At 48.5% G+C, this 105,000-nt stretch overlaps 2 protein-coding genes and 9 long non-coding RNA genes across 13 annotated transcripts; all 11 read left to right on the forward strand.

Moving 5' to 3' along the window:
- The first annotated feature begins 422 nt into the window (after nucleotides 1-422).
- LOC143693137 (histone-lysine N-methyltransferase SETD1A-like) lies at nucleotides 423-7,012 on the forward strand. The gene is made up of 5 exons (XM_077173156.1): nucleotides 423-446; nucleotides 1,208-1,351; nucleotides 2,676-2,763; nucleotides 4,925-5,025; nucleotides 6,821-7,012. The coding sequence occupies exons 1-5, from the start codon at nucleotides 423-425 to the stop codon at nucleotides 7,010-7,012; spliced, it is 549 nt and encodes a 182-aa protein (XP_077029271.1).
- A 972-nt stretch (nucleotides 7,013-7,984) lies between these two features.
- On the forward strand, nucleotides 7,985-16,700 carry LOC143693130 (uncharacterized). The gene is made up of 7 exons (XM_077173155.1): nucleotides 7,985-8,261; nucleotides 8,955-10,106; nucleotides 11,507-11,682; nucleotides 12,380-12,490; nucleotides 13,039-13,158; nucleotides 13,949-14,086; nucleotides 14,924-16,700. The coding sequence occupies exons 1-7, from the start codon at nucleotides 7,985-7,987 to the stop codon at nucleotides 15,095-15,097; spliced, it is 2,148 nt and encodes a 715-aa protein (XP_077029270.1). The 3' UTR covers nucleotides 15,098-16,700.
- Nucleotides 16,701-24,728: 8,028 nt separating this feature from the next.
- Nucleotides 24,729-61,214, forward strand: LOC143693134 (uncharacterized). Of its 2 annotated transcripts, XR_013180637.1 has the most exons (6): nucleotides 24,729-24,825; nucleotides 24,904-24,945; nucleotides 25,026-25,132; nucleotides 59,861-59,941; nucleotides 60,019-61,106; nucleotides 61,183-61,214. It is a non-coding gene; the product is annotated as an uncharacterized LOC143693134 (long non-coding RNA). The 2 variants fall into 2 exon arrangements; XR_013180636.1 differs by lacking the exons at nucleotides 59,861-59,941; nucleotides 60,019-61,106; nucleotides 61,183-61,214 and adding exons at nucleotides 25,216-25,296; nucleotides 25,374-25,688.
- LOC143693136 (uncharacterized) lies at nucleotides 26,086-26,856 on the forward strand. The gene is made up of 4 exons (XR_013180639.1): nucleotides 26,086-26,459; nucleotides 26,536-26,577; nucleotides 26,672-26,715; nucleotides 26,817-26,856. It is a non-coding gene; the product is annotated as an uncharacterized LOC143693136 (long non-coding RNA).
- On the forward strand, nucleotides 26,932-29,657 carry LOC143693132 (uncharacterized). The gene is made up of 3 exons (XR_013180633.1): nucleotides 26,932-26,976; nucleotides 27,058-28,601; nucleotides 29,216-29,657. It is a non-coding gene; the product is annotated as an uncharacterized LOC143693132 (long non-coding RNA).
- LOC143693131 (uncharacterized) lies at nucleotides 55,663-57,324 on the forward strand. Its single transcript, XR_013180631.1, has 4 exons — nucleotides 55,663-56,314; nucleotides 56,389-56,430; nucleotides 56,523-56,578; nucleotides 56,655-57,324. It is a non-coding gene; the product is annotated as an uncharacterized LOC143693131 (long non-coding RNA).
- On the forward strand, nucleotides 57,694-59,783 carry LOC143693129 (uncharacterized). The gene is made up of 3 exons (XR_013180629.1): nucleotides 57,694-57,757; nucleotides 59,549-59,590; nucleotides 59,671-59,783. It is a non-coding gene; the product is annotated as an uncharacterized LOC143693129 (long non-coding RNA).
- A 108-nt stretch (nucleotides 61,215-61,322) lies between the features above and the next one.
- Nucleotides 61,323-64,170, forward strand: LOC129133588 (uncharacterized). Of its 2 annotated transcripts, none has more exons than XR_008536013.2 (6): nucleotides 61,323-61,364; nucleotides 61,465-61,507; nucleotides 61,584-61,624; nucleotides 61,706-61,804; nucleotides 63,133-63,273; nucleotides 63,831-64,170. It is a non-coding gene; the product is annotated as an uncharacterized LOC129133588 (long non-coding RNA). The 2 variants fall into 2 exon arrangements; XR_013180632.1 differs by having other exon boundaries at nucleotides 63,133-63,259.
- Nucleotides 64,171-88,987: 24,817 nt separating this feature from the next.
- On the forward strand, nucleotides 88,988-89,517 carry LOC143693135 (uncharacterized). The gene is made up of 3 exons (XR_013180638.1): nucleotides 88,988-89,122; nucleotides 89,206-89,286; nucleotides 89,364-89,517. It is a non-coding gene; the product is annotated as an uncharacterized LOC143693135 (long non-coding RNA).
- Nucleotides 89,518-90,281: 764 nt separating this feature from the next.
- On the forward strand, nucleotides 90,282-90,770 carry LOC143693128 (uncharacterized). The gene is made up of 3 exons (XR_013180628.1): nucleotides 90,282-90,426; nucleotides 90,505-90,532; nucleotides 90,620-90,770. It is a non-coding gene; the product is annotated as an uncharacterized LOC143693128 (long non-coding RNA).
- A 271-nt stretch (nucleotides 90,771-91,041) lies between these two features.
- Nucleotides 91,042-93,968, forward strand: LOC143693133 (uncharacterized). The gene is made up of 6 exons (XR_013180635.1): nucleotides 91,042-92,118; nucleotides 92,195-92,236; nucleotides 92,330-92,373; nucleotides 92,475-92,518; nucleotides 92,600-92,640; nucleotides 92,722-93,968. It is a non-coding gene; the product is annotated as an uncharacterized LOC143693133 (long non-coding RNA).
- The last annotated feature ends 11,032 nt before the right edge of the window (nucleotides 93,969-105,000 follow it).

The following is a 105,000-nucleotide window of genomic DNA, read 5'->3' on the forward strand; positions in this document are numbered from 1 at the left end:
AAACTGCCCTGAAACTGCTCCAAAACCTGCCCCAAAACTGCCCCAAAACTGCCTCAAAACTGCCCAAAACTGCCCTGAAACTGCCCCAAAACTGCCCCAAAACGGCCTCAAAATGCGCAAGGAGGAGCAGGTCAAGGTAGGGCCAGAATTGCGGGAAAGGCGTCAAAATGTGCCCTGAAACACCCCAAAATGTGACCTGAAACTGCCCCAAAATGTGACCTGAAACTGTCCCAAAACTGCCCCGAAACTGCCCTGAAACTGCCCCAAAACTTCCCAAAACTGCCTCAAACCTGCCCCAAAACTGCCCCAAAACTGCCCCAAAACCGCCTCAAAACTGCCCTGAAACTGCCCCGAAACTGCCCAAAACCACCCCAAAACCTGCCCCAAAACCACCCCAAAACCTGCCCCAAAACCACCTCAAAATGCGCAAGGAGGAGCAGGTCAAGGTGGGAACGGGACCAAAATCACCCTAAACTGACCCAAAATCTATCCCCCCCCCGACCCACCGAATTTTCCCCCTCCTTTCCCCAAATCCCCCTAATTTCCCCAATTTTTTCCACCCCAAATTTCCCCAAACCGCCCCAATTTCGCCCCCCATTTTTTCCACCCCAAATCCCCCAAATTTCCCCAAATCCCCCCAATTTTGCCCCCATTCTTTCCACCCCAAATCCCCCTAATTTCCCCCAATTTTTTCCACCCCAAATTTCCCCAAACCGCCCCAATTTCGCCCCCCATTTTTTCCACCCCAAATTTCCCCAAATCCCCCAATTTCCCCCCAATTTTTTCCACCCCAAATTTCCCCAAATCCCCCAATTTCCCCCCATTCTTTCCACCCCAAATTTCCCCCAAATCCCCCCAATTTCCCCCCATTCTTTCCACCCCAAATTTCCCCAAATCCCCCAATTTCCCCCCATTCTTTCCACCCCAAATTTCCCCAAATCCCCCCAATTTCCCCCCATTCTTTTCCACCCCAAATTTCCCCAAATCCCCCCAATTTCCCCCAATTCTTTCCACCCCAAATCCCCCCAAATTTCCCCAAATCCCCCCAATTTCCCCAATTTTTTCCACCCCAAATTTCCCCAAATCCCCCCAATTTCGGCCCCCATTCTTTCCACCCCAAATTTCCCCAAATCCCCCAATTTCCCCCCATTCTTTCCACCCCAATTTCCCCAAATCCCCCCAATTTCACCCCATTTTTGCTCCGCAGCCGTTCCAGTCGGGGCGGGGCCGGGAGGAGCCCCCCGAGCGCGCGAGGCCGAAGGAGCCGCCCCCCGCCCTCCTCTCCCTCGTGGACTGGGCCCGGGGAGGGGGCTCGGGGCTGCGCGGGGCGCTCAGGCTGCCCTCCTTCAAGGTTTGGGGTGAAATCGGGGGAATTTGGGGCATTTGGGGTGAAACTGGGGGGTTTGGGGCTGCGCGGGGCGCTCAGGCTGCCCTCCTTCAAGGTTTGGGGTGAAAACGGCCGAATTTGGGGCATTTGGGGTGAGATTGGGGGGCTCGGGGCTGCGCGGGGCGCTCAGGCTGCCCTCCTTCAAGGTTTTGGGGGTGAAATCGGGGGAATTTGGGGCATTTGGGGCGTTTGGGGTGAGATTGGGGGGTTTGGGGGGCTCGGGGCTGCGCGGGGCGCTCAGGCTGCCCTCCTTCAAGGTTTGGGGCAAAAACGGCCGAATTTGGGGCATCTGGGGTGAGATTGGGGGGATTTGGGGGCTCCGCTGCCCTCCTTCAAGGTTTGGGGCAAAAACGGCCAAATTTGGGGCATTTGGGGTGAGATTGGGGGATGTGGGGGCTCCGCTGCCCTCCTTCAAGGTTTGGGGGCAAAAACAGGGGAATTTGGGGCATTTGGGGTGTGAAATTGGGGGATTTGGGGGGGTCCTTGGGGGATTTTGGGGTGCTGGGTGTCCCTTTTTGGGGAGGGTTTTTGGGGTTTCAGAATTTTTTCTCCCTTTTTCTTTTTTCTGTTATTTCCTGATTTTTCTCTTTTTTATTTTTTACTTTCCTCTCTTTGTAATTTTTCTCTCTTTTTTCCCGTTTTTGTCTCTTTTTTCCTGTTTTTGTCCCTTTTTTCCCATTTTCCTCTCTTTTTTTCCCGTTTTTGTCCCTTTTTTCCCATTTTTCTCTCTTTTTTCCCATTTTTCTCTCCTTTTTCCCATTTTTGTCCCTTTTTTTCCTGTTTTTGGTCCTTTTTTCCCTATTTTTGTCCTTTTTTTCCCATTTTCCTCTCTTTTTTCCCATTTTTCTCCCTTTTTTCCCATTTTTGTCCCTTTTTTCCATTTTTGCCCATTTTTTCCTGTTTTTCTCTCCTTTTTTCCCGTTTTTGCCTATTTTCCCTCATTTTTCTCCCTTTTTTTCCCGTTTTTGCCCATTTTTTCCCATTTTTGCCCCTTTTTTCCCATTTTTCTCTCCTTTTTTCCCGTTCTTGCCCCTTTTTTCCCGTTTTTGCCCCTTTTTTCCCATTTTTGCCCATTTTTTCCCGTTTTTGCCCATTTTTCCCCGTTTTGCCCCTTTTTTTCCCATTTTTGCCCATTTTTTTCCCGTTTTTCTCTCCTTTTTTCCCGTTTTGTCCCTTTTTCCCCATTTTTCTCTCCTTTTTTCCCGTTTTTGCCCATTTTTCCCCCGTTTTTGTCCCTTTTTTCCCGTTTTTGCCCATTTTTTCCCGTTTTCGCCCCGTTTTCCCCCAGGTGAAGCGGAAAGAGCCCTCGGAGCTGGGCGAGGCCGGGGAGGAGAAGAGACCCCGGCCCCCCACCCCCCCCGAGGAGGATGAGGATGGTGAGGGCCCCTCCCAAAAACCCCAAAAACCCCCAAAAACCCCAAAAATCCCCAAAAAACCAAACCCAAAAAATGAAACCCACAAACCCCCCAAAAAACACCAAAAACCCCAAATCGAACCCCTCAAAAAACACCAAAAACCCCAAAAATCCGCAAAAATCCCCAAAAAACCAAACCCAAAAAAATCGAACCTGCAAACCCCCAAAAAAACACCAAAAACCCCAAATCGAACCCCTCAAAAAACCCAAAAAACCCCAAATCCAAACCCAAAAAATCAAAACCCCCCTCAAACCCCAAAATGCCCCTCAAATCCCCAAAAACCCCAAATCTTTCCCCCAGAAAGCAAAAAATAAAAACCAAACGCCCAAAAAAACCCCAAAAATCCCAATAAAATCCCCCAAAAATCCCAATTAACTCCAAATCAACCCCCCCCAAAAAAAACCCCAAAAATCCCAATAAACCCCAAATCAAAACCCCCCAAAAAAACCCAAAAACCCCAAATCAAAACTCCCGAGAAAAAACCCCAAAATCCCAATAAACTCCAAATCAAAACCCCCCAAAAAAACCCCAAAAATCCCAATAAACTCCAAATCAAAACCCCCCCAAAAATCCCAATAAACTCCAAATAAAATCCCCCAAAAAACCCCAAAAATTCCAATAAACCCCAAATAAAATCCCCCAAAAAAAACCGAAAAACCCAAGAAACCCTAAATCAAAACCCCCCAAAAAAAACCCCAAAAATCCCAATAAACCCTAAATCGAAACCCCCAAAAAAACCCCAATAAACCCCAAATCAAACCCCCCCAAAAAAACCCCAAAATCCCAATAAACCCCAAATCAAAATCCCCGAAAAAAACCCCAAAAAAACCCCAAAAACCCCAAATCAAAACCCCCGAGAAAAACCCCAAAAACCCCAAAAAACCCCAAATCAAAACCCCCCCAAAAAACCCCAAAAATCCCAATAAACTCCAAATAAAATCCCCCAAAGAACCCCAAAAATCCAATAAACCTCAAATCAAAACCCCCCAAAAAACCCAAATAATCCCCAATAAACTCCAAATAAAATCCCCCAAAAAATCCCAATAAACCCCAAATCAAAACCCCAAAAAAACCCCCAATAAACCCCAAATCAAAACCCCAAAAACCCCAATAAACCCCAAATCAAAACCCCCCAAAAAACCCTAAAAACCCCAAATCAAACCCCCCCCAAAAAAAACCCAAAATTCCAATAAACCCCAAATAAAATCCCCCAAAAAAACCCAAAAACCCCAATAAACCCCAAATCAAAACCCTCCAAAAAAACCCCAAAACCCCAATAAACCCCAAATCAAAACCCCCCCAAAAATCCCAATAAACTCCAAATAAAATCCCCCCAAAAAAAACCCAAAAATTCCAATAAACCCCAAATGGAAACCCCCGAAAAAAACCCCAAAAATTCCAATAAACACCAAATCGAAACTCCCAAAAAAAACCCCAAAAACCCAATAACCTCCAAATAAAATCCCCCCAAAAAAACCCCAAAAATTCCAATAAACCCCAAATAAAATCCCCCAGATAAACCCCAAAAACCCCAATAACCCCAAATCAAAACTCCCCGAAAAAACCCAAAAATCCCAATAAACTCTAAATCGAAACCCCCCAAAAAAACCCCAAAAATCCCAATAAACTCCAAATGGAAACCCCCCAAAAACCCCAATAAACCCCATATCAAAACCCCCCCAAAAAAACCCCAAAAATCCCAATAAACCCCAAATCAAAACCCCAAAAACCCCAAATAAAATCCCCTAAAAAAACCCCAATAAACCCAATAAACCCCAAATCAAAACCCCAAAAACCCCAAATCGAAACCCCCCAAAAAAACCCCAAAAATTCCAATAAACCCCAAATCAAAACCCCAAAAACCCCAAATAAAATCCCCCAAAAAAAAACCCCAAAAACCCCAATAAACCCCAGGAAACCCCAAAAAAACCCCAATCAACCCCAAATCAAACCCCCAAAAAACCCCCCAAAAATCCTCAAAACTCTCAAATCTGCCCAAAAAAAACCCCCCAACCCCCCCCCCCCAAAAAAACCTCCAGAAAATCCCAAACCCCTCCCAAACCCCCCCAAAACCCCCAAAAACCCCAAAACCCCCTGAAATGTCCCCAAAACGGCCCCGCAGAGAAGGAGCTGCCGCGCCCCGAGGGCCCCGGGAAGCACCGGAAGCTTTTCCGGCTGGACAGCGAGGGCGAGGAGGCCTACGAGGAGTCCTCGTCCGCCAAGGTGGGACCCCCACCCCAATAAACCCCCCCAAAAACCCCCCAAAAAAACCCCCCGAGACCCCAAAACCCCCCCAAAAAACCCCGACCCCCTGGGACCCCCCTGAGCCCCCCAAAAACCCCTGAGACCCCCGGGATCCCCCCAAAAAACCCCCGACCCTCCTTGGAGTCCTCGTCCGCCAAGGTGGGACCCCCTCCCCAAAAAAACCCCCCAAAAAACCCCTGAGACCCCCCAAAAAAACCCCCGACCCCCAAAACCCCCCCCCAAAAAACCCCGAACTCCTGGGACCCCCCTGAGCCCTTCTGAGCCCCCCCAAAACCCCCGACCCTCCGAGGAGTCCTCGTCCCGCCAAGGTGGGACCCCCTCCCCAAAAAGTGACCCCAAAAAAACCCCTGAGACCCCCCCAAAAAACCCCGAATTCCTGGGAGCCCCCTGAGCCCCCAAAAACCCCTGAGACCCCCGGGATCCCCCCCAAAAACCCGACCCTCCGAGGAGTCCTCGTCCGCCAAGGTGGGACCCCCACCCCAAAAAACCGACCCCAAAAACCCCCCCAAAAACCCCGAGACCCCCAAAACCCCCCAAAAAACCCCGAACTCCTGGGAGCTCCCTGAGCCCCCCAAAATCCCCTGAGACCCCCGGGACCCCCCAAAAACCCCGACCCTCCGAGGAGTCCTCGTCCACCAAGGTGGACCCCCACCCCAAAAACCGACCCCAAAAATCCCCCCCAAAATCCCCCCGAGACCCCTGGGACCCCCTGGGACCCCCCTGTGCCCAAATCCCCCCCAGTTTCCCCCCAAACTCTCCCCAATTTCCCCCCAGGACCCCCCAAATCTTCCCCAAATCTCCCCCAATTTCCCCCAATCTCCCCTGGGACCCCCCAATCCCCCCCAGTCTCCCTTGGGACCCCCCAGTTTCCCCCCAATTCCCCCCAAATCCCCCCTAACCCCCCCAATTTCCCCCCAAATACCCCCAAAATCCCCCCAGGACCCCCTAATTCCCCCCAAATCCCCCCTGGGACCCCCCCAATCCCCCCAGTTTCCCCCCAAAATCCCCCCAAACCCCCCCAAATCCCCCCCGGGACCCCCAATTTCCCCCCAAATCCCCCCAAAATCCCCCCAGGACCCCCTAATTCCCCCCCAAATCCCCCCAATCTCCCCCGGGACCCCCCAGTCTCCCCTAGGACCCCCCAAACTCCCCCAGTTTCCCCCCAATTCCTCCCAAATCCCCCCCAAATCCCCCCCAAACCCTCCCAATTTCCCCTCAAATCCCCCCAAACCCCCCTGGGACCCCCAATTTCCCCCCAAATCCCCCTCAAACTCCCCCAAACCCCCCAGTTTCCCCCAATTTCCCCCCCAAATCCCCCCAAAATCCCCCCAGGACCCCCTAATTCCCCCCCAAATCCCCCCAAATCCCCCCGGGACCCCCCAATCTCCCCTAGGACCCCCCAAACTCCCCCAGTTTCCCCCCAATTCCTCCCAAATCCCCCCCAAATCCCCCCCAGTTTCCCCCCAAAATCCCCCCTGGGACCCCCAAGTCCCCCCCAATCCCCCCTGGGACCCCCAAATCCCCCCCAAACCCCCCCAATATCCCCCGGGACCCCCAAACTCCCCCAGTTTCCCCCCAAAATCCCCCCCAGGACCCCCTAATTCCCCTCAAATCCCCCAAATCCCCCTGGGACCCCCAGTTTCCCCCCAAAATCCCCCCAATTTCCCCCGGGACATCCCCAAATCCCCCCCAATCCCCCCCAAATCCCCCCCAATGCCCCCCGGGCCCCCCCTGACGCCCCGGTTGCCCCCAGGAGGAGGAGGAGGAGGAGGAGGAGGAGCGCGAGGCGAAGCGGCCGCGGCGCAGAGGAGGAGGAGGAGGAGGAGGGGGAGGAAGGGGGAGGCGCCCCTCCCCCCCCAGGGCCGCAGGGACGGCGAGAGGAGGGGACCCCCCCCCAGGAGGGGACACGGTCAGGGGGGGACATTGGGGACAATGGGGACATTGAGGGGGACATGGGGGGCATTGGGGACATTGGGGGACATTGGGGATATTGGGGATATTGGGGACCCCCCCCCAGGAGGGGACACGGTCAGGGGGGGGACACTGGGGACATTGGGGGGCATTGGGGGCATTGGGGGGACATTGGGGGGATTGGGGACCCCCCCCAGGAGGGGACACGGTCAGGGGGACAATGAGGGGACATTGGGGACACTGGGGACACTGGGGGGACATTGGGGGGATTGGGGGGACATTGAGGGGATTGGGGACATTGGGGACCCCCCCCCAGGAGGGGACACGGTCAGGGGGGGACACTGGGGGGACATTGGGGACACTGGGGGGACATTGGGGGGCATTGGGGGGACATTGGGGGACATTGGGGACATTGGGGACACTGGGGCTATTGGGGATATTGGGGACCCCCCCCCAGGAGGGGACACGGTCAGGGGGGGACAATGGGGGGACATTGGGGGATTGGGGACACTGGGGGGATTGGGGACATTGGGGACATTGGGGGACATTGGGGACATTGGGGGGGACATGGGGGGTAATGGAGATAATGGGGACCCCCCGCCAGGAGGGGACACGGTCAGGGGGGACATTGGGGACAATGGGGGGACACTGGGGGGACATTGGGGGACATTGGGGACAATGGGGATAATGGGGGGACATTGGGGATATTGGGGACATTGGGGGGACATTGGGGATATTGGGGATGTTGGGGATATTGAGGGGATTGGGGACATTGGGGGGCATTGGGGACACTGGGGGGACATTGGGGGCATTGGGGGGATTGGGGACATTGGGGGACATTGGGGACATTGAGGGGGTTGGGGACATTGGGGACATTGGGGACATTGAGGGGCTTGGGGGCGCTGGGGACATTTGGGGACACTGGGGACAAGGGGGGGGGGACATCGAGGGCATTGGGGACCCCGAGGGGCTGTGGGGACACCGGGGGGGAGGTGACACCGAGCCCATGTCCCCCCTTGTCCCCACAGAGGAAGAGGAGGAGGAAGAGGAGGAGGAGGAGGAGGAGGAGGAGGAGGAGGCCGAAGGCGGCAGCGAAGGCTCCTCCAAGTTCTCGCCGTACGAGGGGGGCGGGGGCAGCGCCTCCAGCAGCTCCTCCTCGGCCCCCCCATCCTCATCATCATCATCCTCATCCTCATCATCCTCATCATCCTCATCCTCCTCCTCCTCCGAGGACGAGGCCGAAGAGACCCCGGAGCCGCCGCGGCCCCCGGAGCCCAAACCCGGTGAGTGCCCCCTCCCCGTTTTGGGGGGAAATCCTGGGGTTTTGGGGCCTGCGCTCGTTTTGGGGAGCGTTCCGTTATTTTGGGGGGATATCCCGGGATTTTGGGGCCTCTCCACGCACTCACATTTTGGGGGCATATCCCGGGATTTTGGGGTCTCCCTGAATCTTGGAGTCTCCCCACTCATTTTGGGGGGGTTTCCCCGGATTTTGGGGTCTTTGTGAGTTTCAGGTCTCCCCTCATTTTGGGGGCATATCCCGAGATTTTGGGGTCTCCCTGATTTTTGGAGCCTCCCCAGATTTTTTGGGTCTCTTCACTCGTTTTGGGGCGTTTTCCCGGATTTTAGAGTCTCCCCGGATTTTGGGGTCTCCCCGGATTTTGGGGTCTCCCCAAATTTTGGGGGTACACCGGGATTTTGGGGTCTCCTTGAATTTCAGGGTCTCTCCTCATTTTGGGGGGGCTTCTCTGAATTTTGGGGTCTCCCCTCATTTTGTGGGGGGGGTCTCCCCTCATTTTTGGGGGGTTTCTCTGAATTTTGGGGTCTCCCCTCATTTTGGGGTGGGGGTCTCCCCTCATTTTTGGGGGGGTTCTCTGAATTTTGGGGTCTCCCTTCATTTTGGGGTGGGGGTCTCCCCTCATTTCCCGGGGTCCCCCCCGACTGACCCCCCCCCCCCCTTTTTCTCTCTCTCTCCGCAGCCCCGCCCCCCCCGCCACGCCCCTCCTCGCCCATCCCCCTCCTGCCCCCCCCCAAGAAGCGCCGCAAGCCCGAGGAGCCGCCCCCTCCCCCCCCCCCGCCAGCCCCTCCCCCCCTCTCCCCAAGCCCCTCCCTCCTCCCCCGCCCCCCCCCCGCCGCCGGGACCCCCCGCGCCCCGCCCCGGCCCCCGCGGCCCCGCCCCCCGCGGCCCCGCCCCCCGCGGCCCCGCCCCCTCCCCGCCCAGTCTCCAACCTCCCCGCCGACCACGCCTCGCTGGTCAAGAGCTGGGGGGGGGCGGGGGGCGACGACCCCTCCTGCGGGGGGGGCGGGGCGGGGGCCGGGGTCGCGCCCCCCCCCCGGCGCCCCCCGCCCCGGCGCGCCCCCCCCCGCGCCCCCGCCGAGCACCTGGGGGCGTCCTCGCTGCTGGAGCTGGCCCGGGGGGGGGGGGGCGCAGCCCCAGCGGCCCGGGGGGGACCTGGCCGTGCTGGCCGCCATCGCCCTCACCCGCGGCGACAGCGACGGCGACAGCGACGCCTCCTCCGCGGGCTCCGAGCACGGCGAGGCCGCCGCGGGACCCCCGGGCCGGGAGCCCCCGGTGCTGCTGGAGCACAACTACGCCGTGCCCCTGGCGCGGGCCGCGCCCCCCAGAGCAGCAGCAGCGGCGGCAGCGGCGCCGCCGCCCCCGGCCACGCCCGGCCACGGCCCGTGGGGCCTCGAGGAGGTGCTGGAGGCGCCCGAGGAGGTGGTGGCCGAGCTGCCCCCGCCCGGCGCCACCGACGGGGCCTCGGCGGCAGCACCGGCGGCACCGGCGCGGCGCAAACGGCACCGGGCGCCGCCGCCCTCGTCCTCGAGCGACAGCGAGGATGAGGAGGGCGACAGCGACAGCGGCAGCAGCGGCAGCAGTGACAGCAGCAGCGACAGCAGCGGCGGCCGGCGCTGGCTGCGCCCCCGGGGCGGCCTCGCCGCGCCCCCTGCGCCCGCGGTGGCGTTCGCGCCGCGCAGCGAGTTCGAGCAGATGACGATCCTGTACGACATCTGGAGCGCCGGGCTGGACGCCGAGGACGCGCGGTTCCTGCGCCTCACCTACGAGCGGCTGCTGCAGCAGGACGGGGCCGCGCACTGGCTGAACGACACCCACTGGGTGCCTCACACTGATATCCTGCGCCGGAGAGGCCCTGGGGACACGGGGGGACACGGGGACGGGGCCTGGGGACACGGGGGGACAGCTGGGGACATGGGCATGGGCACTGGGGACACGGGGGAACACGGGGACGGGGCCTGGGGACAGCTGGGGACATGGGCATGGGCGCTGGGGACAGCTGGGGACACAGGGGGACACGGGCATGGGCACTGGGGACGGCTGGGGACACAGGTATGGGTGCTGGGGACAGCTGGGGGACAGCTGGGGACACGGGCATGGGTGTTGGGGACATGGGGATGGGCACTGGGGACAGCTGGGGACACGGGGGGACACGGGGACGGGGCCTGGGGACACGGGGGGACATGGGCATGGGCACTGGGGACACGGGCATGGGTGCTGGGGACAGCTGGGGACATGGGCATGGTTGCTGGGGACAGCTGGGGACACAGGGGGACACGGGCATGGGCGCTGGGGACACGGGGGGACACGGGCATGGGCACTGGGGACATGGGGATGGGGCGCTGGGGACACGGGGGGACACAGGCATGGGTGTTGGGGACAGCTGGGGACACAGGGGGACACGGGCATGGGCACTGGGGACGGCTGGGGACACGGGGACGGGCGCTGGGGACGGGCAATGGGGACGATCCACTCGGGTTGTGGGAGCGAGTGCTGGGCTGGGCGTGCTGGGTTCTCTCCCCCACTCTCCTGGCGTGCCCTGGTGTCCTCGTTCCTGTGTCCTTGTCTCGGTGTCATTGTCCCGGTTGTCCTTGTCTCGGTGTCCCAGTTGTCCCAGTTGTCCCTGGTGTCCTTATCCTTGGTGTCCCTTGTCCCACTGTCCATCGCCCTCGCTGTCCTTTCCAGGTGTCCTGCTTATCCTGCTTGTCCTTGGTGTCCTTGTCCTGTTTGTCCCTGTGTCCCGCTTGTCCCGGTTCTCCCGGTGTGTCCCGGTTCTCCCAGTGTGTCCTCGTTGTCCCATGTGTCCTGGTGTGTCCTGGTGTGTCCTGGTGTGTCCTCGTTGTCCCATGTGTCCCGTGTGTCCCATGTGTCCCGGTGTGTCCTGGTGTGTCCTGGTGTGTCCCAGTTCTCCTGATTATTCTGCTTGTCCCAGTTGTCCCGCTTGTCCCGCTTGTTCCCTGTTGTCCTTGGTGTCCTGGTTGTCCCGGTTCTCCCGATCATCCTGGTTATCCTGCTTGTCCCGGTTGTCCTTGGTGTCCTGCTTGTCCCAGTTATCCCGGTTCTCCCGGTTCCCCCGGTTCTCCCGCTTGTCCCGCTTGTCCTTGGTGTCCTCATGTCCCGGTTCTCCCGGTTCCCCCGCTCGTCCCCTTTGTCCTTGGTGTCCTGGTTCTCCCGGTTCTCGCGGTTCCCCTGGTTCCCCCGCTCGTCCCCGTTGTCCTTGACGCGTGCCCGCACTGACGCGTTCGAGCAGCCCCCGCCGGTGCCGGCGCCGCCGCTGGCCCGAGAGCCGCGAGCACCGCACGGGCAGCGCGCGCAGCGAGGGCTGGTACCCCATCAGCCGGCGCGAGAAGGCGCGCTACCTGCGGCCCTGCCCCGCGCCCCGCCCCGACCCCGACGCGCCCGACACGCAGGTGAGCCCGCGGGGACCCTGGGTGGGCCTGGGTGTGGCCTGGGTGTGCTCTGGGTGTGCCTGGGTGTGCCCTGAGTGACCCTCGGTGACCCTCAGTGTCCCTGGGTGTGCCCTGGGTGTGCCCTGGGTGTGCCTGGGTGACCCTGGGTGTGCCCTGGGTGTGTCCTTGGGTGTGCTCTGGGTGTGCCCTGGGTGTGTCCTTGGTGTGCCCTGAGTGACCCTGGGTGACCCTGGGTGTCCCTGGGTGTCCCTGGGTGTGCCCTGGGTGTGCCTGGGTGTGCTCTGGGTGTCCCTGGGTGTGCCCTGGGTGTGCCCTGGGTGTGCTCTGGGTGTGCCCTTGGTGTCACCTGGGTGTGCCCTGGGTGTGCCTGGGTGTGCCCTGGGTGTGCCCTGGGTGTGCCCTGGGTGTGCCCTGGGTGTGCCTGGGTGTGCCCTGGGTGTGCTCTGGGTGTGCTCTGGGTGTCCTTGGGTGTCCTCAGAGCTCCCCAGTGTCCCCTCAGTGTCCCCGCTGTCCCCTCCACGCTGTCCCTGTCCCCTCAGTGTCCCCTCCATGCCATCCCTGTCCCCTCAGGGTCCCAACCGCGTGCTGTCCCTGCTGTCCCCTCCACGCTGTCCCTGTCCCCACGCTGTCCCTGCTGTCCCCTCCACGCTGTCCCTGTCCCCTCAGTGTCCCCTCCACGCTGTCCCTGTCCCCTCAGGGTCCCAACCGCGTGCTGTCGGAGCGGCGCTCGGAGCAGCGGCGCCTGCTCAGCGCCATCGGCTCGGCCGCGCTGCCGGACAGCGACCTGCTCAAGCTCAACCAGCTCAAGGTGGGGCCTCGTGTCACCCCCTGTGTCCCCAGGGGCGTCACCCCGGTGCCCTCTGTGTCCCCAGTGTCCCCTGTTCCTGTCCCTTTGTCCCTTTGTGCCACCCGTGCCTGTTCTCCGTGCGTGCCTTCCCAATGTCCCACCCCAGTGCCACCTCTCCCGTGTCCCTGTGTGTCCCCAGTGTCCCCTGTTCCTGTCCCTTTGTCCCTTTGTGCCACCCGTGCCTGTTCTCCGTGCGTGCCTTCCTGCTGCTGTCCCACCCGCGGTGCCACCTCTCCCATGTCCCTGTGTGCTGTCCCCACCCTTGGTGACACATCCCTGTGTCCCCCTGTCCCCTTGTGCTGTCCTCACCCTGGTGATGCATCCCTGTGTCCCCCTGTCCCCTTGTGCTGTCCTCACCCTGGTGATGCATCCCTGTGTCCCCCTGTCCTGTTGTCCCCACCCTGGTGACGTGTCCCCCTGTCCCTGTGTCCCCATGTCCCATCCCCACCCTGGTGACACATCCCTGTGTCCCCCTGTCCCCCTGTCCCCCTGTCCCCGTGTCCCCGCAGTTCCGGAAGAAGCGACTCCGCTTCGGCCGCAGCCGCATCCACGAGTGGGGCCTGTTCGCCATGGAGCCGATCGCGGCGGATGAGATGGTCATCGAGTATGTGGGGCAGAACATCCGGCAGGTCCGTGTCACCCAGTGTCCCCTCGGTGTCCCCTCAGTGTCCCCTCAGTGTCCCCAGAGACCCTCAGGGTGTCCCCAGAGCTCCCCAGTGTCCCCATGGTGACCCCGTGGTGTCCCCTTGGTGTCCCCAGAGCCCCCCAGAGCCCCCCAGTGTCCCCAGAGCCCCCTGGTGTCCCCATGGTGTCCCCATGGTGTCCCCGTGGTGTCCCCAGAGCCCCCCAGTGTCTCCATGGTAACCCCATGGTGTCCCCAGAGCCCCCCCAGTGTCCCCACGGTGTCCCCGTGGTGTCCCCAGAGCCCTCAGGGTGTCCCCAGTGTCCCCATGGTGCCCCCAGAGCCCCTCAATGTCCCCAGAGCCCCTCAGGGTGTCCCCACAGTGTCCCGGTGGTGTCCCCAGTGTCCCCATGGTGTCCCCAGAGCCCCCCAGTGTCCCCAGAGCCCCTCAGTGCCCACACGGTGACCCCCAGTGTCCCCAGAGCTCCTCAGGGTGTCCCCAGAGCCCCTCAGTGTCCCCACGGTGTCCCCAGAGCCCCCAGAGCCCCTCAGGGTGTCCCCACGGTGTCGCCGTGGTGTCCCCAGTGTCCCCACGGTGTCCCCAGAGCCCCTCAGGGTGTCCCCAGAGCCCCCCATGGTGTCCCCAGAGCCCCTCAGTGTCCCCAGAGCCCCTCAGTGTCCCCAGAGCCCCTCAGGGTGTCCCCAGAGCCCCCCAGTGTCCCCCAGACCCCCCCAGTGTCCCCACGGTGTCCCCAGACCCCCCCAGCGTCCCCACGGTGTCCCCTCGGTGTCCCCAGGTGGTGGCGGACATGCGCGAGAAGCGCTACGCGCAGGAGGGCATCGGCAGCAGTTACCTGTTCCGCGTGGACCACGACACCATCATCGACGCCACCAAGTGCGGGAACCTGGCGCGCTTCATCAACCACTGCTGCACGGTGAGCCCAGCCTAAACTGGGGCTAAACCGGGGTTAAACTGGGGTTAAACTGGGGCTAAACTGGGGATAAACCGGGTTTAATGATGTTAGTTATCATTCATCAACCACTGCTGCACGGTGAGCCCAAACCGGGCTAAACCGGGGATAAACTGGGGTTAAACCGGGGTTAAACTGGGGTTAAACCGGGGCTAAACTGGGGATAAACCGGGGTTAATGATGTTAGTTATCATTCATCAACCACTGCTGCACGGTGAGCCCAGACCGGGATAAACCGGGCTAAACTGGGGATAAACTGGGGATAAACCGGGGTTAAACTGAGTTTAATGACATTAGTTATCATTCATCAACCACTGCTGCACGGTGAGCCCAAACCGGGATAAACCGGGGATAAACCAGGGATAAACTGGGTTTAATGATGGTTTAATGATGTTCGTTATCATTCATCAACCACTGCTGCACGGTGAGCCCGGCCGGGGCATTTCTGAGGGTCCCTGGAGGGGTTTTCAGGACCATTGAGGGTACCTGGAGGGGTTTTCAGGACCACTGAGGGTACCTGGAGGGGTTTTTCAGGACCATTGTGGGTACCTGGAGGGGTTTTCAGGCCCATTGAGGGTACCTGGAGGGGTTTTTTAGGACCATTGAGGGTCCCTGGAGGGGTTTTCAGGACCACTGAGGGTCCCTGGAGGGGTTTTCAGGACCATTGAGGGTCCCTGGAGGGGTTTTCAGGACCACTGAGGGTACCTGGAGGGGTTTTCAGGACCATTGAGGGTCCCTGGAGGGGTTTTCAGGCCCAGGGCGTTTCCGGGCTCGGGGCTGACCCCGCGGTGCCTCCCGCAGCCCAACTGCTACGCCAAGGTGATCACCATCGAGGCGCAGAAGAAGATTGTCATCTACTCCAAGCAGCCCATCGGCGTCAACGAGGAGATCACCTACGACTACAAGTTCCCCATCGAGGACACCAAGATCCCGTGCCTGTGCCGCACCGAGAGCTGCCGCGGCACCCTCAACTAGCCCAGCCCTGGCCGGCCATGGCCCAGCTATGGCCCAGATACGGCCCAGCCCTGGCACAGCTCTAGCCCAGCTCTGGCCCAGCCCTGCCCAGCTATGGCCCAGATACGGCCCAGCCCTGGCACAGCTCTAGCCCAGCTCTGGCCCAGCCCTGCCCAGCTATGGCCCAGCTCTGGCCCAGCTCTGGCCCAGATACGGCCCAGCCATGGCCCAGCTCTGGCCCAGGCCTAGCCCAGCTATGGCCCAGCTCTGGCCCAGCCATGGCCCAGCTATGGCCCATCTATGGCCCAGCTATGGCCCAGCCCTGGCCCAGCTATGGCCCAGCTCTAGCCCAGATCTAGCCCAGCTCTGGCCCAGACATGGCCCAGCCATGGCCCAGCTCTGGCCCAGCTCTGGCCCAGCCCTGCCCAGCCATGGCCCAGCTATGGCCCAGCTCTGGCCCAGCTCTAGCCCAGCTCTGGCCCAGCCCTGCCCAGCCATGGCCCAGCCCTGCCCAGCCATGGCCCAGCTCTGGCCTAGCCATGGCCCAGCTATGGCCCAGCTCTGGCCCAGCCCTGCCCAGCCATGGCCCAGCTCTGGCCCAGATACGGCCCAGCTCTAGCCCAGCTCTAGCCCAGCTGGGGCTGGCTGCTGGCCCGGGCCAGGCTTGGGCACCAGGGGCGGTTTGGGGCAGCCACCATTGGGGTTTGGCCGCCAGGTCAGTGGCTGGGTGCCACAGTTGGCCTCCATCACCCTTTGGCCACCAGGGGTGACTTTTGGCCACTGCTCGGCTGCCACCATTGTCCTTCAATCGCTGTGGTTGGCCTCTGGCCACCATGGTCAGCGCCAAAATTGGCCTTGGAGCACAGCTTGGCCACCAGGGCTGGCTCTTGGCCACCAGGGCTGGCGTTTGGGTGCCACAATGGACCTTCCATCACAGCTTGGCCACCAGGGCTGACCTGCGGGGCCACCACCGACCCAGGGACGCCAGGAGCCGCCCTTAGGCCACCGTGGCCACCCCTGTTGGGCCAAGGACACCGTGGGTGACCAGAGGGGACACTGTGGGTGACCAGAGGGGACCCCGCGGGTGACCTTTGGCCACTCTGGGTGACCCTTGGCCACTCTGGGTGACCCTTGGCCACCACTGCTGACCTCGGGGGCCACCACGGATGACGTCACTGGCGTGGCCACGCCCTGGGGTCACCGTCACCATCGACCCCTCCCCCAACGGCCGTGACGTCGCTGCCCCTCCCCCCTCCCCCCACCGCACAGTGCCCGCGATGACGTCACCACGACACCGCCGTGACGTCATCGCGGTGACGTCGCCGCCCCTCCCTCCCCCCCACAGAAAAAGGCTCCTTTCCTCCCCTTTTTTTTGGCTGTTTCTTGTAGAAACTCGGGGCGTGTCTGGGGGGGGGGGGGGGGCTGGGACCCTGCCGAGGGGAGGGGGGGGGGGGGGGGTCTGCCCCTCCCCCAGGCCCTCCCCCGCGCCTCCCCTCCCCCCCCCAGCTCTGTAAATACCCCCGGGGGGGTGTAAATACCTGTACATGCCCCTCTCCCCTGTACATATGTTGATACGGGGGGGCCCCCGAGCCCCCCCTTTTTATAAAGCGGCCACTGAGCTTTGGCACCGCCTCCAGCGAGTTTTTGTGGGGGGGATTTGGGGGATTTTGGGGGGATCCTCAGGGGAATCTGAGCATTTTCAGTGTTGTGGTGGTTTTGGGGGTTGCCTGTGGGGCTCTCGGGGATGTGTGAAGGATTTTGGGGGGATTTTAGGGGGTTTGGGGTCCTGCGTTTGTGAAGCGCAGCCCGGAGCAGCTGCAGGGTGCTGGGATTTGGGGTTTTGGGGTTTTGGGGTGCGGAGCACAGCCCGGCCTGTCCAGTCAGGCCTGGTGGAATTCCCGGGGTTGGTTTCACTGGGATAAGGGCAGGGATTCTGCAGAGGGGCGCCCTCCCAGGCAGGGAGGGTTCGGGGGTACCTCTGTCACCTGGGTGTCACCTGTATCGCCTGTCACCTGTATCACCTGGGTGTCACCTGTGTGTCACCTGTGTCACCTTCGTCACCTGTGCCACCTGTGTGTCATCTGCATCACCTGTCACCTGTATCACCTGTGTGTCACCTGTGTTACCTTCGTCACCTGTGTGTCATCTACATCACCTGTCACCTGTGTGTCACCTGTGTCACCTGTTACCTGCATCACCTGGGTGTCACCTGTGTCACCTATGTGTCACCTGTGTTACCTGTGTGTCACCTGTATCACGATGTGTCACTTGTGTTACCTTTGTCACCTGTGCCACCTGTGTGACCTGTGCATCACCTACCTGCATCACCACCTGTGTGTCCTCTGCATCACCTGTCACCTGTGTCACTTGTATGTCACCTGTGTCACCTGTTACCTGCATCACCTGGGTGTCACCTGTGTCACCTATGTGTCACCTGTGTCACCTGCGTTACCTGTGTGTCACTTGTGTTACCTTTGTCACCTGTGCCACCTGTGTCACCTGTGTGTCACCTGCGTCACCTGGCCCAGCCTTGCTGCTGCCACCTGCATGCGTGCTCCACAACACCCAAATGCCACAACAACGGAAAAAACAACTCCCAAAACGTCAGAAAAGCCTTAAAATGTCCCAAAACTGCGCTAAATTCTCCCAGAACAGCGGCCAGCACCGGGGACTCTGGGTGCCCTTGGGGTGCCAAAAGGGGCAGCACCGGGGTCCCTCCTACAGCCCCGCCCACCTGCCCAGACCCCAGGTTTCACCACGCCCCCTTTTCCCCGCCCCTGCCACGCCCCCTGCCCCACCCAGCGCCCACCTGTGCAGCAGGACCCAAATAAAGACCCAAATAAACCAGGCAGGGACAAGGTCTGGGGGCTGCAGGGTGACACCGGGGGCTGCGGGCTGAGGGGGCTGTCATAAAACGCAACTGCCGTAAAAGGTGCTGTACAGCAGCAATGTCGTAAAAATTGCCGTAAAGCACTTTAATAATATCTCCCGCCGGGATTTGGCTGCCGCGGTGCTGGTCCCAGCTTGCAGGGCGCCCCCACCTCCCCATCGGACCCCACGGCTCCGGCACCCGCAGTCTCGCTGATCCCTGCCGAACCGCCCCAGCCCGCCCAGCCGCCCCGTGCCGGCGCCGCGGCGCCGTTCCCGTTCCCGTAGCTCCGCCGCCTCCCGCACCCCCCGGCCCGCCTGCCGCCATGATGACTGCCTGCGCTGCCATGGTGACGGAACCCACGCATGCGCAGTTGCTACAACCCCAGCACCAGCGATATCACTCCGCGCCGACTCACCGAACCACAGCGCTGCTTCCGGGATCAGCCGCACGCATGCGCAGTTCTATCTCCACGGCCCCGCCGCCGCCCGCCGCTGCGTTCGCCGCAGTTTTGGCACAGCCCGGTCCCGGTTCCGAGTTGCTGCGTGCCGCTGTCCGGCCACAGCCGGCATCCCTGTGCCCTGTCACGCCACTTCTGCCGCCACTGCGTCTATACACGGCACCACAGCAGGGGAAAATTGCAGCGCCTTGCACGTATCCCTCCGCGCCTCACAGAAAGGTGGTTCATGTGTCCTTTAATATCATATGTGCAAATATTTCCAGTCTGCATTCTGCCTTATCAGAAGGCTAATTAATTGCTTTATTATACTATATTACATTACATCTAAACCCAATCTGCCAAGTACTCAACCCCGCACACAACTCGTGACTGTCACCCAACAGACCCGACACACACACACACTTGGCCCCGACAGGCCAAGGAAACAAAACACCATCACTTTGGGTAAACAATCTCCACGCTGCATTCTACTTCGGCACAAACACAGGCACAGCAAATGAGATAAGAATTGTTTTTCCTTCCTCTGAGGTTCAGAGAATGTGAATCCCAGAAATATTCTTGGGGAGAATTGTGCCTTGCTTTTCTCTGTGAAGAGAAATGCGGTGACAGGTGCACCCTTGCCTCCAGGGCAAAGAATCACGGAACGGTTTGGGTGGGAAGGGACTTGAGGTTTATCTTTGATTTATGCAACACTTCAACAGGCAAGAGGGGGCTCATCTGCTTCAGAGCTGCTTGCTTTTCTCACACCTTTCACAAGCAAAGCCTGAAGCAAACCCTCCCAAGTTGCCCTATCGACCAGGGGACCCCTCAGCACTCGGCGACGCTGCCGGCAAAACCTCAAACTTTTACTCACACAGGGACGAGGCCGTGCACTCGGTTGTACTTTTAAGAATTGTTTTGGGGAGGGGGTTGGGTGTTTTTGGGGGTTTTTAGGACTACTGAGGGTATGAGGAGGACTTTTTAGGGCTAGGGTATTTTTAGGGTTTTTGAGGGAATTTTTAGGTTTTTTTAGGGTCTTTTCATGGCACAACACATGGAGGCTGAGGGGCAGCTTGAGGGGCACTGTGGGGGCTTGAGGGTGACAGAGGCTGGGAGCTGAGGGAGGAACAGGGAGAGGGGACAGCGGGTGACACACAGAGATGCTGAGGGTGGCAGGGGCAGCTGTAGGGTGACACAGAGGAGCTGGGGGCTGAGGGGCAAAGGAGAGGGGTCAAGGGTGACACACAGGAGGTGAGGGCTGGGGGGCAGAGGGACCGGTTGAGGGGTAAAGGGAGAGGGCTTGAGGGCTGGACAGTCCAGTGGAGATCAGGGGTACAGGGTACAGCTGTACCACCCCTCACCCCAGCCCTAACCTCAGCCTAAGCAGCCCCCCTAAAAACAGCCTTTTCCCCCAACAGCAGCACAACCCAGCAACCCTAACAGCGAGACCAGACAGCAACCCTCACACAGCAGCACAATGACAGAACCCTCAGAGGACAACAGACCCACTGCAAAAAGGTAGGGACGACATCTGTGGGCTAGACAGCAAGAGGTAGAGTTCGGAGACTGAGCACGTCTTTGTGAGGCTTTTTTTCCAGGACTTTTAAAGGTATTTAGGGGATTTTGGAAGGAACTTTTCTAGGACTACTTAGGGTATTGTTGGGGCTTTTTCAAAGCCATTTTATGAGTCTCTAGCATATTTTGAAGATTACGGTCAGGGTCACAGGAAACACCCTCTGAAAAGGCAGAGTTTTGGGACTGCAGTGGAATGCTTTAGAAAGGGGCCAACAGTGGCACAGCGGGTTGGGTCCCACGCCGCCAGTCCGAAGGTTGTAAGTTTTAGACCCAGCTAAGCTGTTGTGGTTAGGGTTAGATGCTCTCAGCTTTGGTCTGGGAGAACTTCTGCACAGAAAAACTCACTCCCCGCGTCTCCCAATGCCAGTTTGCAGGAGGTGCTCGGCACTGCCAGGGCAGCCCGAGTTCTCGGTGGGGGCAGCTTTGCTCCCAGAGAAATCCCGCGCCGGCCCTCTTCCCCGTAAAGCCAAACTCACCCCCGCTGCGCGTCGACGTCCGTTCGCAGGAGGCACGTGGCACTCCAAGGGCGGCGAGAGTTCTCGGCATCGGCAGCCACGGTCCGGGGCACACAGAGAGGAAAGACGGTTAATTTCCTTAGAAAGGAAAGTCTGGCAGCCCATGGTTTAAGGGGCAGACGAAGGGCTGTGCAGGGGAAGGAACTCCTCACAGGACCTTTCTTCACCTCAAGCCCACTCCAAGGTCTAGCACCCCCCGTGTGCCCAGCTGCTTTCAGAGGGTTACCCAGGCACACCCGCGCAGGGAGCCGCTAGTCCAGAGGGGCTAACAGGGGCATCCCAAGGGTCCCTCCAGGAACTACGGTCGGAGCATCCAGCACGGACTAGGGAGCAGCCGGACCCACCCGGGCACGGAGCAACACTTTGAGAAAATGCCAAGGGAAGAGCCCTTTTGCCAAGGGGCAGCATCTGAGCAGGCCAGGCAGCATGTGGGGTTCCAGGAGAGAGCTTTCAACTTTCCCCTTTTACTGTGCCAGTCCCTCCCCAGGGCCCCCAGACCCCCCACAGCACTCCCAGAAAGGAGAGGGGTTATTAGGAGAAAAAGGGTTTAGAAAAAAGGGAAAAAGCTTCCTTTTCCTTTATTTTTTGTGTTCAAACTGGGAGGGACTCTGCTTCCCCTGCAATTTTAATGGTCTCAGTTGAAAGAATCCCTGCCTTTTCTATGCTGTTCGGGGTGTTAATTGACAGGGAGTCCTCATTTTCTATTATTCCCCAGTCTAAAAAGAAGGGGAAAACCTTGACAATGTTTCTTATGGGTTTGAATTAAGGGTAGCCACCCCCATTTTGTTGTCCTGAGGCCTTAATTGAGGGAGAAGCCCAGCTGTACCCTCCATCTTAAGAGTTTGAACTGAGGGAAAAATCCCTCTTTTTTCATCACTGGAGAGATTTAAAGAGAGAGGAAAACCGCTCTTTTCCCAGTACTTAAGAAGAATAAATTAAAGGGCAGACACTAATTATTTGCTATTGTATTAGTTTCAGTAGAGGTAACTGCCCCATTTCCTCTGTTTAAGGGGTGCACTGGAAGGAAGCTCTGCCTTTTTTAGCATTTTAAAAATACATTTCAGGGCCCTTCTTTCTGTGCCATAGGACCAAGTATCTCAGAGCAGGGTGAGCCTGGCATGCACTTACACTGCTTGGGAAGCTTTTATTTTTCTTATTTTTACTTATAATGTAGTTAGGCCTAATTAGAGGTCCCAAGGAGACTTAGACAATTTTCTCCACCCACCTTAGTCACAAGTGAAATGCTACTTAGTAGTCACTAAGGAATAATTATGAAAGTTAACAGCAAATTACCCAATTTATCTAGTTATGCTGCCTAAACAGAAACTTTTATTTCTTACCAGTTTTCTGCCCTTTTGCTCCAAATAGATGTTGCAAAAAAAAAAAAGGCACTGATATTTTTCTGGAGAGTTTTCATCTATAACAAGCCCTTTGCTCCCCTTGAAATCAAATCAGAGAAGCCAAACACCTGCAGGCACTCTGAGGGTTTTTATACCCGGTGGGATTGGCCCCCTCCCTTTTCCCGGGTGCCATGGGAACGAGAGGCGGGCACCATCAGGGGTATATTAACCCCAGCCTTTGCCCAGGGCCTTCATTCCCCCTCTGGGAGGTGCTGGGATCAGAGCTCTCCTCTCATTTCAGGTAAGAAGCTTTTTCAGCTTATCTCAGCTTGTTTTCAGCAGGTGTTTCTGGGCATCTAAAGCAACAGAGGCTTTGAAGATACTGTGAAGAAAACAGCCTGGAATACAGGGAGTATTTAAGATAATGATTTTGGGTTTTGTGTTTAGGGGTGGTAAAGTGCATTTGTATTTTCTGGTTTTGTTCTTATTTTGTTTTGTATTTTTTTTAGGAGGAGTGCAGCTTTCAGAGGCTCCAGGTTGTGACAATTGCAACGCTTTTTTCAGCAGATTCATCGTGTCACAAGAGGGATCTGCCCAGGGTCCAAGATGATGTTTGAGATTGAGGCTTCAGGTAAGTTGGGGATTGTGACTAGGAGAGGGAGGCTGAGCAGGTAGCAGAGGCATTCATACATCTTACAGCACACAAGGTCATCCACTGCACTCACAGGAATGCCATTTCACTTTGCCTTTCTCTAACCCAGGTGCCACTCACAATAACGGCCACAGTCTCGGAATCAGGATGAAGCCGGAGCCTGAAGGAGCCAGGCACACTCAGGAGAGGGCAAGTAGCTGACTCGCTGGGATTTGGCCCACATACCTCTGAACTCATACTTTGGTTTTGTTTTTCTTTATTGTAGCTGACCGAGAGGCTAACAGGCCATCACGGGGCCCTCCGAGGCAGACTCATTTCAGGCGCAACGTGGATCCACATCACTGATCATCCAAAAGATAAGTCAGGGCCACGGCCTGGAGTTGGGACAATGGGAGAGTAGTGGGTTGGGAGTTCCTGGGACAGATTTAAAAATTAGCAGAGGGAAAAGCAATCTCCTCCAAGGGGCCTCTTAGGACAGCTAAAGGGAGAGGCTCTACTTGTGACGGCAGCTTTCAGGCGGGCAGCGCAGAACAGTTCCGGTCCACGTCGTGTTGTCCGGTGTACCGTGTTACCTAGTGTGTCTTTGGGGTCCCTTTTGCCTTTTCCCCCTCGAGACCCTCACCACAAGCATGCTGTGTTGTGTTTGTCGTCCCCCTGTTTGTCACGTTCCGTGTCACGGGTGTCTGCACATGTTTGTGCCGGAGCTGCCCTGCCCTGCCCTGCTGCATAGCCTGCTGCAACAGGACAAGTCCCAGGGACTCGCAGTTTGTGGGGCGTTGCCAGACTGTAGATGATATTCCTAGCTAGACAGAAGGTGTTTGGAGCTGTGAAGTTATCCTGCAGCCCTTTGACTTTTGTCCTCACTTTCTTTCAGACGCAGAAGGATAAAATCCAGGGCAAAATCCATCCACCCATCCCGAGTGAGGAGGTTCCCCCGAGCAGGTCGGTCACCGTTTGGCTCTGCGGGGGGAGTGTAAAGTGTGACTCTGTTACAGCTCTGTTCTTTTTCTTTTTAGGAGGTAAAGCTGGATATCAGCAGTCAAGGTGAGCATTGAGTAGGGCACAGAAGCAGTTGTTATTGCTCCAGTCTCACTTTCTGGTGCAAATCTAAGCATCTGTTCCTGTTTTTTCATCAGCCTCAGACCGCGGCCCCAGGAGCCGGGCATTCTTAGGAGAATGGTGAGTGGCAGAATTGTTGGGTTTTGGCCGGTGTGCTGCAGAGATCGTGCATTAATATTTGCATTTCTTTCATGTAGCTGACTAAGAAACAACAGGGAGTTGTTGAACAACAGGGCCAGCAGGAACTTCCCAGATGTCGAGGCAGCCTTCTATTGCACCTGACACAGACCGGCATCCCCAGCAGTGCGAGAGATAAGTAGAGGGCTACAACCCACAGAGGGGATGAAAGCGGGGTGCAGGGTAGGGACCCACCGGGAGGGGTTTTTGAGTCCCCTTTGGAGATGGGGGTGTCCATGAAGCGGCCCCATAGGCCCCATAAAAGCAAAGCCTGACTTGGCATCACAGCGCTGAGGTGCGCAGGGCAGAGCAGTCCCGGTGTGTATAGTGTCACTTGTCTACTGTGTGTTATGTGTTGTTTGCATATGTCATGTCTTTTACCTTAACCCTATGCGGGGCCTGTCAGAAACCCTGGCATCATTGTTAGCATCTGTGATCTCTGCATTCCTCGGCCTGGCACCAATGCCATGGAACTTTGGCCTCAGGAGCTCAGACAGGCATCAGACTCTCTTGTCTCTTTAGAAGCATCCAATCAGGTGTCTTTTCAGGTCTTGTTCTGAGCTGTGTGGACAGCTCTGCCCCGCCAGGATCCATTATGGCGGAGTAGGACTGGAAAGAACGTGAGGGCAGGCAGAGGCTTCTGGCCGTAGGATTCTCGGGCATCCATCTTTGCAGTTCTTGGAATAAATCATTCAGTTAGCATCTTCTTCCTCCAGGTTTCTCTGAGCCTCATCAGCTCACCATCAGTCTCACCTCGGTCATCTCATTTGGTATCTTCTCGGTCCTTGCAGCCATTTTCCTTGCCAGGTGATTTCTGTCTGTGTTGTGTCCCCGTTGTCTGTCACGTCCTGTCCTGTGTCACGGGTGTCTGCACACACATTTGTGCCGGAGCTGCTCTGCCCTGCCGCATAGCCCGGCGCAATAGGAGAAGCCCTGGGGAGTTGAAATTTGTAATGTGGGGTGTAGTTGGACTCTAGATGCTATTCCTAGATTGACCTGAGGTGTTTGCAGCTTTTGAGTCATCCTGCAGGTTTTTGACATATGTTCTAACTCTCTTTCAGGTGCAGATGCATTGCATCCATGGCTGAGCCCCCATCCTGGGTGTGTGGGTTCCCCTGAGCAGGTCAGTCACCATTTGTGTGTGCAAGGGGAGTGTCAAGGGTGACCCTGTTTCAGCGCTGTTTTTTGTCTTTATTTTTAGGAAGTAAATCTGGATCCCAGCAGTCAAGTTCAGGAGAGCAAGGTGATCAGTAGCCTTTCTTGTTTCTGAGGTCTCAATTCCTGGGGCATGACTAAGTCTCCATTCTCGTTTTTGTGCCTTAGGGAATCCACTCGGAGCACGCCAGGCTCCCATCCCCAGCGGCCGATGGACCGGGTTTGCCGCTCTCGCCAGCCCTGTGTGCCGGGTCAGGAACCGCCGAGGAGCTGCGGTGAGTCGGGGAAGTAGGGAGGAGGAGCGAGGGTCCCCTCAGGTTTCAGCCATGCCAAATCACCTCATCTCCTCTCAACCCAGGCACCCCCTGTGACGACGGCCTCGGTCTCCGAGCGTGCCCGAAGCGTGCGGCCCGAGCAGCTGAGCGTTCTTAGGAGCACGGTGAGTAGCAGACTTGTGGGGTTTTGGCCGAGGGGCTGCCAAGATCGGGCACTGATGTTTGGTTTTCTTTAATACAGCTGTGTGAGAGACACCAGCCTGGTGCCAGCAGGACCTTCCCGGCTGACGAGGTGGCCTTTCTTCACACCTGAGACCGGCATCCCCAGCTGTGCGAGAGATAAGTAGAGGGCCACGACCCACAGAGGGGATGAAAGCAGGGGGCTGGTTTGGGAATCACTGGGAGGGGTTTTTCAGTCCACTTTGGAGATGGGGGCGTCCATGAAGTGGCCCCTTAAGCCCCATAAAAGCCAAGCCTGACTTTGGATCACAGTGCTGAGGTGAGCAGGGCAGAGCAGTCCCGGTGTGTATTGTGTCACTTGTCTTTTGTGTGTTATGTGTTGTTTGCATATGTCATGTCCTTTACCTTAGGCCTTTGAGGGGCCTGTCAGAAACCCTGGCATCATTGTTAGCATCTGTGATCTCTGCATTCCTCGGCCTGGCAGCCAGGCCATAGAACTTTGGACTCAGGAGCTCAGACAGGCATCAGACTCTCTTGTCTCTTTAGAAGCATCCGGTCAGGTGTCTTTTCAGGTCTTGTTCTGAGCTGTATGGGCAGCTCTGCCCCGCCAGGATCCATTATGGCGGAGTAGGACTTGAACGAATGTGAGGGCAGGTAGAGGCTTCTGACCTTGGGATTCTCGGGCATCCATCTTTGCAGTTCTTGGAATAAATCATTTGGTTAGCATCTTCTTCCTCCAGGTTTCTCTGAGCCTCATCCGCTCACCATCGGTCTCCCCTCGGTCATCCCCTTTTGCATTCTCTCAGTCCTCGCAGCCATTTTCCGTGCCAGGAGCTTTCTGTCCGTGTTGTGTCCCCGTTGTCTGTCACGTCCTGTCCTGTGTCACGGGTGTGTGCACACACATTTGTGCCGGAGCTGCTCTGCCCTGCCGCATAGCCTGGTGCAATAGGAGCAGTCCCGGGGACTTGGAGTTTGTAATGTGGGGTGTAGTTGGACTCTAGGTGGGATTTGTAGCTGGACACAGGATATCTGGAGCTCTTAAGTTATCCTGCAACAGTTTGACTTTTGTCCTAACTTTCTTTCAGACGCGAAGGATAAAATCCAGGGCAGAGCCCCCCATCCCAGGTGAGGGGATTGCCCCGAGCAGGTCAGTCACCATTTGTCTCTGCAGAGGAAGCATAAATGGTGGCTGTTACAGCATTGTTCTTTGTCTCTCTTTTTAGGAGGTCAAGGCCGAGAGCAGCAGTCAAGGCTGAGTGGGCAAGGTGAGCATTGAGTAGCATACAGAAGCAGTTGTTATTGCTGAGTTCTCAGTTTTGGTGCAGCTCTAAGCATCTCCTATTTTTTTTTTTATTTTAGGTGATCCACTTGCCATTTATCCTGGCCGAGCACGCCTATGCCAGGTGGGTGAGAGCTTAAGGTATCGGTGTGGCATCCTTGTCCGATTTGGGAGGTTGTGTTTTCACAGTATCTCAGCATGCTTATCTGCTTTGTTTCATTGCAGGTGCTGCCCTAGGCACGCCAAGGAACAGAGGAGGGCCGGTGAGTCGGCGTTTAGGCAGGCTGACCCATAGGTGAGCGTTACACAGCAGCATGCTAAGCGTGTCCCTTTTCTCTTTGCAGGTATCTTCCGGGCAGCCTCCAGAGCAAAATCAAGATTTGAGGTGAGCCGGGGCAGCGGCGCGGAGGAGTCCCGGGGATTACTGTTGTCGAGGGCAATAGTCAGGTTTTCTGTTTTGTCTTAGGTACCCAGAGGAGGCTCGTAGCCAAAGCTTGGAAACGGCAGCACCGAAGCACACACGGAGAGCATCTCCACGTCCATGTCCGACCGAGGATGGATTTCGTCCGCTCCTCTTCCAAAAGCTAAGTGTCGGGGCCAGTGGCTGGGAGAAGGGGAATAGCCTTTACTCTCGCAGGAGGCAATCAGATGTCAGCTTAGGGGGCAGGTCTGTAGGGGCATGGGCTCTCTGGAAGTAAAGGGAGAGGGTTTCCCCTCAGCCTTGCCAGAGCCTTTGCCGGGCAGGGCAGTTCCGACCCATCTCCACATTTTCGCGTACTTTGCATCGTCCGCCTCCCTCGACTCGACGTCGTCACGGATCTTTCCCCCGAGGAGCTCGCCTTCACGTCCGGAGCCACGGCCACGGTCACCCGGCAGTCGGCTTCCTTCTCTAGGCTCGCCGAGCCTCTCGAGCATCCTCTTAACTACTTCGGCACTAACTTCTTTTGACGAGTTCCATTTCATCATCACGTGCCATTGTCATAGGGCTTTCTTTCCTTTGGCATCATCAGCCTCTGGCTCATCTTGCGTTAGGAATCTCGGGTCCCTAAGGGGACAGTGCCAGGCAGTTGTCACTCGTCTCTGTGTTATGTCATCTGTGTCTGTGTTATGTCATCTGTGTCTATGTTATGTTGTCCGTGTTATGTTGTCCATGTCTGTGTTATGTAGTCTGTGTCCATTGTCTTACGTGTCACAGGCCTTTGTCACGTCTCGACGCTTTATCGGCACTATTCCGTGCCACATTGCCCCTCTTCTACTCGCGTTCCTTTCCGGGTATCCCTTATTCTGGCACCTGTACATTTTTACTCTTTGAGACTGGAGTGTCTCAAAGGGACAAGATGTTCTCATCCATCTTCCTTCTCACTACCGGCTTTGGTAGTGCCTTTTTCTCCATGCCATTCTCTTGGACTTCCTGAGGGAGCGTCTTACACCCTCCTCACGTGACTGCAGCAGTTCTATAGGTTCCATTTTCTCAAAGGGTACAGGGCTCAAGAATTAGTATCTTCCAGAGAGCTGTCTCAAGTCCTGGCTTATACTGTATGTACTTATATTGTTTGTACCTATGCTGGTTTATACTGTATGTACTTACATTGCGTTTACCTATGTTGGCTTACACTGTATGTACTTATACTGTATGTACTTACATTGTGTGTACCTATGCTGGCTTATATTGTATGGACTTACACTCCATGTACACTTGCACTGTATGCATCTGCTTTTATTGTGTGTACTCATGTTGTACCACTTATGGTCGGAGCTGCCCTGCCCGGGCACGTAGTCACAGTTAGGTAGAAGAGTTATAAAAACTTTACTGTTCATCTGTCTTTTATGGGGTTTTGGATAGAAAATTTATCGGTCAGAGCGGGGACAAGTCCTAGCTGTCAGCCACTCGTTGACCGCTTCCTGTTGTCTCACAGGTTCCCGAGGCTGCCGATTTCCCCAGAATCTACCATTTGACGTCGAGGAGCGGCAGCCAGAAGAAGCGTGGAAGCGCGTTCTTCAGCGTCTCAAGTAAGGGCTGCAGGGAACGTTTAAATGGGAGGAGTGCGTGAGCGTGTGTGAGAGCACGTGACTGTGTCTGTCTGCGTCTGCTCGTCTCTGCGTGTGTGAGCGCATGCTGACTGGATTTAACCTTGTGTGTGTGACTTTTGCTTGTCAGGTTTTTCAACTCATTTGTAAATTTAGAGTAAAAAATCCCCAGCCGGGTTTACCCCCCCCACCCCCCCCCCCCCCTCTGTTTTTTTTTCCTTTTTTTTTTTTCCCCCCGGCTGGGTTTTTTTTCCCCGGTCCTGGTCGGTCCGCGAGGCGACGTTCATCGCCAAAGTTTGGGCGCGGACCGTCCAGGGACTGGGGTTTTCGTCAGGCAGGAGGATTTTTTGGAGGCTCCTGGGAACCACGTTCCCGAGGAGCAAGGATTACTGGGGTGTAATTTAGCAGTTGTGGTGAGAGGGATGGTGAGTTTGTGTGTCATGTGAAGGGGGTGTTAATGGTAGATGAGTGCTGTTTTTTGTGTGCTTTTGTTGTTTTGGGTGTCCTGTAACAATAAATCCACATGTAACGAAAATAGAAAAAGGTTATCATCTTGTGTTAATATGTGTGTTGTGTTGTATTGCTCTGTATTGCAGGCTGAGCACAGGGTGAACTCTCTCCTCCTTGCTGTGACACCTGGGCTGGCAGGGATGACACAGTGACCTTGGCCGGCCGATGCTGCCTTTGCCATCACCTGGCACTGACGTGTTTGATGAAAATCCTTTTGCTGGGATTTTTCTCCTGAGAAGCCTCAGAACAGAAATGGAACCAATAACAATCTGCTGGCTGTGGAGTGTGGGCTGGAGATGGTTTAGCAACAGGGGCATCTTGGATTGGTCTCCTGTGCATTGTTTCTACTTGATGACCAATCATGGTCCAGCGGTGTCGGGGCTGTGAGCAGTCCCAGGTTTTTATTATTATTCCTTTCCAGCTTTCTGATGTCTCCTTGCTCTTTTAGTGTAGTTCTAATATCTCATTTTCTTTTAATATAATAGAGATCATACAATAATATTTCAGCCTTCTGAAAGGGGGAGTCAAGATTCTCGTCTCCTCCCTTGTCCTGGAGGACCCTCAAACACCACCACAATCAGCGGCCGAGCGGGTTCGTGCGAGCCTCTCAGTAACCCTCGGCCGGTCCCGAGTCGGCAGCCCCGGCACGGCCGAGAGCGGGGAGACACTCTCTGTGCCCTGAGGGTACTGAGGGCACCTGGGCTGGGGGGAGACACTCTCTGTGCCCCGAGGGTGCTGAGGGCACCTGGGCTGGGGGGAGACACTCTCTGTGCCCCGAGGGTACTGAGGGCACCTGGGCTGGTCGCCTTTGCAGCAGCAGAGACACCAGAGACAGCGGTAGAAGATAAAGCGCCGACTCTTAGCAGGGGTTATTCCAAGGTTTTATTAGGAGTCCCAAAGGAGCTCCTGCCGAGAGCCCTGGGAGATGGAAACCAAAAGTAGATAACATCCTACCAACCATTAAGTGACCCTAAGGGATGGATGCTGGGGGATGGACGTACAGGACAGCGTATGGGGCAAGGCTTGGGGGGCTGACTCCCAGCCTCTGGCTAATCACTCGACGACTTGGACTGAAACTTCTGGATGGAGGGGATGGGATCTGAGTGATTGACAGAGAGCCAGGGTGGGGGTTTGGGGATGATCTCATCCTGGGAGAGGGATAACACAGGTAAAAGGAGGGGGGTACAGTTTGGGATAAACCATTTGGGAAAAATATGGGGATACAAAACAAAATTAGTTCAAAGTATTACAAAGTATAAAAATGCACTACAGCAGGTTTGGGCAGCACCAAATAAAATGTAATAAAATGCTTTAAAAATAGAAAAATTAAAAATAAAAATAAATAAAATAACAAAATTAATTAAAAACAAATTAAAAAACCCAAACAAACTGTAAAGTGCTGTAAAGTGCCGTACAATTTCCATAAAATGTAGTGCCGTAATGCAAGACCCTCAAACACCACCACAATCACCACCTTAAATTGGTCTGGGAAGCACCAAAAAAATAAAATAAAAAGCTTTAAAAATAGAAAAATATAAAAATTAAATAAAAAACAAAATTAAAAAAATAAATGCTTTAAAAATAGAAAAATTAGAAATAAAAAATAAAAATAAAATTAAAAAATAAAATGCTTTAAAAAGAGAAAAATTAAAAATAAAAATTAAATTAAAAATAAAATTTAAAAAATGCTTTAAAAATAGAAAAATTAAAAATAACAACTAAATAAAAATAAAATTAAATAAATAAATGCTTTAAAAATAGAAAAATTAAAAATAAAAATTTAATACAAAACAAAATTAAAAAAAATAAATGCTTTAAAAATAGAAAAATTAAATATAAAAATTAAATAAAAAATAATAAAATTAAAAGGTTTAAAAATAGAAAAATTAAAAATAGAAATAAAAAATAAAAGTAAAAAATAAAAAAAAGGTTTCAAAATATAAAATTAAAAATAAAAATTAAATAAAAAATAAAATTAAACAATAAAAAAGCTTTGAAAATAGAAAAATTAAAAATAAAAATAAAAAAGAAATAAAATTAAAAAAATAAGTCCTTTAAAAATAAAAAAATTAAGAATAAAAATAAATAAAAAATAAAATTTAAAAATCAAAAACTTTAAAAATAGAAAATTTAAAAAGTAAAAATTAAATAAAAAACAAAATTAAAAAATAACTGCTTTAAAAATAGAAAAATAAATATAACATAAAATAAAAAACAAAATTAAAAACTAAATGCTTTAAAAATACAAAAATTAAAAATAGAAAAATAAATAAAAAACAAAATTAAGAAAATAAATGCTTTAAAAATAGAAAACTTAAACAAAAAAAAGCTTTAAAAATAGAAAAATTAAAAATAAAAACAAAAAAAATATTTAAAAAGCTTTAAAAATAGAAAAGTTAAAAATTAATAAAAAAAATTAAAAATCAAATAAATGCTTTTAAAATAGAAATATTAAAAATAAACATTCAATAAAAAACAAAATTAAAAAATATAATAAATGCTTTAAAAATAAAAAAATTAAATATAAAAATTAAATAAAAATTAATAAAATAAAAAGCTTTTAAAATAGAAAAGTTAAAAATAAAAACGAATTTAAAAAATTTTAAAAAAGCTTTGAAAATAGAAAAATTAAAAATTAAATTAAAAAAATTAAAAATCAAATAAATGCTTTTAAAATAGAAAAATTAAAAATAAGCATTCAAAACAAAGCAAAATTAAAAAATATAATAAATGCTTTAAAAATAAAAAAATTAAATATAAATATTAAATAAAAAATAATAAAATAAAAATCTTTAAAAATAGAAAAATTAAAAATAAAAAAAAAAAAAATTAAAAAAATAAAAAGCCTTAAAAATAGAAAAATAAAAATTAAAAAAAAAACAAAATTAAAAAAATAAAAAGCTTGAAAAAAGAAAAATTAAATTTAAAAATTAAATTTAAAAAAATTTTAAAAATCATATAAAAAGCTTTAAAAATAGGAAAATTAAAAATAAAAACAAATAAAAAAATTTCAAAAAAGAAAAAGCTTTAAAAATAGAAAAATTAAAAAAAAAATTAATTAAAAACACATGAAAAACAAAAAAAAAAACTTTAAAGTGCTGTAAAGTGCCGTAAAATTTCCATAAAACTGTCGTAAAACTGCCGTAAAAGGTGCCGTAAAGCGCGACTGCCGTAAAAGGTGCCGTAAAACGCGACTGTCGTAAAACTGTCGTAAAAGGTGCCGTAAAGCGCGACTGTCGTAAAAGGTGCCGTAAAGCGCGACTGTCGTAAAACTGTCGTAAAAGGTGCCGTAAAGCGTGACTGTCGTAAAAGGTGCCGTAAAGCGCGACTGTCGTAAAAGGTGCCGTAAAGCGCGACTGTCGTAAAACTGTCGTAAAAGGTGCCGTAAAGCGCGACTGTCGTAAAAGGTGCCGTAAAGCGCGACTGTCGTAAAACTGTCGTAAAAGGTGCCGTAAAGCGCGACTGTCGTAAAAGGTGTCGTAAAGCGCGACTGTCGTAAAAGGTGCCGTAAAGCGCGACTGTCGCAAAACTGTCGTAAAAGGTGTCGTAAAGCGCGACTGTCGTAAAAGGTGCCGTAAAGCGCGACTGTCGTAAAACTGTCGTAAAAGGTGCCGTAAAGCGCGACTGCCGTAAAAGGTGCCGTAAAGCGCGACTGTCGCAAAAGGAGCCGTAAAGCGCGACTGTCGTAAAAGGTGCCGTAAAGCGCGGCTGTCGTAAAACCGCACCTTTTACGACAGTCGCGCTTTACGACACTACCTTTTATGGAACTTTTACGGCACTTTACAGCACTTTACGGATTTTAGTTTGGTTTTTAATTATTTTTAATTAATTTTTTTTAAATTTAATTTTTATTTAATATTTTTTTAACTTTCCTATTTTTAAAGCTTTTTTTTACCTTTTTTTTAGTTTTAATTTTTATATTTTAAAGCATTTATTTTATTTTTTAATTTTCTTTTTTTTAATTTTTAGTTTTAATTTTTATATTTTTAAAGCATTTTTTAGATTTTTTTATTTTTATTTGTATCTTAATTTTTAGTTTTGAGGTTTTTATTTTTAAAGCTTTTTTTAGATTATTTTTTATTTAATTTTTATTTTTGATTTATCTATTTTTAAAGGTTTTTGTTTTATTTTTTAATTTTTTTTAATTTAATTTTTGTTTTATTTTTTAAAGCATTTTTTTTTAATTTTATTTTTTATTTTTTAATTTTCATTTTTTATTTATAAACTATTTATTTTATTTTTTTAATATTATTTTTTATTTCATATTTATTTTGCTTTATCTATTTTTAAAGCATTTTTTTTGTTTTAGTTTTTATTTAATTTTTAATTTTTGATTTTTTTATTTTTAAAGCATTTTTTTATTTTTTACTTTTTATTTAATTTTTATTTTTGATTTTTCAATTTTTAAAGCTTTGTATTTTATTTTTTAATTTTATTTTTTATTTAATTTTTTGTTTCAATTTTTTTTAAGCATTTATTTTATTTTTAATTTTATTTTTTATTTCATTTTTTATTTTTTGCTTTTTCTATTTTTAAAGCTTTTTTTATTTTTTATTTAATTTTCTATTTTTGATCTTTCTATTTTTAAAGCTTTTTTTATTTTTTATTTAATTTTTTGTTTTAATTTTTCTATTTTTAAAGCTTTTTTTATTTTTTAACTTTATTTTTTTTTCATTTTTAGTTTTAATTTTTTATTTTTAAACAATTTTTTAAATTTTTTAATTTTATATTTTATTTCATTTGTATTTTTGCTTTTTCTATTTTTAAAGCATTTATTTTATTTTTTTAATTTTATTTTTTATTTAATTTTTAGTTTTGAGTTTTTTATTTTTAAAGAATTTATTATTTTTTATTTTTTATTTAATTTTTATTTTTGGTCTTTCTATTTTTAAAGCTTTTTTGTATTTCTTTTTAATTTTTAGTTTTAATTTTTTTTTAAACATTTATTTTTTTTTTAATTTTATTTTTTATTTCATTTTTAGTTTTAATTTTTTATTTTTAAACTATTTATTTTATCTTTTTAATTTTATATTTTATTTCCTTTTTATTTTTTGCTTTTTCTATTTTTAAAGCATTTATTTTATTTTTTAAATTTTCTTTTTTATTTAATTTTTAGTTTTGATTTTTTTATTTTTAAAGCATTTTTTTATTTTTTATTTTTTATTTAATTTTTATTTTTGATCTTTCTATTTTTAAAGCTTTTTTTATTTTCTATTTAATTTTTAGTTTTAATTTTTTTATTTTTAAACATTTATTTTATTTTAATTTTACTTTTTATTTATTTTTAGTTTTGTTTTTTCTATTTTTAAAGCATTTCTTTTATTTTTTAATTTTATTTTTTATTTAATTTTTTAGTTTTGATTTTTTTTTATTTTTAAAGCATTTCTTTTATTTTTTTAATTTAATTTTTATTTCATTTTTAGTTTTAATTTTTCTATTTTTAAAGCATTTCTTTTATTTTTTTATATTTTTTTTAATTTTTAGTTTTAATTTTTCTGTTTTTAAAGTTTTTTATTTTTTTAATTTTCTATTTTTTTATTTTCCCATTTTTAAAGCAGTTATTTTATTTTATTTTATTTTATTTTATTTTTTATTTAATTTTTATTTTTAATTTTTCTTTTTATAAAGCTTTTTATTTTATTTTATTTGGTGCTGTCCAGACCACCTCAAGCTGGTGATTGTGGTGGTGTTTGAGGGTCTTGCAGTTACCCCGATTAATAGGTAGAGATGGTGTTTGGAGGCCACAGTGTTACAGGTAGGGGTTCAACAGTTTTTTAGGGTCTTTCAGGTGATTTTTCAGGGATTTTTAGGGATATTTTAGGGTTTTTTTTGCAGGAGTTTTTTAGGAATTCTCTGGAAATGTTTAGGATACCTTTAGGGCTTTTTCAGGGCTTTTAAAATAATTTTTAGGGTGTTTTAATGACTGGCTTACCGGGGCGCCCCAGCCACCCAAGCCACCCTGTGCCGGTGCCGCGGCGCTCCAGCCCAGCCTCCCGTCAGCGCCGCCCGTGGTCGCTTCCCCTCTCCTGCCACAGCCGCTGCATGGCGGGCCGAGCTGCGCCTTCCCCACCGCACCCTCCCGCTTCAGAGCTGCTGGATGGCGTGGCTCCGCCGCCTCCTGCAACCACGGACGGCCCAGCGTTCCCTTCCACGGCCGCAGCCGCAGCCCCGTTCCCGTTCCCCCAGCTCTGCCGCCTCCCACACCCCCCGGCCTGCCCGCCGCCATGATGACTGCCTGCGCTGCCATGGTGACGGAACCCATGCATGCGCAGTTGCTACAACCCCAGCACCAGTGATATCACTCCATGCCACCTCATCGAACCACAGCGCTGCTTCCGGGATCAGCCGCACGCATGCGCAGTTCTATCTCCACGGCCCCGCCGCTACCCCCCCACTGCGTTCGCCGCAGCTTTGGTACAGCCCGGTCCCGGTTCCGTGCTGCTGCGTGCCGCTGTCCGGCCACAGCCGGCATCCCTGTGCCCTGTCACACCACTTCTGCCGCCACTGTGTCTATACACGGCACCAAAGCAGGGGAAAACTGCAGCACCTTGCATGTATCCTTCCGCGTCTCTCCTTCTGCTGGGCACCGAGAGATCCCTCTGCAGCGCGTAACCCTGAGCAACCGATACCTGGTGTGCCTCCGCGTTTTCGCCTTACACACTCCTAGCACCCAGTGGGACTACTTTGTGTCACGATTCGTCTGCACAGCCACATCCATGCACACAAACCGGGCGACGAGGAGGAGGAGGAGGAGGTTGGAATATGACAGCTGCTTTAATAAATACAGGACAGACAGAGAATTATTTTGCCCCTGCAAATGCCAACCCTTTGATCCCAACACAAAAGAATTTCAAAAAAGAACTGTTCCCAAATAGCTCCAGAGTCCCCTCAGTGTTTGGGACAGATTTCTCGACCCAAAATTAGACAGTAAACCCTGAAAATTTGCCAGCATTAATGCCAAAATTAGAAAACTCACAAAAATCTTTTGATAATTTTCACCTAACAGACTGGTTTGAAAAACACCAATCACTTGCTTTTAAAATTTTTGAAAGTTTAATAGTAATAAAATGGTTATAAAAATAGTAATACAATTAGAGTAATAATAATTTGGACAATTTGAATTAGGATGATATGAGACAACAAAAACAAAGAGTTACGGACGTCCGGGTACCTTTTTCTGGGCAGCACAGGCCCGAAAAAGGACCCCCGTTAACAAAGGATTAACCCTTAAAAGCAATAGCCTGTTGCAGAGTCATACACTTCATACATGGTGCATAAATTCCATTCAAACACAGGATTCTGTCTGGTCATCATCCACTTCTTCCTTCTAATCCTAACGGTGCCTTGGAGGCAGGAAGAAGTTCATTTCTTCTGATAAGAGGGCAATAAATTCTTTTTCTCTGAAAGATCCAGGTGTCCTGTGGCCGCTATCTCGCTGCAAGTCCTTTCTTTAAAAAAAGTATCTTACATAGCATCGTTTCTATTTTAACAGTTTTTGTTACCTATAACTATATTTAACACACTACTTAAGAGAATTAATACAGCATTACTTTCTAACACAACACATATAATATTCATTTTAATATTTCCGAAAAGCCAATCATAAAATACTTGCATTTTTCACAATCCCCACTCTTATTCTTTGTAAATCCTTTGGCTTGAGCAATATTTCTTATCTGGACTCTGCTGGCAAAATAAAACAGGGGATTATACAAGGAAGAAATATAAAACCAGTTGTAACACATAAAATGAACGATCTTAATTTCTTCTAATACATTACCCTACCAGCTAGGTTTTAACATTGTTTTCTAATTTTTGGACTGGTACCTCAGTTATTATATGCACATATATATTTTTTTTTTCTTCTTTGATTTCTTTTGCTTTTTCTAGAATGACTTTTCTGTGCTCATCAATTTTCACCAATTTGATATATTAAACTTTCTACAAACACCCCCTTCTTTGGCCAATAAATAGTCTAAAGCCAACCTATTCTGATACCCTACAGGTTTTGTTTGGCTTAGCTGACTTGATAAGAACTCTAAGCCTGGGCAGCTCCATTTGCTATCATTTCCATAACTGCTTGGAGTCTTGTAATACGACTCAATAGATAATTTGGGGTCAATACAGAGTTCAATTGCTGTGCTGGTTTTACTTTTTTGTTTATTATTTGTTTTTTTTACCAAATCTTCTTGAACCATATCTTCAAGATTAAATGTAAAACAAATCCATCTCTCTCCTTTTAGACATTCAATTCCAAATCTATTACCACTTTTTCCTAAGTTTCTTGTAATCCAATAATTTATTCCGTTTTGCCTACAGGTTCTTAATTTGGATGGGTTATAACAGTGGCTGTTGACATAGGTGTGTGTAGTTAAAGAGGAACTTTGGTATCTTTCCACGTGATGCTTTCTGCAGCATTTGTGACACAATCTTGCTGGTATCCCGAAAGGGAAAAGAGAACAAATGAGTGCCAGAAGCAGGAATAACAGAGGTCCAGTATGGCTTATACTCCCATCTCCCAGGCCTGTGAGGTTGATACCCACAGCAGGTGTATTTGATCTTCTCGGTGGCAAAATACAGAGGCCAATCTGGTCGTGCCCTCTATTTCCTTGTCACTTTCTCTCAACTAATTTCCAGGCAAATTGGTTTTGACACCCTTTAACTGTGGTCTCTTACCGTTCTTCAGGTATCTCTCATTCACCAGGCACTAATAATTCCCATCCACAAAGCTAAGTTATTACTTGAACACTTTTTGCAATAAGAGCATAAATGTTGTGAACTTCCATACTAATTATTCTCACAATTCAAGCATTTACTTATAACCCAGCTAGCATGTCCAGTATTGGAATGAATCAAATAAAGTTTACTGATGGAAATGGTAATTCCCCTTCTCCCCTGTACAATTCTCAGGCTAAGGTCAGAACACAAAAACAGTCTTGATCCTTCTATCTGGAGTATTCCTCCCCTAAGGAGATGTTTTATTCAGGCAAGACCAGAATAAAACCAGGCAGTGCTTGAAACCAGTGGTATAAGCGTCGTCTTAATTCTTAATTCTGTACTGTTCTTTGTACATTTCTTGGATCATTTGCCTTTTTCGAAACTATTACCACTCAGTCCCCATTGGAAAGTCAGTTTGGTATCACCCGGTTTAAATGCGACAGTCCATTCCTCAGGTTTCTTCACAAGTCCTTTGATTCTGCTGGCATGAATTCACCCTCTTTCCGTGATTCTGATTGTTGCTTCAGTAGTACCTGGATAGGACTTCTTAATAGCATAGTAATAAAAGCAAGATAATACTGCATTAACTTTTACCATTCACTTTTCTTCCAAACTTTCTGGGTTTAGCTAAAAGCTTTTTCCACAGCAGCCTCTTCTTCTTCTATCCAGCTGTGCTAATAGCTGCAGAGGCAAATTCTTCTTTTTGTGAGTTACAGTTAGTTAAATAAGAAAAGCTAGACCAATTTTAACACGAGATGTATCACATCTATTGCTTTTTACTTTTTGGGCAGCATTTTATTGTTTTAGCCTTAAAAACCCATTCTTCAGGAAAAAAAAAAACAAAAACAAAAAAACTTCTTTTTAACAGCAAACAAAACACACAAAAGAAAAGACCAAAAACCTTCTTACTTAAGAAAAACAAACCACTTTGTGAGGCTTGGAGAGTCAGCAATCTCTGCTTTGATTTTATCTTTTAGTGCTAGCCCCCCTCCCGCTCTTTTCACGGCCTTGCTGTCAATGCCGTGCTGCCACTTCGCTGCAGGGCCGGAGCAGGGGAGAGCAGCCAGGGGCATGGGGACCCTGGGGGCAGCCTTGGGTCCCTTTTGCCCTCTCTCTCTCTCTTCTCTCTCTTTCTCTTTCCTTCTCTCTCTCTAGTCCCACTTACCGGGGCCGACGCAGCCATCCTGGACTCGGGACCCCGGCAGTCTGGGAGCCCCCCGGCAGTTCCGCCACGGAGCCAGCCCGCTCCTGCCCGGCAAACCCGTGTGTCCCCTGCTGCCAGCACCGCCGCCGGGTCACCTCCATGGATCAGTGCCTGCCGCGGCCCCCGAGACCCTGCCGCTCGTAGGGAGCGGTCAGACACCTCCCAACCTTGACAACCCCAAACCTGGCGTCCCCAGGTGCTCCTGACATTCTTTTCCTTTCTCTAGTCAACTTCTCCTCTTTTCCCTTCAAGGAGGGCCCATTCTGCTAAACCCTTTCTGGACCTCAGTTTGGCATTGAATAACCTCCTAACAACCGTGTGTTGAGACACTTCCCTGCCTTTCATGCAAAAAACCCGCATTCACACTTCTGCTCTCTTCTAGCACCAAGATGTCATCACTTCACATTCTAACATCTCACAGTTTGCTAACCACCTCCCTACTTCAACTTCTCTCTTTCTTCTCTTCTTACCTGTTTTTTTTGATTCAACACACCTCAGACGGTATGAACTGAACCTAACTAAATTACTTCCAAAAGTAAGCTTACAACTTTCTTTTACTAGGATTGCAGTAGCTGTTAAATACCTACTGGCTAGCTGTGGCTTACTGAGTCTAACATCTTTGATATATGAGCTACTAGATATTTTTTTTACTCTTCCTTAGTCTTGAATTAAAATTTTATGAGGTACTCCATTTTCTGTATTTATGTATAAATGATAAATGTCTTTTCTAACAGAGGTAAGCTTACAGCTGGTACTTAGGCTAGTTTTAACTTAACTCTTTTAATTTAACAAGATCTTCTTGGTCTGTTTTATATCATCTCCTTCTGTCAATTTTTTTCATACACGAATTTTGCTACTTGTGCGTACCCCTCAATCTATAATATTTCAATAATCTAGGTAATTTTCTGATCTCTCTCTTTGAAGAGGGAGGGAGCATGAATAAAATTCTTGCAATTTTCTCATGGTTGGTTTTCTAGCTACTTTTATTTATTAAGTGTCTAAGATATTTTACCACTGGGTAGTGAGTCTGAATTCTTTTATTAACCTCCCTTAAATCTTGTACTAGTCTATAACTCCCATCAGACTTTACTGGGGGCATAGGGATATTATGAGGAGACATACAAGGTTCTAATGCCCCATCCTTTATTAGTCCTTCTATTACTGGCTTCAAACCTTCCCGTCCTTCTAAAGATCCAGGATACTGACGTACACGCACGGGACAATCTTCTCTCTCAATTGTAACCCTTATGGGGTCGATATTTAATCCTCCCCTATTTCCTTCCCCACCTCAAACTTCTTTGTTGATTTTTTTTCTTCATCCTCTTTTAAATAATTTTAAAACTCTACCTGTCATTTTCCCATTTTCTGATATAACTCCTATTTTTAATTGCACTTGTAAGACTCTTCCCAATAAATTGCTACCTGCCCCTGGGACCAATAAGACATCTCCCATGCAAATTCTAGTTTCTTCCCTCAATTACTACATCTTTAATGACCAGAAATGTAAAACTTTCCCTCTTTTCCCCTGTTACTTTCACTATATGTTTGCTCACACTGTAACTTTTTGGAATATTTAACAGGCAGGTTCTCTCTGCCCCTGTGTCTATTACAAATTCCAATTCTTCTTCTTGGGGACTCACTTTTAAAGTTGTCACAGGCTCCAGATGGTATTTGTTCCCCCCAGAAAATTAGAGCTTATGACCTCCCTATTCCTCCTCTGTGCCCATCTCTTTAAAGATTTTCAGATCTTCCGCTTACTTAGGACCATTTTCCTATTTCTCTTAAGTTTGTTTTTCTATTTAGCTGAAGTTTCTTCTTTCCCCTCTAAAAGCTGTCCCTTAAAAACTTTTTCTTTTTCCCCTGCATTTCGCCTTTGATATGCTGTCTCATTTATTCCTTTGATTATGTAATTACAATAATTATTCATGTGTTTACTCCCCTCCTCATTATTTTTACCCCACTCAGGAGGTACAGTTGGCATTTTGTCTTCTCTGGGGGTCCCCGTAGATTATCTTTTTTCCTAAGCTTCTATTTCAGCTGCTCTGATTAATTGCCTTTCTTCCTGAGAAAAATATTATTTTCATTACAGACCACATCTCTTCTGAAGTATAAATGTTTGGACCTAAAAATTGGTCTAATTGTTCAGCTATGCCTATGGGATCCTCCAAATATCCCTTTTATTTATTTCTTAAAATTTCAGACCTCAGACGAAGTCAAAGGAGCATTTACAAACCCTGGTCCACCCCCTCCTATGGGAGCCTCTTTTAATGGAAATAGACTAATCCCTTGTCGAGGTTTAGGGCAAATTTGGAGGAGAATTTCCAAATTAGGGCTCCTCCAGTAAGCAAACCCACACAGCCCCTCCCCCCAACCGGTTCGGGAAGGATTCCTCAGAGAGGAGTGGAAAGAACCTGTTTATTTAACAAGCACAGCACCCCCCAGCACACAAAAGGAACAATACCGGATGGCACCGCTCTGAAAAAGATGAAAAATTCAGAAAGTCTCTCTTGGGGGGTGGTCACTCTGTTCTCAGTCCCTCCGGCGCTGGGGCTGCTGCTGCAGGCCAGAAGGTGCAGGATCTTGGTGTTTCTCAGGTCCCAGTCCAAAGCAGGTTCGAAATGGTCAGAAAAAGGAAAGGAGAAACCGTCCAGGAAGAAATTGGACAGTTTAGCTAAACTAGCCAATGAGCAAAAGCAAGTTTGTGAAGCAAGCAAGAGCGAGAGAGCAAAAGCAAAAAGCAAAAGCAGCAAAAGCAAAAGCCGCAGTCTCTGTGTCCCGCCAGGCTGATAAGAAAACCAAAACAAAACTTTCCCTCTTCAGAGCCAGTCTTAAAGGTACAGAACATAATATCCAACATTCACAGAACACATGAATGGGGATACAAGCATCATAACGTCACCCTAGGACATTCCACCCCTTATCCCCATATCATCAACATACCACCACACATCATGCATTTATTCACATAAAATTTCCATCTGCTCCCCCAAAATTTACAAGCAATACCCATCATGCCCTCATCACATCCCCACACTGGACCACTGAATCCAGGCCCTATACTACAGAGCGGGAGGATTTCACCCCTTTCACTTTACTCACTCAAAGCTCCATCTATCACTTGCTCAGACCTTTGACACTTGCACATCTCCTTCTCCATCTTCCACTTGCCCAGACCTTCAGCACTTACACATTTCCTTCTGTCTCATGTCTGTATGGTGTAATGTACAGACAATGGCAGTAACATCCAAGGAACGTTGATATTGCATATCATTCTCACCCCACAATCAGATCTCCCTGAGGTACACATCGTGTTGTTCCATCTCTTTGCATTATCCACCATGTGCAACCTGGTCCCTGAGCAAAGACAACCCCACGAATGGGTTTGTCTGTACTCAAGGCAGAATTGACCCACACATTCTTCCCTAACAAACCTCTGACACGTACCGCTGGGACTTTATCTCCATCTATTACATTCAGGGACTCAGACCGGGCAGGACCTGCTCGGTTGGTGGAACCTCGGGTGTTAACTAACCAGGTGGCCTTTGCTAAATGCTGCTCCCAATTTTTGAAAGATCCCCCACCCAAAGCTTTTAGCTGGGTTTTTAGTAGTCCATTGTACCTCTCCACTTTGCCTGCAGCTGGTGCATGGTAGGGGATATGGTACACCCACTCAATGCCATGTTCGCTAGCCCAAGTGCTGATAAGGCTGTTCTTGAAATGAGTCCCATTGTCTGACTCAAGCCTCTCAGGGGTACCATGTCTCCACAGGATTTGCTTTTCCAGGCCCAGGATGGTGTTCCGGGCAGTAGCATGAGACACAGGGTAGGTTTCCAACCATCCAGTGGAGGCTTCCACCATGGTCAGCACGTAGCGCTTGCCCTGGCGTGTCTGGGGCAGTGGGATGGAGTCAATCTGCCAGGCCTCCCCATACTTGTACTTGGACCCCCGCCCGCTGTACCACAGGGGCTTCACTCGCTTGGCCTGCTTGATGGCAGCACACGTCTCACAGTCATGGATAACCTGAGAAATACCGTCCATGGTTAAACCCACCCCTTGGTCTCTTGCCCACTTATAGGTGGCATCTCTGCCCTGATGGCCTGAGGCATCATGGGCCCATCGAGCTAGGAACAACGCTCCCTTTTGTTCCCAATCTAGGTCTATCTTTGACACCCCTATCTTTGCTGCCTGGTCTACCTGCTCATTGTTTTGGTGCTCCTCATTGGCTCTACTCTTGGGGACATGGGCATCTACATGGCGGACTTTCACAGGTAGCCTCCCTACCCTGGTAGCAATATCTTTCCACTCATCAGCAGCCCAAATTGGTTTTCCTCTACGCTGCCAGTTAGCCTTTTTCCACCTCTCCAGCCATCCCCACAGAGCATTGGCTACCATCCATGAATCAGTGTAGAGGTAGAGCTTTGGCCATTTCTCTCTTTCTGCAATGTCCAGGGCCAGTTGAACAGCTTTGAGTTCTGCAAGTTGACTTGATCCACCTTCTCCTTCGGTAGCTTGTGCAGCCTGTCGTGTGGGGCTCCATACGGCTGCTTTCCATTTCCGGTTCATCCCTAAGATGCGACAGGAACCGTCAGTGAAAAGAGCAGAGTGTGTTTCCTCTGCAGGCAGTTGGTTATATGGAGGAGCCTCTTCAGCCCGTGTCACTGGTTCTTGTTCTTCATCTGTGACACCAAAATTCTCACCTTCGGGCCAATTTGTAATTACCTCCAAAATCCCAGGGCGATTCACTTTACCTATATGGGCGCGCTGATGATAAGAGCAATCCACTTGCTCCATGTGGCACCGGTGGCATGGTGAGTGGAAGGAACCTTGCCTTTGAACATCCACCCCAGCACCGGTAGTCGGGGTGCCAGGAGGAGTCGCGCTTCTGTACCAATCACCTCTGAGGCAGCTTGGACTCCTTCATAGGCAGCCAAGATTTCCTTCTCTGTGGGAGTGTAGTTGGCCTCAGAGCCTCTGTAGCCTCGACTCCAAAATCCCAGTGGTCGACCCCGAGTCTCCCCAGGCCCCTTCTGCCAAAGGCTCCAGGACAAGCCATGGTTCCCGGCTGCAGAATAGAGCATGTTCTTCACATCTGGTCCTGTCCTAACTGGGCCAAGAGCTACTGCATGAGCGATCTCCTGCTTGATCTGGACAAAGGCTTGTTGCTGCTCAGGGCCCCAGTGGAAAGTCTTCTTCTTGCGGGTGACCAGGTAAAGAGGGCTCTCGATCTGACTATACTCAGGAATGTGCATCCTCCAAAAGCCTATGGCACCTAGGAAAGCTTGTGTCTCTTTCTTATTGGTGGGTGGAGACATTGCTGTGATCTTGTTGATGACGTCTGTAGGAATCTGACGCCGTCCATCTTGCCACTTCACTCCCAGGAACTGAATCTCACGAGCTGGTCCCTTTACTTTGCTCTTTTTAATGGCGAAACCAGCTCCCAGGAGGATTTGGATGATTTCCTTTCCTTTCTCAAACACTTCCGCAGCTGTGTTCCCCCACAAAATGATGTCATCAATATATTGCAGATGTTCTGGAGCCTCACCCCTTTCCAGTGCAGTCTGGATCAGTCCATGGCAGATGGTGGGACTGTGCTTCCATCCCTGGGGCAGCCGGTTCCAGGTATACTGCACTCCCCTCCACGTGAAAGCAAACTCAGGCCTGCATTCTGCTGCCAGAGGAATGGAGAAAAATGCATTGGCAATGTCTATAGTGGCATACCACCTCGCTGCCTTGGACTTAAGCTCGTACTGGAGCTCTAATATGTCTGGCACAGCAGCACTCAGCGGTGGAGTCACCTCATTCAACGCATGGTAGTCCACAGTCAATCTCCATTCTCCTTCAGATTTTTGCACAGGCCAAATGGGGCTGTTGAAGGGTGAGTGGGTCTTGCTGACCACCCCTTGGCTCTCCAGCTCACGGATCATCTTATGGATGGAGATCACAGCATCTCGAGTGGTTCTATACTGTCGTCAATGCACTACGGAGGTGGCAATTGGCACTCGTTGCTCTTCTCCCATCAGACATCCTACTGCAGATGGATTCTCAGACAGCCCAGGCAAGGTGTTCAATTGCTGGATGCCCTCTGTCTCTACAGCAGCTATCCCAAATGCCCACTTGAGTCCTTTTGGGTCTTTGAAATACCCACTTCGAAGGTAGTCTATGCCCAAAATACATGGGGCCTCTGGGCCAGTCACAATAGGATGTTTCTTCCACTCATTCCCAGTCAGGCTCACATCAGCTTCCAGCAAAGTGAAATCCTGGGATCCCCCTGTCACACCAGCAATAGAAACAGACTCTGTCCCCACATGTCTCGACGGAATTAATGTACATTGCGCGCCAGTATCAACCAAAGCTTTATGCTCTTGTGGTTCCGATGTGCCAGGCCAACGAATCCACACAGACCAGAAAACACGATTTTCCCTGGCCTCTACCTGGCTAGAGGCAGGGCCCCTCTAAGCCTGGTTATCCTTCTTTCCCTGGGCATATGTCTTGGATGTTCCTTCAAGGGGATCAGACGTGGCATCATCAGCATCATACCTGGCGGTTCGGCTACGGGCAACTGGAGCCGCTTTCTTCCTGGCAGCTTCCTTCAATTCACGCACCCGTCGTGCCAGAACAGCAGTAGGTTTTCCATCCCACCTCCTCATATTTTCTCCACAGTCACGCAGGTAGAACCACAGCTCTGTTCGTGGGGTGTACCTTCTCTGCCATCTGGGGAACATCTGCCTTGGATACCAAAACCTCTGATCTGTACTGCCGAGATTTGGAGAAGGTCTTCTTTAATCTCCTCTCTGAGCTTCTTATGATTCTCCTCTATCTTATCCTCTAAGTTCTGCAGACGTGTTTCTACCGCTGCAATTCTGGCATGTGTTGGGCCATGCACAGCATCTGCATATGCTCGGAGCTTCCTTGCCATATCCACCACAGTCTCGTCCCTCTCATCCCGCTTCATTATGGCTAGGGCAGAAGCATATTCGTGCGGCCCAAGTCGCACAAGTTTCCGCCACATCACAGACGTGCGTGGCACCAAGTCTGGGTTCCTAGTTGTTACATCATCTGCGAAGATAATCTCTGCCACTGCCATCTCTCTCAGGCGTTAGATCCCTTGCTCTATGGTCTTCCACTGTGTTTGTTGCATGTAAAGATCATCTGCACACAGGTATCTTTGTGCAACGCTTTCCAAGACCTGTGCCCAGAGGCTCTGAGGGTTTGCCCCCCTCATCCCCTTGGTCGATGACAGGATCATGTGATAGGGATCCCAAATGCCTCGCTTCTGTGCCATCCAGGATTGTAGCCTCGCCTGCAGCATCCCAGAGACGGACTAACCAACTAATTATAGATTCATCAGGTCGTTGGGTGTAATCCTTCCATAAGCCACGAAGGTCCTTCAGGGAAAAGGACTCAATATTTGCATCTGGTCTTGCACCTGCTGCTTTGACTCCTGATTTTATGTCAGGAGGCATTGAGGTTCCTTCTGCTGCATCATCATCATCATCATCATCCACTGGTCGATTGGTCTTGTCCGTGCATTTCCCACTTCTAGTACTGGTAGCAACAGCCATTGGTTTAGCTGCTGGCTCAGGCTCACTGTCTGGTTTGGCTGCTGGCTTTGAGCCTGTGTTGTTGGCTGCAGCCTGAGTGACTGGGACAGCTGCTGATTTATCTCCCTGCCCCCCCGCCTCCGTCTGCTGTCCTGCAGTCTCCAACAGAGTGCGATAAGCATATGCCAGGGCCCAGCTCACTGCAATGACCTTTTTCTCCTTAGGCTCATCCTGGTATTTCTCTTTCAGATATTTCCCCACCTCAGCTGGGTTCTGAATTTGTTTATGGGGAAAATCCCAGACTATAGGGTCGGAGAATTCCTTCAGGATTTGGCCCATTTCCTCCCATTTCCCACACCACTCAGGATGTTTCACACCTGGGTCTACTCCTGAGTCAGGGGTCTCATCAGCCCGTCTAGAAATCTCAGCCCTCATTCTGGAGAGACAGCAGACTGTATAGAAGAAGGTTACCAGATTGAATACCAGAAAGATGGTTTCTTTAACATTCAGGGGAAACTGAACATCCTTTACTACTGATGCAACCGATTCATAGGAGAAGAAGGAAAGCAAAGGCTGAAAACCCTCATTCCCTGCTGCTCCTCCTCTAACAAACTGGACGAATAACCATTGCCAAGAACCATTCATACCTGGAGCAGACCCCAACATGTTTATAAACTTCTTGCACATCATTGCCATCAAGCCCAGCAGGATAGCTATTCTGGTCACTGCCCCTCTGCTGTAAAAACTACGTATGAGGGACAATACTAGAACTATTTCAGGATAGGAAAATAAACCTAGGGACCACAGAGGTATTAAAATCTCGAAAACCCTAGGGACCAGAAGCACATGCAAGCCTTCACCCCAACACTCATCATGAATTCAAAAAGCATGGCTATTAACTGCATCAAACAAACAGAGAGTAATGGCAACCAAAATACCCTCAAAACAGGGTTTTTCCACTCACTCTCTCGAGCCAGCGTTGGGCACCAAGATTTTGTCAAGGTTTAGGGCAAATTTGGAGGAGAATTTCCAAATTAGGGCTCCTCCAGTAAGCAAACCCACACAGCCCCTCCCCTCAACCGGTTCGGGCAGGATTCCTCGGAGAGGAGTGGAAAGAACCTGTTTATTTAACAAGCACAGCACCCCCCAGCACACAAAAGGAACAATACCGGATGGCACCGCTCTGAAAAAGATGAAAAACTCAGAAAGTCTCTCTTGGGGGGTGGTCACTCTGTTCTCAGTCCCTCCGGTGCTGGGGCTGCTGCTGCAGGCCAGAAGGTGCAGGATCTTGGTGCTTCTCAGGTCCCAGTCCGGAGCAGGTTCGAAATGATCAGAAAAAGGAAAGGAGAAACCGTCCAGGAAGAAATTGGACAGTTTAGCTAAACTAGCCAATGAGCAAAAGCAAGCAGAAGCGAAGCAAGCAAGAGTGAGAGAGAGCAAAAGCAAAAAGCAAAAGCAGCAAAAGCAAAAGCCGCAGTGTCTCGCCAGGCTGATAAGAAAACCAAAACAAAACTTTCCCTCTTCAGAGCTGGTCTTAAAGGTACAGAACATAATATCCAACATTCACAGAACACATGAATGGGGATACAAGCATCATAACGTCACCCTAGGACATCCCTTTATCCCATTCTTTTTGGATTTTTATCTTCTATAGCTTTTCTCCCGTATTTTTAGGAAGAATCAGGAGAGGGCTTTCTTTTACCTGAACTTTTAGTGTTTCGATAAGGTGATTCCTTTAGAGAGCCGGAGCTGTGGTTACCAAGGGAACGGAGCTCAGGGCAGGACGGGGGAACTCGGCACAGCTCAGGGTCTGGGTGCTCCAAAGGCGGGGTCTGCAGGGGGAATCGCCCGAGGGGATCCGCATACCTCCGGGTCTGGGTGCTCCAAAGGCGGGGTCTGCAGGGGGAATCGCCCGAGGGGATCCGCATACCTCCGGGTCTGGGTGCTCCAAAGGCGGGGTCTGCAGGGGAAATCGCCCGAGGGGATCGGCACAGCTCAGAGTCTCGCTCCTCCAAAGGCGGGGTCTGCAGGGGGAATCACCCGCGGAGCTCGGCACAGCTCCGGGTCTGGGTGCTCCAAAGGCGGGGTCTGCAGGGGAAATCGCCCGAGGGGAACGGCACAGCTCAGGGTCTGGGTGCTCCAAAGGCGGGGTCTGCAGCCAGGATCGCACGAGGGGCTCGGCACAGCTCAGGGTCTGGATGCTCCAAAGGCGGGGTCTGCAGCCGGGATCGCCCGAGGGCAAAAAGAAGAATTGCAAAAAGCCATAAGGCACGGTGGTATCTGCTCCCCATATTTTAAGCAACTGCTGAAAAGGACAGTCCTGGAAGGACATACACTCACACCAAATGACTGTCAAAATCTTGCTAGTATAATTCTCACAGACTCACAATATACGCTATGGGAACTCAAATGGAAAAGACTGCTCACAGGGGTACTAGCCACTTATAGACAGAGTACCGATGCAGACCTTGGTACCCTTGTCACGTCTAAGCTGACTGGTGACCCTCCTGATGATCAGAATGATAATCGAGTGAATTTACCCAAAACAGCGTTAGATGACATTAAAAAGATGGCTCGCAGAGCCTTTTTGCAAATTCAGCCTGCAGGAAGTTTTGAAAAAGCCTATAATCTGATTAGGCAAGACTCGTCTGAACCATTTACCACATTTGTGGGCCGGGTAACGCAAAGAGCAGAAAGACAATGCAGCGATGATATAGCTCGCCCAATAATGACACGGGACATTATTGAAAATAAAGGCAATGCAGAATGTAAAAGAGTTATCAAAGCCCTAGGACAAGAAAAACCCACAGGGCCTGAAATGATGGATGCCTGTAACAAAATTGGGAGTCCACAGCAAGTGGCAATTATCCAGGCAAATGAACTTGGAAAAACTCTAGGAGAAAAAATTGAAAGGGCTCTTACAGCTCAAGCAGCGCAAGCAGTCACACAGGCAGCACAAACAGAAGCTTTACCTGTAAATCAACCAAAGACGAATGTCTGGGTCGCTTTAGCCGGGTCTGCAGGCTCCGATACCATCCGTCTATCTGACACAAGCCCTGACAAACCTTTTTCAACCTGTCTAGTCGGAGTACCTTTCCCAAAGGGTCTTGATAATGTTACTCCTGATAAATATTGGCCATATGATGATCATCACATATCTCCAACTCCCAGCCAGAAACACCAAACTTACATTGATAATTCTAAAGCTGATAAATCTGACCTTCAAGAGCTAGAAATCCTAGGCTCATTAACTATGGATACCTGTTACTTCTTTCATTTCCTAGGAGAAGACGGCCCTCATTTGAAGGTCACCCCATATCACCCAGCTTATAGCAATATGACTTCTCGTCTCCGTCCGTCCCGACCGTGCTACTCCCCCGATGCTCCTACAGGTAAAAACTCACTCACTAGCAGGAAAAATCCTTCCAATGCATTTTTTTCTATTTTTATCCTCTGAGTGTCCAACTTCTTTTGCTAAATTGCTACAGATTTGAGCTCCAATTACCATTTCTGACCAGTGCAGAGACAAATGATGAAACATTCCCGAGTTATTCTTACTCTTCATCTTATGGCAGTACCAGCCAGCACTCAATTTGCGTGATCTAACCAAAGCAGACATTTCACAGAAAAGCACTTTCTATAGGAATATTGAAAAACTATAGATTGAGGTAAAACCATCAAGTTTCTGCCCTCACTGGTGCAAAGTCACATGTTGTTTGAAGAGCATCCCACTGAATTTTCTAAAGATGTGTGAATGTGTCATCTGGACCACAGGAGATAAAGCAGGGTTAAAACACTGAGCAAAACTGAAGTTAACAAACACAAGGTTCATCCACCTTGCAATAGAAGCTTGCAGAAATCTTTCAAGGCTCCTCCAATAAAGCCCCGTGGCACTTGGTTCTTCCCCCTCCTCCCAAATCTCCATCCGTCTGAGCCAGCATCAGCAGGGAATTTTGCACGGAAGCTTGCCAGATAAAATAGCTATATCATCTGCCATTCGTTTTAGAGAGTTCTTCAAAAATAGGTTAAAAATTATTTTATCTATTATTTTTTAGCTGTGTCCTAAGTTAGGGATGGGCCGAGTCTTGTGTCTTTGTCTCACAGAAAGGTGGTTCACGTGTCCTTTAATATCATAGGTGCAAATATTTCCAATCTGCATTCTGCCTTATCAGAAGGCTAATTAATTACTTTATTATACTATATTACATTACATCTAAACCCAATCTGCCAAGTACTCAACCCCACACACACCACACACAACTCACGACCGTCACCCAACAGTCCCGACACGTACACACGCTTGGCCCCGACAGGCCCAGGAAACAAAACACCATCACTTTGGGTAAACAATCTCCACGCTGCATTCTACTTCGGCACAAACACAGGCACAGCAAATGAGCTAAGAATTGATTTTACTTCCTCTGAGGTTCAGAGAATGTGAATCCCAGACATATTCTTGGGGAGAATTGTACCTTGCTTTTCTCTGTGAAGAGAAATGCGGTGACAGGTGCACCCTTGCCTCCAGGGCAAAGAATCACGGAACGGTTTGGGTGGGAAGGGACCTTGAGGTTTATCTTTGATTTATGCAACACTTCAACAGGCAAGAGGGGGCTCATCTGCTTCAGAGCTGCTTGCTTTTCTCACACCTTTCACAAGCAAAGCCTGAAGCAAACCCTCCCAAGTTGCCCTATCGACCAGGGGACCCCATAGCACTCGGCGACGCTGCCGGCAAAACCTCAAACTTTTACTCACACAAGGATGAGGCCGTGCACTCGGTCGTAACCCAGATTCTCTTTTTCCCCACAGAATCCTCGAACTTCGTTTTTTCTCTCTGCAGGCCTTTTTGTAAGCACACCAATTAACAGACTACACAAGTTTCACCAACAGACTTCAGCTAAATCCAAAATTGGTTTCTACCCCGAGTAAAATTTGCAACCCCCTGTCTCACCTGCGATGTTTGGAATTTTAGGAGGTGGCAGCCCACTCGAGATCAAAGGTCCCGGGCAGGGTGCAGGCCCACGGACACAGATGCCATCCCTTTTCCATGGGAAACAAAACTCATCACCCCAGTTTCCTTACATCAGTTTGCCAAAGACGTTCGGCACTCCCAGGTCACTCAGAGTTCTCGTTGCTGCAGACTCGGTCTTGGAGTTACGGAGTTACGCTTCCTCCTAACACACCTCCCCACCTCAGCCCCCTACTGCTGCGTCCCCTTCTCCGCCCCTAACCCTACTCTGTTTTCCAGCCCGCCCTTGCTCCATCCCTCACACTCCGCCCTTAACCCGTCCCACCACACTTCCCGCTCCATCCCTTACTTCACCCACCGCCCACCCGTGAGTCCCCTCCAGCAGCACGCAGGAGCCCGAACCCTCGGAGGACGGCGCGGCTCTCGCAGCAGGACAACACCCAAGCGAGACAGGCAGGGACAACGTCTGTGGGCTGCAGGGTGTCACAAGGGGCTGCGGGCTGAGGGGAGGGGGCTGGAGGGTGACACAGAGGATGGGGGGAGCTGAGAGGCAGAAGGGGGCGTTAGGAGCAAATGGGGGGCTCCAGGGTGGTGCAGAGATGCTGAGAGGCTGGGAGCGGGGAACTTGACGGTGACAAGAAGAGAGTGAGGGGAAGCAGATGCCTTGAGGGGCAACGTGGGGGCTGCTTGAGGGTGAGAGGTGAACCAGCCCTCACACCACCCCTAACCTTACCCTAAAAACCACCCCTAACCAGGTGGAGAGTGCACGGTGGAGGCCAGGGGGCCGAGGGACAATGCCAGAGTTCTCGGGGTGGCACGCAGACATTGCGGGCTGAGGGGCAAGGAGGGGGAGGCTTGACAGACGGAGAGTTCACACCGAGGGTTAGGGATACAAAAGACACAGGGTACCAGGTAGGGTTAGGGTACAGGTGCAGCAGCCCTCAACCCAACCCCAAGGTCACCCTAAAGAGCACCCCTAGGACCCCAGTTTTCCCCAACAGCAGCACAAGGCAGTAACCCCAATGCTGGGACAGCCCCAGAACTCTCCCAGCAGCTGCAGGCAGCAGCCCTAATAAAAAGGTAGCAATGATGTTTGTGGTCTAGAGAGTGACAGGTAGGAGTTGGAGGCTGAGCAGTTTTTTAGGGGTTTTTTTAGGGTTTTTCTCACAGCTTTAAAAGGATATTTTAGGGCTTTTTTGGAGGAGTTTTCCAGGAATTTTCTGGGAACATTTAGGATACTTTTAGGGCTTTTTCAGGGCTTTTAAAAGATTTTGTTAGGGTATTTTAAGGGTTTTCTTAGTAGTTTTAAGAATTGTTTGTGGGGGGGAATTGGGTGTTCTTGGGGTTTTTTAGGACTATTGAGGGTATGTGTAGGACTTTTTAGGGCTAGGGTAGTTTTAGGGTTTTTGAGGAAAATTTTAGACCCAGCTAAGTTGTTGTGGTTAGGGTTAGATGCTCTCAGCTTTGGTCTGGGAGAACTTCAGCACAGAAAAACTCACCCCCCGCGTCTCCCGATGCCAGTTTGCAGGAGGTGCTCGGCACTGCCAGGGCAGCCCGAGTTCTCGGCAGGGGCAGCTTCGTTCCCTGAGAAATCCCGCGCCGGCCCTCTTCCCCGTAAAGCCAAACTCACCCCCGCTGCGCGTCGACGTCCGTTCGCAGGAGGCACGTGGCACTCCAAGGGCGGCAAGAGTTCTCGGCGTCGGCAGCCGTGGTCCGTGAGAAATCGTTCTCTGCGGTTTTGGAGGCCGAATCGCAGTTTCGGCCACGGGCACACAGAGAGGAAAGACGGTTAATTTCCTTAGAAAGGAAAGTCTGGCAGCCCATGGTTTAAGGGGCAGACGAAGGGCTGTGCAGGGGAAGGAACTCCTCACAGGACCTTTCTTCACCTCAAGCCCACTCCAAGGTCTAGCAGCCCCCGTGTGCCCAGCTGTTTTCAGAGGGTTACCCAGGCACACCCGCGCAGGGAGCCGCTAGTCCAGAGGGGCTAACGGGGGCATCCCAAGGGTCCCTCCAGGAACTACGGTCAGAGCATCCAGCACGGACTAGGGAGCAGCCAGACCCACCCGGGCACGGAGCATCACTTTGAGAAAATGCCAAGGGAAGAGCCCTTTTGCCAAGGGGCAGCATCTGAGCAGGCCAGGCAGCATGTGGGGTTCCAGGAGAGGGCTTTCAACTTTCCCCTTTTACTGTGTCAGTCCCTCCCAGAGCCCCCAGACCCTCCACAGCACTGCCAGAAAGGAGAGGGGTTATTAGGAGAAAAAGGGTTTAGAAAAAAGGGAAAAAGCTTCCTTTTCCTTTATTTTTTGTGTTCAAACTGGGAGGGACTCTGCTTCCCCTGCAATTTTAATGGTCTCAGTTGAAAGAATCCCCGCCTTTTCTATGCTGTTCGGGGTGTTAATTGATAGGGAGTCCTCATTTTCTATTATTGCCCAGTCTAAATAGAAGGGGAAAATCTTGACAATGTTTCTTATGGGTTTGAATTAAGGGTAGCCACCCCCATTTTGTTGTCCTGAGGCCTAAATTGAGGAAGAAGCCCAGCTGTACCCTCCATCTTAAGAGTTTGAACTGAGGGAAAAATCCCTCTTTTTTCATCACTGGAGAGATTTAAAGAGAGAGGAAAACCCTTCTTTTTCCCAGAACTTAAGGAAAATAAATTAAAGAACAGAAGCTATTTATTTGCCATTGTATTAGTTTCAGTAGAGGTAACCGCCCCATTTCCTCTGTTTAAGGGGTGCACTGGAAGGAAGCTCTGCTTTTTTTCAGCATTTTAAGGGTTTAAAACTACATTTCAGGGCCCTTCTTTCTGTGCCATAGGACCAAGTATCTCAGAGCAGGGTGAGCCTGGCATGCACTTACACTGCCTGGGAAGCTTTTATTTTTCTTATTTTTACTTACAATGTAGTTAGGCCTAATTAGAGGTCCCAAGGAGACTTAGACAATTTTCTCCACCCAGCTTAGTCACACGTGAAATACTACTTAATAGCCACTAAGGAAAAATTATGTAAGTTAACAGCAAATCACCCAATTTATCTAGTTATGCTGCCTAAACAGAAACTTTTATTTCTTACCAGTTTTCTGCCCTTTTGCTCCAAATAGTTGTTGCAAAAAAAGAAAGCGCTGTTATTTTTATGAAGAGTTTTCTTCTATAACAAGCCCTTGGCTCCCCATGAAATCAAATCAGAGAAGCCAAACACCTGCAGGCACTCTGAGGGTTTTTATACCCGGTGGGATCGGCCCCCTCCCTTTTCCTGGGTGCCATGGGAACGAGAGGCGGGCACCATCAGGGGTATATTAACCCCAGCCTTTGCCCAGGGCCTTCATTCCCCCTCTGGGAGATGCTGGGATCAGAGCTCTCCTCTCATTTCAGGTAAGAGGCTCTTTCAGCTTATTTCAGCTTGTTTTCAGCAGGTGTTTCTGGGCATCTGAAGCAACAGAGGCTTTGAAGATACTGTGAAGAAAACAGCCTGAAATACAGGGAGTATTTAAGTTAATGATTTTGGGTTTTGTGTTTAGGGGTGGTAAAGTGCATATGTAATTTCTGGTTTTGTTCTGATTTTGTTCTGTATTTTTTTTAGGAGGAGTGCAGCTTCCAGAGGCTCCAGGTTGTGACAATTACAACACTTTTTTCAGCAGATTCATCGTGTCACAAGAGGGATCTGCCCAGGGTCCAAGGTGATGTTTGAGATTGAGGCTTCAGGTGAGTTGAGGATTGTGACCGGGAGAGGGAGGGTGAGCAGGTATCCGGTTAGGGGTTATTGTTGGGGGGGTAGTTTTGAAGGCAGCAGGGTGAGAAAGGGTGTTTATTTGAGCCCCCACCCAAGGCCTTTTAGAAGCCGAGCAGAGGCATTCACACATCTTACAGCACACAAGGTCATCCACTGCACTCACAGGAATGCCATTTCACTTTGCCTTTCTCTAACCCAGGTACCACTCATAATAATGGCCACAGCCTTGGAATCAGGATGAAGCTGGAGCCTGAAGGAGCCAGGCACACTCAGGAGAGGGCAAGTAGCCGACTCACTGGGATTTGGCCCACATAACTCTGAACTCATACTTTGGTTTTGTTTTTCTTTATTGTAGCTGACCGAGAGGCTAACAGGTGATCACGGGGCCCTCCGAGGCAGACTCATTTCAGGCGCAATGTGGATCCTCATCACCGATCATCCAAAAGATAAGTCAGGGCCACGGCCTGGAGATGGGACAATGGGAGAGCAGCGGGTTGGGAGTTCCTGGGACAGATTTAAAAATTAGCAGAGGGAAAAGCAATCTCCTCCAAGGGGCCTCTTAGGACAGCTAAAGGGAGAGGCTCTAGTTTTGATGGCAGCTTTCAGGCGGGCAGCGCAGAACAGTTCCGGTCCATGTCGTGTTGTCCGGCGTACCGTGTTACCTAGCGTGTCTTTGGGGTCCCTTTTGCCTTTTCCCCTCGAGACCCTCACCACAAGCATAATGTGTTGTGTTTGTTGTCCCCCTGTTTGTCACGTTCCGTGTCACGGGTGTCTGCACATATTTGTGCCGGAGCTGCTCTGCCCTGCCCTGCCGCATAGCCTGCTGCAACAGGACAAGTCCCAGGGACTCGCAGTTTGTGGGGCGTTGCCAGACTCTAGATGATATTCCTAGATAGACACAGGATGTTTGGAGCTGTGAAGTTATCCCGCAGGCCTTTGACTTTTGTCCTCACTTTCTTTCAGACGCAGAAGGATAAAATCCAGGGCAAAATCCATCCACCCATCCCGAGTGAGGAGGTTCCCCCGAGCAGGTCAGTCACTGTTTGTCTCTGCAGGGGGAGTGTCAAGTGTGACTCTGTTACAGCTCTGGTCTTTTTCTTTTTAGGAGGTAAAGCTGGATATCAGCAGTCAAGGTGAGGTGGGCAAGGTGAGCATTGAGTAGGGTACAGAAGCAGTTGTCATTGCTCCAGTCTCACTTTCCAGTGCAACTCTAAGGATCCGTTCCTGTTTTTTCATCAGCCTCGGAGCGTGGCCGAAGGGTGCGGCCCCAGGAGCCGGGCATTCTTAGGAGAAGGGTGAGTAGCAGAATTGTTGGGTTTGGTCAGTGTGCTGCAGAGATCGTGCATTGATATTTGCATTTCTTTCATGTAGCTGACTAAGAAACAACAGGGAGTTGTTGAATAACAGTGCCAGCAGGAACTTCCCAGATGTGGAGGCTGCCTTCTTTTGCACCTGACACGGACCTGCATCCCCAGCTGTGCGAGAGATAAGTAGAGGGCTACAACCCAGAGAGGGGATGAAAGCGGGGTGCAGGGTAGGGACCCACCGGGAGGGGTTTTTGAGTCCCCTTTGGAGATGGGGGTGTCCATGAAGCGGCCCCTTAGGCCCCATAAAAGCAAAGCCTGACTTGGCATCACAGCGCTGAGGCGCGCAGGGCAGAGCAGTCCCGGTGTGTATCGTGTCACTTGTCTACTGTGTGTTATGTGTTGTTTGGATATGTCATGTCTTTTACCTTAGGCCTTGGTGGGGCCTGTCAGAAACCCTGGCATCATTGTTAGCATCTGCGATCTCTGCATTCCTCGGCCTGGCAGCCAGGCCATAGAACTTTGGCCTCAGGAGCTCAGACAGGCATCAGACTCTCTTGTCTCTTTAGCAGCATCCGGCCAGGTGTCTTTTCAGGTCTTGTTCTGAGCTGTATGGACAGCTTTGCCCCGCCAGGATCCATTATGGCGGACTAGGACTTGAAAGAACGTGAGGGCAGGTAGAGGCTTCTGGCCGTAGGATTCTCAGGCATCCATCTTTGCAGTTCTTGGAATAAATCATTCAGTTAGCATCTTCTTCCTCCAGGTTTCTCTGAGCCTCATCAGCTCACCATTGGTCTCACCTCGGTCATCTCCTTTTGCATTCTCTCAGTCCTTGCTGTCATCCTTCTTGCCAGGAGCTTTCTGTCCGTGTTGTGTCCCCGTTGTCTGTCACGTCCTGTCCTGTGTCACGGGTGTGTGCACACACATTTGTGCCGGAGCTGCTCTGCCCTGCCGCGTAGCCTGGTGCAATAGGAGAGGCCCTGGGGAGTTGAAGTTTGTAATGTGGGCTGTACTTGGATTCCAGATGCCATTCCTAGATTGACCTGAGGTGTTTGCAGCTTTTGAGTCATCCTGCAGGTGTTTGACATATATTCTGACTTTCTTTCAGGTGCAGATGCATTGCATCCGTGGCAGAGCCCCCATCCTGGGTGAGGGGGTTCCCACAAGCAGGTCAGTCACCATTTGTCTCTGCAGGGGGAGTGTCAAGTGTGACCCTGTTACAGCGCTGTTTTTTGTCTTTCTTTTTAGGAAGTAAAGCTGGACCCCAGCAGTCAAGTTCAGGACAGTAAGGTGATCAGTAGCATTTCTTGTTGTTAAGGTCTCAATTCCTTGGGCACGTCTAAGTCTCCATTCTCTTTTTTGTGCTTTAGGCAATCCACTCGGAGCCTGCCAAGCCCCCGTCACCAGCTGGCCGACGGACCGGGTTCCCTGCACGTGTGAGCCCTGCGGATGCATTACAGGACCTGGTGAGGAAGCCCTGACCTCTTCTATTTAAAGGTGCCATCCGGGTGGCCTTGGGCACCTGCCAAGGAGTTGTGGTGAGTCGGGGAAGTAGGGAGGAGGAGCGAGGGTCCCCTCAGGTTTCAGCAATGCCACATGACCTCGTCTCCTCTTACCCCAGGCTTACCCCGTGACAATGGCGTCAGCCTCGGAGCGCGGCCAAAGGGTGCGGCCCCAGGAGCCGGGCATTCTTAGGAGAAGGGTGAGTGGCAGAGTTGTTGGGTTTTGGCCAGTGTGCTGCAGAGATCATGCACTGATATTTGCATTTCTTTCATGTAGCTGACTAAGAAACAACAGGGAGTTGTTGAACAACAGTGCCAGCAAGAACTTCCCAGATGTTGAGGCTGCCTTCTTTTGCACCTGACACGGACCCGCATCCCCAGCTGTGCGAGAGATAAGTAGAGGGGTACAACCCACAGGGGGGATGAAAGCGGGGCGCAGGGTAGGGACCCACCGGGAGGGGTTTTTGAGTCCCCTTTGGAGATGGGGGCGTCCATGAAGCGGCCCCTTAGGCCCCATAAAAGCAAAGCCTGACTTTGGGTCCCAGTGCTGAGGCACGCAGGGCAGAGCAGTCCCGGTGTGTATCGTGTCACTTGTCTTTTGTGTGTTATGTGTTGTTTGCATATGTCATGTCTTTTACCTTAGCCCTTTGTGGGGCCTGTCAGAAACCCTGGCATTGTTGTTAGCATCTGCGATCTCTGCATTCCTTGGCCTGGCACCCAGGCCATAGAACTTTGGCCTCAGGAGCTCAGACAGGCATCAGACTCTCTTGTCTCTTTAGCAGCATCCGGTCAGGTGTCTTTTCAGGTCTTGTTCTGCGCTGTGTGGACAGCTGTGCCCCGCCAGGATCCATTATGGCGGACTAGGACTGGAAAGAACGTGAGGGCAGGTAGAGGCTTCTGGCCGTAGGATTCTCGGGCATCCATCTTTGCAGTTCTTGGAATAAATCATTCAGTTAGCATCTTCTTCCTCCAGGTTTCTCTGAGCCTCATCAGCTCACCATTGGTCTCCCGTCGGTCATCTCCTTTTGTATTCTCTCAGTCCTTGCAGTCATCCTTCTTGCCCAGAGATTTCTGTCTGTGTTGTGTCCCCGTTGTCTGTCACGTCCTGTCCTGTGTCACGGGTGTCTGCACACACATTTGTGCCGGAGCTGCTCTGCCCTGCCACATAGCCTGGTGCAATAGGAGAGGCCCTGGGGAGTTGAAGTTTGTAATGTGGGCTGTACTTGGATTCCAGATGCCATTCCTATATTGACCTGAGGTGTTTGCAGCTTTTGAGTCATCCTGCAGGTGTTTGACATATATTCTGACTTTCTTTCAGGTGCAGATGCATTGCATCCATGGCCGAGCCCCCATCCTGGGTGAGGGGGTTCCCCTGAGCAGGTCAGTCACCATTTGTGTGTGCAAGGGGAGTGTCAAGGGTGACCCTGTTTCAGCGCTGTTTTTTTGTCTTTATTTTTAGGAAGAAAATCTGGATCCCAGCAGTCAAGTTCAGGAGAGCAAGGTGATCAGTAGCATTTCTTGTTGTTAAGGTCTCAATTCCTGGGGCAAGTCTAAGTCTCCATTCTCGTTTTTGTGCCTTAGGCCATCCACTCGGAGCACGCCAGGCTCCCATCCCCAGCGGCCGATGGACCGGGTTTGCCGCTCGCATGGGCCCTGTGTGCCGGGTCAGGAACCGCCGAGGAGCTGCGGTGAGTCGGGGAAGTAGGGCGGAGGAGCGAGGGTCCCCTCAGGTTTCAGCCGTGCCAAATCACCTCATCTCCTCTTAACCCAGGCACCCCCCGTGACGACGGCCTCGGTCTCCGAGCGTGCCCGAAGAGTGCGGCCCGGGCAGCTGAGCGTTCTTAGGAGCAGGGTGAGTAGCAGACTTGTGGGGTTTTGGCCGATGGACTGCTGAGATCGGGCACTGATGTTTGGTTTTCTTTAATACAGCTGTCTGAGAGACACCAGCCCGGTGCCAGCAGGACCTTCCCAGCTGACGAGGTGGCCTTTCTTTGCACCCGAGACCGGCATCCCCAGCTGTGCGAGAGATAAGTAGAGGGCCATGACCCACAGGGGGGATGAAAGCAGGGGGCTGATTTGGGAATTACTGGGAGGGGTTTTTTAGTCTGCTTTGGAGGTGGGGGGTGTTCATGAAGCAGCCCCTTAGGCCCCATAAAAGCAAAGCCTGACTTTGGATCTCAGTGCTGAGGTGCACAGGGCAGAGCAGTCCCGGTGTGTCTCGTGTCACTTGTCTTTTGTGTATTATGTGTTGTTTGGAATATGTCATGTCTTTTACCTGAGCCCTTTGAGGGGCCTGTCAGAAACCCTGGCATCATTGTTAGCATCTGTGATCTCTGCATTCCTCGGCCTGGCAGCCAGGCCATAGAACTTTGGACTCGGGATCTCAGACAGGCATCAGACTCTCTTGTCTCTTTAGAAGCATCCGGTCAGGTGTCTTTTCAGGTCTTGTTCTGAGCTGTGTGGACAGCTGTGCCCCGCCAGGATCCATTATGGCGGAGTAGGACTTGAAAGAACGTGAGGGCAGGCAGAGGCTTCTGGCTGTAGGATTCTCGGCCATCCATCTTTGCAGTTCTTGGAATAAATCATTCGGTTAGCATCTTCTTCCTCCAGGTTTCTCTGAGCCTCATCAGCTCACCATCGTCTCCCCTCGGTCATCTCCTTTTGCATTCTCTCAGTCCTCACAGCCATTTTCCTTGCCAGGAGCTTTCTGTCCGTGTTGTGTCCCCGTTGTCTGTCACGTCCTGTCCTGTGTCACGGGTGTGTGCACACACATTTGTGCCGGAGCTGCTCTGCCCTGCCGCATAGCCTGGTGCAATAGGAGAAGTCCTGGGGAATTGAAGTTTGTAATGTGGGGTGTAGTTGGACTCTAGGTGGGATGTGTAGATGGACAGAAGATATCTGGAGCTCTTAAGTTATCCTGCAGCCCTTTGACTTTTGTCCTAACTTTCTTTCAGATGCAGATGGATAAAATCCAGGGCAGAGCCCCCCATCCCAGGTGAGGGGATTGCCCCGAGCAGGTCAGTCACTGTTTGTCTCTGCAGAGGAAGCATAAATGGTGGCTGTTACAGCAATGTTCTTTGTCTCTCTTTTTAGGAAGTCAAGGCAGAGAGCAGCAGTCAAGGCCGAGTGGGCGAGGTGAGCATTGAGTAGCATACAGAAGCAGTTGTTATTGCTGATGTCTCAGTTTTTGTGCAGCTCTAAGCATCTCCTCTTGTTTTTGTTTTCTTTTAGGTGGTCCACGTGCCATCTATCCTGGCCGAGCATATCCGTGCCAGGTGTGTGCAGGCTTAAGGTATTGGTGTGGCATCCTTGTCAGATTTGGGAGGTTGTGTTTTCACAGTATCTCAGCAAATTTTCTGCTTTGTTTCTTTGCAGGTGCTGTTGCTGCCTAGGCACGCCAAGGAACAGAGGAGGGCAGGTGAGTCGGGGTTTAGGCAGGCTGACCCATAGGTGAGCGTTACACAGCAGCATGCTAAGCGTGTACCTTTTTGCAGGTATGTTCTGGGCAGCCTCCGGAGTCAAATCAAGATTTGAGGTGAGCCAGGGCAGTGCTGCGGAGGAGTCCCAAGGATTACTCTCTTTCAGGGCAATAGTCAGGTTTTCTGTTTTGTCTTAGGTACCCAGAGGAGCTTCATAGCCAAAGCTTGGAAACGGCAGCACCGAAGCACACACGGAGAGCGACCGAGGATGGATTTTGTCCGCTCCTCTTCCAAAAGCTAAGTGTCGGGGCCAGCGGTTGGGAGAAGGGGAGAAACCTTTACTCTCACAGGAGGCAATTTGATGTCAGCTTAGCGTAGAGGTCTGTAGTGGGACGGGCTCTCTGGAAGTAAAGGGAGAGGGTTTCCCCTCAGCCTCGCCAGAGCCTTTGCCGGGCAGGGCAGTTCCGACCCATCTCCACATTTTCGCGTACTTTGCGTCGTCCGCCTTCCTTGACTCGACATCGTCACGGATCTTTCCCCCGAGGAGCTCGCCTTCACGTCCGGAGCTACGGCCACGGTCACCCGGCAGTCGGCTTCCTTCTCTAGGCTCGCCGAGCCTCTCGAGCATCCTCTTAACTACTTCGGCACTAACTTCTTTTAACGAGTTCCATTTCATCATCACGTGCTCTTGTCATAGGGCTTTCTTTCCTTTGGCATCATCAGCCTCTGGCTCATCTTGCGTTAGGAATCTCGGGTCCCTGCGGGGACAGTGCCAGGCAGTTGCCACTTGTCTCTGTGTTATGTCATCTGTGTCTGTGTTATGTTGTCCGTGTCTGTGTTATGTCATCTGTGTCTGTGTTATGTCGTCCGTGTCTGTGTTATGTAGTCTGTGTCCATTGTCTTACGTGTCACAGGCCTTTGTTACGTGTCAACGCTTTGTGGGCACTATTCCGTGCCACATCTCCCGTATTCTACTCACGTTCCTTTCCGGATATCCCTTGTTCCGGCATCTTTACATTTTTACTCTTTGAGACAGGAATGTCTCAAAGGGACAAGATGTTCTCATCCATCTTCCTTCTCACTAGCGGCTTTGGTAGTGCCTTTTTTTCCACGCCATTCTCTTGGACTTCTGGAGGAAGCGTCTTACACCCTCCTCACGTAACTGCAGCAGTTCTATAGGTTCCATCTTCCCAAGGGGTATAGGGCTCAAGAATTCGTATCTTCCAGAGAGCTACCTCAAGTCCTGGCTTATACTGTATGTGCTTACACTGTGTGTACCTATGCTGGCTTATACTGTATGTACTTACACTGTGTGTACCTTTGTTGGCTTATACTGTATGTACTTACTTACATTGTGTGTACCTATGTTGGCTTATACTGTATGTACTTACACTCCATGTACACTTGCACTGTATGCGTCGGCTTATATCGTGTGTACTCATGTTGTACCACTTATGGTCGGAGCTGCCCTGCCCTGGCACATAGTCACAGTTAGGTAGAAGAGTTATAAAAACTTTACTGTTCATCTGTCTTTTATGGGATTTTGGGTAGAAAATTTATTGGTCAGAGTGGGGACAAGTCCTAGCTGTCAGCCACTTGTTGACCGCTTCCTGTTGTCTCACAGGTCCCCGAGGCTACTGATTTCCCCAGAATCTACCATTTGACGTCGAGGAGCGGCAGCCAGAAGAAGCGTGGAAGCGCGTTCTTCAGTGTCTCAAGGAAGAGCCGCAGGGAATGTTTAAATGGGAGGAGTGCGTGAGCATGTGTGAGAGCACGTGCCTGTGTCTGTCTGTGTCTGCTCGTCTCTGCGTGTGTGAGTGCATGCTGACTGGATTTAACCGTGTGTGTGACTTTTGCTTTTCATGTTTTTCAACTCATTTGTAAATTGAGAGTAAAAAATCCCTAGCCGGGTTCCCCCCGCCCCGCCGGCTGGGTTTTTTTTTTTCTTTTTTTTTTTCTCCCGGCTGGGTTTTTTTTTCCCCGGTCCTGGTCGGTCAGCGAGGCGACATTCATCGCCAAAGTTTGGGCGCGGACCGTCCAGGGACCGGGGTTCTTGTCGGGCAGGAGGATTTTTTGGAGGCTCCCGGGAACCATGTTCCCGAGGACCAATGATTGCTGGGGTGTAATTTAGCAGTTGTGAGGGGAGGGATGGTGAGTTTGTGTGTCATTTGAAGGGGGTGTTAATGGTAGATGAGTGCTGTTTTTTGTGTGCTTTTGTTGTTTTGGGTGTCCTGTAACAATAAATCCACATGTAATGGAAATAGAAAAAGGTTATCATCTTGTGTTAATATGTGTGTTGTGTTGTATTGCTCTGTATTGCAGGCTGAGCACAGGGTGAACTCTCTCCTCCTTGCTGTGACACCTGGGCTGGCAGGGATGACACAGTGACCTCGGCCGGCCGATGCTGCCTGTGCCATCACCTGGCACTGACGTGTTTGATGAAAATCCTTTTGCTGGGATTTTTCTCCTGAGAAGCCTCAGAACAGAAATGGAACCAATAACAATCTGCTGGCTGTGGAGTGTGGGCTGGAGATGGTTTAGCAACAGGCGCATCTTGGGTTGGTCTCCTGTGCATTGTTTCTACTTGATGACCAATCATGGTCCAGTGGTGTCGGGGCTGTGAGCAGTCCCAGGTTTTTATTATTCATTCCTTTCCAGCTTTTTGATGTCTCCTTGCTCTTTTAGTGTAGTTCTAATATCTCATTTTCTTTTAATATAATAGAGATTGTACAATAATATTTCAGCCTTCTGAAAGGGGGAGTCAAGATTCTCGTCTCCTCCCTTGTCCTGGAGGACCCTCAAACACCACCACAATCAGCGGCCGAGCGGGTTTGTGCGAGCCTCTTAGGAACCCTCGGCCGGTCCCGAGTCGGCAGCCCCGACACGGCCGACAGCGGGGAGACACTCTCTGTGCCCCGAGGGTGCTGAGGGCACCTGGGCTGGGGGCAGACACTCTCTGTGTGTGCCCCGAGGGTGCTGAGGGCACCTGGGCTGGGGGCAGACACTCTCTGTGTGTGCCCCGAGGGTGCTGAGGGCACCTGGGCTGGGGGCAGACACTCTCTGTGTGTGCCCCGAGGGTGCTGAGGGCACCTGGGCTGGGGGCAGACACTCTCTGTGTGTGCCCCGAGGGTGCTGAGGGCACCTGGGCTGGGGGCAGACACTCTCTGTGTGTGCCCCGAGGGTGCTGAGGGCACCTGGGCTGGGGGCAGACACTCTCTGTGTGTGCCCCGAGGGTGCTGAGGGCACCTGGGCTGGGGGCAGACACTCTCTGTGCCCCGAGGGTGCTGAGGGCACCTGGGCTGGTCGCCTTTGCAGCAGAAGAGACACCAGAGACAGCGGTAGAAGATAAAGGGCCGACTCTTAGCAGGGGTTATTCCAAGGCTTTATTAGGAGTCCAAAAGGAGCTCCTGCACCTCCGGGCCTCCTGCCGAGAGCCCCGGGAGATGTGCCAAGGTTACATTTAAAGGGATGTGGAAACTGAAAGTAGATAACATCCTACCAACCATTAAGTGATCCTAAGGGATGGATGCTGGGGGATAGACATATAGGACAGCGTATGGGGCAAGGCTTGGGGGGCTGACTCCCAGCCTCTGGCTCATCACTCGACGACTTGGACCGAAACTTCTGGATGGAGGGGATGGGAGGCTGAGTGATTGACAGAGAGCCAGGGTGGGGGTTTGGGGATGATCTCATCCCGGGAGAGGGATAACACAGGTAAAGGGAGGGGGGTACAGTTTGGGATAAACCATTTGGGAAAAATATGGGGATACAAAACGAAATTAGTTCAAAGTATTACAAAGTATAAAAATGCACTACAGCAGGTTTGGGCAGCACCAAATAAAATGTAATAAAATGCTTTAAAAATAGAAAAATTAAAAATAAAAATAAATAAAATAACAAAATTAATTAAAAACAAATAATAAAAAAAAACAAACTGTAAAGTGCTGTAAAGTGCTGTACAAGTTCCATAAAATGTAGTGCCAGAATGCAAGACCCTCAAACACCACCACAATCACCACCTTAAATTGGTCTGGGAAGCACCAAATAAAATAAAATAAAAAGCTTTAAAAATAGAAAAATATAAAAATTAAATAAAAAACAAAATTAAAAAAATAAATGCTTTAAAAATAGAAAAATTAGAAATAAAAAATAAAAATAAAATTAAAAAAATAAAATGCTTTAAAAAGAGAAAAAAATAAAAATTAAATAAAAAATAAAATTTTAAAAAATGCTTTAAAAATAGAAAAATTAAAAATAACAACTAAATAAAAATAAAATTAAATAAATAAAATAAATGCTTTAAAAATAGAAAAATTAAAAATAAAAATTTAATACAAAACAAAATTAAAAAAAATAAATGCTTTAAAAATAGAAAAATTAAATATAAAAATTAAATAAAAAATTAATAAAATTAAAAGGTTTAAAAATAGAAAAATTAACAATAGAAATAAAAAATAAAAGTAAAAAATAAAAAAAAGGTTTCAAAATATAAAATTAAAAATAAAAATGAAATAATAAAATTAAACAATAAAAAAGCTTTAAAAATAGAAAAATTAAAAATAAAAATAAAAAAGAAATAAAATTAAAAAAATAAGTCCTTTAAAAATAAAAGAATTAAGAATAAAAATAAATAAAAAATAAAATTTAAAAATCAAAAACTTTAAAAATAGAAAATTTAAAAAGTAAAAATTAAATAAAAAACAAAATTAATAAAATAACTGCTTTAAAAATAGAAAAAATAAATATAACATAAAATAAAAAACAAAATTAAAAAATAAATGCTTTAAAAATAAAAAAAATTAAAAATAGAAAAATAAATAAAAAACAAAATTAAGAAAATAAGTGCTTTAAAAATAGAAAACTTAAAAAAAAAGCTTTAAAAATAGAAAAATAGAAAATAAAAACAAAAAAAAATATTTAAAAAGCTTTAAAAATAGAAAAGTTAAAAATTATTAAAAAAATTTTAAAAATCAAATAAATGCTTTTAAAATAGAAATATTAAAAATAAACATTCAATAAAAAACAAAATTAAAAAATATAATAAATGCTTTAAAAATAAAAAAAATAAATATAAAAATTAAATAAAAATTAATAAAATAAAAAGCTTTTAAAATAGAAAAGTTAAAAATAAAAACGAATTTAAAAAATATTAAAAAAGCTTTAAAAATAGAAAAATTAAAAATTAAATTAAAAAAATTAAAAATCAAATAAATGCTTTTAAAATAGAAAAATTAAAAATAAGCATTCAAAAAATAGCAAAAGTAAAAAATATAATAAATGCTTTAAAAATAAAAAAATTAAATATAAAAATTAAATAAAAATTAATAAAATAAAAAGCTTTAAAAATAGAAAAATTAAAAATAAAAATAAAAAAATAAAATTAAAAAAACAGTTTAAAAAGAGAAAAATTAAAACAAAAATTAAAAATAAATTTTAAAAAATAAAAACCTTTAATAATAGAAAAATAAAAAATTAAATATAAATATTTAAGAAATAAAATAAATGCTTTACAAAAAAAATTAAAAAACCAAAAAGGTTTAAAAATAGGAAAATTAAAAATAAATAAAAAACAAAACTAAAAAAATAAAAGCTTTGAAAAAGAAAAATTAAATTTAAAAATTAAATTTAAAAAAATTTTAAAAATCATATAAAAAGCTTTAAAAATAGGAAAATTAAAAATAAAATAAATAAAAAATTTAAAAAAAGAAAAAGCTTTAAAAATAGAAAAATTAAAAAAAAAATTAATTAAAAATACATGAAAATCAAAATAAAAACTTTAAAGTGCTGTCAAGTGCCGTAAAATTTATATAAAACTGTCGTAAAACTGCCGTAAAGCGCGACTGTCGTAAAAGGTGCCGTAAAGCGCGACTGTCGTAAAACTGTCGCAAAAGGTGCCGTAAAGCGCGAATGTCGTAAAACTGTCGTAAAAGGTGCCGTAAAGCGCGACTGTCGTAAAAGGTGCCGTAAAGCGCGACTGTCGTAAAACTGTCGTAAAAGGTGCCGTAAAGCGCGACTGTCGTAAAAAAGGTGCCGTAAAGCGCGACTGTCGTAAAAGGTGCCGTAAAGCGCGACTGTCGTAAAAGGTGCCGTAAAGCGCGACTGTCGCAAAACGTGCCGTAAAGCGCGACTGTCGTAAAACTGTCGTAAAAGGTGCCGTAAAGCGCGACTGTCGTAAAAGGTGCCGTAAAGCGCGACTGTCGTAAAAGGTGCCGTAAAGCGCGACTGTCGTAAAAGGTGCCGTAAAGCGCGACTGTCGTAAAACTGTCGTAAAAGGTGCCGTAAAGCGCGACTGTCGTAAAAGGTGCCGTAAAGCGCGACTGTCGTAAAACCGCACCTTTTCCGACAGTCGCGCTTTACGACACTACCTTTTATGGAACTTTTACGGCAATTTACAGCACTTTACGGATTTTATTTTGGTTTTTAATTATTTTTAATTAATTTTTTTTTTAATTTAATTTTTATTTAATATTTTTTTAACTTTCCTATTTTTCAAGCTTTTTTTTAACCTTTTTTTAGTTTTAATTTTTATATTTTAGAGCATTTATTAAATTTTTTAATTTTCTTTTTTTTAATTTTTAGTTTTAATTTTTATATTTTTAAAGCATTTTTTAGATTTTTTAATTTTTATTTTTATCCTAATTTTTAGTTTTGAGGTTTTTATTTTTAAAGCTTTTTTTAGATTATTTTTTATTTAATTTTTATTTTTGATTTATCTATTTTTAAAGGTTTTTGTTTTATTTTTAAATTTTTTTTAATTTAATTTTTTTTTATTTTTTTTAAAGCATTTATTTTTTTAAATTTTATTTTTTATTTTTTAGTTTTCATTTTTTATTTATAAACTATTTATTTTATTTTTTTAATATTATTTTTATTTCATATTTATTTTTGCTTTATCTATTTTTAAAGCATTTATTTTTTTTAGTTTTTATTTAATTTTTAATTTTTGATTTTTTAATTTTTAAAGCATTTTTTTTTTTTTACTTTTTATTTAATTTTTATTTTTGATTTTTCAATTTTTAAAGCTTTTTATTTTTTTTTTAATTTTATTTTTTATTTAATTTTTTGTTTCAATTTTTTTTTAAGCATTTATTTTATTTTTAATTTTATTTTTTATTTCGTTTTTTATTTTTTGCTTTTTCTATTTTTAAAGCTTTTTTTATTTTTTATTTAATTTTTTGTTTTAATTTTTCTATTTTTAAAGCTTTTTTTTATTTTTTAACTTTATTTTTTATTTCTTTTTTAGTTTTAATTTTTTATTTTTAAACTATTTATTTAATTTTTTAAATTTTTTATTTTATTTCATTTTTATTTTTTGCTTTTTGTATTTTTAAAGCATTTATTTTATTTTTTTATTTTATTTCTTATTTAATTTTTATTTTTGGTCTTTCTATTTTTAAAGCTTTTTTGTATTTCTTTTTAATTTTTAGTTTTAATTTCTTTTAAAACATTTATTTTATTTTTTAATTTTATTTTTTATTGCATTTTTAGTTTTAATTTTCTTTTTTTAAACTATTTTTTTATTTTTTTAATTTTATTTTTTATTTCATTTTTTTTTTTTGCTTTTTCTATTTTTAAAGCATTTATTTTATTTTTTTAATTTTCTTTTTTATTTAATTTTTAGTTTTGATTTTTTTATTTTTAAAGCATTTATTATTTTTTATTTTTTATTTAATTTTTATTTTTGGTCTTTCTATTTTTAAAGCTTTTTTGTATTTCTTTTAAATTTTTAGTTTTAATTTTTTTTAAAACATTTATTTTAATTTTTAATTTTATGTTTTATTTCATTTTTAGTTTTAATTTTTTATTTTTAAACTATTTATTTTATCTTGTTAATTTTATTTTTTATTTCCTTTTTATTTTTTGCTTTTTCTATTTTTAAAGCATTTCTTTTATTCTTTTTATTTAATTTTTATTTCATTTTTAGTTTTATTTTTTCTATTTTTAAGGCTTTTTTTTATTTTTTAATTTTAATTTTTATTTCATTTTTAGTTTTATTTTTTTATTTTTAAACTATTTATTTTATCTTTTTATTTTTATATTTTATTTCCTTTTTATTTTTTGCTTTTTCTATTTTTAAAGCATTTATTTTATTTTTTTAATTTTCTTTTTTATTTAATTTTTAGTTTTGATTTTTTTATTTTTAAAGCATTTTTTATTTTTTATTTTTATTTAATTTTTATTTTTGATCTTTCTATTTTTAAAGCTTTTTTTATTTTTTATTTAATTTTTAGTTTTGATTTTTTTATTTTTAAACATTTATTTTAATTTTACTTTTTATTTATTTTTAGTTTTGTTTTTTCTATTTTTAAAGCATTTCTTTTATTTTTTAATTTTATTTTTTATTTAATTTTTTAGTTTTGATTTTTTTTATTTTTAAAGCATTTCTTTTATTTTTTTAATTTAATTTTTATTTCATTTTTAGTTTTAATTTTTCTATTTTTAAAGCATTTCTTTTATTTTTTATATTTTTTTTTAATTTTTAGTTTTAATTTTTCTGTTTTTAAAGCTTTTTTTTTTTAATTTTCTATTTTTTTATTTTCCCATTTTTAAAGCAGTTATTTTATTTTATTTTATTTTATTTTTTATTTAATTTTTATTTTTAATTTTTCTTTTTATAAAGCTTTTTATTTTATTTTATTTGGTGCTGTCCAGACCAACTCAAGCTGGTGATTGTGGTGGTGTTTGAGGGTCTTGCAGTTACCCCGATTAATAGGTAGAGATGATGTTTGGAGGCCACAGTGTTACAGGTAGGGGTTAAACAGTTTTTTAGGGTCTTTCAGGTGATTTTTCAGGGATTTTTAGGGATCTTTTAGGGGTTTTTTTGCAGGAGTTTTTTAGGAATTCTCTGGAAATGTTTAGGATACCTTTAGGGCTTTTTCAGGGCTTTTAAAATAATTTTTAGGGTGTTTTAATGACTGTCTTACCGGGGCGCCCCAGCCACCCAAGCCACCCCGTGCCAGCGCTGCGGCGCTCCAGCCCAGCCTCTCGTCAGCACCGCCCGTGGTCGCTTCCCCTCTCCTGCCGCCGCCGCTGCATGGCGGGCCGAGCCGCGCCTTCCCCACCGCACCCTCCCGCTTCCGAGCTGCTGGATGGCGTGGCTCCGCCGCCTCCTGCAACCACGGGCGTCCCGACGTTTCCTTCCACGGCCGCAGCCGCAGCCCCGTTCCCGTTCCCGCAGCTCCGCCTCCTCCCGCACACCCCGGCCCGCCCGCCGCCATGATGACTGCCCGCGCCGCGGCAGTGACGGAACCCACGCATGCGCAGTTGCTACAACCCCAGCACCAGTGATATCACTCCATGCCACCTCATCGAACCACAGCGCTGCTTCCGGGATCAGCCGCATGCATGCGCAGTTCTATCTCCAAGGCCCCGCCGCCACCCCCCCACTGCTTTCACCGCAGCTCTGGTACAGCCCGGTCCCGGTTCCGAACCGCTGCGTGCCTCTGTCCGGCCACAGCCGGCATCCCTGTGCCCTGTCACGCCACTTCTGCCGCCACTGCGTCTATACACGGCACCACAGCAGGCGAAAACTGCAGCGCCTTGCACGTATCCTTCCGCGTCTCTCCTTCTGCCGGGCACCGAGAGATCCCCCTGCAGCGCGTAACCCTGAGCAACCGATACCTGGTGTGCCTCCGCGTTTTCGCCTTCACACTCCTAGCACCCAGTGGGACTACTTTGTGTCACGATTTGTCTGCACAGCCACATCCATGCACACAAACCGTGCGAGGAGGAGGAGGAGGAGGAGGAGGCTGGAATATGACAGCTGCTTTAATAAATACAGGACAGACAGAGAATTATTTTGCCTCTGCAAATGCCAGCCCTTTGATCCCAACACAAAAGAATTTCAAAAAAGAACTGTTCCCAAATAGCTCCAGAGTCCCCTCAGTGTTTGGGACAGATTTCTCGACCCACAATTAGACAGTAAACCCTGAAAATTCGCCAGCATTAATGCCAAAATTAGAAAACTCACAAAAATCTTTTGATAATTTTCACCTAACAGACTGGTGTGAAAAACGCCAATCACTTGCTTTTAAAATTTTTGAAAGTTTAATAGTAATAAAATGGTTATAAAAATAGTCATACATTAGAGTAATAATAATTTGGACAATTTGAATTAAGACAGTATGAGACAACAAAAACAAAGAGTTACGGACGTCCGGGTACCTTTTTCTGGGCAGCACAGGCCCGAAAAAGGACCCCCGTTAACAAAGGATTAACCCTTAAAAGCAATAGCCTGTTGCAGAGTCATACACTTCATACATGATGCATAAATTCCATTCAAACACAGGATTCTGTCTGGTCATCATCCACTTCTTCCTTCTAATCCTAACAGTGCCTTGGAGGCAGGAAGAAGTTTGTTTCTTCTGATAAGAGGGCAATAAATTCTTTTTCTCTGAAAGATCCAGGTGTCCTTTGGCCGCTATCTTGCTGCAAGTCCTTTCTTTAAAAAAAGTATCTTACATAGCATCGTTTCTATTTTAACAGTTTTTGTTACCTAAAACTATATTTAACACACTACTTAAGAGAATTAATACAGCATTACTTTCTAACACAACACATATAATATTCATTTTAATATTTCCGAAAAGCCAATCATAAAATACTTGCATTTTTCACAATCCCCACTCTTATTCTTTGTAAATCCTTTGGCTTGAGCAATATTTCTTATGTACTTGCATCTTCTGGACTATGCTGGCAAAATAAAACAGGGGATTACACAAGGAAGAAATATAAAACCAGTTGTAACACATAAAATGAAAGACCTTAATTTCTTCTAATACATTACCCTACCAGCTAGGTTTTAACATTGTTTTCTAATTTTTGGACTGGTACCTCAGTTATTATATGCACATATATATTTTTTTTCTTCTTTGATTTCTTTTGCTTTTTCTAGAATGACTTTTCTGTGCTTATCAATTTCAACAATTTGATATATTAAGCTTTCCACAAACACCCCCTTCTTTGGCCAATAAATAGTCTAAAGCCAACCTATTCTGATACCCTACAGGTTTTGTTTGGCTTAGCTGACTTGATAATAACTCCAATGCCTGGGCAGCTCCATTTGCTATCATTTCTATAACTGCTTGGAGTCTTGTAATACGACTCAATAGATAATTTGGGGTCAATACAGAGTTCAATTCCTGTGCTGGTTTTACTTTTTTGTTTATTATTTGTTTTTTTTACCAAATCTTCTTGAACCATGTCTTCAAGATTAAATTTAAAACAAATCCATCTCTCTCCTTTTAGACATTCAATTCCAAATCTATTACCACATTTTCCTACGTTTCTTGTAATCCAATAATTTACTCCATTTTGCCTACAGGTTCTTAATTTGGATGGGTTATAACAGTGGCTGTTGACATAGGTGTGTGTAGTTAAAGAGGAACTTTGGTTTCTTTCCACGTGATGCTTTCTGCAGCATTTGTGACACGATCTTGCTGGTATCCCGAAAGGGAAAAGAGAACAAATGAGTGCCAGAAGCAGGAATAACAGAGGTCCAGTATGCCTTATACTCCCATCTCCCAGGCCTGTGAGGTTGATACCCACAGCAGGTGTATTTGATCTTCTCGGTGGCAAAATACAGAGGCCAATCTGGTCGTGCCCTCTATTTCCTTGTCACTTTCTCTTAAATAATTTCCAGGCAAATTGGTTTGGACACCCTTTAACTGTGGTCTCTTACCGTTCTTCAGGTATCTCTCATTCACCAGGCACTAATAATTCCCATCCACAAAGCTAAGTTATTACTTGAACACTTTTTGCAATAAGAGCAAAAATGTTGTGAACTTCCATACTAATTATTCTCACAATTCAAGCATTTACTTATAACCCAGCTAGCATGTCCAGTATTGGAATGAATCAAATAAAGTTGACTGATGGAAATGCTAATTCCCCTTCTCCCCTGTACAATTCTCAGGCTAAGGTCAGAATACAAAAACAGGCTTGATCCTTCTATCTGGAGTATTCCTCCCCTAAGGAGATGTTTTATTCAGGCAAGACCAGAATAAAACCAGGCAGTGCTTGAAACCAGTGGCATAAGCGTTGCCTTAATTCTTAATTCTGTATTGTTCTTTGTACATTTCTTGGATCATTTGCCTTTTTCGAAACTATATTACCACTCAGTCCCCATTGGAAAGTCAGTTTGGTATCACCCGGTTTAAATGCGATAGTCCATTCCTCAGGTTTCTTCACAAGTCCTTTGATTCTGCTGGCATGAATTCACCCTCTTTCCGTGATTCTGATTGTTGCTTCAGTAGTACCTGGATAGGACTTCTTAATAGCATAGTAATAAAAGCAAGATAATACTGCATTAACTTTTACCATTCACTTTTCTTCCAAACTTTCTGGGTTTAGCTAAAAGCTTTTTCCACAGCAGCCTCTTCTTCTTCTATCCAGCTGTGCTAATAGCTGCAGAGGCAAATTCTTCTTTTTGTGAGTTACAGTTAGTTAAATAGGAAAAGCTAGACCAATTTTAACACGAGATGTATCACATCTATTGCTTTTTACTTTTTGGGCAGCATTTTATTGTTTTAGCCTTAAAAACCCATTCTTCAGGAAAAAAAAACAAAAACAAAAAAACTTCTTTTTAACAGCAAACAAAACACACAAAAGACCAAAACCCTTCTTACTTAAGAAAAACAAACCACTTTGTGAGGTTTGGAGAGTCAGCAATCTCTGCTTTGATTTTATCTTTTAGTGCTAGCCCCCCTCCCGCTCTTTTCACGGCCTTGCTGTCAATGCCGTGCTGCCACTTCGCTGCAGGGCCAGAGCAGGGGAGAGCAGCCAGGGGCATGGGGACCCTGGGGGCAGCCTTGGGTCCCTTTTGCCCTCTCTCTCTCTTCTTCTCTCTCTTTCTCTTTCCTTCTCTCTCTCTAGTCCCACTTACCGCGGCCGACACTGCCATCCTCAACTCGGGACCCCGGCAGTCTGGGAGCCACCCCGGCAGTTCCACCACGGAGCCAGCGTGCTCCTGCCCGGCAAACCCGTGTGTCCCCTGCTGCCAGCACCGCCGCCGGGTCACCCCTCCATGGATCGGTGCCTGCCGCAGCCTCCGAGACCCCGCCGCTCGTAGGGAGCGGCCAGACACCTCCCAACCTTGACAACCCCAAACCTGGCGTCCCCAGGTGCTCCTGACATTCTTTTCCTTTCTCTAGTCAACTTATCCTCTTTTCCCTTCAAGGAGAGCCCGTTCTGCTAAACCCTTTCTGGAACTCAGTTCAGCATTGAATAACCTCCTAACAACCGTGTGTTGAGACACTTCCCTGCCTTTCATGCAAAAACCCCGCATTCACACCTCTGCTCTCTTCTAGCACCAAGATGTCATCACTTCACATTCTAACATCTCACAGTTTGCTAACCACCTCCCTACTTCAACTTCTCTCTTTCTTCTCTTCTTACCTGTTTTTTTTTGATTCAATACACCTCAGACGGTACGAAGTGAACCTAACTAAATTACTTCCAAAAGTAAGCTTAAAACTTTCTTTTACTAGGATTGCAGTAGCTGTTAAATACCTACTGGCTAGCTGTGGCTTACTGAGTCCAACATCTTTGATATATGAGCTACTAGATAATTTTTTACTCTTCCTTACTCTTGAATTAAAATTTTATGAGGTACTCCATCTTCTGTATTTATGTATACATGATAAATGTCTTTTCAAACAGAGGTAAGCTTAAAGCTGGTACTTAGGCTAGTTTTAACTTAACTCTTTTAATTTAACAATATCTTCTTTGGTCTGTTTTACATCATCTCCTTCTGTCCGTTTTTTTCATACACAAATTTTGCTACTTGTGCTTACCCCTCAATCTATAATATTTCAATAATCTAGGTAATTTTCTGATCTCTCTCTTTGAAGAGGGAGGGAGCATCAATAAAATTCTTGCAATTTTCTCATGGTTGGTTTTCTAGCTACTTTTATTTATTAAGTGTCTAAGATATTTTACCACTGGGTAGTGAGTCTGAGTTCTTTTATTAACCTCCCTTTAATCTTATACTAGTCTATAACTCCCATCAGACTTTACTGGGGGAAAAGGGATATTATGAGGAAACATACAAGGTTCTAATGCCCCATCCTTTATTAGTCCTTCTATTACCGGCTTCAAACCTTCCCGTCCTTCTAAAGATACAGGATACTGACGTACACGTACGGGACAATCTTCTCTCTCAATTGTAACCCTTATCGGGTCGATATTTAATCCTCCCCTATTTCCTTCTCCACCCCAAACTTCTTTGTTGTTTTTTTTTCTTCATCCTCTTTTAAATAATTTTAAAACTCTAGCTGTCATTTTCCCATTTTCTGATATAACTCCTATTTTTAATTGCACTTGTAAGACTCTTCCCAATAAATTGCTACCTGCCCCTGGGACCAATAAGACATCTCCCATCCAAATTTTAGTTTCTTCCCTCAATTACTACATCTTTAATGACCAGAAATGTAAAACTTTCCCTCTTTGCCCCTGTTACTTTCACTCTATGTTTGCTCACACTATAACTTTTTGGAATATTTAACAGGCAGGTTCTCTCTGCCCCTGTGTCTATTACAAATTCTAATTCTTCTTGGCGACCCACTTTTAAAGTTATCACAGGCTCCAGATGGTATTTGTGCCCCCCAGAAAATTAGAGCTTATGACCTCCCTATTCCTCCTCTGTGCCCATCTCTTTAAAGATTTTCAGATCTTCTGCTTACTTAGGACCATTTTCCTATTTCTCTTAAGTTTGTTTATCTATTTAGTTGCGGTTTCGTCTTTCCCCTCGAAAAGCTGTCCCTTAAAAACCTTTTTTTTCCCCCTGTATTTCGCCTCTGATATGCTGTCGCATTTATTCCTTTGATTATGTAATTACAATAATTATTCACGTGTTTACTCCCCTCCTCATTATTTTTACCCCACTCAGGAGGTACAGTTGGCATTTTGTCTTCTCTGGGGGTCCCAGTAGATTATCTTTTTTCCTAAGCTTTTATTTCAGCTGCTCTGATTAATTGCCTTTCTTCCTGAGAAAAATATTATTTTCACTACAGACCACATCTCTTCTGAAGTATAAACGTTTGGACCTAAAAATCGGTCTAATTGTTCAGCTATGCCTACGGGATCCTCCAAATATCCCTTTTATTTATTTCTTAAAATTTCAGACCTCAGACGAAGTCAAAGGAGCATTTCCAAACCCTGGTCTGCCCCCTCCTATGGGAACCTCTTTTAATGGAAATAGACCAATCCCTTTATCCCATTCTTTTTGGATTTTTATCTTCTATAGCTTTTCTCCCGTATTTTTAGGATGAATCAGGAGAGGGCTTTCTTTTACCTGAACTTTTCGTGTTTCGATAAGGTGATTCCTTTAGAGAGTTCCCCTGAGCAGCCGGAGCTGTGGTTACCAAGGGAACGGAGCTCAGGGCAGGACGGGGGAACTCGGCACAGCTCAGGGTCTGGATGCTCCAAAGGCGGGGTCCGCAGCCGGGATCGCCCGAGGGGATCGGCACAGCTCAGAGTCTGGGTGCTCCAAAGGCGGGGTCTGCAGGGGGAATCGCCCGAGGGGATCGGCACAGCTCAGGGTCTCGGTCCTCCAAAGGCGGGGTTTGCAGGGGGAATCGCCCGAGGGGATCGGCACAGCTCAGAGTCTCGGTCCTCCAAAGGCGGGGTCTGCAGCCGGGATCGTCCCAGGGGCTGTTCCGGTGCACACCGAGCCGCAGCGTGGATCGGCCCCACGTGGCTCACGGCGGCTGATCCGGCAGAGACAAAGCCGGCGACTGACCCCGGCTGCAGCGGCGGGAGCCGAGCAGAGTCAGGGCAGCCGGGGATGGGACAGACGGGACCCCCCCTCGGTGCGGTCAGCGCGGTACCCACGGTGCACGCGGCAGGACGGACCCCCCCGCCCCTTCCGCCCGGCACGGCCAGCGGAGCGGCCGCGGGCCAGGCGGCCGGGACCGGGACAGACGGACCGGGACAGACGGGCCGGGACAGACGGGCCGGGACAGACGGGGCAGGCGGCCGGGACCGGGACAGACGGGCCGGGACAGACGCGCCGGGACAGACGCGCCGGGACAGACGCGCCGGGACAGACGCGCCGGGACAGACGGACCGTGCCGGAGCCGGCACAGGGGCTGGGGCAGCCGCGAACGAGTGGAGGAACAAACAGGAATAGATGAGGTAATATTTCGTTCCCAGCCTTATACTTTCACCGTTTTTCTTTTATTGCCTTTAAAAATGTTATTTTCTTACAATCTCCCTCCTGCCCAGCATGTGGCATATCCTTTTTTTTTTCCTGGATTAAACGGTTTTTACAAATAAATCCAGAGCTTACCAAAGCCAACTTCTGCTTGGATACTTCGAAATGGTCGACGAGTTAACTCATGACCTTCTCATGTTGTTTTTCTCACCACCCTTTTATTTATCCTTTGGCAAATTATACATCTTTCAGTTACTTGTTTTTCTACTCCAGAAATCGCAGTGCATCCATAGTTCCTTAAAAAAAATGTTCACACAAAGCCTGAGTATCCCAGTGGGCGTTTTGATACATGTCCTCTGCTATTCCCTAGTAAGCATTTTATTATCTGTCTTCCATCAAGATGTTTCTATTTCCCCCATTTATCTTTTTCGCCACCTATCTTGTTTTAATTCGCCTTTTTTTTTTGCTTCCCTAAACTTTGGAATTTCCAATTTTTCCTCATTTGGAGTTAATATTAACTCTTTCAGCTCCATTTTCTGCTGCATCTTTAGCTTCCTGATCTGCCAAATTATTTCTGGGGTCTTTACCCTGCAAATGCCAACCCTTTGATCCAACACAAAAGAATTTCGAAAAAGAACTGTTCCCAAACAGCTCCAGAGTCCCCCCAGTGTTTGGGACAGATCTCTGACCCAAAAAGAGACACTAAACGCTGAAAATTCGTCAGCATTAATCCCAAATTGGAAAACTCACCAAAATCTTTCGATAATTTTCAACTAGCAGACTAGAATGAAGTCTGAGGCCAGATTTGCAAAGAAGAAAGTCTAAATCCTCTAGCTATGACTGTGCCATTCAGCCAGCAAGCCGCTGGTCCTAGAACACGGGTGGCTATCCCACCTCCTGAGATAAAAGAATTGCAAAAAGCAATAAGGGACGGTGGTATCTGCTCCCCATATTTTAAGCAACTGCTGAAAAGGACAGTCCTGGAAGCACATACACTCACACCAAATGACTGTCAAAATCTTGCTAGTATAATTCTCACAGACTCACAATATATGCTATGGGAACTCAAATGGAAAAGGCTGCTCACAGGGGTACTAGCCACTTATAGACAAAGTACCGATGCAGACCTTCGTACCCTTGTCACGTCTAAGCTGACTGGTGACCCTCCTGATGATCAGAATGATAATCGAGTGAATTTACCCAAAACAGCGTTACATGACATTAAAAAGATGGCTCGCAGAGCCTTTTTGCAAATTCAGCCTGCAGGAAGTTTTGAAAAAGCCCATAATCTGATTACCCAAGACACGTCTGAACCATTTACCACATTTGTGGGCCGGGTAACGCAAAGAGCAGAAAGACAATGCGGCGATGATATAGCTCGCCCAATAATGATACGGGACATTATTGAAAATAATGGCAATGCAGAATGTAAAAGAGTTATCAAAGCCCTAGGAAAAGAAAAACCCACAGTGCCTGAAATGATGGCTGCCTGTAACAAAATTGGGAGTCCACAGCAAGTGGCAATTATCCAGGCAAATGAACTTGGAAAAACTCTAGGAGAAAAAATTGAAAGGGCTCTTACAGCTCAAACAGCGCAAGCAGTCGCACAGGCAGCACAAACAGAAGCTTTACCTGTCAATCAACCAAAGACGAATGTCTGGGTCGCTTTAGCCAGGTCTGCAGGCTCCGATACCATCCGTCTATCTGACACAAGCCCTGACAAACCTTTTTCAACCTGTCTAGTCGGAGTACCTTTCCCAAAGGGTCTTGATAATGTTACTCCCGATAAATATTGGCCATATCATGATCATCACATATCTCCAACTCCCAGCCAGAAACACCAAATTTATATTGATAATTCTAAAGCTGATAAATCTGACCTTCAAGAGCTAGAAATCCTAGGCTCATTAACTATGGGTACCTGTTACTTCTTTCATTTCCTAGGAGAAGACGGCCCTCATTTAAAGGTCACCCCATATCACGCAGCTTATAGCAATATGACTTCTCGTCTCCGTCCGTCCCGACCGTGCTACCGCCCGATACTCCTACAGGTAAAAACTCACTCACTAGCAGGAAAAATCCTTCCAATGCATTTTTTTCTATTTTTATCCTCTGAGTGTCCAACTTCTTTTGCTAAATTTCTACAGAGTTGAACTCAAATTACCATTTCTGACCAGTGCAGAGACAAATGATGAAACATTCCCGAGTTATTCTTACTCTTCATCTTATGGAAGTCCCAGCCAGGACTCAATTTGCATGATCTAACCAAAGTAGACATTTCACAGAAAAGCACTTTCTATAGCAATATTGAAAAACTATAGATTGAGGTAAAACCATCAAGTTTCTGGCCTCACTGGTGCAAAGTCACATGTTGTTTGAAGAGCATCCCACTGAATTTTCTAAAGATGTGTGAATGTGTCATCTGGACCACAGGAGACAAAGCAGGGTTAAAACACTGAGCAAAACTGAAGTTAACAAGCACAAGGTTCATCAACCTTGCACGAGCAGCTTGCAGAAACCTTTCAAGGCTCATCCAATAAAGCCCCGTGGCACTTGGTTCTTCCCCCTCCTCCCAAATCTCCATCCGTCTGAGCCAGCATCAGCAGGGAATTTTGCAGGGAAGCTTGCCAGATAAAATAGCTATATCATCTGCCATTAGTTTTAGAGAGCTCTTCAAAAATAGGTTAAAAATTATTTTATCTATTATTTTTTAGCTGTATCCTAAGTTAGGGATGGGCCAAGTCTTGTGTCTTTGTCTCACAGAAAGGTGGTTCACATGTCCTTTAATATCATATGTGCAAATATTTCCAATCTGCATTCTGCCTTATCAGAAGGCTAATTAATTGCTTTATTATACTATATTACATTACATCTAAACCCAATCTGCCAAGTACTCAACCCCGCACACAACTCGTGACTGTCACCCAACAGTCCCGACACGCACACACACTTGGCCCCGACAGGCCAAGGAAACAAAACACCATCACTTTGGGTGAACAATCTCCACGCTGCATTCTACTTCAGCACAAAGACAGGTACAGCAAATGAGATAAGAATTGTTTTTACTTCCTCTGAGGTTCAGAGAATGTGAATCCCAGAAATATTCTTGGGGAGTGCCTTGCTTTTCTCTGTGAAGAGAAATGGGGTGACAGGTGCACCCTGGCCTCCAGGGCAAAGAATCACGGAACGGTTTGGGTGGGAAGGGACCTTGAGGTTTATCTTTGATTTATGCAACACTTCAACAGGCAAGAGGGGGCTCATCTGCTTCAGAGCTGCTTGCTTTTCTCACACCTTTCACAAGCAAAGCCTGAAGCAAACCCTCCCAAGTTGCCCTATCGACCAGGGGACCCCTCAGCACTCGGCGACGCTGCCGGCAAAACCTCAAACTTTTACTCACACAGGGACGAGGCCGTGCACTCAATTGTAACCCAGATTCTCTTTTTCCCCACAGAATCCTCGAACTTCGTTTTTTCTCTCTGCAGGCCTTTTTGTAAGCACACCGATTCACAGACTACACAAGTTTCACCAGCAGACTTCAGCTAAATCCAAAATTGGTTTCTACCCCGAGTAAAATTTGCAGCCCCCTGTCTCACCTGTGATGTTTGGAATTTTAGGAGGTGGCAGCCCACTGGAGATCAAAGGTCCCGGGCAGGGTGCAGGCCCACGGACACAGATGCCATCCCTTTTCCAAGGGAAACTAAACTCATCACCCCAGTTTCCTTACATCAGTTTGCCAAAGACGTTCGGCACTCCCAGGTCACTCAGAGTTCTCGTTGGCTGCAGACTGGGTCTTGGAGTTACGGAGTTACGCCTCCTCCTAACACTCACCTCCCCACCTCAGCCCCCTACTGCTGCGTCCCCTTCTCCGCCCCTAACCCTACTCTGTTTTCCAGCCCGCCCTTGCTCCATCCCTCACACTCTGCCCTTAACCCGTCCCACCACACTTCCCGCTCCATCCGTTACTTCACCCACCGCCCACCCGTGAGTCCCCCGCAGCAGCACGCAGGAGCCCGAACCCTCGGAGGACGGCGCGGCTCTCGCAGCAGGACAACACCCAAGCGAGACAGGCAGGGACAACGTCTGTGGGCTGCAGGGTGTCACAAGGGGCTGCGGGCTGAGGGGAGGGGGCTGGAGGGTGACACAGAGGATGGGGGGAGCTGAGAGGCAGAAGGGGGCGTTAGGAGCAACTGGGGGGCTCCAGGGTGGCACAGAGATGCTGAGAGGCTGGGAGCGGGGAACTTGAGGGTGACAAGAAAAGGGTGAGGGGGAGCAGATGCCTTGAGGGGCAAAGTGGGGGCTGCTTGAGGGTGACAGGTGAACCACCCCTTACACCACCCCTAACCTTACCCTAAAAACCACCCCTAACCAGGTGGAGAGTGCACGGTGGAGGCCAGGGGGCCAAGGGACAATGTCAGAGGTCTCGGGGTGGCACGCAGACATTGCGGGCTGAGGGGCAAGGAGGGGGAGGCTTGACAGACGGAGAGCTCACACCGAGGGTTAGGGGTACAAAGGACACAGGGTACCAGGTAGGGTTAGGGGACAGGTGCAGCAGCCCTCAACCCAACTCCAAGGTCACCCTAAAGAGCACCCCTAGGACCCCAGTTTTCCCCAACAGCAGCACAAGGCAGTAACCCCAATGCTGGGACATCCCCAGAACTCTCCCAGCAGCTGCAGGCAGCAACCCTAATAAAAAGGTAGCAATGATGTTTGTGGTCTAGAGAGTGACAGGTAGGAGTTGGAGGCTGAGCAGTTTTTTAGGGGTTTTTTTAGGGTTTTTCTCACAGCTTTAAAAGGATATTTTAGGGCTTTTTTGGAGGAGTTTTCCAGGAATTTCCTGGGAACATTTAGGATACTTTTAGGGCTTTTTCAGGGCTTTTAAAAGATTTTGTTAGGGTATTTTAAGGGTTTTCTTAGTAGTTTTAAGAATTGTTTGTGGGGGGGAGTTGGGTGTTCTTGGGGGTTTTTTAGGACTATTGAGGGTATGTGTAGGACATTTTAGGGCTAGGGTATTTTTAGGGTTTTTGAGGGAATTTTTAGGCTTTTTTAGGGTCTTATCAGGGCATTTTAAGGATTTTTGGGATATTTTTAGAGCTATTTTTGGATTATTTAGGGTATATTTAGGGATTTCTAAAGGTTCTTTGGGGATTTTTAGGGGTTTTTTTAAATTAGGGTATTTCCAGTGTATTCTAACAGCGTTCTGAGGCTATTTTTAGGTTTTCATGGGGTTTTTAGCACATTTTGAAGATTAGGGGGTTTTCAGGGAATTTTTAGGTTTTTTTAGGGTTTTTCATGGCACAACACATGGAGGCTGAGGGGCAGCTCGAGGGGCACTGTGGGGGCTTGAGGGTGACAGAGGCTGGGAGCTGAGGGAGGAACAGGGAGAGGGGACAGCGGGTGACACACAGAGATGCTGAGGGTCGCAGGGGCAGCTGTAGGGTGACACAGAGAAGCTGGGGGCTGAGGGGCAAAGGAGAGGGGTCAAGGGTGACACACAGGAGCTGAGGGCTGGGGGGCAGAGGGACCAGTTGAGGGGTAAAGGGAGAGGGCTTGAGGGCTGGACAGTCCAGTGGAGATCAGGGGTGCAGGGTACAGCTGTACCACCCCTCACCCCAGCCCTAACCTCAGCCTAAGCAGCCACCCTGAAAACAGCCTTTTCCCCCAACAGCAGCACAACCCAGCAACCCTAACAGCGAGACCAGACAGCAACCCTCACACAGCAGCACAATGACAGAACCCTCAGAGGACAACAGACCCACTGCAAAAAGGTAGGGACGACATCTGTGGGCTAGACAGCAAGAGGTAGAGTTCGGAGACTGAGCACGTCTTTGTGAGGCTTTTTTTCCAGGACTTTTAAAGGTATTTAGGGGATTTTGGAAGGAACTTTTCTAGGATTACTTAGGGTATTGTTGGGGCTTTTTCAAAGCCATTTTATGAGTCTCTAGCATATTTTGAAGATTACGGTCAGGGTCAGAGGAAACACCCTCAGAAAAGGCAGAGTTTTAGGACTGCAGCGGAATGCTTGAGCAAGGGGCCAGCAGTGGCACAGCGGGTTGGGTCCCACGCCGCCAGTCCGAAGGTTGTAAGTTTTAGACCCCGCTAAGTTGTTGTGGTTAGGGTTAGATGCTCTCAGCTTTGGTCTGGGAGAACTTCAGCACAGAAAAACTCACCCCCCGCGTCTCCCAATGCCAGTTTGCAGGAGGTGCTCGGCACTGCCAGGGCAGCCCGAGTTCTCGGTGGGGGCAGCTTCGCTCCCCGAGAAATCCCGTGCTGGCCCTCTTCCCCGTAAAGCCAAACTCACCCCCGCTGCGCGTCGACGTCCGTTCGCAGGAGGCACGTGGCACTCCAAGGGCGGCGAGAGTTCTCGGCGTCGGCAGCCGCGGTCCGGGGCACACAGAGAGGAAAGACGGTTAATTTCCTTAGAAAGGGAAGTCTGGCAGCCCATGGTTTAAGGGGCAGACGAAGGGCTGTGCAGGGGAAGGAACTCCTCACAGGACCTTTCTTCACCTCAAGCCCACTCCAAGGTCTAGCACCCCCCGTCTGCCCAGGTGCTTTCAGAGGGTTACCCAGGCACACCCGCACAGGGAGCCACTAGTCCAGAGGGGCTAACGGGGGCATCCCAAGGGTCCCTCCAGGAACTACGGTCGGAGCATCCAGCACGGACCAAGGAGCAGCCGGAGCCACCCGGGCACGGAGCATCACTTTGAGAAAATGCCAAGGGAAGAGCCCTTTTGCCAAGGGGCAGCATCTGAGCAGGCCAGGCAGCATGTGGGGTTCCAGGAGAGAGCTTTCAACTTTCCCCTTTTACTTTGTCAGTCCCTCCCCAGGGCCCCCAGACCCCCCACAGCACTCCCAGAAAGGAGAGGGGTTATTAGGAGAAAAAGGGTTTAGAAAAAAGGGAAAAAGCTTCCTTTTCCTTTATTTTTTGTGTTCAAACTGGGAGGAACTCTGCTTCCCCTGCAATTTTAATGGTCTCAGTTGAAAGAATCCCTGCCTTTTCTATGGTGTTAGGGGTGTTAATTGACAGGGAGTCCTCATTTTCTATTATTTTCCAGTTTAAGTAGAAGGGGAAAATCTTGACAATGTTTCTTATGGGTTTGAATTAAGGGTAGCCACCCCCTTTTTGTTGTCCTGAGGCCTAAATTGAGGGAGAAACCCAGCTATTTCTGCATAAGACTTTGAACTGAGGGAAAAATCCCTCTTTTTTTCATCACTGGAGAGATATAAAGTGAGGAAAAACCCTCTTTTCCCAGTATTAAGAAGAATAAATTAAAGGGCAGAAGCTATTTATTTGCTATTGTATTAGTTTCAGTAGAGGTAACTGCCCCATTTCCTCTGTTTAAGGGGTGCACTGGAAGGAAGCTCTGCCTTTTTCAGCATTTTAAGCGTTTAAAACTACATTTCACGGCCCTTCTTTCTGTGCCATAGGACCAAGTATCTCAGAGCAGGGTGAGCCTGGCATGCACTTAACCCTTACACTGCCTGGGAAGCTTTTATTTATCTTATTGTTACTTATAAAGTAGATAGGCCTAATTAGAGGTCCCAAGGAGACTTAGACTATTCATATCATAAGCATTCTTTTCCACCCAGCATAGTCACACATGAAGTACTACTTAGGAGCCACTAAGAAATAATTATGTAAGTTAACAGCAAATCGCCCAATTTATCTAGTTATGCTGCCTAAACAGAAACTTTTATTTCTTACCAGTTTTCTGCCCATTTACTCCAAGTAGTTGTTGCAAAAAAAGAAAGCACTGTTATTTTTCTGAAGAGTTTTCTTCTATAACAAGCCCTTGGCTCCCCTTGACTTCAAGTCAGAGGAGCCAAACAGCAGCAGCTGCTCTGAGGGTTTTTATACCCGGTGGGATCAGCCCCCTCCCTTTTCCCGGGTGCCATGGGAACGAGAGGCGGGCACCATCAGGGGTATATTAACCCCAGCCTTTGCTCAGGGCCTTCATTCCCCCTCTGGGAGGTGCTAGGATAAGAGCTCTCCTCTCATTTCAGTGAAGAAGCTCTTTCAGCTTCTCTCAGCTTGTTTTCAGCAGGTGTTTCTGGGCATCTAAAACAACAGAGGCTTTGAAGATACTGTGAAGAAAACAGCCTGGAATACAGGGAGTATTTAAGTTCACAATTTTGGGTTTTGTGTTTAGGGGTGGTAAAGCGCATATGTAATTTCTGGTTTTGTTCTTATTTTGTTTTGTATTTTTTTTAGGAGGAGCGCAGCTTTCAGAGGCTCCAGGTTGTGACAATTGCAACGCTTTTTTCAGCAGATTCATCGTGTCACAAGAAGGATCTGTCCAGCGTCCAAGATGACGTTTGAGATTGAGGCTTCAGGTGAGTTGAGGATTGTGACTGGGAGAGGGAGGGTGAGCGGGTATCCAGTTAGGAGTTATTGTTGGGGGGGTGGTTTTGAAGGCAGCAGGGTGAGAAAGGGTGATTATTTGAGCCCCCCACCCAAGGCCTTTTAGAAGCCGAGCAGAGGCATTCACACGTCTTACAGCACACAAGGTCATCCACTGCCCTCACAGGAATGCCATTTCACTTTGCCTTTCTCTTACCCAGGTACCACTCATAATAACGGCCACAGCCTTGGAATCAGGATGAAGCCGGAGCCTGAAGGAGCCAGGCACGCTCAGGAGAGGGCAAGTAGCCGACTTGCCGGGATTTGGCCCACACAACTCTGTACTCATACTTTGGTTTTGTTTTTCTTTATTGTAGCTGACCGAGAGGCTAACAGGCCATCACGGGGCCCTCCGAGGCAGACTCATTTCAGGCGCAACGTGGATCCTCATCACCGATCATCCAAAAGATAAGTCAGGGCCACGGCCTGGAGATGGCACAATGGGAGAGCAGCAGGTCGGGAGTTCCTGGGACAGATTTAAAAATTAGCAGAGGGAAAAGCAATCTCCTCCAAGGGGCCTCTTAGGACAGCTAAAGGGAGAGGCTCTACTTGTGACGGCAGCTTTCAGGCGGGCAGCGCAGAACAGTTCCGGTCCACGTCGTGTCGTCCGGCGTACTGTGTTACCTAGCGTGTCTTTGGGGTCCCTTTTGCCTTTTCCCCTCGAGACCCTCACCACAAGCATGCTGTGTTGTGTTTGTTGTCCCCCTGTTTGTCACGTTCCGTGTCACGGGTGTCCGCACACATTTGTGCCGGAGCTGCTCTGCCCTGCCCTGCCGCATAGCCTGCTGCAACAGGACAAGTCCCAGGGACTCGCAGTTTGTGGGGCGTTGCCAGACTCTAGATGATATTCCTAGATAGACAGGAGATGTTTGGAGCTGTGAAGTTATCCCGCAGGCCTTTGACCTTTGTCCTCACTTTCTTTCAGACGCAGAAGGATAAAATCCAGGGCAAAATCCATCCACCCATCCCGAGTGAGGAGGTTCCCCCGAGCAGGTCGGTCACCGTTTGTCTCTGCGGGGGGAGTGTCAAGTGTGACTCTGTTACAGCTCTGGTCTTTTTCTTTTTAGGAGGTAAAGCTGGATATCGGCAGTCAAGATGAGGTGGTCAAGGTGAGCATTGAGTAGGGCACAGAAGCAGCTGTCATTCCTCCAGTCTCACTTTCCACTGCAACTCTAAGGTTCCCTTCCTGTTTCTGCGTTTTAGGCAATGCTCTCGGAGTACGCCGAGCCCCAGTCACCAACCGGCCGACGCACCGGGTGCGCCGCTCTCCCGAGCCCTGCAGAAGAATCACGGGACTCATCAATGCAGTCTCTGCCTTTTCTGTTTAAAGGTGTCACCAGGGTAGCCTTGGGCACCGGCCGAGGAGTCACGGTGAGTCGGGGAAGTAGGGAGGAGGAGCGAGGGTCCCCTCAGGTTTCAGCCATGCCAAATCACCTCATCTCCTCTTACCCCAGGCTTACCCCGTGACAACGGCATCAGCCTCGGAGCGCGGCCGAGGGGGGGGCCCCAGGAGCCAGGCATTCTTGGGAAAACAGTGAGTGGCAGAGTTGTTGGGTTTTGGCCAGTGTGCTGCAGAGATCGTGCATTAATATTTGCATTTCTTTCATGTAGCTGACTAAGAAACAACAGGGAGTTGTTGAACAACATTGCCAGCAGGAACTTCCCAGATGTCGAGGCTGCCTTCTTTTGCACCTGACACGGACCCGCATCCCCAGCTGTGCGAGAGATAAGTAGAGGGCTACAACCCACAGAGGGGATGAAAGCGGGGCGCAGGGTAGGGACCCACCGGGAGGGGTTTTTGAGTCCCCTTTGGAGATGGGGGCGTCCATGAAGCGGCCCCTTAGGCCCCATAAAAGCAAAGCCTGACTTTGGGTCCCAGCGCTGAGGCGCGCAGGGCCGAGCAGTCCTGGTGTGTATCATGTCACTTGTCTTTTGTGTATTATGTGTTGTTTGGATATGTCAGGTCTTTTACCTTAGGCCTTTGAGGGGCCTGTCAGAAACCCTGGCATCATTGTTAGCATCTGCGATCTCTTCATTCCTCGGCCTGGCACCCAGGCCATAGAATTTTTGACTGGGGAGCTCAGACAGGCATCAGACTCTCTTGTCTCTTTAGCAGCATCCGGTCAGGTGTCTTTTCAGGTCTTGTTCCGAGCTGTGCGGACAGCTCTGCCCCGCCAGGATCCATTATGGTGGACTAGGACTCGAAAGAACGTGAGGGCAGGTAGAGGCTTCTGGCCATAGGATTCTCGTCATCCATCTTTGCCGTTTTTGGACTAAATCATTCAGTTAGCATCTTCTTCCTCCAGGTTTCTCTGAGCCTCATCAGCTCACCATCGGTCTCCCCTCGATCATCTCCTTTTGCATTCTCTCAGTCCTCGCAGCCATTTTCCTTGCCAGGAGATTTCTGTCCGTGTTGTGTCCCCGTTGTCTGTCACGTCCTGTCCCGTGTCACGGGTGTCTGCACACACATTTGTGCCGGAGCTGCTCTGCCCTGCCCCATAGCCCGGTGCAGTAGGAGAAGTCCTGGAGAATTGAAGTTTGTAATGTGGGGTGTAGTTGGACTCTAGATGGACACAAGATATCTGGAGCTCCTAAGTTATCCTGCAACAGTTTGACTCTTGTCCTAACTTTGTTTTCAGATTCAGATGGATTAAATCTGTGCCAGAGGGCCCGATCCCGGGTGAGTGGTTTCCCCCGAGCAGTTGAGGCACCATTTGTCTCTGCAGCAGAAGTGTACGTGGTGACTCTGTTACAGCTCTCTTCTTTGTCTTTCTTTTTAGGAAGTAAATCTAGATACCAGCAGTCAAGGTGAGCAGTGGAGAGAAGTAGTTGTTATTGCTCCGGTCTCAGTTTCTGGTGCTGCTCTAAGCTTCCATTCTCTTTTTTGTGCTTTAGGCCATCCACTCGGAGCCTGCCAAGCCCCCGTCACCAGCCGGCCGATGCACCGGGTTCCCTGCACATGTGTGCCCTGTGGATGCATTACAGGACCTGGTGATGAAACCCTGAACTCTTCTATTTCAAGGTGCCATCCAGGTGGCCTAGGGCAGCTGCCAAGGAGTTGCGGTGAGTCGGGGAAGTAGGGAGGAGGAGCGAGGGTCCCCTCAGGTTTCAGCCATGCCAAATCACCTCATCTCCTCTTAACCCAGGCACCCCCCGTGACGACGGCCTCGGTCCCCGAGCGTGCCCGAAGCGTGCGGCCCGAGCAGCTGAGCTTTCTTAGGAGAAGGGTGAGTAGCAGACTTGTGGGGTTTTGGCCGATGGACTGCCGAGATCGGGCACTGATGTTTGGTTTTCTTTAATACAGCTGTGTGAGAGACACCAGCCCGGTGCCAGCAGGACCTTCCCAACTGGCGAGGCGGCCTTTCTTCACACCCGAGACCGGCATCCCCAGCTGTGCGAGAGATAAGTAGAGGGCCACGACCCACAGGGGGGATGAAAGCAGGGGGCTGGTTTGGGAATTACTGGGAGGGGTTTTGAGTCTCCTTTGGAGATTGGGGGTGTTCATGAAGTGGCCCCTTAGGCCCCATAAAAGCAAAGCCTGACTTGGCATCACAGCGCTGAGGCACACAGGGCAGAGCAGTCCTGGTGTGTATCGTGTCATTTGTCTTTTGTGTATTATGTGTGTTTGGATATGTCTTTTACCTTAGGCCTTGGAGGGGCCTGTCAGAAACCCTGGCATCATTGTTAGCATCTACGATCTCTTCATTCGTCGGCCTGGCAGCCAAGCCATAGAACTTTGAGCTTGGGAGCTCAGGCATCAGACTCTCTTGTCTCTTTAGCAGCATCCGGTCAGGTGTCTTTTCAGGTCTTGTTCTGAGCTGTGTGGACAGCTATGTCCCGCCAGGATCCATTATGGCGGACTAGGACTGGAAAGAACGTGAGGGCAGGTAGAGGCTTCTGGCCGTAGGATTCTCGGGCATCCATCTTTGCAGTTCTTGGAATAAATCATTCGGTTAGCATCTTCTTCCTCCAGGTTTCTCTGAGCCTCATCAGCTCACCATCGGTCTCCCCTCGGTCATCTCCTTTTGCATTCTCTCAGTCCTCACAGCCATTTTCCTTGCCAGGAGATTTCTGTCTGTGTTGTGTCCCCGTTGTCTGTCACGTCCTGTCCCATGTCACGGGTGTGTGCACACATTTGTGCCGGAGCTGCTCTGCCCTGCCACATAGCCTGGTGCAATATGAGAAGTCCCGGGGACTTGGAGTTTGTAATGTGGGGTGTAGTTGGACTCTAGATGGACACAAGATATCTGGAGCTCTTAAGTTATCCTGCAACAGTTTGACTCTTGTCCTAACTTTGTTTTCAGATTCAGATGGATTAAATCTGTGCCAGAGGGCCCGATCCCGGGTGAGTGGTTTCCCCCGAGCAGGTGAGGCACCATTTGTCTCTGCAGCAGAAGTGTACGTGGTGACTCTGTTACAGCTCTGTTCTTTGTCTTTCTTTTTAGGAAGTAAATCTGGATACCAGTAGTCAAGGTGAGCAGTGGAGAGAAGTAGCTGTTATTGCTCCGGTCTCAGTTTCTGGTGCTGCTCTAAGGTTCCATTCTCTTTTTTGTGCTTTAGGCCATCCACTCGGAGCCTGCCAAGCCCCCGTCACCAGCCGGCCGATGCACCGGGTTCCCTGCACGTGTGAGCCCTGTGGATGCATTACAGGACCTGGTGATGAAACCCTGAACTCTTCTATTTCAAGGTGCCATCCAGGTGGCCTAGGGCAGCTGCCAAGGAGTTGCGGTGAGTCGGGGAAGTAGGGAGGAGGAGCGAGGGTCCCCTCAGGTTTCAGCCGTGCCAAATCACCTCATTTCCTCTTAACCCAGGCACCCCCCGTGACGACGGCCTCGGTCCCTGAGCGTGCCCGACGTGTGTGGCCCGAGCAGCTGAGCATTCTTAGGAGAAAGGTGAGTAGCAGACTTGTGGGGTTTTGGCCGATGGGCTGCCAAGATCGGGCACTGATGTTTGGTTTTCTTTAATACAGCTGTCTGAGAGACACCAGCCCAGTGCCAGCAGGACCTTCCCGGCTGACGAGGCGGCCTTTCTTCACACCCGAGACCGGCATCCCCAGCAGTGCGAGAGATAAGTAGAGGGCCACGACCCACAGGGGGGATGAAAGCAGGGGGCTGGTTTGGGAATTACTTGGAGGGGTTTTTGAGTCTTCTTTGGAGGTGTGGGCTGTCCATGAAATGGCCCCTTAGGCCCCATAAAAGCAAAGCCTGACTTGGCATCACAGCGCTGAGGCACGCAGGGCAGAGCAGTCCCGGTGTGTATCGTGTCACTTGTCTTTTGTGTGTTATGTGTTGTTTGGATATGTCATGTCTTTTACCTTAGGCCTTGGAGGGGCCTGTCAGAAACCCTGGCATCATTGTTAGCATCTGCGATCTCTGCATTCCTCGGCCTGGCACCCAGGCCATAGAACTTTTGACTGGGGAGCTCAGACAGGCATCAGACTCTCTTGTCTCTTTAGAAGCATCCGGTCAGGTGTCTTTTCAGGTCTTGTTCTGAGCTGTGCGGACAGCTCTGCCCTGCCAGGATCCATTATGGCAGACTAGGACTTGAAAGAACGTGAGGGCAGGCAGAGGCTTCTGGCCGTAGGATTCTCGGGCATCCATCTTTGCCGTTTTTGGACTAAATCATTCAATTAGCATCTTCTTTCTCCAGGTTTCTTTGAGCCTCATCAGCTCACAATTGGTCTTACCTCAGTCATGTAATTTTCTGTCCTTGTGCTCCTTGCAGTCATGCTTCTTGTCTTGAGATTTCTGTTCGTGTTGTGTCCCTGTTGTTTGTCACATCCTGTCTGTCCTGTGTCACGGGTGTGCGCACACATTTGTGCCGGAGCTGCTCTGCCCTGCCGCATAGCCCGGTGCAATAGGAGAAGTCCCGGGGACTTGAAGTTTGTAATGTGGGGTGCAGTTGGACTCTAGGTGGGATTTGTAGATGGACACAAGATACCTGGAGCTCTTAAATTATCCTGCAACAGTTTGACTTTTGTCCTAACTTTATTTCAGATGCAGAAGGATAAAATCCAGGGCAGAGCCACCCATCCCAGGTGCGGGGATTCCCCCGAGCAGGTGAGTCCATGTTTTTCTCTGCAGAGGAAGCCTAAATGGTGGCCGTTACAGCATTGTTCTTTGTCTCTGTTTTTAGGAAGTCAAGGCCGAGAGCAGCAGTCAAGGCCGAGTGGGCGAGGTGAGCATTGATTATCGTACAGAAGCAGTTGTTATTGCTGAGGTCTCAGTTTTGGTGCAGCTCTAAGCGTCTCCTCTTGTTTTTTTTTTTTAGATGGTCCACTTGCCGTCTCTCCTGGCCGAGCACGCCTATGCCAGGTGGGCGAGAGCTTAAGGTATCGGCGTGGCATCCTTGTCAGATTTGGGAGGTTGTGTTTTCACAGAATCTCAGCATGCTTTTCCGCTTTGTTTTTTTGCAGGTGCCGTCGCTGCCCTATGCCCGCCCAGGAACAGAGGAGGGCAGGTGAGTCGGGGTTTTGGCAGGCTGACCCATAGGTGAGCGTCACACAGCAGCATGCTAAGCGTGTACCTTTTCTTTTCGCAGGTATCTTCCAGGCACCCTCCAGAGTCAAATCAAGATTTGAGGTGAGCCGGGGCAGCGGCGCGGAGGAGTCCCGGGGATTACTGTTGTCGAGGGCAATAGTCAGGTTTTCTGTTTTGTCTCAGGTACCCTGAGGAGGCTCGTAGCCAAAGCTTGGAAACGGCAGCACCGAAGCACACACGGAGAGCATCTCCACGTCCACGTCCGACCGAGGATGGATTTCGCCCACTCCTCTTCCAAAAGCTAAGTGTCGGGGCCAGTGGCTGGGAGAAGGGGAATAGCCTTTACTCTCACAGGAGGCAATTTGATGTCAGCTTAGCAGAGAGGTCTGTAGGGTCATGGGCTCTCTGGAAGTAAAGGGAGAGGGTTTCCCCTCAGCCTCGCCAGAGCCTTTGCCGGGCAGGGCAGTTCCGACCCATCTCCACATTTTCGTGTACTTGGCGTCGTCCACCTCCCTCGACCCGACATCGTCACGGACCTTTCTCCCGAGGAGCTCGCCTTCGCGTCCAGAGCCACGGCCACGGTCACCCGGCGGTCCGCTTCCTTCTCTAGGCTCGCCGAGCCTCTCGAGCATCCTCTTAACTACTTCGGCACTAACTTCTTTTGACGAGTTCCATTTCATCATCACGTGCCATCGTCATAGGGCTCCCTTTCCTTTGGCATCATCAGCCTCTGGCTCATCTTGCGTTAGGAATCTCAGGTCCCTACGGGGACAGCGCCAGGCAGTTGTCACTCGTCTCTGTGTTATGTCGTCCGTGTCTATGTTATGTCGTCCGTGTCTGTGTTATGTAGCCGGTGTCTGTCGTCTTCCGCGTCACAGGCCCTTGTCACGTCTCGACGCTTTATCGGCACTATTCCGTGCCACATAGGCCATATTGTACTCACGTTCCTTTCCGGATATCCTTTATTCCAGCATCTTTAGTTTTACTCTTTGAGACAGGAAGGGACAAGATCCTCAAAGGGACAAGATGTTCTCATCCGTCTTCCTTCTCACTACCGGCTCCGGTAGTGCCTTTTTTTCCCCGCCATTGTCTCGAAGTTCCCGAGGGAGCGGCTTACACCCTCCTCACGTGACCGCACGAGTTCGATAGGTTCCATCCTCCCGAGGGGTATAGGGCTCAAGAGTTAATCTTCCAGAGAGCTCTCTCAAGTCCTGGCTTACATTGCATGTACCTATGTTGGCTTATACTGTCTGTACTTATATTGTGTGTACCTATGCTGGCTTATACTGTATGCACTTACACTGTGTGTACCTGTGTTGGCTTATACTGTATGTACTTATCCTGTGTGTACCTATGCTGGCTTATACTGTATGCACTTACACTGTGTGTACCTGTGTTGGCTTATACTGTATGTACTTACATTGTGTGTACCTATGCTGGCTTATACTGTGTGTCCTTACAGTGTGTGTACCTATGCTGGGTTATACTGTATGTACTTATACTGTATGTACCTATGCTGGCTTATACTGTATGTCTTTACACTGTGTGTACCTATGTTCGCTTATACTGTATGTACTTATATTGGCTTGTACTGTATGTACTTACATTGCGTGTATCTGTGTTGGCTTATACTGTATGTACTTACATTGTGTGTACCTTTGTTGGCCTATACTGTCTGTACTTATACTGTATGTACTTACACTGTGTGTACCTATGCTGGCTTATACTGTATGTACTTACATTGTGTGTACCTTTGTTGGCCTATACTGTCTGTACTTATACTGTATGTACTTACACTGTGTGTACCTATGCTGGCTTATACTGTATGTACTTATATTGTGTGTGCCTATGCTGGTTTATACTGTATATACTTACACTGTACCACTTATGCTCGGAGCTGCCCTGCCCTGGCACGTAGTCACAGTTAGGTAGAAAAGGTATAAAAACTTTACCGTTCATCTGTCTTTAATGGGGTTTTGGGTAGAAAATTTATCGGTCAGAGCAGGGAGAAGTCCTAGCTGTCAGATAGCCACTCATTGACCGCTTTCTGTTGTCTCACAGGTCCCCGAGGCTCCCGATTTTCCCAGAATCTGCCATCTGACATCAAGGAGCGGCAGCCAGAAGAAGCGTGGAAGCGCTCTCTCCATCGTCTCGAGTAAGGGCCACACCGAGCACGTAAGCGGGAAGAGCGTGAGTGAGAGTATGTGTCTGTCTGTGTGTGTGAGTGCATGCTGACTGGATTTAACCTTGTGTGTGTGACTTTTGCTTTTCAGGTTTTTCAACTTATTTTTAAATTTAGAATAAAAAATCCCCAGCCGGGGGGTTTTTTTTTTTTTTCCCCCCGGCTGGGTTTTTTTTTCCCGGGTCCCGGTCGGTCAGCGAGGCGAGGTTCATCGCCAAAGTTTGGGCGCGGACCGTCCAGGGACCGGGGTTTTCGTCAGGCAGGAGGATTTTTAGGAGGCTCCCGGGAACCAAGTTCCCGTGGAGGGGCGTGAGTGTGTGCCGAGGAGGAGCAGAGAGGTTGAGGTGTGAGTCAGCATGGGTGTGCGTGTAAGCTGAAGGCAGTGTGTGTGTGTTGAAGGGTTCTAGGGTTGTAACCTTGTCTGAGTTTTGCTTTTCAGGTTTTTCAACTCATTTTTAAATTTAGAATAAAAAATCCCCAGCCGGGGGGTTTTTTTTTTTTTCCCCCCGGCTGGGTTTTTTTTTCCCGGGTCCCGGTCGGTCAGCGAGGCGAGGTTCATCGCCAAAGTTTGGGCGCGGACCGTCCAGGGACCGGGGTTTTCGTCAGGCAGGAGGATTTTTAGGAGGCTCCCGGGAACCAAGTTCCCGTGGAGGGGCGTGAGTGTGTGCCGAGGAGGAGCAGAGAGGTTGAGGTGTGAGTCAGCATGGGTGTGCGTGTAAGCTGAAGGCAGTGTGTGTGTGTTGAAGGGTTCTAGGGTTGTAACCTTGTCTGAGTTTTGCTTTTCAGGTTTTTCAACTCATTTTTAAATTTAGAATAAAAAATCCCCAGCTGGGGGGTTTTTTTTTTTTTCCCCCCGGCTGGGTTTTTTTTTCCCCGGTCCCGGTCGGTCAGCGAGGCGAGGTTCATCGCCAAAGTTGGGGCGCGGACCGTCCAGGGACCGGGGTTTTCGTCAGGCAGGAGGATTTTTTGGGGCCTCCCGGGAACCACGTTCCCGAGGAGGGGGGGGAGTGCGTGCTGAGGGTTAGCAGAGAGGTTTGAGGTGTGAGTCAGCATGGGTGTGTGTAAGCTGAAGGCAGTGTATGTGTGTTGAAGGGGTTGTAACCTTGTCTGAGTTTTGCTTTTCAGGTTTTCCACTCATTTTTAAATTTAGAATAAAAAATCCCCAGCCGGGGGGTTTTTTTTTTTTTCCCCCCGGCTGGGTTTTTTTTTCCCGGGTCCCGGTCGGTCAGCGAGGCGAGGTTCATCGCCAAAGTTTGGGCGCGGACCGTCCAGGGACCGGGGTTTTCGTCAGGCAGGAGGATTTTTTTGGGTGCTCTCGGGAACCATGTTCCCGAGGAGCAATGATTACTGGGGTGTAATTTAGCATTTGTGATGGCAGCGATGGTGAGTTTGTGTGTCATGTGAAGGGGGGGTTAATGGTAGATGAGTGTTGTTTTCTGTGTGCTTTTCTTGTTTTGTGTGTCCTGTGACAATAAATCAACCTGTAATGAAAATAGAAAAAGGTTATCATCTTGTGTTAGTATGTGTTGTATTGCTCTGTATTGCTGTGTATTGCATTTGCATTAACTGGTGCATTTTGCTGTATTGCTCTGTATTGCTGTGTATTGCAGTCACTGCTGCATTTTGCTGTATTGCTCTGTATTGCTTTGTATTGCTCTGTATTGCTCTGTATTGCTCTGTATTGCTCTGTATTGCTCTGTATTGCTTTTGCATTAGCTGCTGCATTTTGCTGTATTGCTCTGTATTGCTCTGTATTGCATTTGTGTTCGCTGCTGCATTTTGCTGTATTGCTCTGTATTGCTCTGTATTGCATTAGCTGCTGCATTGCCCTGTATTGCTCTGTATGTAAACTAGATTTTTACCAGTGCGTCTATGGATTGTATCTGCACTTGCATTTGTACACACTGTTTCCATGTATTTTGTTGATGTATAAATGAAAACATTCTTTTAATAAAGTTGAGTCACCCTTAATAAAGATACCCCCTGCCCTTCCCTACCCCCACCGTGGCTCCTGTCTTTTTTTGGTGTGGCGTTGTAATTTTTTTCCACTGTATTTCTTCCTTTTGCTCCTCACTTTAGTGTTCTATTTCTACCTTAACTTCCATCCATATCTAACCCTTTGTTTCTGTTGCCTTTATAACTGTCTATCTCAGTCCTCTCGCTTCTTTTTCTCTCCACCTCCTCCTTTTCCTCGGTTTGTGTTTTTTGCTTTTAGTCCTTTCCTTTTTCAGCCCACTCCTAAGTTTTCACCTTCACTCTAGTCCTAACCACTTTCTTTTTCCCTCTAAGTCCTGTCCTTCTTCAGTTCTCCCACCCTCCTTTTCCTGTCTGACTCTGTCCTCCTGTTTTTTCTTCTGTCTTCTTGTCTATTCTTTGTCCTTTCCTATCTATCTCTTCTCCCTCTCTCTCTCCCTCTGTGTCTTCCCCCTCTGTTCTCTCCTCTTCTTTCTCTGTCTTTGTCCCTGTTCTCTCCCTCTACTTTTTCCCAACTCTTTTCTCTCTCCCTTTTCTCTCTTCTTGTCTCTCTGTCTTTTCTCTCTGCTACTCTCTCTTTTGTCTCCTTGCTTCTCTCTCTGTCCTTTCTCTTTGCTTCTCTCTCTCTGTCTTTTCTCTTTGCCTCTCTCTCTGTCTTTTCTCTTTGCCTCTCTCTCTGTCTTTTCTCTCTGCTTCTCTGTCTTTTCTCTCTCCTTCTCTCTCTGTCTTTTCTCTCTCCTTCTCTCTCTCTCTCTCTCTCTCTCTCTCCTTCTCTCTCTCTCTCTCTCCTTCTCTCTCTCTCTCTCCTTCTCTCTCTCTCTCCTTCTCTCTCTCTCTCTCTCCTTCTCTCTCTCTCTCTCCTTTTCTCTCTCTCTCTCTCTCCTTCTCTCTCTCTCTCTCTCTCCTTCTCTCTCTCTCTCTCTCCTTCTCTCTCTCTCTCTCTCCCTCCTTCTCTCTCTCTCTTTCTCTCTCTCTCTCGCCTTCTTTCTCTCTCCCCTTCTTTCTCTCTCCCCTTCTTTCTCTCTTCTTCTCTTTCTCTCTTCTTCTCTTTCTCTCTCCTTCTCTTTCTAACTTTGTTTTCCTTTCTAGCTTTAGTTTAAAAAAGCAGCAGTAGAAACTTTCAGGCTCCCTGGGAGTAAAAAAAAAAAAAAAAAAAAATTTAAATAAACAAACCATTTACTCCCCGGGAGCCTGAAATTTCCTACTGCTGCACCGGACATATAGTTTTTCTTCTTTTTACTATATACAGTATATAGGGATCCCACCTGTCAGCAATCAATACTAACAATAGTCCCCACCCACATACACACCCCTCCCATACTGCTCCCACCCCTACATCCCACACACCCCGCCCCCAAGTCCACGCCCCCTCGCCAGACCCACCCCCTGCAAGCCAGCACCCCACCCCGTGCCATTTACATATAGATCATGCAGTCACAGCGCCACCTGCCGTTTACTCGCGAGTACTACACTCACAGCGCCACCTGCCGTCTGCAACCGGGTACTACATGCACAGCGCCACCTGCTGTTTGCCGGCCGGTACTGCATGCACAGCGCCCCCTGCTGCTCGCCGGCCGGTACTGCATGCACAGCGCCCCCTGCTGCTCGCCGGCCGGTACTGCACCCGCGGCGCGCCCCCAATGACGTCACCGACGCGACACGCCCCGGAAAGGACCCCAGTGCATAGGCGTCCCTGCCAGTCACCCGACCGAAACGGCGCCCCCCACCCCGCGCCCCCCGGACCCCCGCGCGCGCCGCCACCCGCCCCCACACAAACCAGAACGCCATTCCGACCCCAGCCGACCCACAAAAAGCGCGCAAAACCCCCCCAAAACCCCGAAAAAAACCCCGGTCCCGGCGGCCGCCATTTTGCCGTCAATGACGTCACCCGCCCCGCCGCCATCTTGCCCCCCCGCACCACGTGACCCCCCGCGGCCGCCATCTTGCTGCCGTAAATGACGTCACCCCCCTACGGCCGCCATATTGCCGTCAATGACGTCACCCCGCGCGGCCTCCATATTGATCCCCAGTCACGTGACCGACTGGCGGCCGCCATCTTGGCCGCCGTACCACGTGACCGTATGGGCGCCGCCATGTTGTACGACACCACGTGACCCCATGAGCGCCGCCATCTTAATGACATCACAGGGTCCGCCATCTTGGCCCCCATCACGTGACCACATGGGGGCGGCCATCTTGATTCCCGGATCACATGACCCCCCTGGGCGCCGCCATATTGGACACCACCACGTGACCGTATGGGCGCCGCCATCTTGGACGCGTCATCACGACGTCACGACGGCCGCCATCTTGGTCCCCGATCACGTGACCCCCCGCGGCCGCCATTTTGCTGCCGTAAATGACGTCACCCCGTACGGCCACCACGTTGCCGTAAATGACGTCACCGGCCGCCATCTTGCCGTAAATGACGTCACAGAGCACTCGCCGTCATCCCAGCTGTCGAGTCACGTGACCCCCGGTCGCCGCCATCTTGGTCCCCAGTCACGTGACCCCCATGGGGGCCGCCATCTTGGTTCCATACCACGTGACCATATGGGGGCCACCATCTTGATGACTCATCATGACGTCACCGCGGGTTAGGGTTAGGGTTAGGGTTAGGGTTAGGGTTTAGGGTTTAGGGTTAGGGTTTAGGGTTTAGGGTTAGGGTTTAGGGTTAGGGTTAGGGTTAGGGTTAGGGTTAGGGTTAGGGTTAGGGTTAGGGTTAGGGTTAGGGTTAGGGTTAGGGTTAGGGTTAGGGTTAGGGTTAGGGTTAGGGTTAGGGTTAGGGTTAGGGTTAGGGTTAGGGTTAGGGTTAGGGTTAGGGTTAGGGTTAGGGTTAGGGTTAGGGTTAGGGTTAGGGTTAGGGTTAGGGTTAGGGTTAGGGTTAGGGTTAGGGTTAGGGTTAGGGTTAGGGTTAGGGTTAGGGTTAGGGTTAGGGTTAGGGTTAGGGTTAGGGTTAGGGTTAGGGTTAGGGTTAGGGTTAGGGTTAGGGTTAGGGTTAGGGTTAGGGTTAGGGTTAGGGTTAGGGTTAGGGTTAGGGTTAGGGTTAGGGTTAGGGTTAGGGTTAGGGTTAGGGTTAGGGTTAGGGTTAGGGTTAGGGTTAGGGTTAGGGTTAGGGTTAGGGTTAGGGTTAGGGTTAGGGTTAGGGTTAGGGTTAGGGTTAGGGTTAGGGTTAGGGTTAGGGTTAGGGTTAGGGTTAGGGTTAGGGTTAGGGTTAGGGTTAGGGTTAGGGTTAGGGTTAGGGTTAGGGTTAGGGTTAGGGTTAGGGTTAGGGTTAGGGTTAGGGTTAGGGTTAGGGTTAGGGTTAGGGTTAGGGTTAGGGTTAGGGTTAGGGTTAGGGTTAGGGTTAGGGTTAGGGTTAGGGTTAGGGTTAGGGTTAGGGTTAGGGTTAGGGTTAGGGTTAGGGTTAGGGTTAGGGTTAGGGTTAGGGTTAGGGTTAGGGTTAGGGTTAGGGTTAGGGTTAGGGTTAGGGTTAGGGTTAGGGTTAGGGTTAGGGTTAGGGTTAGGGTTAGGGTTAGGGTTAGGGTTAGGGTTAGGGTTAGGGTTAGGGTTAGGGTTAGGGTTAGGGTTAGGGTTAGGGTTAGGGTTAGGGTTAGGGTTAGGGTTAGGGTTAGGGTTAGGGTTAGGTTAGGGTTAGGGTTAGGGTTAGGGTTAGGGTTAGGGTTAGGGTTAGGGTTAGGGTTAGGGTTAGGGTTAGGGTTAGGGTTAGGGTTAGGGTTAGGGTTAGGGTTAGGGTTAGGGTTAGGGTTAGGGTTAGGGTTAGGGTTAGGGTTAGGGTTAGGGTTAGGGTTAGGGTTAGGGTTAGGGTTAGGGTTAGGGTTAGGGTTAGGGTTAGGGTTAGGGTTAGGGTTAGGGTTAGGGTTAGGGTTAGGGTTAGGGTTAGGGTTAGGGTTAGGGTTAGGGTTAGGGTTAGGGTTAGGGTTAGGGTTAGGGTTAGGGTTAGGGTTAGGGTTAGGGTTAGGGTTAGGGTTAGGGTTAGGGTTAGGGTTAGGGTTAGGGTTAGGGTTAGGGTTAGGGTTAGGGTTAGGGTTAGGGTTAGGGTTAGGGTTAGGGTTAGGGTTAGGGTTAGGGTTAGGGTTAGGGTTAGGGTTAGGGTTAGGGTTAGGGTTAGGGTTAGGGTTAGGGTTAGGGTTAGGGTTAGGGTTAGGGTTAGGGTTAGGGTTAGGGTTAGGGTTAGGGTTAGGGTTAGGGTTAGGGTTAGGGTTAGGGTTAGGGTTAGGGTTAGGGTTAGGGTTAGGGTTAGGGTTAGGGTTAGGGTTAGGGTTAGGGTTAGGGTTAGGGTTAGGGTTAGGGTTAGGGTTAGGGTTAGGGTTAGGGTTAGGGTTAGGGTTAGGGTTAGGGTTAGGGTTAGGGTTAGGGTTAGGGTTAGGGTTAGGGTTAGGGTTAGGGTTAGGGTTAGGGTTAGGGTTAGGGTTAGGGTTAGGGTTAGGGTTAGGGTTAGGGTTAGGGTTAGGGTTAGGGTTAGGGTTAGGGTTAGGGTTAGGGTTAGGGTTAGGGTTAGGGTTAGGGTTAGGGTTAGGGTTAGGGTTAGGGTTAGGGTTAGGGTTAGGGTTAGGGTTAGGGTTAGGGTTAGGGTTAGGGTTAGGGTTAGGGTTAGGGTTAGGGTTAGGGTTAGGGTTAGGGTTAGGGTTAGGGTTAGGGTTAGGGTTAGGGTTAGGGTTAGGGTTAGGGTTAGGGTTAGGGTTAGGGTTAGGGTTAGGGTTAGGGTTAGGGTTAGGGTTAGGGTTAGGGTTAGGGTTAGGGTTAGGGTTAGGGTTAGGGTTAGGGTTAGGGTTAGGGTTAGGGTTAGGGTTAGGGTTAGGGTTAGGGTTAGGGTTAGGGTTAGGGTTAGGGTTAGGGTTAGGGTTAGGGTTAGGGTTAGGGTTAGGGTTAGGGTTAGGGTTAGGGTTAGGGTTAGGGTTAGGGTTAGGGTTAGGGTTAGGGTTAGGGTTAGGGTTAGGGTTAGGGTTAGGGTTAGGGTTAGGGTTAGGGTTAGGGTTAGGGTTAGGGTTAGGGTTAGGGTTAGGGTTAGGGTTAGGGTTAGGGTTAGGGTTAGGGTTAGGGTTAGGGTTAGGGTTAGGGTTAGGGTTAGGGTTAGGGTTAGGGTTAGGGTTAGGGTTAGGGTTAGGGTTAGGGTTAGGGTTAGGGTTAGGGTTAGGGTTAGGGTTAGGGTTAGGGTTAGGGTTAGGGTTAGGGTTAGGGTTAGGGTTAGGGTTAGGGTTAGGGTTAGGGTTAGGGTTAGGGTTAGGGTTAGGGTTAGGGTTAGGGTTAGGGTTAGGGTTAGGGTTAGGGTTAGGGTTAGGGTTAGGGTTAGGGTTAGGGTTAGGGTTAGGGTTAGGGTTAGGGTTAGGGTTAGGGTTAGGGTTAGGGTTAGGGTTAGGGTTAGGGTTAGGGTTAGGGTTAGGGTTAGGGTTAGGGTTAGGGTTAGGGTTAGGGTTAGGGTTAGGGTTAGGGTTAGGGTTAGGGTTAGGGTTAGGGTTAGGGTTAGGGTTAGGGTTAGGGTTAGGGTTAGGGTTAGGGTTAGGGTTAGGGTTAGGGTTAGGGTTAGGGTTAGGGTTAGGGTTAGGGTTAGGGTTAGGGTTAGGGTTAGGGTTAGGGTTAGGGTTAGGGTTAGGGTTAGGGTTAGGGTTAGGGTTAGGGTTAGGGTTAGGGTTAGGGTTAGGGTTAGGGTTAGGGTTAGGGTTAGGGTTAGGGTTAGGGTTAGGGTTAGGGTTAGGGTTAGGGTTAGGGTTAGGGTTAGGGTTAGGGTTAGGGTTAGGGTTAGGGTTAGGGTTAGGGTTAGGGTTAGGGTTAGGGTTAGGGTTAGGGTTAGGGTTAGGGTTAGGGTTAGGGTTAGGGTTAGGGTTAGGGTTAGGGTTAGGGTTAGGGTTAGGGTTAGGGTTAGGGTTAGGGTTAGGGTTAGGGTTAGGGTTAGGGTTAGGGTTAGGGTTAGGGTTAGGGTTAGGGTTAGGGTTAGGGTTAGGGTTAGGGTTAGGGTTAGGGTTAGGGTTAGGGTTAGGGTTAGGGTTAGGGTTAGGGTTAGGGTTAGGGTTAGGGTTAGGGTTAGGGTTAGGGTTAGGGTTAGGGTTAGGGTTAGGGTTAGGGTTAGGGTTAGGGTTAGGGTTAGGGTTAGGGTTAGGGTTAGGGTTAGGGTTAGGGTTAGGGTTAGGGTTAGGGTTAGGGTTAGGGTTAGGGTTAGGGTTAGGGTTAGGGTTAGGGTTAGGGTTAGGGTTAGGGTTAGGGTTAGGGTTAGGGTTAGGGTTAGGGTTAGGGTTAGGGTTAGGGTTAGGGTTAGGGTTAGGGTTAGGGTTAGGGTTAGGGTTAGGGTTAGGGTTAGGGTTAGGGTTAGGGTTAGGGTTAGGGTTAGGGTTAGGGTTAGGGTTAGGGTTAGGGTTAGGGTTAGGGTTAGGGTTAGGGTTAGGGTTAGGGTTAGGGTTAGGGTTAGGGTTAGGGTTAGGGTTAGGGTTAGGGTTAGGGTTAGGGTTAGGGTTAGGGTTAGGGTTAGGGTTAGGGTTAGGGTTAGGGTTAGGGTTAGGGTTAGGGTTAGGGTTAGGGTTAGGGTTAGGGTTAGGGTTAGGGTTAGGGTTAGGGTTAGGGTTAGGGTTAGGGTTAGGGTTAGGGTTAGGGTTAGGGTTAGGGTTAGGGTTAGGGTTAGGGTTAGGGTTAGGGTTAGGGTTAGGGTTAGGGTTAGGGTTAGGGTTAGGGTTAGGGTTAGGGTTAGGGTTAGGGTTAGGGTTAGGGTTAGGGTTAGGGTTAGGGTTAGGGTTAGGGTTAGGGTTAGGGTTAGGGTTAGGGTTAGGGTTAGGGTTAGGGTTAGGGTTAGGGTTAGGGTTAGGGTTAGGGTTAGGGTTAGGGTTAGGGTTAGGGTTAGGGTTAGGGTTAGGGTTAGGGTTAGGGTTAGGGTTAGGGTTAGGGTTAGGGTTAGGGTTAGGGTTAGGGTTAGGGTTAGGGTTAGGGTTAGGGTTAGGGTTAGGGTTAGGGTTAGGGTTAGGTTAGGGTTAGGGTTAGGGTTAGGGTTAGGGTTAGGGTTAGGGTTAGGGTTAGGGTTAGGGTTAGGGTTAGGGTTAGGGTTAGGGTTAGGGTTAGGGTTAGGGTTAGGGTTAGGGTTAGGGTTAGGGTTAGGGTTAGGGTTAGGGTTAGGGTTAGGGTTAGGGTTAGGGTTAGGGTTAGGGTTAGGGTTAGGGTTAGGGTTAGGGTTAGGGTTAGGGTTAGGGTTAGGGTTAGGGTTAGGGTTAGGGTTAGGGTTAGGGTTAGGGTTAGGGTTAGGGTTAGGGTTAGGGTTAGGGTTAGGGTTAGGGTTAGGGTTAGGGTTAGGGTTAGGGTTAGGGTTAGGGTTAGGGTTAGGGTTAGGGTTAGGGTTAGGGTTAGGGTTAGGGTTAGGGTTAGGGTTAGGGTTAGGGTTAGGGTTAGGGTTAGGGTTAGGGTTAGGGTTAGGGTTAGGGTTAGGGTTAGGGTTAGGGTTAGGGTTAGGGTTAGGGTTAGGGTTAGGGTTAGGGTTAGGGTTAGGGTTAGGGTTAGGGTTAGGGTTAGGGTTAGGGTTAGGGTTAGGGTTAGGGTTAGGGTTAGGGTTAGGGTTAGGGTTAGGGTTAGGGTTAGGGTTAGGGTTAGGGTTAGGGTTAGGGTTAGGGTTAGGGTTAGGGTTAGGGTTAGGGTTAGGGTTAGGGTTAGGGTTAGGGTTAGGGTTAGGGTTAGGGTTAGGGTTAGGGTTAGGGTTAGGGTTAGGGTTAGGGTTAGGGTTAGGGTTAGGGTTAGGGTTAGGGTTAGGGTTAGGGTTAGGGTTAGGGTTAGGGTTAGGGTTAGGGTTAGGGTTAGGGTTAGGGTTAGGGTTAGGGTTAGGGTTAGGGTTAGGGTTAGGGTTAGGGTTAGGGTTAGGGTTAGGGTTAGGGTTAGGGTTAGGGTTAGGGTTAGGGTTAGGGTTAGGGTTAGGGTTAGGGTTAGGGTTAGGGTTAGGGTTAGGGTTAGGGTTAGGGTTAGGGTTAGGGTTAGGGTTAGGGTTAGGGTTAGGGTTAGGGTTAGGGTTAGGGTTAGGGTTAGGGTTAGGGTTAGGGTTAGGGTTAGGGTTAGGGTTAGGGTTAGGGTTAGGGTTAGGGTTAGGGTTAGGGTTAGGGTTAGGGTTAGGGTTAGGGTTAGGGTTAGGGTTAGGGTTAGGGTTAGGGTTAGGGTTAGGGTTAGGGTTAGGGTTAGGGTTAGGGTTAGGGTTAGGGTTAGGGTTAGGGTTAGGGTTAGGGTTAGGGTTAGGGTTAGGGTTAGGGTTAGGGTTAGGGTTAGGGTTAGGGTTAGGGTTAGGGTTAGGGTTAGGGTTAGGGTTAGGGTTAGGGTTAGGGTTAGGGTTAGGGTTAGGGTTAGGG

This window comes from Agelaius phoeniceus, unplaced genomic scaffold (genome assembly GCF_051311805.1).
Source record: "Agelaius phoeniceus isolate bAgePho1 unplaced genomic scaffold, bAgePho1.hap1 Scaffold_303, whole genome shotgun sequence".
Lineage (NCBI taxonomy): Eukaryota > Metazoa > Chordata > Aves > Passeriformes > Icteridae > Agelaius > Agelaius phoeniceus.

Bases quoted from the DNA above. Each gene is read 5' to 3' on its own strand.
- LOC143693130 (XM_077173155.1), top strand. From the start codon at position 7,985: ATGTCCCCCCTTGTCCCCACAGAGGAAGAGGAGGAGGAAGAGGAGGAG. The intron at 8,262-8,954 runs GTGAGTGCCCCC...CTCTCTCCGCAG, and splicing joins GCCCCCGGAGCCCAAACCCG to CCCCGCCCCCCCCGCCACGC. The intron at 12,491-13,038 runs GTGGGGCCTCGT...GTGTCCCCGCAG, and splicing joins TCAAGCTCAACCAGCTCAAG to TTCCGGAAGAAGCGACTCCG.
- LOC143693137 (XM_077173156.1), top strand. From the start codon at position 423: ATGCGCAAGGAGGAGCAGGTCAAG. The intron at 1,352-2,675 runs GTTTGGGGTGAA...GTTTTCCCCCAG, and splicing joins TCAGGCTGCCCTCCTTCAAG to GTGAAGCGGAAAGAGCCCTC. The intron at 5,026-6,820 runs GTGGGACCCCCA...GGTTGCCCCCAG, and splicing joins AGGAGTCCTCGTCCGCCAAG to GAGGAGGAGGAGGAGGAGGA.